Source organism: Mirounga angustirostris, unplaced genomic scaffold, assembly GCF_029215605.1.
Source record: "Mirounga angustirostris isolate CCGP_5_RB_7025 unplaced genomic scaffold, mMirAng1.0.hap1 SCAF_1, whole genome shotgun sequence".
Classification (NCBI taxonomy): Eukaryota; Metazoa; Chordata; class Mammalia; order Carnivora; family Phocidae; genus Mirounga; species Mirounga angustirostris.
In genome coordinates, this window is record NW_026991709.1 from 132,229,080 (window position 1) to 132,373,258 (window position 144,179).

The window sequence follows — 144,179 nt, forward strand, 5'->3', positions numbered from 1 at the left end:
TTAGAGGTCGTGAGAGAGATTGTCAAAGCATTAATGACATCCACTTGTATCTTCCTAGGTTACGTTGGTATGGCGATGAGTCAAGGGCTGCTTTTGTGGACTCAGTCTGGCTTGGTGTAGTTTGACCAGAAGCCGAGAGGTGCCTGAGAAGTTCAAGTGTGGGCACAGCTACAGGCTGGCCTCAGAACCAGACCAGCGTTCCTGCAGAGCCCTGGGATGGGGGGAACCCAGGGTCTTGCCACACTCTGTTTCTGAGATTAGATAAGAATGGAATTTTCTTTGAACCTGTGTAGGGCTTCTTTCCATCATTTCCTGAAACACTTGCCAATACCTGAACGGAGCCCTACCGTTTAGGGAAGAAACCCTGGCCAAAGAAGAAATTGCATTTGAAGGAAGCAGAAACACTGCTAACGCCAGAAGTCTCCTCGAACAGTAAGAGTCCGTGGGCTCATGGGCAAAGAGGCCAAAGTCCTAGCCTTGCTGACGGCCACAGAGCCCATGTGGCCGTGATTACTTTAAAGACATTTCTTAATCCTGTGAGAACTTTTCATCCATCTGTGTGATTTTCGATGTAAGTGACCAGCTGCTTTAAAACAGCCTAGGCATATGACACGGACACTCAGTACATCTTGAGAAGCAGGAGGGAATTCATTCCCTTGAAATTGCATCTCTGTCGTCTCTGCAGGGTTCACCCCAGAATTCTCTTTCCCCAAATCATCTCACGTTAGTGGGAAAAACTCCTTCCACTCCACTCCTAATCCAAAGAAACGGCACCCTTTCATCCCTGAGCTGCTTTCTTCAGGCTGTCCGTGGTTGCCTTTTTCAGTGCCATTGAAATCTGGGTTGGTTTTCACCAGGATTGCGGGAGAATAAGGGAGTGAGAAGTTTCAGCGCAGATGTAGCATGCCTCGGAACGCAGGTGAGAGAGGACTTCAAGAGATTTTGAACCTGGCTTGACCTTGATTTTCTAGTGCCAACCTAGTTAAGAAATGAGTGATTTGGGAGATTCAGGAGCACTTCAGACTGGATCAGGTTATTTAGCACAGTGAAAACCCTCGCACTGCTGGGTGGCCCTCAGACTCACAGTGGGTGCCGCCTGCTTGGGCCCGGTTCTGTCCTTGAAGACAAGGGGAATTGGGAGCCTGCAGTAATTTCAAAGCCCGAGCCTCAGACTGAAAGCCGATGGTATTTGAGTTCTGGCAGTCGCTACACCTTTGTCTGGGTTGAGCTTGAAGCCTGCGCTTTCTGGAGGCATTTCTTTTTTTCTTTTTTTTTTTTTTTAAAGATTTTATTTATTTATTTGACAGAGAGAGAGACAGCGAGAGAGGGAACACAAGCAGGGGGAGTGGGAGAGGGAGAAGCAGGCTTCCGGCCGAGCAGGGAGCCCGATGTGGGACTCGATCCCAGGACCCTGGGATCATGACCTGAGCCAAAGGCAGACGCCTAATGACTGAGCCACCCAGGCGCCCTGGAGGCATTTCTTTGTAGCTGCATTTACAGTTAGCACGTTGAAAAAGAGGGCTAGAAGAGGGGAAGGCTACACACTATGTGGCAACCGGAGAGACTCCCGAATGCCACTCACTGCATTTTTTTCCCAGGGAATCTCAGGAACACATGAAGCACAGGTGGCAACGTGACGGAGGGGAGGGTGAGTGTAAGGGGGGTGATAATTGATGGGGGCCCGGAGTCCAGACCGCAGCTGTCCCCAGGTGCACCCAACTGCATCTGTTCTTCCGCGAGGTACTAGGCAGTAGCAGGTTTTGGATTACTGAAGCAGGGAAAAACAAATCAGGAAAGTTAACAGAGCTCTTGGAGGAGGAAGGTGAGGAGGTGTGATTGCCACATCTGAGGATGGAAGCTTTCAGGAAGGGAATAAATTGCATCGGGGGGTTGGCAGCTAGTATCAGAGACCCCTCCCTTCGTATCACCTGTGAACTTTGTGGTTCTGAAAAAGGCGTGCAGGTGGAGGGGGAGGACTCTGTGGCTCCACACTGTCCCACTCTTCTGAGCAAGCTTTGGATTTCATCACGTGGTGAATTTGTGTGAAACGTGGATGGGAATGACAAAACTGAGATCAAGTGTACCCTTCCTATCTTCATCGTTCTGATTTTCTTTTCTTTCTTTCCCCTCACCCCCCCCCATCTTTATTGGGACTACAGGAAGGAAATAGAACTATCTGCAGCTACCAGGAAGGTTCTCCCAAGCCAGTGTTCCCCCCCAAGTCTCCCTGATGCAATGATATTGGTAAAAGAAATAAATTCATTTACTGGATGTGATACTTAATGCAGGCCTGAGTCTGGAGTCCCACTGTCTGTCCTGAGTCAATGAGGAGGAAGGCCAAATTGACAACATTGGAATGATGGGAAACCCAGGCCATTTGTCATCCACAATTCAGATCGTATGATATATTTTGAGATTTCTCCTGACATAGCTTATATTGGAAAAATCTTGAAAGGTCTTCACAATGTAACAGTAAAATCTGACTGTGAGAAAAACTGGTTATTCCTCTCTTTTTTCTTTATATATATATATATATATATATATATATATATATAACTTTTCAAAGGCGGTGTTAAGGGTTTACCTGCTTTGATTTATGGGAATATAAAGACATCGTAAGAGAGGTTAGGTCAGAGTATAATTGGAAGTTTTCTTACTGTCTCATGTTGCTTCCTACATTAAGTGATTGTGGCAGATAATTTTTTTCATGGAGTAAGTGGCTAGCCATTCAGAGGGAGGGGTGCTGAAGGAGAGGCATGGCAGATCCATGGAGAAGGTATTCTCTGCACCTTGAAAGTGTATGATGAAGGATAAAGTGTCTTGGATGCTAAACAAATTATCACCAAGGGCAAATTCCTCAGGAATTCCTAAAGAATTTTGATAACTCTTTACTATAATATTTGGGCTTGAGTTACTTTTATTCTTCTGCATTACTAAAAGTATATCAATTAGTACATTTAGCATATCCAATATATACTTTTTAGCTGTATAGAGCAAAAATTAAGGGCTTTATTTCAAGAGCAATGAGAACAAAGCAAGTAAAGTCAGTCTATGGAATGCTTTGGAATAAGTGTATTGACTTTAGGTCAAGAAACAACACTTTTGTTGTCAGCGATGCAACCCAGGCAGTTTTGAACATTTGGTACCAATGTTTAAATGGTATTCATGATTGATGCTTTGGTAAACTTACTGAGTCCATCAGATAGCATGCTTTTGGCTGCAACTAACAGAATATGCTATTAAAAGTGTATTCAATAATGAGAAGAGGGCGCCTGGGTGGCTCAGTTGGTTAAGCGACTGCTTTCGGCTCAGGTCATGATCCTGGAGTCCCGGGATCGAGTCCCTCATCGGGCTCCCTGCTCGGCGGGGAGTCTGCTTCTCCCTCTAACCCTTCCCCCTCTTGTGCTCTCTCTCAAATAAATAAATAAAATCTTAAAAAAAAATAATGAGAAGAATTTGTAGGCTCGAAAACAGGACCATTGGAAACAGACATTTCCAGGATTTATTAAATCAGTGGCCCAGAGATGATACTAATGACCCAGTTCTTTCTATCTGTCCATTCCCCTACCTTCAATGGGCTGGCATTCCCCCACCCCCCAGGTTTGTTTCTTCAAGGAAATAAGATGGGCTCTGTGGTCTTAGATGCTACATCCTTACATAACCATGAAGAGAGACAGATAAGAGGCAATTTCTCCTTAAGTGTCTTCTTGGTCAATGAGGAAAGCTTTTTTTTTTTTTCAGAAGCTCCTTTTTTTTTTTTTAATATTTTATTTATTGATCAGAGAGAGAGAGAGCACAAGCAGAGGGAGTAGCAGGCAGAGGGAGAAGCAGACTCCCTGCTGAGCAAGGAGCCCACTGCGGGACTTGATCCCAGGACCCTGGGATCATGACCTGAGCTGAAGGCAGGTGCTTAACCAACTGAGCCCCTCAGGCATCCCTTTTAAAAGCTCCTTAGCCCATATCCCTTAGAGTCTCATTGGCCAGTGTTGTATCACACGCCATTGCCTTAGCCAATCACTTGCAAGAGGAACAGAATTACCGAAAAAAGCTTACACTATTCAAGACATTGTGCATATTAAATTCTGACATAGCTGTTTTCATCCTGGGGCACTTCTATATGCCATATGCATATTTCCTGATCCAAAGAGAAGAGATTTAAAAGATAATTATTGTTTGATAATAAAAAGATGTCTTTAAAAAGGTAGGAAAAACTGTCTAGTATCATGCACACAGAACACCACCACTGTGTTAAACTTTAAACTCCACATAAAAATAGGAAATTTCTATCTTGTGCAATGTATCTCCAGTACGTGGAATAGTGCCTGACAAGTACTAAAAGCTCAATCAACATTTGTTGAAGAAATAAATCCTTGCTCCATATCCATTCCAGAGCCCCACTGGGTCCACCACTTGTGCCCTGATTCTCTCATCCATGAACTTCCCTCTAACCCTGGTCCATCCGGAAGTCCTAGTACATTCCTCAGCCACTACCTGAGCCTTATCCATTCCTCACTCCATCACTGACACCCTGCCCATTTCTCTACCCAGCTCCAGTGTAACCTCACTACCTCTCTGAGACTTTTCTATTTATTTCCAAGAGCTGTTGATAGTATCCCAGGAGTCCATGAACATTTCTTGCACAGGTTAAACTCTACGTCCCTTACAGCTATGTTACCAATGGAGCTGTTTGGGAGAGATACCCCAATAAAGGCCACGGAGGCTGATACTTCCCCTCTAGCAAAAAAATCACAGATGCTCGTACCGAGGGGGCTGTGTCCCAGCTCTCAGATCTCAGACTTGTCCAAGTTGGGCTAGGTTTTCAGTGGTCCTCACGGCCTTGGGGTCACACTGTGCTCTTGCCAGAAAAGCCAAGAAGGCTCCCATTTTCATGGTGGCCCAGTTTCTCATATAAGCAGCAAATAGGTATTCTTCTATTTATTGTCTTCCGGTGCTCTTCATTTTCTTCCCATGAGACACTGAGCCATGGCCTGAGTCCCTGGGGCCAAGGACTGCCCTTTGTGTCACAGGTCACTATCTGTTCACCCTCTTTTCTCATTTCCTAACGCACGACTGCATGAATTTGCTGGGAACACCCACAACACATTTAGGGTTTTTCCTTTTCTCCCTCCCTGAAAGAACTTCAGTGTTTACCGCAGAAGTGCAGAGACCGGTAACAGGTACAAGGTATCAGAAGCACCTGTAGAAAGGACCCAATCCCTGACACCCATGGTTCTCTGATTTGTTAATTTGTGAGCAATGCTGAGTGCCATTAGAGGTGCTGTGGGTGCCCTACACACATCCTCACAGTATTTCCCTCTACAAGCTCCCAAAGCTGCTTATGTAAGCACTTTGAGCTCTCTCTGGAGGGCCCTTCTTCTGGTCCCTGGAGGAATGGCTGGCCCAGCCACAGGGCAAACTGGAGACTTCATGTCCCTAGCAACTCTCAACAGGTACACAAGGAGTTAGCAGACAGTACCCAACCCCTGAGGCCCCTCAGTTGGGATAAGTCTGAGGTGTATTCCAGACTAGTTTTCCACAGATCCCCAGGAGCATTCTCAGTTGTCCACAGTGATTATCTCCTTGAAGTGCACATTTTACTGACTTCTATCTCTCTTTTTCCTTTTTTTGAGGGGGGGAGGGGCAGCAGGAGAGGGAGGGAGAGAATCTTGAGCAGGCTCCACACTGTGGAAATCATGACCTGAGCCGAAATCAAGAGCCAGACTTCAACCGACTGAGCCACCCAGGCGCCCCCTGTCTCTTTTTTTTTGGTCTCACTTCTCCCTACCCTTACTAGAGTTTTCTGGGATCATGTTCCAAATATTCTACTTGCACTCAACTCCTTACATCAGAGTCTGGTTCTGGGGGAACTAAATCAAGAGAGTATTAAGCCTATTTGGATTAACTCAAAAAACCCTCACTTTCAAATGTACTTGGATTGATATTGGAGTTGTATCCCCATCATGGACCAAATTCAAGGGAATTCAGAGGAGAATAATTTCTCTGTGTTAGTTTCAGTAAAGAGCATGAGATATTTTGAAGACAAAAAAAAAAAAAAGACAATGCGAATGTGAATATTTCCAAGAATAATACCTTGAGTTTTTGTGACATTTTCTCCCTTGTTTATAAGACATATTCCTACAATATAAATGTACAGGAGGTTTTCTTTAAAAATTTTGACTTTCTTATGTAGTGCTTCTGTTGTTGACAGTAACTCCAACTGCCTCTTGTTTGGTACTGAAGTTCATACAACAGACTATGAGCCAAAGTTAGTGATTAACTGTTTTGAAAGAATCTCCCAAAATACACTTGTTTGTAATATGTCTTGCTTTTGTGTCTCAGGTGTAAAATAATTGGCATTTCATGCCCAATTTGCCTTTTGCTAGCGATATGTTAATGTACAGTAAGACTTCAGTGTCTTTGTAGGACTCATATTTGGAGTAGTGGTTCAAGGTGTTGCTATAGTCCCCATTTACCTGGAGGAGAGGCTTCTCGTTTGCCATCTCTACTTTCGTCCAGGTCATCATGAAAACGCCCGATTTTCCTTCTGAAGTAGACCGACTCTGTTTTCAATATAACAATTCATAAACTATATTTTATCTTCTCCATGAGTAACATTCTCTGATAGGAACCTCAACTGTATATTCCCTTTTGCAGATGTATAATGACATTCTTAAATAATTCTAAGTGGTTTGAATAAGTTAACTCAACTCTGTTGCTTTCTTTTGATGGTATAAGTTGAAGACCAAAGCAGCTTATTTTGACACACTCGGTTTGCTGTGCTTTTATTAATGTATATGTAATTATATTAAAAATCAATATCTCTTTAAAAATTATTTTAAATGAGGAAATGTACACGACAGGCTCCCCAGTTATATACTTGATTCCTGAGCATTAACCTATTCCTGGCTGTGGGAATGAACTTCTGACTATGGACAGAGGGTTTGCTGAGATCACCTTGCCTCAAACACCTAGATCTTTGACTTGTAAAAAGCCCAGTGTTCCCTTTCGGGCACTTTAGTTGTCATATTTGTGTCAGGCATGGAGTTCTTACTTTCCCTGAACCTGCCTTCTCTGGACCTCCTTCTTGGACTATTGCTGGAGTGAACTTAATCCACGCAGGCACGGGACTCAGTGTCTATCCTTGGTCCCAAGACTCCCCACACCCCACCCACATCAAGGTTCCTTAAAATATTCCTTTTGCTGTGTGCGCCTGACTTTATTGACGATTCAGGGCAATAGAGGGCATCTACCTCACAGAAGCACGATCATTTTATATTAGCATTTTAGCTATCCTTATACATATGTGTAATTTCGATAACCCCCTCCCCCCGGTATTTCAGGGATCACACCTCCCTGCAAGGTGCTCTGTAATCAGGCTGCTGATCTGCTTTCCAACTTCTTTCCCCCTTGTCATCAATCTCAGCAAAACAAGCTCAAATTTACTTCATTTTATTCCAGTGAAGAATTCAGCTGAGCTTTTGTTCTTCACTCCTTGCCTGGGGGGTCTTTTCATACCTAAATGGCCTGTTAAGGGATTTTCCTAAACAGAGATAGTTTCCTCCCTAAGAGGAATTCTAGTGCCAGCTCTTAAGATATTAATGGATGTTCCTTGTACCCTGCTATATTGTACAATTTCAAGAGCTCTGTAACTGGTCTTCTCACATTCTGCTCTGCTCCAAACCAGCCTCCCTGTGCTTTTTTTTTTTCCCAAAGATTTTTATTTATTTATTTGAGAGAGAGAGAATGAGAGAGAGAGAGCATGAGAGGGGGCAAGGTCAGAGGAGAAGCAGACTCCCCGCCGGGCAGAGAGCCCGATGTGGGACTGTATCCTGGGACTCGAGGATCATGACCTGAGCTGAAGACAGATGCCCAACCGACTGAGCCACCCTGGTGCCCCTCTCCCTGTGCTTTTTAAAGGTAAACTTGATGGTATCACTGATCGTCTTCTCATTGTTCTCATTGCTCTACCGTTCAAAGCTTCCTTCAGGGTGTTGCCTGGGAGAAGGGAGCAGCAGCTTTGGCAAAAACTTGCCCCAGAACCATCTCCCTAGAGAAAAAAAAAAGCGCTTTCATCTGTAGTAAGGCAGCAACAAGTGGGGACTTAATGCACTAGGGAGAACTCACTGCCACCGAAGCAAGAGAAAAGAAAAACCCTTCTGCCTCTGAGGGTGAGGCATGCAGGCGAGGTCCAGAGCAGAGCTGGGGGAGGGGCAGAGCAGGAGAATGTGTGAACCGCCCTCACCCCTCCAGACCCAGGGACCCTGGGCCTGCCTGTAGCTGAGGATTAATGAGAGCATCAGTCATCAGAGCCATCTGTCTTCTACCCCTCAGCACCAGGTTGACAAATGTCAGGCAACGATAACTCTAATAAACCTGGGACAGCTGCAAGAGTCAGATTCTCCCTGGAGGGCTACACAAAGAGCAGACCCAGATCCAGGAAGGAAGTGGACACCAAGGAAATAACCTTTGGCAAGCCAGCCCCGGCCTGAAGAGAAGGTGTCCCTTGCCGAATTTGAAGTCTGAGGTATGATGAGTGTAACCATAGCAATAACAAATCTTGTACCCAGCCAGCTCCCGAATAGGGCACACAAACTTCGGACACCAGAGGCTGAGCAAAAGGAAAGGTATGCCTGTCTCCAAGCACAAAACATACTTACCTCAGTATTTACTAGGTAAGCAACTTTCAACAAAAATCATGAGACATATGCAAAGGCGAGTCATCATCAAGGCAATTACCAGAACCAGACTCAGATAGGACACAGACGGTGTGTTACTGGCAAAAAGACAAACACGTAGACCAGGGAACTAAATATGAAGTTTAGAGATAGACTCATATAAGTAGAGTCAACCAACTTTGGGGCAAATACTCAAAGGCAATTTAATGGACAGGAGATGGTCTTTTCCACAAATGGTGAGGAAAAAGCCTGAGATCCACGTGCAAAAAAAAAGGAAGTTTGACACATACCTCAAACATTATGCAAAAATAACACAAAATGGATCATTGACTTAAATGTAAGATACAACACTATAAAGCTTCTGGTAGAAAATTAATGTGACCTTGGATTTGCAAGGTTCTCAACTATGCAATCAGAAGTACAGACTAAAAAAAGGGGAAAAAATGATAAACTGAAGTTTATTACTTTGTGAAGGACATTGTTAAGAGAATGAGAAAAAGGCCATAGACTGAAGTAAAATATTTGCGAACAACATCTCTCATAGGACACTAGTATCCAGAATGATAAAGAAATCTAGAAACTCCACAATACAAAAACAAACAACCCATTTTTAAAAAAGGACAAAGATCTGAAGTGACCCTTTACCAAAGAGGACATAGAGGGGGCAAATACGCATATGATACTATGTTCCTCACCAGTAGTTTTTAGAGAAATGCAAATAAGGATCACACTGAGACACCTTAACATTAAAATAGCTAAAAGCAAACAAAACTGGCGATTCCAAATGCTGATGCAGAGCAACTGGAACTCTAGTTCCGGTGGAATGTGAAATGGTATGGTTACTTTGGAAAAGTATATTTCACATCATTTCAGTTCACAAGTGAACTGAAAACTTATCATCACGCTGAAACATGTATGTGCATGTTTATAACAGCTTTATACATCATGGCTAAAAACTGGAAACAGCCCAGATGTCCTTCAACAGGAGAATGGATAAATAAGCTGTAGGGTATCCATAAAATGGAATACTACTCAGCACTGGAAAGAAATGAACTACTGATTTATGCAACAACATGAATGAATTTTAAACACATATTCTTAAATTAAAGAAGCCAGATATAGAAGTCCATATGTTGTATGATTCCATTTATATGACATTCTGGAAAAGGCAAAATGATAGAAACGGAAAGCAGATCAGTAGTGGGGGAGTAGGGGAGGGTTTGTCTACAAAGGAGAGCATGAGGGAATTTTGGGGAGGGATGTTCTGAATGGTATTGTGATGGTAGGTGTGTGAGTCTATGCATTTGTCAAAATTCATAGAACTGTACATGGCAGAGGATGAATTTTACTTATGCAAATTAAAAAAACATAACCAGGATGACAGTGAGAGCCAAGAAGGAATACAGACTGTGACGAACAAGTGTATGATATAATTATTAGGAGTGGTGAGGAAGAAAGGAGCTGACCTATGTGACTTTGGAAAACCATATTTAAGCTAGATGCTTTCAGGCTAAAGACAAAAACTGTGCACAAACTACTTACTCTAGTTGATAAACTGGTTTCTCACAGGGGTATGGGTCAGCCCCAATTCTGAAACTATGTTACACGTATATGAGGATTGAGCAAATAAATATATACATTGTGGAAAACAAATGCCAGATTTCTCATCGCTAGAGAAAGAAGTTTATGGATAAACAGGGGGAAGGCTAGAAAGAACCCTGTGGTTGTAGATGAGATTCAGAGATATCATATTAAAATGTTTATTTTAATTATTAAAATGTTAATTTGTATTTTTGAAAATATTAAATTGTTCAATATTAAACATGTTTTAATTTTAATTTATTAAAATTGTTTATTAAAATGTTTATTTTAATAAGTTTACAGTTAGATACAAACGTGTGTGTATATTTATTCATTGGTTGGTATGCATACATAGATTCCCTGAGAGGGCCTACTAGCAGGGATATCCTAGTAGCAAGAAATGTACTTAGCACCCAGAACTTGGTTTCTAAATACCGCTCTCCAGTAAAAGATCTCCTTAAAGAAAGACCGGAGGTAGGGAAAATATAAGATGAGACCAGAGCATCTTATGGTTTCAAGAAGTAAGGAAGTGAGAAAAAAGAAGTCAAAAGGATACAGGAATCAGCAAACTTAAAGATCTCCCAATGGTCAAAGCTACAATAATTTGAAAAACAAAAATAAATATAGTATGGGTTTATAGCCCCAACGATAAAATACATATTGATGAGTCCACGCTTATATAAGTAAGTAAGATAAGACACTTGTTCTTTACAGAGAAATTCCGATTAATAAATATAGATAAGATGAGGGAAAGAGAAAATTACCACAAGAACATTGTAGTAAAAATTGCTGCAGGCAAGGTATACAGATGAATGCTAAAATTAGTGGGCAAAAGTTTAAGGAAAAACTTTTGCATCACCACAAATTATGTCTCCAAAGTATTTATTAATTACTGTGCTGGTTGTAATCATACGTCCATGAATTCTTGGATATATCTCCCTCCAAAAAGTGGAGCTTATTTCTTCTTCCTCTTGGGGGGGAGTGGACATAGTGACTCACTTCTAATTAATGGAGTAGGGAAAGGGAAAATGGTAACCCACAATGGAGAAACCTGACAGAAAACTATCTTAACCAAGTCATCACGGTTAATACCACCAATAACAAAACATACTGATATCATGTACCTCCATATAAGATGCACTGAGAAGGCCCCTCACCTCTGGTATTCTTCCCCAAATTTTATCATCTCAGTTAATATGAGAAAACATCAGACAAATCCAAATTCAGAGACAGTCTACAAATTACCTGACCAGAATTTTTTGAAAGGTCAAGGTCATGGAAGAGAGCGATAAACTGAGAAACTGTCACAGATTGGGAGAGATGCAACAACTAAATACAATGTGAAATCTTGGATTTGAGCTTGGAATGGAAAAAGGACATTAATGGAAAACTGGTGAAATTTGAATAAAATCTGTCATTCAGTTAATGGCATTGTACCAGTGTTAATTTCCTACTTTTGATCATTGTACCATGGTTGTATAAAATGCTAACATTAGGAAAGGTGGAGGAAGGGGGTATATGGCAACTCTGAACTATCTGTACTATTATCTAAAAAGAAATAGTTGATTTTTTTGAAAAAGGAATGTACCTTTTTTTTTTTTTAAAGTTTTGCACCTTACATATCATCTAACTGTCAGCTCTTTGTTTCTTGGTCCTCAGAATGATCTTCAAAAATGGCTACAATGGGCTATTTTCTTTTTCCCAGAGAAAATGGATCCTGTACTTTGTGTAACCTTTGCAGCAATGGAATAATAAAAATTGCAATTTACATTTATTTAGTGCTTACTACATACCAGGCACTCTGCTGAATATTTTACATAGATATCCACTCATCTCATATTCACACTAGTCCTATGAGGACACAGTAGCCAATTTTATAGATGTGGAAACTGAGGCAAAGAGAGGTTCTGCCCGAGGCTAGATGATTAGATGTTGAGCGAAATAGGATTCAAACCACTTAAGATCCAGGCTCCACAACCAGTGCTAATTATGATAATAATTCAAGTAATTAATATGTGCTACAGCATCCACTAATTTATTAAGAATGCTGTTTTGTCAGGGCACCTGGGTGGCTCAGTCGTTAAGCGTCTGCGTTCGGCTCAGGTCATGATCCCAGGGTCCTGGGATTGAGCCCTTCATCGGGCTCCCTGCTCTGCGGGAAGCCTGCTTCTCCCTCTCCCACTCCCCCTGCTTGTGTTCCCTCTCTCGCTGTGTCTCTCTCTGTCAAATAAATAAATAAAATCTTAAAAAAAACAACAACAACAAAGAATGCTGTTTTGTCGAGCTGCCTATGAGGTAGTCATTTTTATCATCTTATTTTAGTGGTGGGGAAACAAGTCTGGAAAGTAAGCACCTTGTTAGGATCCAGATCCAGTGAGCCCAAGACTTCCTTCTTCACTCCAGTTTAGTCTGCCTCACAATCTTTACAAAGATGAGTGCGTCTTCTATTCTTGCTACTGCTAAAACTCATGGGCTACACCATATACATTTTTTAAAAAATGGTAAAAACTCTGTTCTGATGTTCGCTGTGATTTCAAATTGTTTTATAATCAAAGTGATTTAAAATTGTTCCTTGTAAGTGCTATGTGGCCGAGGATGCAGCTGTGAGAACACCACTGGGTCCTGCGACGTCATGATAAGTGTCTCACATAGTATTTCACATCATGACACCATCTAAAAACTCCCCACCTACCAGCCTGTGCTGCAAGCAGTTTTTTTTTTTTTTTTTATCAATATAACCAGTTAGTAGCCTTTATGTCATAGGGTCTTCCTTTCAACAACCAAACAACAGAAGCCATCTAGCAGAGGAATTTTCTTCTCACCTTCACATTCTGAAGTGCGTCCTGAGGTGAAAGTGCCATCGAATACTCTCTTAGAAACAAACAAATAAACCACAAATAAAAGAGGATGGCATGAGGACACATTGAAAGTACTTTGTAGAGTTAACCAGCAGAGAAACTCCTGAGGTGGCAGGATAAGGATTGGATTGCCCTTGCCACATGTTACCTTACTCCTTTGCAATGTTGAGTCTTTGAACTGACCACCAGGGAGCCATTTTGCACAGGGAGGGGATGTTATACTCACACTTTGGCTGCCATTGATCTAGCTAAACATACCTGGAGTTTCTCATCTTTATCTCAGGAGGGGTGGCTCTGCCAGGAGACAATTAGTCCATTGCCAAATGTAAGAAAACAATGGTACCACGTAACTCAGCAACCAGGTCAATCCTCAGACCAAGGACACTGAGGGATGATGAAACCAGACTGGAAAGCAAAGCATCATGGGTATGGGAAACAGGGTCTACTTGAGAGTGGAACAATTAGCCATTGTTCACAAATAGGGCTGGATGAGAGTCTTTTTTCACTCCAGGTTCTTATTTAATACCCCTCGTTTATGAGTAGATAGGAGGGAAGATTTTTTTTTTAAGATTTTATTTATTTATTTGAGAGAGAGTATAAGCTGGGGAGAGAGGCAGAGGGAGAAGCAGACCCCCTGCTGAGCAGGGAGCCCAATATGGGAATTGATCTTAGGACTCCGGGATCATGACCTGAGTCGAAGGCAGACGCCCAACTGACTGAGCCACCCAGGCGCCCCAGGAGGGTGGTATTTAGATGGAGGCAACCACATTTAGCGGCAATCTGTGTTTAGTCATCTGACAAATATTTACTAAACACTCACCATATATGAGGCATTATGACAGATGCCAGAATAGAAAGAATTATAAGATGCAGTTTCTGAATTGGAGGAACTCATTGTCTGGTGGGGAAGGTGTACTTGAAGACAAATAATTCCAATCCATATGATATGTCCCAATATAAATGTTGGTACCGGCTTATCAGAAGGACCCAAAGAGGGCCTCTGCTTGTGTGGGCCCAAGATTTTCTATAAAGATTTTTCCCCCATGGGAATAAAATAGTTACTAGTGCTCAACAGTATTTGGTAAGATAGATTTACATACATCTGCAAGGATGGTGCCATCTATTGTCAGACATAAAATTAATTTGAAGCTCAATTAATCTCAACTTAGTGCTTATTTTTGGCTATTCAACATAATTAAGTCAGCTCTCCTGCACCACTAGCCTCCTAAATAGAGAAAGTCCTCCTGATCTACTCCCAACCCATTTTCCCAAGCTCACCCCCAAATGGCTCCTTCTGTTTCCACCTTATACCAAAGTGCCCATATTCTTCAAATAGATTTCTTTGGGTCCCATCTCTATGCTTTTGCATATACTAGCTCTTCTACCTGAATTGTCTTCATAAGTGCCTAACAAAACCCAATTTATTCTTGTAAGGGTCCTCCCAATGTTGCTTTTTCTAAAAGCAACCTACCTAGAAGTAAAGTCTTTCTCTTTGAATGTCTAGAGAGCAATGCTTATATCCCCTTTTTCTCACTTATTACATACTTCCTTAGGTTGTAGTTATTTCTGCCACTAAATTATACATGATTTCAGACAAGGTCCATGTGACTTTTCCAGAGCCAGCATGGTAGCTGGGACATTGAATGGATTCAGCACATTTGGCAAATAAATGTACTTATGGAAAGAGATGGTGAGAAGTTGCTAGAAACTTTGGGCTTGACTCACTGTGAACAAGTCACAAATGCTCCACAAAGAGACAAGATACACTGCAGAATTACCCAGCGAAGAAAGGGGAGTGAAGACATCAGTGGCCTTCTCAAACATCTGGTGGGACCCATAAGGGCTGAGCTTCATGGCTATGCAGCCTGTGTAGTCCTAGTCCAGCCTGTGTAGTTTATGCTCTGCTGTCGCCATCTTGAAATTCTTAATAATTTTCTAACAAGAGACCCTGAATTTTTATTTTGCACTGGGTCCTATACATAATGTAACTGGTCTTGGATCCAGTTTAGGAAGCAGTTTTAAGATTCAGAAAAGTTAGTTAAGAACTAGCACACTGGCCCCTATTTATAACGTGGAGATTAAGAATCAAAGGAGCCAAGGTGATCTGCATTTTGTCCCTGCAGAGGTCACAAGGATATTATTACCATTTCTATTAGTATTTCTTTTTTACTTTCTTTCTTCCCTGGGTCCTTTTTTCCCCAGGAACAAGGCTGTGCCTCCAGCCAGCTGGGGGCAAATGGATGTAAGATGATATATTAGTTTGCTAGGGCTGCTATTAACAAAGTACCACAAACTGGGGGGCTTAAACAACAGAAATGTATTGTCTCACAGTTTAGGAGGCTGGAAGTCCAAGACCAAGGCAGGGTTGAGTACTTCTGAGGGCTGTGAGAGAGAATTTGTTCCATGCCTCTCTCTTAGCTTCTAGTAAGTAGCCTTGGACGTTCTTTGGTTTGCAGATAGTCTTCTCCCTGTTTCTTTACATCTGTACATGTGTTTCTGTGTCTTGGCCAAATTCCCCCTTTGCATAAGGACACCAGTCATATTGGATTAGGGTGCAACTTAATTACCTCACGTTAACTTGACTACCTCTGTAAACACTCCATTTTCGAAAAAGGTCATATTCTGAGATTCTGGGGGCTGAAATTATTATACTTTTTTTTCCAGAGGTAGGGGGACACAATTCAACCCAGAACAGGTGGATCTCTTTTATACAGAATTATTATTATTTTTATATTAAATTCTCTTTTGAATAAGATTGAATTAATTCTCTCATTTTTCTGTGGTATTATAAAGTAACTGCGACCTCTCTATTCTTTTCCCTTAGAATTTTACTATTCAGAGGAAATTAAAATTTCACTTTCTCTTCACCACATACAGGGGTGTCATTAGGATGTTTTCTCATAAGCACCCTCACTCGCCTGCTAACAGGTAACTTATATATCAGGTTGACTTCCTGGCACCTATTGTTTAGCCACAGAAGACACAGCCTTCTCGACATGCAAGGGATCCTATAAGTAACTTAATACAATACCTTTATTTTACTAATGAAGAAATCCAAGCCCAAGAGGTTAAAATAATTTGTTGTAGAGCACTCAGCTAATTAACAGTAGAAGTGGAATGAAAACCATGTCATTTAAATCTGAAGATGGGAGCTTTTTAGCTTATCACTGTTTTTGTATATACAAGTAAATTCCTAAAATCTTTAGGTAGAAAAGCCCTCAGATACACACTACTTGTATTCCCTCACCAATGTTTACAACAAAGGTTATAAATGCTTAAATGCTTACAGGAATCAGACAGATCATGCAAATGAATCAACCAGGTTGCGTGTCAGTAACAAGGCACTCATGGCAAACTGAAGAACACAGGCCTTATCTATGAAAGGGGGGACAGGGGCAACCATTTCTCAGCCCAGCCGCTTACTGCCCTGTGAAAGCAATGTGCTTACGTTTCCCGATCTTCTGTTATTTATTTTTATTTATTTTTTAAATAAAGATTTTATTTATTTATTTGACAGAGAAAGCAGGATCCCAAGCAGGGGGAGTGGGAGAGGGAGAAGCAGGCTTCCTGCCGAGCACAGAGCCCGATGTGGGGCTGGATCCCAGGACCCTGGGATCAAGACCTGAGCCAAAGGCAGACGCTTAACAACTGAGCCACCCAGGCGCCCTATCGTAGTCACTTTTGTCTGATGTTGCCTAAGACAACAAGAGATGCTTAATGACTGAGCCACTCAGTGCCCAGATCTTCTGTTATTGAAAGGAAACCCAAGAATCTGGATTTTATTTAACATTTTCCATCTTTTAAATATGGACCAAAAGAAAAAAAAAACCCACAAATTTTAAGAGGCACTGTATAAGCCACATAAAATCTGTCAGGGGGCCTGGCCAATGGCATGTCTCTTTTTACTGACCTGTAATCCCTTTACTCTTCACACGTGGCTAAATTTAAGAACACAGAAGCATCCTCGGAAACAAATGGAATCACCTTGGTCAATACACAGTCAAGGCTTCCTGTTGGATTTTCCCAAGTTTTTTTTTAAGGCTTTCTATGTCACAAGTCCAAATGCCATTGCTAATTTTCAATAGCAAAGTTTGATTTGTCAGCTTAGTGTGTGAATTTCACAAAACATTAGAAAGGTCTTGTGAGAAGGACGTACATGTCTCAGTATAGATGATGATTCAAGTACTCAACGATGTTAGAGGTAAACTTTGGGTCCAAATGTTTGAGGGCATGGGGCAGCCTGATGCTTAGTACAGGTGGTTTATCACGAAAAAGTGACAACGCCAAGCTCAAACTTCATGCACATATCTTTCTCTTAATTCTCTAGGGCAAGGTGAAATTTTCATTTTTTTAATCTCTAATTTCACTGATTGAGACTGAGAGAATAAATCTGTTTATTCCTGTAAAGAGCAAGTCACTCACTCATCCCAAGACAAAAGCTGGTCAGTTTTACTTTCATTCACTGACCCCTTTTCTTCTGCTGGATTTTCTACCTGTATAAAGCTAAGCCTTTTTGATTTGTCCATGAGCATCCTGAAGATGGTGTGAGGGGTGTTTCCCATTATGGAAAGAGTGACTCTTGACCGTGGGCACACTGGATCTAAAGGTGGCATTCTTTAGGCAACTTACAGTCGATTCTTTTCCTTTCTTTCTTTTCCCCTATTAGGCACGCCGGCACGTGGGTGGCGTTTTCATTCTTCACAGTGCAGAAATTGTGTGGAAGACAATAGGCTTGTTTCTAATTTGGCGTTTCTGAAAGCTTGGCAAAATAGAAATAAGTCTGTATTCAAAAGTTGAAAAAGAGCATGTAAATAGCAATAACTGAAATTTGTGATTAAACAATTAACAAAAAAGAACCCTATGAAGTCATTAAAAGTATAAAGAGGGAGGCGCTTCCTGCTTCATCATTACTGGGTTTGAACTGTTATTACTTAACGTTGATTGAGCCCTAGCCACGTGGGCACCGTTCTTCCAACGGCGGAGTTGAAAATTGTCACTTCCCAGTAGCGTTCTTGTTGGCATTTCTTCCCAGCAAGAGAACCTGGGAAAGTTTTAGGTAGCCTTCCCTAAAGACACAAGGAACGGAAATAAGGTAAGGGAATCTAGGCAACATGATTTTTGGGGACTACGGTGAGGAGAACATGGGCTATGGAACAAAACAAACACACTCGAACTTGAATCTTGTCTTCCCTCTGATTACCTCTGGGAACATGGGCAGGTCACTTCATTCCTCTCAGCCTTACTTTCTTCATCTATTCAATGGCAGTAAGATTACATCTCTTACAGAGTTTGTGTGGGAATTGATAGTCCATGTAAAGTCAAAGAACATTCTAAATACTCAGGAAAAAAATAACCATTTTATTATGGTTATTGCTATTAGCTGTCTTCATTTATAACCGTCTCAGTGTTTTATAATATTGATTAATTCTAAGGATATTTAAATGTCATAAAGAATTTGAGAAAGAGGAATTTAAAGGGATCAGGGAGAAGTGTACCAGTCAGTTAGGATTATGTTATTTCATTTGGCTTTAAGCCAAGCAAATGTTCAGCTGCCAGTTAAAAATGTACCACCTGCCTTCACCCTCTCTTTAATATATTCTTTAAAGCAGCATGGTGGAAGATATCCAGCTATATTCAGAGCACGCCTTTTAATTTGCAGTTTTGAGCATCCAGATTCTAGAAGGAATCCTAGTTTTGTGCCTATAAACAATGAAAGAATTCTAAGGCTTGTGCCTATAAACAATGAAAGAATTCTAAGGCTTGAACCCAACATGTTTAAAGGGAACACTCCTATAGACAAATACATTTGTAATATATTTTGCTTGGGATTTTTCTCTGTTCGTATAGAGTGATATTATTCTCCCATAAGAATAATAACTGATGCAAGTTGAAGATTATGTAAGAATGGGTTAGTGGAGATAAGGATATTTTCAATTGTGAGAGATGAACCAAGTTAGAGGAGAGCAGAGAACAAAAGCGCTCTCTGACAGGAGGAATATATTTAATGACCTAAGCAAATATCATACTCTTTGGAAAGTGCTTGATATTACAAGTATCATTTCGTAGTGTGCGCTTCTTTCAGCACATTTGCTATTTTATTTTAATGCACATGATTAGCACTAGAAGTGGAGAGCGTTATGGATAAGAAATTATATAAACATGTGGAAAATGGGCCTTAGTGATCAGGACAAAGCTGAAGGAACAGGCATGCCGGGTACCCCACAGAAGGATTTAAATGCCCCATTCTCATCAAAGGAACATAGTAGGCAATCCAGTAGAGTTCAAACAGGCAAAAAAAAATGGAATGTGGCAATTTCCTCCAAATAAATAGAATTTTTAAAAAAATTAACATGTCTACTACAGTGTTTGGCACATGGTAGACACTCAATAGAGGAAAACTTATTGTTACTGGCCGGTTCTCTTTCACGAAATATGGCATCATCCCTGGCTACTGGAATCTTAGAGACTCCATATCACATATTAGAGAGTCCAATATTACTCCAATTGAGTATCTATTACACATCATGAACATTCTGATGAAAACCGTTTTCACTTGCATCATAGCACTTAAAAATTGTTTTTTTCTTCCTGGGGACTCATCTTCCTTGGAGCTGGTCACATTAAGGGAGGTTTTCAGATCTCTCCTATGGCCTTCATCATTTCCGTCCTAAAGTCAAGTCTAGCCATGATGTGTCTGGCTGTCTAAATAAAACCAAATCAAATCAAACCAACAAACCCAAAACACACACACACACAAAGGAAAAATAAATGAAGACCCTACCTCAAAACAAAGCTTTAGTAATGTGAGAGAGCCTGAGGAACGTCAGACTTAGAAATGTTCCACCATGGCCTTTGCATGTCCTTCCCATGACAGCTGTTCCTTTCCACTCCCTCCTGCACACATTAATCTCCAACTGTTTTTCTTCATCCTTCTTGACAAAATCTAGATTGTCCAATGGGGTGTGGCCTGAAGAATCTGCATTTTTTTTAAAGACTTTATTTATTTATTTGACAGAGAGAGACAGTGAGAGAGGGAACACAAGCAGGGGAAGTGGGAGAGGGAGAAGCAGGCTCCTCACTGAGCAGGGAGCCTGATGCGGGGCTCAATCCCAGGACTCTGGGATCATGACCCAAGCCGAAGGCAGACGCTTAATGACTGAACCACCAGGTGCCAAGAATCTGCATTTTTAAAAAGCTTCTAGGTGGTGCAGATCTGCTAGTTCATAGATCACACTTGAAATAGAAGGAACCAAGAGGTTCTGTTATTTGGGGATGTATTCAAATGATGGGTTCTTAAGATTGCATGGCTCAGAGGAATAATTAGTGGTTCTGGCTATTGAACCCCTGTTATTTGTAGCATGAACCATAACATAGTCATTTTATTATTTAAAATTATTTTTAAAGATTTTATTTATTTATTTGAGCCAGAGAGAATGAGAGACAGAGAGCATGAGAGGAAAGAGGGTCAGAGAGAGAAGCAGACTCCCCGCCAAGCAGGGAGCCCGATGTGGGACTTGATCCCGGGACTCCAGGATCATGACCTGAGCCGAAGGCAGTTGCTTAACCAACTGAGCCACCCAGGCGCCCTAAAAATTTTTTTAAACATAGTCATTTTAAATGTATATATGGATGTAACACTAAAAAGTCCTTTTAAGGAGGTGAAAGTTTTAAATTATCCTTTGTTTTGTTGTCTTTCTCAGTCCTTTTCCAAAATTTAAGTTCAAGATTACAGCAACAACAAAGTTTTATAACTCAGCCATCAGTTGTTACAAATAGATTTTCTATCCCAGGCTTATGAACCATATTGCTGATTGACAATTAAGAATGATGTGCATCTATTGGGCTAGTTTTAATTAATTCTTTCCCTTGGCTGATCAGTAAGTTTCGGGAGTGAGCACAAATGTTGATTTGGAGGGCTGAAGAATGTGTTTATAGGTCTGATTGATAAACTAGAAGGTCATCACACCCAAAAGATATTTGTGCCCATTTTGGGGAGAATTGTAAAGGAGTGTATTATTGTGGGATAGATAATGGTGGGTTCCTTCTACACTTAGCAATTTCGTAGCAATGATACAGCTGTGTACTATGGGAAACCACCCAAACACTTGGCAGAAATAGAATACCAATGGTTCATTTCTAATTAAGTTTATTTTATTTTTTTCTTGGTGTGTGTATGGACTTCTTTCAGGTTTGAGTTCTTTCTGTGATACAGAGATGAATGCAGGCAAAATAGAAAGTCTGCAAACAAAGGCTATTTTTCATGTTCCAGATTCATTTTTAAAAATCTCTTTCTTCCTTCTCTTCCAACATCCCTTCATATCAGGTACCTATTGCCTTATCTCTCTCCCTCCTATCTTTTATGCAAGATTCTTAGGGAGTAATCTAATATCAGCTATTGGAAGTATAAATATAAATCAATGTTGCTTTTCCAAAGCATGTTTATGTTTAAATTCTGTCTTATAATTTTAAATTGGAAAATGACATTCCAGTTATTAGAAAATTAGGCGTTAATGAACTGATAGGACCAGAGGGAATTGTAGAGCTTCCGGTTTGAGCACAAGGTGTTAGTGGGGTAAGGATTTATTTGAAGACTAAAATAACCTTTCCGATTGGCTTAGGAATTCTTCGGGGTTTAACTAACTTCATAATTAATAGACAACTAATTGATACCATGTGTTCCAGTTTGCCAAGGACTCTTTTTCCCCTCTTCCCAGAAAAGGACTTAAACTTGAGAAGGATAATTCAGATTTAAAAATGGGGTCATACCACATTATACCTGGCACCACGTCTTCTAATTTTTTACTTTCTCTCACTTCCTTTTATGTTCAAATGTTTTATTAGAAAGTGGTTGCAGAACTGGGAGAAGAGGTTAAAGAGAGGAAAATGAAAGATATGGTAGCTTTTTGTTCATTCATTTATTTTTTCAACAAATATTTACAGAGTACCTAGAACTAGGTAGTGTGAGGCTACAAAGAATGTTTTTCCCCTTTGAGGGGAAAAAACACTAATTGGTTTACTCATCTTAAATTCCTAATTAAAAAACACACAACAACTTCCCATTTGGACAAATGTCTGGACAGCATGTCACACAGCCCCCCAGGGGGACTTGCGTGTGCAGACCTATCTATGGAAGGTTCCCACTGGAGTTGTGTAGTGCCCAAACTGCTCAGCCCTCTGAGACAGCCCTGCAACACTTACTGTAGGGGCAATAAAAAAAAAAAAAGGACTTTTTTGTCTGTAACATACTTCTCAAGATATTTTTTTTCTCCTTTGTTAATATCATTGCCACATTCTGTCTCATTGAAACAAATTGACAAAAAATTCTAAATTGATCCAAATGCTCTAAAAGGTTTTCTTTTTAAAGTTCATTTTTTTATGGATTTTGCACTTCATATGGGAAAAAAGGTAAAACAATGAGGAAGGGTTTTTGAAGTTTCTAGTGACTCTAGTTTTCCCTTATTATAGATTTTAAGGATATTAAAGGGCAGGTCTTATTTCCCATTTTGGTTGGAACTTGTTCAATTTACCCCTCCAGACAAAAATTATACTCTAGAGTAAAATGTTTGGCTTCTCTTTATGCAAACTTGATTTAAAAAAAGAAAAGAAAAGAAAAGAAAAAAGAAAGAAAAGGAAAGAAGAAAAGGAAAAGAAAAGAAAAAGCACAAGTTGAGCCAGTAAGGCAAAAGGCTGGGTAGATTCTGTTCAGTCACAGAAAACCCAAATCATCAACACCTTTTCATTGTGCTTTTCCCCTTCTTTTTAAAAAAACAAAACAACTCCTAAGTAAAGGTGAGCTGTTTCACTTGGTCCAGTGTAGACACACAACCATCAAAGGATGCTGTGAGTAATTAGTAATATGAACGCAGCCGTCACATTCTGAGATGTGCACATATCTATCCAAGCAGAGGGGAAATCTTGTAATTAATTTTGAGGCTGTTATGATGTTTCAATTGATTTGGATCAGAAAAAGGAGAACAATTAAGAAGAATCAGAAAACAATATCCCTTTTAGTATTCTAAAGGGAAGAGAAAAATTAAATAGGAGTTTAATTGAAAAATTCTGATCTATATAAGGAGCATGGAATGTTGTGTATAAAGGAATCCTGACTTATTATGGGAGCACTAATACTGGGCCAGCATCTTGGGCAATAAAAATCTGAGTTCTAATAGCCACAGGGCTTTCAATAGAGTAGGAAGATCAGAAGCCAAAATATTAAAATTGTTTCAGGTACCCACTTAACCAGAACTTTTGCTTGAATAACACCCTGCCAGAATTATTCTATTGAATTGAGTATTATTCCACATTAATTCCTAGTACAAAGTATGAAATATTGTTATCATTTTTGTCATTCCGTGACTGTTTATGGGCTATTTTACCTTCTTCATGTGGCTTTTTAATTATGAAAATTGGAATTAGAACGCCAGTATTCATAGTTTAGATCCTTTTGAAATGCCATTAATAACTTATTTGCTTAACAGAAAAAGCTTATTGATATGTTTTCAGGCTAATGATATAAATTTTGAAAAATATTAATACATTCTAAAGTTTTCAAGACAATCTTACATATATAATAGCTAAGAATTACATGGTAGGAAAATTTGTCTTGTCTCTATATACATTTATCAGTTATTCATTACTTAATTAATTGATTTTTAAGTGTCCACTCTGTTTATAATCTTACTTCCTACGGATACTTAATCCAGTCTTATAGAAAAATTGCAAGAGTTTTCTTGTGTCCACTATACTCATAATTCTCTTTTGAGCATAGGTTTTTCAGGGAAACCAACTGTATTGTTCTGGAATCCCCAAAACCATGTCTCTTGGAACTCCACTTAAATAAAAAATAGTGAGGGCAATACAGACAAGTAAATGTATTATATCAACCAGAGGTTCTACTGCTTAACTGTTTGATTTAAGTTTCATTTTCTTCTGATAAGGATAGTTGCATGACCTCAAATGTCCTTGAGAGCCAGCTTATTAGAATGATTCTTTATTAATTATCTAAGAAAACCAGAGTCAAAAGAAAATAAATGGACAAAAGGTCATGTCTTGAGAAGATAACCATTTCTGGTCTCTGGTTGAATGGATTTATGGCCAGCAGGAGAAATTCTCCTTTCCCGTGAACTTGGTATTTTGGTCTTCTTGAATTCAAAGTACTCGCTCTCTTGGAAGAGAACAAATCAGGCAGACCAGACAAGATGAAAAGTTGCTTCCACCCTCAAAAGTTGATGTGCTAAGTTCAGTGTATAAGACAAAACAGTAGGGCCTGGTGAACGGTCGATATAGGAAACAACCTGTTAGAATACGCAAAATGATCTTTATTTCCTTACCATGTGTTAGACTGTATTAGATAAAAAGTCTGGTCTTATTCATCCCATTTTAAAGTATGAACATACGTTAGGCTAAGTGAGAGTGTTGCCTTAAAGTGCATCTTTTCTCAGCTTTTTCCTGGCCCTCTTATTTTCTTCTTCTCGCACCAAAAAGAAAAGTCAACTAAGACTTGTGGTGCATTCTGGGGGAATTTCATGTGTTTTCACATAGTCTCAACAACTCTTTGACTGTAGGATGAAAAGATCTTGAGTGAGAAAAAGTCACTCCACATGAACAAGCAAGATTTGACTGGTACACTTAGAAAACTTGAACTGTTCTTGTTTTTTTGTTCCATCCACTCATCACCATCTCTTCCTTTCTGTCTCAGGATTGTACTCTACCGGCTCCTTACCAGCTACGTTACAGAGATATGATGTTTACGACCTTTCTTGAAAGCAGAGTGTAGTGTTGGGTGGCTGTCATTTATCCTGTAATCTATAAAAGACTCCTCGGACCCTTTCTTCTCTGCAAAGTAGCTGTTCTGAGAATGATGTTTGCATTTCAACCCGGTGATAATAAGTCAAAGCGGTATGTAGCTTAAATTGCAATCTTTTCAAAAAACAGTACCATTTTGAGGAAGGGCAAGTTTGCGTTTCCTCTAATTACATAATAAAAGGGACTCTAGGTATAAGATCCTGGGGAAACACGCGTTCCTTCCCTCCAACCATCCCTTGCTTTCCTGCTCCTTCACTAAATAACCATGTGAATATACTGCGGGGGACTTCTTACCTGGTGGCCAAGGCCTCTGTCGCCTTGGCAACTAAACTTTTGAAAGATTACAGGGAAGATGTTTTCTTCAGCCCTGAAGCTGTTTTAATGCTTTCAAATGTCAGAAGAAAAGATTCTGTAGTCCCACGGGTGCTGGTGTGAATGGGGCAAGAGACAACATTTAAAAACATTTTTAGTCAGTTCTTCATCAGGCAGTAACCTTCAAACACGTGTGCAACTTTTAGAAATAAAAAATTATGTAAATAGATCGTGGCAGAGGTTTTGAATTGAAGCAGAGGGAGACTCCCCTATTTGCTGCCCTAAAAGCATTGGCTTTGGGACATCCTGCTTTACCCTCTCATTGTCGAGGCAATGGAGATTTGCTTCTATAATTGCTGGGGATGAAAAAGGCAAAGGAAGTTGGGTCACAAAAGCACTCACTGATTTTCCTCTTGAGTGCAAAGGAAGTGCTGTTTTTGACATTTCCCCGTTACTTACTAGATCTTCTCTATGAGCCACCACCTACCAAATATCAGTTGGGGAGGATTATTTTTAATTAATTCCTAATCTGGACATTGTTTTGAAACAACTTGGTCTAACAGAGATAATGTTCTTTTCAAACTTTTCTCCAATCCCCAGACTCTAAAACATTTTGTTTCCTCAATATAACAGCAGGTGTGGGAGACGAACTTACGGTCTTCTCATGTTGGTGAGGAGATGGATTCCTGGGTCTTTGTTTAGTCACGTTATGCCTTTTCTGGAAAGGTGACCTCTGAGGTGTGACTGATTCCATCCTTACTGGCATCTCCTGCTGAAAGGTGTACCTCATGGGCTTTGGGTTGTCCAGTCTCACTCTTCTTGGTGTAGTCGGAATACAGTGGCCCCCTCTTGCTGATTTGGCACAATTTGGACACTCCTTGGTGCTGTAGATACCCCTGAGGAACAGTAATAGCCTCTACACTTCAGGCCCAAATCTGCTTTGCACCTCCTCACCCACGGCCACTCTACATCCCTGGCTTCTTTTCTCATCTGTGGTAACTCAGCCAGACTCTAAACTGACACCCACATTCTCCTCAGACCCATGTACACACACATTTGGGTTCCATCCGTGCCTGTAAAAATTAAATTTGACCCTGGAGAACTAATCTCTGACCCTCCCTCTACTTAGGCCATTCTATACCACCTAGACCACTTTCACAGGGCTGCTCCCAGGTGGGTGAGTCAGAGGCCGCAACCCGGAGTCCCAAGTGTGAATTAGAATGAAGGCCTCCTGTTGTCTATGTTCACCTCAACCTTGTTTATCACACCATCTACCCCTCAACTCCCACCCACCCATTATTGATGGACAATCAGAAAGCAATCCTTTAACCCCACACTTCTCCCTTCTTGCTTCTCTACATAATTGCGTCATGTCTCAGAGAAATAGGATTCACTTTTGTTTTCCCTTTTTATCTCTCTAGGCCTTTCCTACCTCACGCTCCTCTTGAACTACATTGTCATGCTTAAGTCTTAATGATGGACGAATTATGCGAGAGCTGGGAGAGGAGCTCCATATAAGATGGAAATATCCCAATCAAGGGCATAAATCAGGAAATTTTTCAAAATTTGTACCTACTGATCATTGTGTACAACCAAGATTAAAACCCGAGAGCATCTTGGGAAAGGCAGCAAGCAGCACAAGAGAGTGTGAGGGGGATGAGTGTCTTAGGTGGGGATGAAGAGAAGCAGCATCATTAGATGGAGAAAGGAGTGAAGATGACAGGGATAAATAGAGTTGGGGGAGTTCCACAGGACAGTGGATGGGAAGAGGAGATCTGAGGGTTTCCTTAGGGCCATCTTGGAATAGTCCAGGTAGAGAAGAAAGAATATGGGAAGGAAGATAAGGTCAGAGATGAGAGAGGTTGGGTCACACATCATGTTGGAAGGAAGAGGCTAGCACAGATCAGGAAGGGGCAGCACAGCCAGGAGGTGGGGTCTAAGAGTAGCATAAGTCAGGCAGGGGTCAATGAGGTCAAGGCATAAGGACAGATATTTTTTAACATTAGGTGTGTGGGAGGCGTTCCCTTAAGGTAAAACTTATTAAGAAGGGTGACTCCTTAACAAAATTTGACAGGATATGCCAAATCCAAAACTATCCTATTTATAGTCAATACCCTATTTATATAGGGGTGTTTATAAAAAATGATTTTTTTATTATCACTGGTCTAGGTCCTAGACCTAGGTCTATCTAGGTTCCATGCACACAGGCCCATATTTGTCATCTCAACTTTGTTTTTATTTTTATTTTATTTTGTTTTATTTTACTTTATTTATTTGAGAGAGAGAGAAAAATCACAAGTGGTGGGGAGGGGCAGAGGGAGAGAGAGAAGCAGGCTCTCTGCTGAGCAGGGAGCCCGACTCGGGCTCAATCCCAGGATCCTGAGATCATGACCTGAGCTGAAGGCAGACACTTAACCAACTGAGTCACCCAGGCACCTCTTGTCATCTCAACTTTGAAGTCCAGCATGAGCAGACAAACAATCTTACTTATTAACAACCATATCAGAGCACTGCAATTAATACTTATTAGGTCTTTAGTATATATTTGCCAAATGAATGAATTGATGAATGAATGAATTACTCCACTGAGTGCTTAAGGAATAGAGGTCTCTAGGCCAACTAAATTTATACTTAAAATATTGTTCAAGTGTACAATCTAATTCATTCTCAGTTAAGAAAGGAGTCGGTAAGTACCAAGTCATTTAGGTAAATTAGTCATAGGAAAAAAATCAAAAGGCAGAAAGTATTCTAGAAGTGACTTGTTAAGATACCCCTGTGAGAATCTCTATTACCTTACCAGGAAAATAATGACCCATCATCCATACAGGTAATTGCTGAAGTACATTGATAGGGAAAGGATCTTAATTAAAGATTCTATTGGAAACATATGTGAACCAATCCAATTTCTAGGCCACAGGGCAATAATAACCTTCCTATTTAATATGTTTCTTATTTTTATGAGCATTTATTGTTTGGAGCAATACTGTCTAATTGGGCCAAGCACAGGAGAAAAGAACATTAATGCTATTTGCTCTGTGTTTGATACAGCCTCTGAATGGGAATGTGACCGCAGAGCACAGGACTATGGAAAGCCTCCATGCAACCTGACTTTAAGGATGTCATAAACAAAGACACGGAGAAGTTGTGGCTAAGTCCATTGCAGATAAACTTGGGTGCTGTTAATATATTTGCTGTCAGGGATTGGTGCTGACTTGGATTTCTCTTGTTATCCAAACTTCTTCTCAGATTGAGTAAATTTTTTTTCCAAATGTCACTGAATCTTAGAACAAAAGGTAAAAAGTGCCCATCGATGAATGAATAGACTAAATGTGCACACACACACACACACACACACACTGAAGTATTATTCAGCCACAAAAAAGAAGGAAATCCCATTATTTGAGACAACATGGATGAAACTGAACTTGAGGGCATTATGCTAAATGAAATAAGCCAGACGGAGAGAGACAAATATTGTATGTTCTCATTTATATGCGGAACCTAAAAAAGCTGAACTCATAGAAATAGAGAGTAGCATGGTGGTTGCCAGGGGATGGGAGGTGGGAGAAATGAGAAGATGTTGGTCAAAATACAAACTCCCAGCTGTAAGATGAATAAGCTCTGGGAATCTTATGTACCGCTTTAAATTATATTGGCTATAATTAGCAATACCACATTATATACTTAAAAGTTAAGAGAGTAAATTTTAATTGTTATCACCACACGCAAAAAAATGGTAATTATGTGAGAGGATAGAGGTGTTAAACTTGTGGTAATCATTTTGCAATATATATGTATATCAAATCATCACATTGTACATCTTAAACTTACCCATGTTATATGTCAATAATATCCCAATAAAGCTGAAAAAATTAAATTAAAAACATCATTTATGTAAAAAAAAGAAAGTGAAAAATGGAATTTTAAATACAAGATTAAAAAATTAAGGAGAAAACTAAAATTGTCATTAGAAGTAATAATATATATAATATGTATATATAATACATATAATAATTTATATAATATATAAATCCTGAACAATGTACAAATGCTTACTGCTTGTAATAAAAAATGAAGCCTTAAAAAAAGGCTGGGCATAAAATGGCTCACGTCAATTTGTCCATGAAGTAAGATTTTCTGAATTCTTTACTGAGCTTATGTTTTTGAAATGGAGGTAAAAAAGTTTCTCAATTCAAAACCATAATAGAGTAGTTGCTGTACGTTCAGTAAATAGTTCTAATTATGATTCAGGGTATTCTTAGGGGGTTTCCATGACACAGGACAATAGATACTTTGTGGTTTGGCTTTTTATACTGGTTATTGATAGATAAAACAAGTTCTCATCTACTTACTGTTTTCACTGCCTTCTTCTGTAACATTCCCCTAAAACCATGTTGTTATTAAATGATTTGATAAACTGTGGACTCAGATTGATTAAACTAATGCCTATGGGACAGTGGCACCACAACCCAGCCAATGGACGTTTTGTTAAGAAATATCTTTTAGCGAAATAATTCAACCTATCTGTGGTTTAACGATTTAGTATCAGAGTTGACACAGTATTCTTTCCAAGCATTTGCTTTTACTAATTGGGAAACACAGTTGTGAACATAAGACAGCTTCCCACTGAGCTCTCTCAGCCACCGTTGGCTTTCTCAGCATCCTTCTCCATTTGGCTGAATTTTTTACTTCTTTGTCCTCCTTTGTCCTTTGCGACTTTCGTTGGCATCTGGAATTTTTTTTTTTTTTTTTTTTTTTTTTAAGAGAGAGAGACACTGAGAGAGCACAAGAGAGCACAAGCCAGGAGGGGCAGAGGGAGAAGGAAAAAAAGAATCTTAGGCAGGACCCACGCCCAGCTCGGAGCACGAGGCATGGCTTCATGGCAGTCTCAGGACTCTGAGATCATGCCCTGAGCCTGAAACCAAGAGTCAGGTGCCCCACTGACTGAGCCACCCAGGCACCCTGGAATACTCTTTATTTAGTTTTTTTGCTTGCTTGTTTTAGCTCCGCTGGTCTAGAGGGCAGAGCTGGAGTGGCCAACTGGGATTGGCAGGGTCATTACCTGCCCCTTTTTATTAGTGGCCTGGTCTTCAGTCCAAGGCTTGAAGACTTAGGGGAGTAGAAGCCAGAAGACCCACACAGTAAGCAAGTGGTTTTGAAAGCAAACAAAGCCTTGTTGAGTCCCCTCTGTCACATGAGAAAAAAGATAAGGTAGCTCTGACCATATCAGAGCTGGCCAAGTGGAGAGACGATTGAGACTGAGTTTTTGCTGACAGAACATGGGAGGTGATTCCGTTAGCTGTAGTTAATTAAGAGACACTTTTATTTGTGGCTAACTTTAACACTATCCATCATGAGCTATTCTGATGTCGGATTCCTTTTGACTTTTTCTGATAATCTTTTAATTATTTACTAGCCTGGAGATGTTTTAGGGCATGGAAGGGTGAGGGGAAGAAGGCTGACATATCTGAACAAGTGAGTAATTTATAATGGAACTAAAATATTCATAAAATGACAACTCAGATCCTTCAATTAACACCATCCATTCTATTTCCATTTCAAATAATACATTGAAGCCTCTAAATATTATTTGTTTTACAGTGGATAATGCATTTCTGAACTGAGCAGACAAGTGTGAAGTCACTACCTTTAGGTTCAGTTGATCTCTTTCGATCTGGGGTAGGAAATGGACCCTCGATATGCATATAAATAGTAGAAATGAGAACTCTGTTCAGTGAGTTTGCTTCCTAAGCCAGTGATTCTTCACTGTTACCAGAAGACGCGTCACTTATTTAATTTGGTTACTTGATAACATTTTGCATTGGTTTGTTAGTTTTTGTCTTTTGGAGGAGGGAGGGCTTGGGTGCACAGAACTGGATAAATAAAAATCTTTAGTTCATTATGCATTTTATAATTGGTCTTTGTGTGGCTTGGTATGATTTAGTTATAGTGGGTTAATTAATTATTTAAAATATGTAAGCAGTTCCTGCACGTTTCAAACAAAACAAAGCTAACCCTTGATAATAATCTATATCTATGCTCCTTTCCCACTAATTTGTCCTGTCTCTTCTTCAATGGAGGGAAAATCTGAAGTCAGTTACAAATAAATGATTTGCCCAAGGTCGTATACTGGGAAACGGTAGAGATGGATTTCAAATACCTGTTTGAAACCTCCTAACCATTAACTGTAAGTTTAGAAAAATAGTAGTTATGTCAGTGATGTTTTAAGCAAAATTTAAAAAAAAAAAAAAAGAAAAGGAAAGAGGAAAAAGCCTTCATGGAAGAGATGACATATTATCTCATTGTCAATTATCTGTTACGTGATGGTGAATTATCTTACACAATAGCTAAAAATGAAAAATATTTTCTGATAATCCTTTAGTTATCTACTAGACTAGAAATGTCTAGTAAATGAACGTCTGTGAGTGATATGCACTTTTTGCAGACATGTAACCTTAGTTATCTGCAAAGGCAATATATATAGTATAGGAAAAGGCAATAATGTATAAACCTGAACACGTCTAAAGCCATGAGTACATACGTTGGTTACATTTGCTAAGCATTCTTAAACCATTAATCTAATATTCCTCATTTGTGCAGGCTAAACCTTCTATCATTATATGCCACATATGATTTTAAAAATTATCACCAAGTGTCCCCTTTTACATGTCTATCCAAGCAACATCATCTCCCTCAATATAGTTACTTTGGAAGACTTGGCACTTGCTCCAACAAGGCTGCCAATTTCTTGAAATGTTTTTGGAGCTTCTTTTAATTGGATTTTCACTTGCTACCATTTTAAGAGATGCCTAATAAAACCAATATCATTATTTTAACGTTCCATCTCCCCACACCTCTACCACCCAGAATAGCATCATGTATTATTATTTCCTTCAAGATTTTGAGCTGCAAGCAACAGAAACTGACTCTTACAGATGTAAGCAAAAAAAAAAAATTTTATTGAGAGAAAATTGAATAGCTCATAGAATGTCTGAGAATATTAGAGAACTCAGCTTTTTAAACAGGCAGACACTAAGGGCATTCACGCAGTTAGAAGCACAACCCAAATAATCCCCATGACCCAGCATCGTGAAATGCATTTGAGTGTGGGGTGTCATGGTTTGCACCTCTGACACCATCAGATGCCATTGGCATTATGTATGTTGGCACTGCCACTGTGGCCAGAGATAATTCTCTCCTATTCCTGCTCCTTGATTTGCCAGGTCCACATTCAAAATTCTGGTTTGGTCCATCTGATTGACTTAATTGCACCATGATCCTGATTTTCAGAACCTGGTAAAGGAGGGTCTGGCTTTATCACCTAATTCTTTCATGTTCAGTGACTTCTCTGCCCATTTGGGAGAGATGTAGAGAGGCTCCCAAGTATTTGTGTTTTTCATCCATAGTGTAGAGTTGTTTCTAATGGCTTTCTCTCTCTCTGGCCAGAGTCTTTATTTCCAGGTCACCTTGCATTTTGACGTGTCTCTACAATTGGTTCTTATGAATAGAATGGAATTGAAAATGATAGTGTCACTTCTGAGCTGATATGGTTTGGAATAGGTGTGTCTTTTTTGCTTTCTCTTTCTCCTTCTGTAGAACCTTGCATTGAAGATAGTGGGGGCCTCAAGAGGGAAGAAGACTGGAATTCTGAATCCAGAATAAAAGGCCACTGAATTCTAGCCTTGAACTTCTGTGTGAATGAAAAATAATTTTTTGAGATTTATGGAGTTTATCTATTGTAGTTATAGTCATTCATTTTTTTCTATGCTTCACACTCAGTTCTTATTGGTATTAACTATTGGACTGACTCGTGATATAATGATACCTCTAAGATTGTTGAAGTTGTGAATATACCTCTATAGTAGGAAGAGAATCAATTTATCTGCACATAAGGATGGGGAACTGGAAGAAGGCACATTGCATTTATTAGAGGTAGGGCAAACGTTTCTAACCTTTTCCTGATGGGATTCACAGAGTGAGTGGTCCAGGCATAGTAGAACACTCCCTTGTTTGTGTCCTATGCTGTCTTTAGTCCTGAGCCTCAGATGTATTTGTACCTAGGCTTAACTCTTAAAATAATTTTGAATTTTTTGTAATATATATGTATTTAAAAAATCAGACAACCTGACATTTCCACACTTTAACTGGCATTAATAGCAAGTTACTCATGACACACCCCACAAACATGCAACATATCAGTAAGTCAGGACCCCGAGGTTAGCACTTTTCTGTGAAGCATGGGTTTGAACTAAAAGCTACTGGGGAAAAAAGAATAGGGTTCTTTTAGTTCTAGGAAAAGAAATTTCATACTCATGGGCATAAATTCAGCCTATAAAAAGCTCTACCCTTCAACACACACTTACTCTTCTCTATTACCCTGAACAAAACCTTCCTCCACCAATTCTTTGGAACCTTTTGTAACATCATAAACCCCTCATAAATCTCTCCCTGCTTTTATTTTAGTCATGTATCTCCTGCTCATAAATGTGACATGGAGGAGCCTTGTCAAGCCCCCCAGTGGCTCCAGGCCAAGCATTTTCCCCAAAGAACAATCCTATCTACACAGAATGTTCCAGCCTGCAGAGGATTCTCCTTCTGAATTTCAAATTCTAATATCACTGGCTCCACTTAATGTTTCTTGTTGGCAGGGGAAAGGAGATTTTTCTCTGAGGTAATTCTAATTAAATCCACGAGCTGCATTTTACACACCCTTAGGAAATACAGAGAACACACTCTGGGGGCACTTTCCCGTGGTGTCATCTTCCAATTGAGTAGCTGTATTGAAAAAATTGAAACTGCTCTGAGGTTGGCCATGAGACTGGGAGGTGTTATTGGCCTGGTAAAATCGTCTCCAGAGTAAGTCAGACTCTTCTGATAGACAATGATGGGGTTCTACTCATCATCAGAAGCCAGTAGTATGTGGCTTACATTGTATCTCACATACGGGCTGAATCAGATCCTACTAAGCCAAGGGTGGGATCATGTGGTAGACAGATCAGGGAATTTGGATTTTGGTTCCATTCATCTCGACACCTTCCCCAACTCCTGAAAACATTAAATACAAAAACAAAAACAAAAAAAAAACCTACCTTTGTTTATATTTTGTCCTAGGCTTCTTGGAAAAGCAACTCCCAAATTTTCAGAGCCCTGTTACCTAAACTGTCTTAGATTTTACAACATTCCTGGCATCAGTAAGTGAAGACCAGGCTGGGAATACCTTCCCTCCCGCCCCGCAAAGAGGTAGTTTAAGTCCTCTGGGACTGAGTCACTGCTCTCAAAGTAAACTTATTAATTAACAAACCTGAGATTTATCGTCAAGGATCAAGATTGAGGAATCCTTCAGGTTATCAGCTTCTCTTCTAGAAAATTCATCTCATGAGAAATGAAAAGAAAAACCATGCCAGTGGCATGGATCCAGGTGAGACTTTCAAGGTCTACAGCCTTGGCACTTTCACATTTTTCTTGCTCTCACAAACATCTAGATGAACCTAGATGTTATCTGCCCCCCACCCCCCGCCAAAATCTGAACTAGGGTGAGGGACACAGAATTAGCAAGGGATATGGAAGAGTGGTGAAAGAGGAAAAAAGAGCCGGACTGAGTTTTTACCAGCTCCGGAAATTGTGGCTCTTCCCTTTATCGTATCTTTTGGTCAGCTTTATTGAGGTCTGATTGACAAATAAAATTGTAATATATGTAAAGTATATAATGCGATGATTTGATATACACATACATTGTGAAAGGATTTCCCCCATTAAATTAATGAACACATCCATCATCTCACATATTTACCTTTTTTGTTTTTTGTTTTGTAAGAACACTTAAAATCTACTCTCTTGGTAAATCTGTTATACAATACCTTATGTAGTCAACTATAGTCACCATGTTATGCATCAGATCCTCAGACCTTATTCATCTTATTAATTGAGAGTTTAGACCCTTCTACCCGTCTTTCCTTATTCCTCCCAGCCCCCAGCCCCTGGCAACCACTGTTCTCTGATTCTGTGGATCCAACTTTTTTTTTTCTATTTTTAAGATTCCACATGTAAGTGATACCATGCAGTATTTGTCATTCTCCATCTAGCTTATTTCATTTAGCAAAATGCCCTCCAGATTCATCCATCTCATCACAAAAGGAAGGACTTCCTTCTTTTTTAAGGCTGACTAATATTCCATTATGTATATATCACATTTTCCTTATCCACTCATCTGTAAATGGACATTAAGGTTGTTTCCATTCCTTGGTTCTTGTGAATAATTCTGCAATAAACATGGGAATTCAGATATCTCTTTGAGATAGTGATTTCATTTCCTTGGGAAATATTTCCAGAAGTGGGATTACTATATCATAGGGTAATTCTATTTTTAATTGCTTGAGGAACCTCCATTTGTTTCCTCAGTGATTTTACCAGTTTACATTCCAATCAACAGTGCATAAGGGTTCCCTTTTCTCCACATTTTTTTTGCCAATATTTGTTATCACTTGTCTTTTTGATAACAGACATCTGAACAGCTGTGAGGTGGTATCTCATTGTGGTTTTGATTTGCGTTTTCCTGACGATTGGTGATATTGAACACCTTTTCATGGACCTATTGGCCATTTTGTATGTCTTCTTTGGAAAAATGTCTATTCAGTTCCTCTGCCCATTTTTAATCGGATTATTTGTTTTTTGCTATTGAATTGTAGGAGTTCCTTACGTATTTGAGATTAACACCTTATCAGATATGTGGTTTGTAAGTATTTTCTCCCGTTCAGTATGTTGCCATATCATTTTGTTAATGTCTTCCTTTGCTGTGCAGAAGTCTTTTGGTGTAGTCCTCAAGTTTACTTTTGCTTTTGCTGCCTTTGCTTTTGGTGTCAAATCCAAAAAATCACTGCCAAGAACCTGTGTCCAGAAACTTGACCCCTATATTTTCTTCTAGAGGTTTTAAGGTTTCAGGTCTTATGTTCAAATTTTTAATCCGTTTTGAGGTGATTTCTGTGTATGGGTATAAGATAAGAGGTCTAGTTTCATTCTTCTGCATTCTTCCAATCCATGAGTATGGAATATCTTTCCATTTATTTGTGTCTTCTTCAATTTCTTTCATCGACATGTTATAATTTTTGCATATAAATCATTCACCACCCTAGCTAAATTTATTCCTAAGTATTTTTACTGTTTTTGGTGTTACTGAAAATGGGACTGTTTTCTCAATTTCTTTTTCCAGTAGTTCATTGTTAGTGTATAAAAATGCAATTGATTTTTGTATATTGATTCGTAGTCTGCAACTTTGCTGAATTTGTTTATTAGTTTCAGCAGTTTTTGTGGCATTTTAGTGTTTTCTATATATAATGCCATGTCATCTGCAAACAGACAAGTTTACTTCTTCCTTTTTATTTGGATGTCCTTTATTTCTTTTTCTTGACTCATTGCTCTGGCTAGGAATTCCAGTACTATGTTGAATAGGAGTAGTGAGAGTGGGCATCTTTGTCTTGGTCCTGATTTAACAGAACACCACCGAGTATGATGTTAGCTGTGGGCATGTCAAACATGGCCTTTATTATGTTCAAGTACATTCTTTCTATACCCAATTTATTGAGCATCTGTACCATGAAATGGTGAATTTTGTCAAATGCTCTTCCTGCATCTATTGAGATGATCATATGATTTTTGTCCTTTATTTTGTTAATGTCGTGTATTACATTTATTGATTTGCGTTATACTGAATCATCATTGCATTTTGGAAATAAATCCCACCTGATCATAGTATATGATCCTTAATTGTGCTGTTGAATGTGGTTTGCTAATATTTTGTTGAGGATTTTTACAACTATATTCATCAGGGCTATTGGCCTGTAATTTTATTTTCTAATAGTGTCCCATGTCAGGCTTTGAAATCAAGGTAATGGGGGCCTCATGAAATGAGTGTGGAAGAGTTCCCTCTTCCTCTATTTTTGGAAGAGTTTGAGAAGGATTGGCATTAATTCTTCTTTAAATGTTTGGTAGGATTTACCAGTGAAGCTATCCAGTTTTGTTTATTGGCAAGTTTTTGATTACTGATTCAATCTCTTTACTAGTAATTGATCTGTTCAGAGTTTCTATTTCTTCATGATTCAGTCTGGTAGGTTATATGTTTCTAGGAATTTATTCATTTTTTTCTAGATTGCCTAATTTGTTATATAGTAGTTTGTTATGATCCTTAGCATTTGTGTTATCAATTCTAATGTGTTGTCTTTCATTTTTGATTTTGAGTCTTCTTTTTTCATAGTTGGTCTAGCTAAAGCTTTGTCAGTTTTGCTCATTTTTCAAAAAAAAAATCTCACTTTTGTTTATCTTTACTATTGTCTTCTTAGTCTCTATTGTATTTATTTCTATTTTGATCTTTGCTATTTTCTTCCTTTTACTAACTTTGGACTTAGTTTTTTTCTTCTTTTTCTAGTTTTTTGAGATGTAAAGCTAAGCTGTTTGAGTTTTCTTGTTTCTGAATATAGGCACTTATCACTATATCATTCCCTCTTAGAATTGCTTTTGCTGCATCCCATGAATGTTGGTATGTTGCATCTCCGTTTTTATTTGTCTCAAGGTATTTTTTCTTTCTTTTTTGCTTTTCATTGACCCATTGGTTGTTCAAGAGCCTGTGGTTTAATTTCCATATATTTGTGAATTTTCCATTTTTCATCTTATTATCGATTTCTAGTTTCATACCATTGTGGTTGGAAAAGATGCTTGATATGATTTCAATCTTCTTAAGTTTATTAAGACTTATTTTGTGGTCTAATAATATGATATATTCTGGGAATATTTTATGTGCACTCAAGCAAAATATGTATTTGACTGCTGTTGGATGGAATATTCTGTATATATTTGTTAGGTCCATTTGGTCTAAAATAGAATTTAATTCTAATGTTTCCTTATTGATTTTCTGTCTACATGATCTATCCATTGTTGAATGTGGGGTATCTAAATTCCCTACTGTTACTGTTTTGCTGTCTATTTCTCTCTTCAGGTCTGTTAACATTTGCCTTATAAATTTAGGTATTCTGATATTGGGTGCATATATATTTACACTTGTCCTATCCCTTTTTCTCCTTCTGGTATTTCTATAATGCATATATTGGTCAGTTTGATGATATCACATAAGTCCCTTAAGCTATTTTCACTCCTGGCCTTGAAGGAATGGTCTTGTACAGGATATGTACCTTATTGTACAACCCTGCCCTGGATCTTGGCTGTCTCTCGAAACTTTGTGATTGTCCAAGCTGCTGTCTTTGTGGTTCCTCATATTTGGGGGTGTGCCAAGATTCATCAGCACTTAGATGCAAGCTGATTAGAAACTGGATCCTTAGGGCGCCTGGGTGGCTCAGTTGGTTAAGTGACTGCCTTCGGCTCAGGTCATGATCCTGGAGTCCTGGGATTGAGTCCCGCATCGGGCTCCCTGCTCGGCGGGGAGTCTGCTTCTCCCTCTGACCCTCCTCCCCTCTCATGCTCTCTCTATCTCATTCTCTCTCTCAAATAAATAAATAAAGTCTTTAAAAAAAAAACATTTATGGGCTTTTTCGATGTGCATCAGATACAAAGGTAAAATTATCTCTCTTCTATCACTGTCCTGAGCTCTTATTTAAACCTACTGTTTACCTGTTTCCATCTCTTTCTCAACTAGCCTATAAGCGCCTAAATGCACAGTGTGTCTTCATTTTCTATACATGCTTTACAAGTAATAAGCCTGCCATAAATATTTTTAAGACCTACTTCTCTGCCTTTGTGAAGCCCACGTTTAATAGTATGGACAGCGTGCCTGGGTGGCTCAGTTGGTTAAGCGACTGCCTTCGGCTCAGGTCATGATCCTGGAGTCCCGGGATCGAGTCCCGCATCGGGCTCCCTGCTCGGCGGGGAGTCTGCTTCTCCCTCTGACCCTCCTCCCTCTCATGCTCTCTGTCTCTCATTCTCTCTCGCAAATAAATAAATAAAATCTTTAAAAAGAAAAAAAAAAAAGAAACTGGATCCTTAGCCAGCACTGGGAAAGTTTGAAGTCAAACTCCCACCAGGCAAAAACTGGGAGATGGGCACTTTTGTCTGCTCCTTCTGCACTGAGCCTGGGGTGGGGTGGGTGGGGGATAGCCATGGCCAGTGCTCACATGCTTGTTGAGAACTGCTTCTTTGGTTGCTATAGTCCTGTAAGACTCATGACTGCAAGACCTGTTGACTTCCTGAGCTAGATAGTTTGGGGGTTTATCCCTTGGGTGGCAGCCTCAAACGTTGGGACACTAGACATGGGAGGTTCACTTCTCAGGGAGAAGCTGAGGGTTAGGGGCTCCCTCCTAATTATAGGGCACTGTGCTGGGGGTGATGTCCATGGCAAGAATATATTTCAGGGGCGCCTGGGTGGCTCAGTTGGTTAAGCGTCTGCCTTCGGCTCAGGTCATGATCCTGGAGTCCCGGGATCGAGTCCCACATCGGGCTCCCTGCACTGCGGGGAAGCCTGCTTCTCCCTCTCCTACTCCCCCTGCTTGTGTTCCCTCTCTCGCTGTGTCTCTCTCTGTCAAATAAATAAATAAAATCTTTAAAAAAAAAAAAAAAGAATATATTTCAGCCTTTCCTGAGCTATGGGCATTTTCTCAGTTGCCTAATATGTAGGAGTCACTCAACTGGTTTCTGGATTCCTCTCAGAAGGAATTTCTCACTGCGTAGCTGTATATTCAGTGTGTCTGTGAGAGGAGAGAAATTCAGGAGCCTCCTACTTTGTCTTCTTGGTCCAGAGTCTCAGCGGAGCCCCCTGCAATACCCAGTGATGTTTTTCACCATTATATCTCATTTAATTCTCACTAGATAAAAACTCCTAGGAGGAATAAGTAACTGCATTAATGTTCCCTCTACAAGGGAAGAATCTGATGATGGCATCCCCCCCAACTGAAATCACTGCTATGGCTCCAAATTGTGTCTGAATAAAGTTTAAACTCTGCAAGGCCCTTCAGGGACTTGTTCCTTGCCTTGCCCATTAGGTCCAATTCTTACTACTGCCCTTTCACACCATCATGTCCTGACGTATTGAATTACTTAACTTTTTTCATATGTGTGTCCCCTCTCCCCCAGCTCTCTCCTCTCTCTCTCTCTCTCATTCATCTGGTGTTTTCGTTATCTATTGCTGTGTAACAAACCATCCCAACCTTTACCATCTCAAAATAACAGTGCTTTATTATCTCTCATGATCCTGTGTGTTTGCTGGGTGTTCTGCCAGTCTTGCCTGAGTATTCTCAGGTGACTGTAGTCATCAGATGGGCCAGCTTCTCTCACATGTCTGGGGCCTTGGTAAAGATGGCTAGAAAGTTGGGATGTCTCTTTCCACATAGTCTCTTATCGTTGAGTCATCCAGTCCAGCTTCGTTACATATTGGCTATGTTCCAAGAAGGTGGGAATGGAGACTACAGATCTCGTAAAGTGCAGGCTCTAGAACTTCTGTATGTCATTTCCTCCACATTCTATTGGTCAGAAAGTCACAGGGCAGCCCAGATTCAAGACAGAAGTAGCTTCTATCGCTTGATAGGAACAACAGCAACATCACATTGCAAATGGTGTGGACACAGAGAGTCATGATTCATTGAGGGCCACTATTTAATAACAGGCATAACAGGAAAGATCTCCCCCTCACTTGGCTAATTCATATTTGTCACATAGGTCTCAGTTTGTAGGTACTTCCTTTTGGGGCTCCTGTGACCTACGGGACTCTAATCCTTATTATAGCCCTTATCACAGGCTTTGAAATCACCGGCTTCCCTGTGTGTCTTCTCTGTCTCTAGGGCATGGCACAGGGCCTGGCACCTGGGCAGAGTTAGCTAAATATTAGCTAAATGGATGAGGTTCAGAAAGTTAAGAATCTTATCCATGATAACACAGAAAATAAACTCTATAGTATTTCCTTGACGTCTTCCCTCAGGAAAGGAAGACATTTATTAGCAACTTTTTAATAATAATGGTTAATACAATGGAATGATCTTACCTTGGCTTTTAAGAATCAAGAAGTAATTTCAGGAGAGGTCCTTCTCATTGTCAAGTTTGTCCTGGGGAAGAGATTGTTTGTCCAGGGGATGAAAGCTGGAGTAGAGTTTGCTACTCAAAGTGGGGTTCAGGGATCAGGAGCATCAGCATCACCTGGGAACTGGCTGGCAATGCAGAGGTCAGAACCTGCCCCACATCAACTGAATCAAGATCCGCACACTCACAAAACCCCCAGGCAATTCCCACATATTTTAAAAGTTTAGAGGCATTGGGTTAGAGTATATTCCTGAGTGCTCCTTCACACCTACTACAACCATGACTGTTGTCAAGAGACAGTCTCAGAAGCAGCCCTACTCTCCTAACCAGGTGAGATGATATTTCTCAAGGAATTGTCGTCAAATTTCCCCTGGTGACTTGAGTTTGGCCCTCTCAGATTTTGCTTAGTATAAATAAAAGCAAAGCAACTGACAACTCTACCTTCTGCTGAAGTTTCTCAGTGGAGCCCTGATGGGGTATTTGTTACTGAAACATTGTCATAATGTTTGAGCTATTTTAGGCTTACACTGTACTTTTAAGTAAATAGTAACAAAAGAATAATGTGTGTGCAGTGTAGGCGAAACCTGTATTTCTCAGAATTTGTGTTGTTACGTTTCCAACCCTTCAATTGTGTATGGAAGTGTTTTTCATTTTAACTTTCTTTTTATTGTTTCTCTTTTTCATAAAAAAAAAGAATGAGGCTAAAGAGTGTTATTCATTATAACTAGAGAAGAAAAACACAAAACCACAGGTATTTGAAAGTATGGAAAGAGATACAAAAAAAGCTTATCTAAATTTAACCAGGATTTAATTAAGTATGCAAAACTAATCATTTTCCATGTCACACATGTAATTCAAACCAACAGCTTCAAGTGATAATCCATTAAGTTTGATATATTTATTATTTATTATATTTTACTTTATTTTAATAATTACTATTGCTTAAAGCTGTGAAGTCAAAGGTTTTTTTTTTATAATTTATGCTCTAAATGGGTTGATTTTTAAGGGTGCATGTATGTGTTTGCATGCATGTTTGGTTTATAGGATTAACTTTCTTTGGACCCAATCTCTGTGAACAATCTCTTCAGGAACTCCATCAGCCTTACTAAGGTTTGGGTTTTCCAAGGTAGAAAGGGTCCTATCTCTTACTGGGGAATTCCTGGGGCTGGGGACAGTCCCCTACCCACTTAAAGGCTTTGCTAATTCAACAAGGAATATTGAAAGTGTCATCAAAGCCTGCACAAACACCCTATTTGCATAGCTTTCTCAGTGGCATCCTGCCAATTTGCCGGAGTTGCCCATATGTTGAGCAGCCCAGTTACTCAGCTTATAAAGGGTTAAATGTCTGACTCAGAGTGCTGGTACCTAGGTAGTTAGAGAAGGGCAAATTCAGAATAAAAATGCCAGGCTCTGGCTGCATGTGTCCCCCTTTTCTGTTACTGGTCAAGCAGCCCTTGAAATGCGAGCAATCTAGAGTAGTGATTCTCAAAGTTGAGCCAGTATCAGAACCCCCTGGAAAGTTCTATTAAAGCACATATTGTTGAGTCCCACTCCCTGAGTTTCTGATTCAGGTCTGGGCTGGGCTTCAGAACTTGCTTTTCTAGCAGCCAGATGATGCTGATGTTATTGGTCTGAAGTCCATACTTTGAGAGCAGCTTGTCTAGAATCTGGTTTACTGGCAACACCCTCCAAATGAAGAAAGATTATTTGAAGATTGTTACTGGGACACCCAGAGGTCTGATTTATTTATATTTTTCTGACAGGCAAGATGACCATAAAAGCTATAGAAGTATAGGGAGCAGAGACTTTCCCATTGTCTGCTTGAAAGTCCCATTTCCAATCTTGATATCTTTCTCATGTATGACTGCTGAATCACAAAGCATCCAGATAGAGGCCCCAGTTCAATGAACATGGATTGCAGGTGGGGTTATATATTTTGTAGAGGACCCGCACATGAGGACAGGCACACGGGTCTAATCTGGAGCTCAAAAAAACTGCTTTCACTGTTTTCCATGAGTGCTTGGTTTTTCCTCACTGCATGTTGTCCTTCTTCAGTTGGTTCACTGAGCATTTAAGGGGTTAAAGCAGTTCTTCAAGCTCTGAGTGTGAACTACATAGTGTCTTAATAATACCTCTAATACCTGTGCATTTATATGAGCAGAACAAGTGAAAACCTGCCTTGCAGAAATTAGATTAAACAGTTGAAGGAGACAGTCATTTTAATAAGGAGCTTCTATATAAAAACCCTTGATACTTCATTATCTATTTATTCCTCTCAGTCACTCAATTTTATTTTATCCTTCATAATTAAAAAGGAGACAAAACCAAGTCTTTAAAAAATGATCCAATGCCACCGTGTTTTGTGTAAACAATATTGGGTGGATGCAGTTCGATGTGCTTACTATTCTTTCCACCCCATCTTTATGCTTTCTTCCCATGGGATCTTTCAAAGCTTTACGGGGGGTAGCAGTAGTTTGTGATTTACATGCTATTAGTAGAATTATGCTCACACATAGAGAATGAGACCCTTGCAACATATCAAAGACAAGGCAGTCAGTCTTAACATTTCTTCCCCACCCCCTTTTTTTTTTAATCTAGATAGTATTTATCACCTTCTCTGCTCCTTCAGTAGAACATCTTTATTGGTACCAGAAGGTATTAGCTACTCACTCATTCCCTCATTCTCTCGTAAGTTCCTCGAACCAAATTTTCCTTTGGGGGTTCTGTTGTGAATTTCATTCAGCGTGAAGATTCCTGGAAAGCTGTGATAAATGTTGTACAAGAGTGTCAATGTTAGAACCCTACTTATCCTCTCCCGCTGCCCCCAAAGAAGATTGCATTTGTACACAATGCATACACATTCCTCTTATATACATTAACTCATTTCATAAAACCTACACAATTTCCAGTAACAAACAACCAAACAGCCAACTTTGAGCACTGAACTTTCTGGAATGTGTTTTTTCTTAATGAGTAGTCAAGGTTTTGTCTTCTTATTGAGTGTAAGGGTTCTTTATATATTCTGAATATAAGTCCTTTATCAGAGATATGGTTTGCAAATATTTGTTTCCAGTCTGTGGCTTGTCTGTTAACTTTCCTGACGGTGTCTCTCATAGCATAAAGTCCTCACCAATTTTTAACGCATATTCTTTGAAAGGAACTGTGTCTTATTACTCCAGCTAAACTGAATCAGGAACTACTCTATGGCCTTCTTTCCCATCATTTCTAGTACTCGAGGGGGTGCATCAAATGATTATTTTTTTCCTTATTCAGCATCTACTCTGGACCAGGCTCTACATATTTACTCTTTCTAATCCTCACAGCTGCACTACAAGGAAGGTGTTATTATTCCCATTTTATAGGTAAGGAACTTGAGGCTTGAGAGGGTTAGCAACTTGCCCAAAACTAAAGGGGGAGGTACCACAAGCTGTATTTGAATTCAGTTCTATACCACGCTAGACCTCGTGCTTCCCAGAAGATGCTAAGGTGTGTTCTCGCAGGCATGGCAAAGCCATGGGTCCCTCCACAGTGGGAAGCAGAAGGTGGAGCCATGAGAACTTTTGACTGTGCTCTGCCCTTTACCTCAGAGAGTTTGCTGGAACAGCTCCCATTTCTTTTCTGGCTCTCCATCTGCTAACTGTGAAGTCGCCCCTGTTAGTCATCATAGCTAAAGAAAAAAATACCGTTTTATTTCAAACAGTTAATATTCATCAAATGTTAATGAAAATACATAACAAATAATTACAACAAACATGGTGTCTGATTAAGATGAAAGGGATGACAATCCTGTGAATTTTTCATCTGAAAAATAAAGAATGTTACATTAATAAGACTTAATTATATCATTAAATATTTAAAATACCCTCTTTAATAGATTTTATTTTTATTTAATATATTTCTTTTTTAAATATCTATAACACTTTCATGAGATTGGTACATAAAATCCTATCAGCTGTTATGGCAAAAGAGAATTTTAACTTAATATATTCATCATATTGATCTCACAACTTCCCCTTTATTTATTGTTCAGAAAAGCTAATAACCCTTTTATACTTTATTATAATTGATATTTTCTCCACATCGAGTGATAAATAATTAATACCATTACAGGGACCTCATGTGAGATATACTTATTTGGGAAAAAAATACAACAAACCATCTCAGTAGTGTATTATACATTCCATTTTAATACTCTACACTTACAATTAATGTTACATTTTACAGGAAAACATAATTAACTTTGGGAATCTGTCTTGAAATGACCACATTTACGCAGCTGAAGCTAAGGCAGGGGATCTATTCTAAGCTACCTCTCTGGTTTTTCCACATTTCAGCTGCTTCTAAAGGATCAGTAAAATTATACACCTATCACCAAGTCTTTTCACACCTTGGGAAAGGTGTTTATAAAAGGGAAAGGATAGTCTTTTGGCCTTGTGCTCTCTATACAAAAATTGAACTTGATTTTTAATTTTTGCTCAGTTTTTATAATTGTATTTTAATGAAAAAGCAACACCTCTCCCCAAATTGCTAATAAGATAATTAAATTCATTTGACCTTTCTCTCCCACCATCCCAAGAAGCCTTTTTTTAAGGAGGAAGAAAAATGTAGCCATTGCTTCTAGATTGCTGTGAGTGACTTGACTGTTTGCATCTTCCAGGGAGCCCGCTGGATTCGAAGAACCAGGGGTGGGATCTGGGTAACTGGGATGAGATACTACCTCTGCCTCTCTAGCTTTGTAGTTTAGGGCAAGTTCCTTTACCTCTCTGAACTTTAGTTCCTTCCTACTAGATTATAACGTATCCTCCATGAAAGCAGAGATCACATTGGTCTTGTTCATTTTATTCCTCAGGAAGTGTCTGATACATGGAGATATTAAAAAATATTTGAGAATGAATGAAAGAACGAATGATACAGTTACTGAATTGTAGAACTCTCATGCAGAAGGAGAATTCCTGGGAATGTATGAAATGAAGTCAATCAGATTAAACCATTCAGTTAGTCTGTTCTGGTTCTGAACCTATAACCCAGACAAACTCAGTCATGCTCAGTGGGATCAATCAATAAAAAAGGAAGGCTGGACTATCTGGCCCCATCATGGGCTATTACTGAGTTTACTTGCCCCCGATCTCTGGTTTTGTCCCCTACCACTAAGCGTGTCCTTGCCCCTTAAAGCTGACATGTGGACACTAACGTGACTCTCTTTCATCCCATGGATCTTGTTCTGGCTTATAGGTGCCCCTTTTTCAACATCTGTGTGTTTTTGCTTCTAATGACCTGTATCTGTGAGTGACTCACTTTAGAGGCTTGACAGCAGGTTGCTGAAGGCACTTTGTCCACACAAACAGACTGCTGGCAATGCCTGGGAGTTTTGTCTTGCATTGACCTCCTGCTTTCTGCTTCCCCTCTTTCCCCCCCAGTAGTAGCTTTTGGTCAATGACTGACTGATGAATACAACCGCACAAAGCCTGGCTCACTTGCCATGAGCTGGGTAATTTATACTCTATAACTCCCCTGTGGGATCTGACTAAGGCTGGTGCTTTGCTTGAAATTTACCTTTAGTCTCCTATTCTCCCATGCTTTCTCCACTTCCTTGGGGGCATTTCCATAATAAATTCCCTGCATACAGATCCTCAACTTGACAAGATACTCAAAGACAAATTTAGCTTTTCATATTTGACCAACAACATTTTTTCTCTGCCTCACCTTTTTATCCATTGGCTAGTGTCTACTTCATATAATTATCTGATCCCAAAGAGCCCCAAGGACTGTGATGTAGCATTGGTCCAAGTGGTCAGCTTCTACCCCCCGATGTGTGTGATCCAGCCCCCCTCAAGGGAAATAGGACTTCTCTTTGTATATAGTCCCACATTTTAAATATTGCATAGTAACTCTTCAGCTCATGGCAGCTTATTCTTAAAGAGGTATCTATGAAAGACAGGTCTTAGAATGGTTCTCCAACTCGTAAATTCTGTGGGAAGGATGAATATGTCTACAATGATTAGATCATATTTTGTGAAGCCAAACAGATTAGGGAAGTGTGGGATAGTATTCTTATAAAATCCAGTGAGGAAGAGTTAGATATTGGTGGAGAGTAGTTTGCGCGGAGCAGATAATCAATAAAGAATATCTTATCCTGGGGGCACCCGAGTGGTGCAGTTGGTTAAAGGAACAACCCCTCAGGTCATGATCTCAGAGTCATGGGATCGAGCCCCACATGGGGCTCCTCACTCAGGGTAGAGTCCGCTGGACATTCTCTCTCCTTCTCCCTCTGCCCCTCCTGCTTGTGCTCTCTCTCTCTCTCTTAAAAAAAAACAACAAAACTTATTCTGTGTGTATGAATATATATGCCCCACTTGTCAAAGATCTAGTGATGGGAATGAAGTCTGCAAATATGGTTCCAAAGCATGAGTTACTGGAAAGGAAGGACAAACAGGATAGGAATTGGAAGTCTTATCCCTGAAGAAAACATGCACTGAAACTGAAGATTGAGAAAGGGTAGAACAGGAGGACTGGTGACATTATAGACTACTCATTAAGGTGAACAACACTAGCTGCTAAATCAAACAAACCAACCCCCTCCACCCCAGTGGTGTAACACAATAAAAGTTCATTTTTCTGCTCATGCAGAGTCTCGTGCAAATGTTCCTGATTGCCAAATATCCCATCAGTGGGCCCAATAAAAGATTGAATGGCCCTATCTCACATTTTACAAAAAAATTAGTTTCAGGTAGATTGTGAATACCAATGTGAAAGTTAATACAACAAAGCTTCTAGACCAGTGTTGTCCAGTAGAATTTTCTATGATGATGTCCATGTCACTGTCTACTAGCCACTAGCCACATACTATTGACCACTTGAAATATGGCTCCTGCAACTGAGGAAATTAGGTTTTAATGTTATTTAGCTTTCATTAATGTGAATTTAAATGGTTACAAGTGGTTAGTGGCAACTAGATGACACAATTCTAGATGATAGCATAGGACAATATCTTCATGAACTGGGGGTAGGCAAAGATTTCTTGAACAAAACACAAGAGGACTAGCTGTAAAAGAAAAAGAAACCAGATACATTAGATTTCATTAAAATGAAGAATTTCTGCTCACTAGAAGATACCATTCAGAAAGTCAAAAGGCAAAGCAATTTGTGATGCAAAAAATATGACAAAAGACTCAGATCCCAAATATATAAAGAAACCCCACACATCAATAAAAAAGGAAGCTAATTCCACTTAAAAATGGCAAGAGAGTTGAAGACACTTTCTAAGAAAGAAATGATCTACATGGCCCAATGTGCATAGGAAAAGGTGCTCAACAATTATGTTGACTAATTATAGTCACCAGGAAAAGCAAGTTAAAACCACAGTGAGATACCGTATATCCTTCAAAATGCCTAAAAATAAAACCCAACCTCTACAACACAAAATTCAGTAAGGACAAGTTGCTAATAGAAATGGAAGTTAGTGAGACTGCTTTGGAAAACTGGCAGTTTTTAATGAAGTTTAACATATACCTATGGTCAGCAATTCCACTTCTTCGTGTATATGAAGGAGAAATGGGTACATGTTGCATCAAAAGATATAAACTAGAACGTTTATAGCAGCTATATTTTTAACAGCCTGAAACTGGGAGTGACTCAAATGTCCCTCAATGATAGAAGGGATGAATAATTGTGATGGATGTGGGCTTGTGACTATGTGTGTATGCACCCGGTGGAATACTATACAGTAATAAATACATGCTATATCACAGGAATGAATCTTCCCAGGTAGAATATTGAGAGAAAGAAAGTGGCTGCAAAAAGTATGTTCTTAATTATTTACATAAAATTTAAAAACAGGCAAAAGTAAACAATAGTGATAAAAGTCAGAATTGCAGCTATCTGTGTGTGTGTGTGTGTGTGTGTGTTGGGGTGAGGGGGTTGGGAGGTGGGTAAAGGCAGAGGCTTACAGAGGAGGTATCTGGGTGCTAGTAATCTCTATTTATTAATCCAGATGGTGGTTATCCAGGTATGATTACATGGTAAAAATACTTTGAGCTTTACCCTTACAGTTTGTGCATGTTTCTACATCCGTGTTATATGCAAATAAAATATTTACTTTAAAAAAAACTTTATTAAAATTTATGAAGCAGGTCAAGGCATGAAGACAAGAGCCTCAAAGTGTGAATGATAAAAGGTTTTATTTTCATTTAAGGGCACTGCATGTGGCAGAGCGATGAACTAGAGATTGGGAGAATTTGCCACCTGATCTCTTACCTTTCAGAGATGGCTTTGCCTTTTTGCGTTTTTGCATGGAGCGAGGGATCATTTATCCCTTTAACAAATGTGATTGAGCACCTTTACCATGTGGTGCTAGTTTAGCAGTGCTAGTCTGGAGTAGCCAGTTCCTTGATTATTCAGAGATGGATAAACCAGCTGATGAGCCATTCAAATCTTACAGTATCCCCCTCTCCGCTTCCCTGCTAGCTCTCTAAGCTTTCTTCTGCCTGTGACATTCTATGGGATTCTATGTGAGTTATATCAAGGCAAATGGTAGTGTTCAAACAGAATTAATTCAAGGCTTCTAGATGAGTAATTGTGTACCCCGGTCTGTGAAATCTCATGGGCAGAGGCTTTATGTGATTCTTCTATGAGTCCCTCTGCCCAGCACAGTGCTCAGCATAGAGGTGACACTCAGCCAAAGCCAGAAAGTGTGGAGAATGAAAAGATAAATGCTAAAGGCATTTATGACATACTTGTTTGCATTCCATTGCAGTTTTCTTTCTCACGCAAGAGGGAAAATATCTCAGGATTATTTTACCTCAACAAATAAGGACATGTAGTGACAGCTATCTTCCTCTTTAAAGTTTAGGTGTGGATACTGACTACCTGATTCCCAATCTCACCACCTTTTAAACATTTCAGTTGTATTGTTGTCCCACTAGTAATTGTCTGGGGACAGCCTATCAAACCATTTTTCTCCCTAAAATGTAGACTTCCTATATCAAGGACAGAGAGCACATCAATAACTGAAAACACTGGTATTGACCACCCTTCCATGCCAGGTTAACAATGAGGTATAGTTCTACTCTCCTTTACGATGACCTGGGATCTCTATTATGTCCCCACATTAGGGACCGAGAAATACATACTTTTGTTCTTGAGAAGGAAGGGAGATCTAATCAGATTTTTGCTGTTTTTGTGTCTTTTTTCTTAACCATGAGGATTCTCTTCCTGGGAACACTGGGGACTTGATTCTGATGACCTCATTTCCTTTGAATTCTTTGATGTTTTGTTTCCTCTGTCTGAAGTATTTTGCTGTATTGCTTGTGAAACTACAGAGAAGAACATATAACTGACTGGCTGCCCTTTCTAAGCCCCATGGATATGGTGGTGGCAGGAACAATTCTTGGCTTTGCCCTGAGATATTGGAGCTCATTGGAAGAAGCAAAAAGGCTAGCTGCCTGAAGGCTGCTTTTTGTTTTCCTAGATGTATAGGCAGGATGGTAGGGTCAGATTAGTTGGTTTATGAATTATTCAAAGATGGATTAGCCAGCTGATGGATTATTCAGCCCTCTGTTCCTTTTCCATATCTCTTACTCTGCCAAGCTCCTGTTCATTCCACTCCAACATGGTTGTTCTCAAGGGTGTAGAAAGAAGCAGAGAGAGAAGATATACTGGTGACTGGTGGCTCATAGCAATGCCCAGAGGAGTGAAAACTGGTCTGATGAAGAGTGCCCATCTCTTGGGGTTAGGGCGGTGTTGGATCTTGCTGGAACTCAGCAACCTGGGTTGTTGCAAGACACACATCTACTTTGGAAAACAAATCAAGAAACCAAAGCTAACACCTAGATATGGATAATAGTAAAGCTGGTCTTAAGTGAAGTATGCAAGACTTTGGGACCTGAGTGCCTATCCCAGACCCACTCTTCAGCTAGACTAAATTGCTCTACAATGTGCATCTAAGCCTATGCATTAATTTTATTTAAATTAAAATCTACCAAGGGCATGCTTTATGATAGATGCTTTACAGACATTATTAGGACTACTTTTCACTACAAGGGAACCAACTAATAGTGGCTTCAACTATAAAGTCAACTGATGGTTAAACATAACATAAAGTTTGGAGGTAGGGATTTCAGGGTTGGCACAGCATTCCAGAGATGTCCTAAAAGAGGTAGGATTCTCTGATTTTTGTTGTACAACTATCCTCTCCTTATTTTAATGTTGTTGTTTTAACGTGGTTGGAAATGGCTGCTAACGCTCAAAATAATCATATCCTTGGGGGGTGGGAGCAGAGGTTGGGCAATGGGCTTTCTATTCCCATTGCTCTCCTTCTCCTTAAGGAGGCAAAAACTTTTACAGAATTCCTCTTGGATCTCATTGGCCATAACTGTATCACATGCCTGCACATAGACCAATGACTAGTAAAATGAAATGAATTATCATGTTTTGTTCAGACCATCAAAATTAATCCCCCAGGTCAGGGGTCATGGCCTACATGAACAAAATAGGAAACTGATAGCAAGGAATAAGGGAAAATGAAAATTGGGTATATAACCAGTGATGTCTATCACTTATTTATTTGCTCCAGATCCAAGGGGACTAACTCTGCACAAAGTAGATGTTAAGGATCTGCAAGAATAAGGAAAGTGAAGATAGATCCTTATCCAACATCTCTGTTCAGCCACAGTGGCCCAGTGAGCAAATCTGACTTCTCTAAGCCTCACTCTCTAGGCTTCTCTCAGTTTTAGCTATGTGACTTATTTTCATTGTTAATAACCATTTAGTTCTTGGTGACATTGTTATCTCACTTGTAGAACAGAACAAGGCCCATAAACTTCAATTTTTAATAAATTGATATTTTCATAGGTGCCTAAGATAAGACATTTTTGGTAGACATTGGTCAAAATTATTTATGAATGGGACTATTCATTTCATATCTCCTTATGACTTCATACCACCGATAACGGGAGGACCATTTTACAACACATATATGTTTTAAATGTATTCATCTGAGCTAATGAGGATCAAAATATGATCTCAGCTTCTTCTCACTACAATTCAGAGTTTGTGATATATAGTTGAGAATGATCTTTAAAAAATAAATTTAAAATGACCAACCTAAATTAGGATACCATAAGAATATTACCAGTCGTATCAACTCAACCTAACCATCCACATACTAGGATTTCCATGTTACTCTACTGCTGTTACCTCCAGTTCAAACATTTAAATTTACACCTGTCCTTTCCCTGTAAGCCTGCTGCTCTTCTCATGGTCCTTATCTGGTTTATTGTATCACTGTGCACCAAGTTGCTTAGTTCTGAAATACGGTTGGTTATTCTTGATGATTTTCCTCTCACCACATTCAATCAGTTGTCAAATCTTATCAGTTGTACCTTTATCATGGTTCTCATGCTCATCCTTTTTCATTTGTCTTTCAGGCTAGAAGACTGAACATCAAAATGTGGGCAATGGTGATTATCTCTAGGGGATTTTTCTGGTGTCTAGAGGACTTTTTAAAATTTTCTAGGTTTTCTAGAATTGTTTATCACCAGAAAAATGAACATAAAAATATAAAAAAATCTGTTCTTCACAGTCGTTTATTTGGTTATTCTCAATGTCCATCTATTTAATTTATATATGTGAACTATTCCTCAATTTATGATACATGTGTCTATCTCTGTCAGAATATAATCTTCTGAAGGGCATAACCCTGGTCCTTAAACATTCTACAGAGCCTAGGCATTCCATATATGTTTGCTCAGTTAAATTTAGTTTGTTTCTGATGAAGGGAGGAACCACACAAAATCTTGTTTATCATTAGGCTACTCCTAAGGTTAAAAAAATAAAATGCATCCTTAAAATTTCAATCCTCAAAAATCGCCCAAATGGCTCAAAATTTCAAAATACAGAAAATAATGAGAAAGAAGAGAGAGAGAGAAAGAGAAAGAGAGAGAGAGAGAGAGGATCCCCCCTCCCAATTTCTAGCTTCCTTTGGAAGTTCCCATTAAGCCTGCCATCAAGTCAAGAATGTATTTTATTCTCTGTAACTTTCTCCACCTTTTAATTTAAATCCTTTTTGTACATTGTTTCACTAACTTTTCCTCCTTCTTTTGGACTTTGAGTTGAATCATATCATTAAGAGTCTGGGCAGGAAGTTTCAGAACAGTTGGACATTGGGATATTACAGCTTTCAGAGAAATTTATTAGTAGTAATTCTAGATCATTACTATATACTGCACATCTATTTAGTTTAAAATTTTGACAAAGTCTTTGAAAAGGCCTGAGGGAAAGCAGTTCTCAGGCAAGGAAGAAAAGAAATTTCATTTTCACTGGCCAGACTAGATGGTATCTTGATTTCCTACCAAGGTCCCCAAATATTGGCAAGTAATGATTTTGGTGTAAATTATACACTTTGATGTGTACAGAGGTTATGGCGCATTTTATATGAAGTAATAATATTAAGTAATTTGATTGAACTAACGACTGCTTAATCTAACCTCTGATGAAATAAACAACACTAAATATGACACATTCACCCTCTGTGGACTTAAATTCTGGGACAATCCAAGTAGCCAGTTTTGCTGATCTTTGTGGATACAAGATTGAGTAACTACTCTCAATCATAAAATTTTCAATCTTCAGTTAACAAATCGTGTGGCCACTTCTAGATAGATTGCTCAAGGCCTTTTTATTCTTATTAACCTGAAATAACTAGATCTGATATTTAAACTGAAAGCTTATTTCTTGTAAATTTTCATTGAGACATAAACATACTTGTTACAAAGTGTGTTCAAGTACCCACATCTTGATAGATTAGATGTCTCTCTTATCCTTGGATCCTTTCTCCCTTCTTAACTCTATATGAGGATTGCTTCCATCACAAGAGTAGCTTTGATTAGCAATATTTATAGATTTCAGTGGGCAGGTAACAGCACAGTTCTGTTTTAAAAAGGTGCTGATATAATCAATCAACACAAATCACAAAAAAAGAAAAAAAGATAAAATAATGTTGATTACAAGTTCTTAACATTTTTTAAACACTCAAAAGACCTGCTTTCAAAGGATCACAGAAAAATGGACTCCGGAAAGGCTATGCACTGATTTGCTTAGGCAGAGCCAAGGGACACAGTGAAGGCACGCATTTTTATGTTACCACAGCTCTCTGGGGGTCTTGGTGAGCCTGTGCTTGGAGGAGGCAATATAGAGTGCATCCGCTTCTTTTGGATTTGGATGGATCTCCAACTTGACAAAGCAGTTTTCCCTTCTACCACTATAATAAGAACAGCCATGGTCAAATCAGGGGGCATCTGCGAACTTTGGATAATTGCAGGAGCTTTTAATATAATTTGACAAAATGGAAGGGAATGAGAGAAATGGTTCTCTTCTGACTCAAAATCTTTTCTTTTTCTCTCCCAGGTACAAGCACTTGTATCCACACACTTTGCTTTGTTTATTTCTTTGTTATTCTTTTTAATAAACTTTAATAAATTTCTTTTTAGTAATAGTCATTAACATTTACATAGTTCTTACTAAATGTCAGCCTTTTAGTCCCTTTATATATATTGACCAATTTAATCTTCACAACAATCCGGTGAGGTAAGTGTTATTTTCCTTCCATTTTACAGAAGAGGAAACTGAGGCAAAGAGGTGTTAACTTAAATCCTCAAGGTCACATGGTTCTTAAGTAGCAGGTGGGATTCAAATCCAGGGTCTACATCTTAGTGCCGATGTACTTCTCTCTCCCTATTTTATTTATTTATTTATTTGACAGAGGGAGAGAGAGCACAATCAGGGGGCTCTGGAGAGGGAGAAGCAGACCCCCTGCTGAGCAGGGAGCCCGCCGCGGGGCTCGATCCGGGGACTCTGGGATCATGACCTGAGCCAAACGCAGATGCTTAAACTACTGAGCCACCTTGGTGCCCCTCTCCCTATTTTTATAGCTTTTTGAGGATAGAAACATCTTTCTTCAGCCACAGGGTAGAAATGGCCCTGGTTTCAGAGGCAGACAGGCCTGGATCTGAATTCTAAAACTTCATACATTGCTGTAAATTGGCTCACAAAGAGAAAGGTCCTTATTTGTAGTTGCCACCAATTCCCATGGTGTGAATACTCCTAATATGACTGATTTCTAGTTACCCAGTCGTTTAACAACTGCTTACACTGAAATTTTACTTATCTGATAGCTCTTGCAAACGGGCTGAGATAAGAAGGGCTCCAGCATATCACTGACGGAGGGTGGGCAACCTGTCAGTCTTATTCAAACTCCTGGGTCACCATAATCTAGAGTTGTGCTTGGCACGTGGCAGTTACTCATCCATATTTATTAAATGAAAGAATGAAAATGCCCCTGCCCTGGTTCACATACTTTCTGTTTACAGTATCAGTAAAATACTCATACTAGTTGTATTAGAGAGGTTGCTGAATGGATTAAATATTAGCTAAAAAAAAAAGTCTTCAAAATGCCCAACCAAATGCCTGGCCCTTAATGGGACATACCTGTTAATTAATTCCTGTCCTTCTGGATTATTTTACGTACAAAGTGTCTTCTACCTAGCAGGAATGCATTAGATAAATGAACGAATGAACAAGTGAATAATTGAATGACGTTAATAAGGAGCATCCGTTTCGGATAGGAAGGGACAATTTTAGTCTTTTTTGATGGGTAATGGATGGAAATATGTGACTGCATTTATGCTTTTGTGACTTCGCTATAATTTTAAAGGCCCTTCTAGCCTTAGCACAGGGATGTGAATTCAAACGCCTGCACAGGCCAAGCTGTTAAAGTAAATGGTTGAAAGGTGCTCAATGTGAAGACCACAGGGAGTGGTTGGGATGAAGGTGAACTAGAGATTACACACCCACCATAGAGGCACACAAATTTGAACATTTTTAGACTTCCATGAGAGCCAAATGAAACAAGTCTGAGGCTGGGTGTGGCTCCTAGGCCCCCAGCATTAAACCTTTGCTTTTGTCATGGTAAAAGACTGGGTCTCTGGAGCCAACACTGGCCTGATTTTTTTTTTTTTTTTTAGATTTTATTTTTATTTATTTGACAGAGAGAGACACAGCGAGAGAGGGAACACAAGCAGGGGGAGAAGCAGGCTTCCCGCGGAGCAGGGAGCCCAATGTGGAGATCGATCCCAGGACTCCGGGATCATGACCTGAGCTGAAGGCAGACGCTTAACTGACTGAGCCACCCAGGTGCCCCACTGGCCTGATTTTGAAACCAGGTTCTGCCTCTTACCAGCTATTGGCCTTAGGCAAGTCATTTCAACTCCCTGTTCCATTATCCAAGGGATTGCAAGGACCCCCCCAGAGGGAGGGGCTCTAGCAGGGCTCAGAACTAGCCCAGGTGCCCATATGCTGAACTGTGAATCCTCAGGTAACTAACAGGGCAAGAGATGGGGAGATGACCATTCTACTTGACTCTTTCATCTGCATGTAAGACCAGAGGAAAAAATTTCTCCTCGATATTGGAGACCCTTTAGTACAATAATTGGATCTCAAACTTGGCTGCCCATTAGAATCACCTGGAACTCATAAAAATAGGGATTCCTGGGTCTGAGCCCTGATACTGATATAACTGATCTGGGGTATGATCTGGGCATCAGGTGATTACTGTGCAGCCAGGGTTAAGAAACACAGCCCTAAAAGATGCAATGAGGAAAAAAAAATATGTGATTTTCAGGGACATTATGTGAATTACTTTTATATACCTTGGCAGCATGCTATTTTCTTTAACAAATGAATACACAAAGGCTATTTCCGCTGGACTTCAAATATTTAAAAAACAACACTAGCCTGATAAAACAAAAACAGAAACAAAAAAACTTTAACTCTCATGTGCAGTTGCATTTATTCAAACCGATTTTGTCAGAAAAAAAAAGAATTCGGCCTTCGCGGGACCATATAGAATGACATGTGATTGTCGCTCTGAAACGTGAACATTTCATCGGCCATCCCTCTCTGCTTAAATCCTGCCTTGCCCTCTCTCTCGGAACTCCCACCAAGAAAAAGCTTAAGTGCCTTACCTAATTTGCTATGAGGCAGCTTACCTACTTAGGTTAGGGTACCAGACGTTGATGAAAAATTCTTCGCGAAGCCAAGCACAAGTTTTTGCTTTCTACTATTTCTAGCAATCAGCTGGCTTTTCCAGTCCCTCATTAGATCAATCATGGCCATTGTCTTACAGTTGAGTGGGAAATCGTTACAGGTGGAAGAAGGCACGATGCCTCTAATTCAGCAGAGGCCCCCCTAACAGGAAAGCTGCAAGGAATTACAATCAAATAGGAGACTTGTCAGTAGAACGGGGTTGCTTCCAAGGCAGGATTTCTGAAGGCTTTCTGGATTTTGAGTCGAACAGAAAATGTAGAGAGAAACTGTAACAAATCCACATGCACACAAGAAATGACCGCCCTTTCTTTCAAGCACATTCCAAGTCTGGTGTTGGACTTGCAGCGTTAGCGGAAATGCTGCTTTGTACCGACACACTTAGCTTTGGCGGGGGCTTATTCTCTCTTTCACAGGCCATTTGTTTGGGAATGTGTTTTACAGGTGGCCTTGCTGTCGGGTCCAAACCCTGGGCTTGTGTAGCCTACTATTGCTGCACATCTTTGTGACTGAGTCAAGTGTCACAGATTATGGGCTGCTCATAGCCAATAATATGGAAAGTTCTCCCTTTTTGTCTCTCTTTGCTTTTTTCCCTGGCCTGTTGAGCAATCACAGTCAAAAGCCAGTTGAACCCATCATGAGGGGACAGGCGAGGGAGAAATTGCTGGAGCCCAGATTTCTGCCTGGGCCCGTACATGGGCTCTGGGGTGACCCTAGGAGCAGGTGGGTCTTATTTGGCACCCCTCCCATTAAAACCTGCCTCGGAAATCAGTTTATTTGAAGGAGTTAACGAAAGTGCTAGATGCTTTCTACCACTGGCAGAGGGAAAAGTAGTGCACACGTCTGAATAAATAACTGAAAATGGCTTCTCACTGTTCAGGAAGTACAATCAATTTGAAATTAGGATTATGGAAACATCTGCGAAAATTCAAGTGTCATCTCAATTTGGGCTCATTCAGATCCTGTATTTTTCAACTTCCCAAGCAGTGCATTTAAAATCTAATCCTAATTAACACACATAGTTTAATTATAGCCAACAAAATATTCTACAAAAATTGTGTGTGCTGGTTGGGGGGATGGGTGGGGAGGGAGGAGGCGAGGGGGAAACCAGACAAATGTTCCCTGATTGTAAAAATTCTTGTTTGGTTAATAATATAAATCCTCAAGATTTTAAACACACACTGAAATTGTTTATCAGGAATCAAAGTAACATAGAGAAGCATGGAGCCTCCTTTCCTCATACTCCTACCTTTTGCTTTCTTCCTATTGTTAACCTAGGAAGAACAAAGACCTTGTTAATTTGGTTTATACACTCTCTTTTGCGAAGACCTTTGTTGCTTTGTTTATTTTCTTTCTCTGATCAGAAGATAAACCTTTATGGTTGTGTTTGAGTACAAATAAAGAAATAAATCTACTTGCATAAAGCAAACTTTATGGTCTGTTGTTTTAGTGATGAGAAACACCTCTAAGGATTTGAAGGTTTAACTGAGAGGCACACCAGCATGTTTGGATGCTTTATTGGAACCTCATCCTAATCAACCAAAACACAGCAATCAACCATCTTGCAGAATTATCGGCGCTTTCCCCTCCCAAACCTGGCATAAGTGGAATGTGCAAAGGGAACATAAATTTAAAGAAAACAAAACAAAAATCAATCAAACAAGGGGAAAAATCCCATCCAGAAGCTCAAACATAATTTTAACTAAAATTAACTCTGGGAGAGAGCTTACAAATTCAGGCTGACTTAGTCTCAGTCATTTTGTATCGTTATTTTGGTCAATAATAGATCTAAGGGAAAAAAGTCAGATTTTCTGATTCTTCTACTTAAGTATTTTGTTACCTTGTTACTCAAGTTAAGATACAGAGAAGTGACTTCTAGTCTCGATTCTGTTCATTGTATCCCTATTGCTGAAAAAAGAAAAATATTCGAATTCTTGGTATCATTCTGAAAATTTTACTGTAGTATTTGCTGTAATGTAATTTGACCCTCTGTTAGTATTAAAGTAGTCTGGGTTTCTGAGGATAAGATGGTGATATTGCTTCTTAAATTAATACCATTGTAATTTCTGTCATTTAAACCCAGTCTTGAAGATAAGATTCATTGTCGTTAGCACTCAATAGTCTGTACATTTGCTTTGCTTATAAATCAATTGCATTCCTTTGCCCACCATGACTTTTAAGAATTTTTAATAGTGTGGCGTTTTTCAATTGGTTAATAGTCATGAATGAATGACAGAGGGTATACTTTGGCATTTTCTTGAAAAGAATCCTACATTTCTCTGCAGAACCCAGTGGTTCAAAAAGACCTATATAATAGGAACATAAGGTATTTCTATACTAAAGAATAAAATTTACTAAAATCAGGCTTGAAAAGTAGTCGGCAAAGCAACTTCTGATTAAATTTTATCAAATCCTACAGCTAAGAATTTGTAATTTTTTTTTTAATTACCAGTTCTTATTCTCTCTCATTTTCCTTCTCCATCATTCTCTTCTAGTGTCTTGCCTACCAAACTCCATGAAGGAAGAAACTGTTCATTCCTGTCTTTGTCAGAGAGCCTAGCACAGAGCCTGGCACATAATAAGAAAGCAATAAATATGAATTGAAAGAAAGAATGACTTCTACTTACTCACTGATTTCCATGATGAAATGTGAGATGTGATTTCTGGCTGGATGTAGGAAGGTGACTGTAGAATCAAGCATAATAATCTCATGCTGAAAAAGGTAGCAAACATTTCCAGGTCATTTTTTAAAATGACATTTTATAACTGTAACGGTCAAAGCAAATCGCACGGTAAGAATAAGAAAACTGCAAATGATTTGGAGCTCAGGCACTGGGGTCAAACCATCTGGATTCAAATTTCATGTCTCTTATTAGCTGTGTGGTATAGCAAGCTGCCTAACCTCCTAAGCCTTGATTTTCTCAGCTACAACATGGCCTGGGGGTTTTAGTGAGAATCAGTGAGATCATGCTTGTGAAGTATGCAGCAAAGTGCCTGGAAATTAACCTAGGATCAGAAATTGAAGTGATTATGATTAGTTAGAAATAGTTTCATTTTTGGCATAATGACTTAAAGGTCTGAAGGAAAAAGCACCCATAGTGAACTGAATAGAACACCATGGACTAAAATGTCCCCAGACGTTTTCAAACTCCTTCCAGATATTCCATGGCAGAAAGTTCTATACTCTCTCTGGATTCTAGGCCCAGTTTCTTGGTATAACATGGAAACTGTTGGCTTGTAGAGAGGAACAAGCTGTTCTGGGCTGAGGAGGGGAAAATACAACGGGGGCAGAAATGCAACTACAAATTAGGGAAAAGGGAAAAGTGACAGTTAAAACAGCTTTTCCAACCTTCCACAGTTCACATTTATCTAAATGCTTTTGCAAAGAGTCAGACTCCCAGTGTGATGGAAACAAAAACTGCATTTTATCCACAGAGGACGTTCATCTGTTTAACAGGCATTCCATTATTGTGTTGATCAGAAAGCAGTGCTCAGGTCCTAAAAATTATTGTAGAAAAGAAGTTAAGAATTCATTTGTAAAACAAAAATGACTAAGAACAATGATTCCATTTTGCATTCAAATATAGAGTCATGACACTAAAGCTATATTTTAAGCCAGAGAAATTGTAAAACATGGATGTATATATAAAACTGGAGTTTTGAGAATGAATTTTACTGCTATGGCTAACCTACAAACAAACAAGTGTGATGATTTTGCTATCAGCGTGTGCATTTGTGTTAATAGTGAGGTAGACAGGGCTGCTCAAGAATTAGGGGCAACCAGGGGCGCCTGAGTGGCTCAGTCAGTCGGGCATCTGCCTTCGGCTCAGGTCATGATCCCAGGGTCCTGGGATCGAGCTCCGCATCGGGCTCCCTGCTCCGCGGGAAGCCTGCTTCTCCCTCTCCCACTCCCTCTGCTTGTGTTCCCTCTCTCGCTTTCTCTCTGTCAAATAAATAAAATCTTAAAAAAAAAAAAAAAAGAATTAGGGGCATCCATAGATCATGTGACCAAAAATTCAAAATGGATGGAAGGAGACAGTGTATGGAGGAGACAGGTAGAAGGAGGGAAAGGTCGAATAAGGGAGGGTAGAAGCATTTGGAATTTTTAACAGCAAATGTGTGTGTTTGGCAGCCTATGATAAAGGATTAGAAGAAACACAAAATGTTATTTTCAAGTCAAAATGTCACAATAAGGCAGCATGTAGCAGGTGGTGTCAGCTGGAAATGGAACATGGTACTGGTATTCCACTTAAGGTAGACTCACTGGTGTGGTTGCCTGCTTTATGGTTCCATTTCATCTATGCTTATAACATTGCCACTAGTTTTGTTCCTTGGCTAGATAGAGATGATTAATATAAGGGCAGAAATGCCGGAGCTGGCTAGACGAAAGAGATGCTCTTTCCAGGGAATTTGAAACATGAGCTGAGATATTTAGAAGCAGGAGATGGTTTCAAGCTATTGTTTCATTATTAGCGTCTTCGAGTTACATTGTCAGAGGTCCTCTCTCATCCCAGAGCCTTGTTCTGCTCTTCCTTATGTTCTATGAGCTATCTCATATTTTCTAATAAATATCTCCCCCTGCCCCACTTCTGCTTTCATTCACCAGACTTGTTTGCCACCGAGAGGACCTTACGTGATTTATCACCTGGGCCCTTCTATTCTCCAGTGGAGTTGACTGAACACTCACGGAAGATTGGACAACTAAGTATAAAATGTTGTTGGTTCTACACAGCAAGCCATTCCATGATTTATAAAATACAAAAGGCAACAAACAACACTTTCTAAGAGCTCATTTCAGTTTCCCAGCTTAGGGAAAATAAAGTGTGTAGTGATTAACTGGGCAGCCTCTGGGGTTTGAATATCAGTTCTATCATTTACCACATAACCTTAAGCTATTTAAACTCTCTGTGTGCTTGGTTTCCTTACCTGACAAAATGGAGATAATATGGGTTTGTTGTGAGGATTAATGTGTTATATATAAAAAACAACTTTATATGATACTTTTAAAGAGATCAATACATGCTGGTGATTTCATTTTTGTTGTTGACTTATATTATGATGAGATATCTCAGAAAATAGGCTGGATCAACATTACTTTTTCCATTTTATGCTATCAAAAACTGAGGCTCTAAAGGAGGAAGTGACTTGGCCAAGGTCACACAATGGTAGAGCTGCCATAATTCCAACTTTATAAAAAATGTCGTTCACTAATATTACAATGTACCAGGCCTTGGGAATATAGGTCCTAGCCTTCATAAAACTTAAGAGTCTGGGGCAGGGGTCAGGTAACTACCCACCTGTGGGACAAATCCAGCCCCTTGTCTGCTTTTATAATAGTTCTATTGGAACACAGCCATGCTCCTTTGTTGAGTGTATTGTCTGTGGTTCTTTCCTGTGGGAGGAAAGTGGGAGAGTGGAGCCATTGTTACAAAGACTGTATGGCCCTAAGAGCCTGAAATATTTACTATCTGATTCTTTATGGAAAAAGTTTGCCAAACGTGAGTGTAATGGGCTTATGATTTGTTGGTCTAAAAATGTTGTCTTTAATTGTTAAAGGCCAATCACAACAAGGAAAAAAATTTCCTCAGAATGTGAACAAGTTTTAGTCTTTACAGCTACCGTTATACCCACTTTCTGTGCCTACACCCCTGCCCCCACTTCCTAAGAAAAGGATTCTCTCTTGGTAATTATAGGACGATGGAGAATGGTTTCTGATAGATCCACATTTCCTCTGCATTGTTCTCAACATTTAATCCTGGATTATCCTTCAGACCCATAGACTTCTACGTTGTCCTTGCTTTTCCAACTAGAGAGAAGCAGCAATGTGTTGTTATTCAACTTCACTAAATTACAGAACTTCTTGACAGACACACCTGTTAGCTGTGCAGCCTAGAAATTGCTCCTTGATTCTTTCTATTCTTTAGTAATAATAAAATAAACCTCACACCCACACTCACTTAAAATATTAAATAATTAAGTCATTTCAGCTTTCCAGTTCCAGAGTTTTGAGCATGTTTATACACATATTTTAACATAATCTGGTTAACTGTTTTAACCTTCCTCATCTAAAATGTACACGATGGGGTGCCTGGGTGTCTGTCGTTAAGCGTCTGCCTTTGGCTCAGGTCATGATCCCAGGGTCCTGGGATCGAGCCCCACATTGGGCTCCCTGCTTGGCAGGAAGCCTGCTTCTCCCTCTCCCACTCCCCCTGCTTGTGATCCTGCTCTCGCTGTCTCTCTCTCTGTCAAATAAATAAATAAAATCTTAAAAATAAATAAATAAAATAAAATGTACATGATGAATGATAAGACAGAAAAGAAATAGAGATTCTTCCACAAAGGAAGGTTAAGTACAATAATGTCATTATCGATAAAATCCTCTTGGCCTTGCTGATGGGGTGGCCATGGGGGCCGGGCGGGGGGGGGGGGGGCGGCCAGCAGCCCTTGAGCCACAAAATACTGATCCAAACATCTGGCTTCTTGGCTAAACTCTACGATATGCACTCTAGAATATTTTTGTGTATGGAAGGAATGCAAAGTAAAACTCATTGCAGATGGGCTGACTTGTTGAGAGGTATGGGACATTGACATGTGATTTTGAAGATACCATTTGGATTTATTTTCTTCATGAGCAGCGGCTTGGGTAAATGCTGTGGGGAAGGGTTCTAAGCCTTGCTGCTCAGAAAGGAATAGGCTGGAATAACCACAGAAATGACCACAAGCAGGAAATTCTGAAGCCTGTGGAGTGCACAGCACATACCTTCGAAACCTCATCCATATTAGGTTCCAACTGACCCACTCATGTAAGCTGCTTAGGGGAGAAGGCACACACCATTTGACAAAATAAGAATGATAATTTAGAAAACAATTATTGCACTGTAGGAAAGAATGAATCTGAATATCTGCCTGCTCCAAAAGTTGCATTCAAAGGTGTTGAATATTGATGGGAAAGAGAAACTTGGTTTTGCCCATCACAGGTGAGTCAAGCCCACCTTGTTAGTGGAAAAAAAGTGGATTAAATGCTCCTAGGTGTGTGAGTTACTACCCAAAAGCATCCAATTTAATGGCTACCATGAATTGACTATGTTTACAGGTAAAAATGCTGCAGGGTAGAGTAAGATATAGTGATTTAAGGAAGCTTAGGGGGTTTCTTGGAATTAAACTTAAATCATAACGGGTATGCCACATTGTGGGGTGTTAGGTCAAATAGAAGAGTGTTACACAGACTCCTTGGCATTTTAAAAACTTTTAATTTCACCACCTCCTTAGCATTTCAAGTTTGAAAATTGAATGCATATGTTTTCTTCACCTCTCTGGGCCTATTCCCCACTGGTCTGGCTACTTAATCCTCAAGGTATTTTCCCAGGGAGTAGGAAGGACTGGCCCAGTGTTTGATGAGTGCTAGCCTGTGGTACACTGCTTTGGTGAATCAAGAGGGGCTGGGTTCACAGTGGCACCACAAAGCAAGACAAAGAAGCCTGGAGCCACATGGATAGGTGGTGACAGGAAAGCCAGGGTGATCAATCCAATTAGAAAAAATTAGGAGCCATGTTGGAATGATATTCTCACATGATATTCCTTGTGCCCATCTCATGGTGTACCTTAAAAATCCCATTTGGCCTTCTGGTTCACTTTTTGCCTAAATAGCCAAATAAATTAATTTGAGGCTCCATCTTACTTTGAATAGAGAGGATCAGTCCTTTCTCCAGTATTATCTGAGGACTCTTGTGTCCCCACCCAGATTATGTACAGAGGTGGTTGCTTTCTTCTACCTCTTGCTCTCAAATCTGACTCCATTTTCCCCCTGGGTCCCCTCTGGCTTCCCAGTGGTACCCCACTAAGGAACTCTAGCCTTCCATGTTGCACATTTCCCTCCAAATGTGGATCCAGCCTCCACTTCATTCCCAAAGGCAGGATGCTCCAGGGCTGGTACTTCTTTTTGCTGTTAAAAAGACATTGGGGGTGGGGGAGGGTGGAGGAAGGTGAGGGTACCACAGAAGGACACTGAAGCACAGATCATTTCAAATTAGGAAGCAGAAGCACCTTTCCAGTAGTCTACCACAGAGAGTCCTCTTGTGGTGGTTTCTCTCCCTGGAGTCTGTTCTGCAGCCATACTGCTGGGGTCCCACTGTTTTCTCCCACTTTTTCCTTCCTCTGTCCTAGGTCCCACCTCCAATTCAAACATGCAGGCTCCCAGAGGAAACTGAAAAATCCCTCAAAAGGCATACCCAGACTTCAATGTCCTAAGTAGATGCTCTTTTACCTTACTAAGCTGACTCTGTTTAGCTCCTCTTTTCCTCCATCTCCCTGTCCTAGAGAGAATATGAAAACCCTCTATAACTCTATGAATATGAAAACCCATAGAAATCCTATGAATGAGAAAAAAAGAGAAAACGTTTTCTGTTTAATATGAATCCTGCAGCCATCTCTGAGACCAACCCTCAATCAGTAGCCAGTTTATAAAAGAGCAAATTTGATTTTTTTCCATTAGTCAGCAGATTGGAAAGAGAACACTGGTTTGAAAGTTGTGGACCAAGTGCTGTTGTCCTGACTCTGTCTCTAACAACTGTTGTGATCTTGGGAAAGCTTCCTTTCCTTTCTGACCCTAGGCTGCTGATCCGTAAATAGAGTAAGTAGGGTTAGACCAGCATTTTCCAAACTGTGCTCTTCATATTACTAGTTTGGCAAGATGTTAATGAGTGTTCCAAGGAAAATGTGTTCTAGAGTGGACTCTTGAGGCTTGCACACTTCAACGAGATTGAAAAGTTTTCTTTGCCGTAGAATTTCTCAGATCTCTGAATAAGCTAATGGGCACCTGACTATGCAGAAGAGAGATACAATACACAGAATTTCCCAAATACATTTGAAAGAGCTCCCTCCAGCCGCCTTCTTAAGTAAGAAACTTATTAATATCTTGTAGAAATGCTGCTTATTGAATGCTGTCATTCTAGAGAATGATTAAGATGAGTAATTTGATTCTGTTCATGTTCACATCCAGTTGCAATTGTTTCTACCTGTTCAGCTTGAGTAAAGCCATACCAAGTCAGCATAAAGGGGCCTGCTTATTTCTCAATGGCTCTCTCTTTTTTTGGTCAATTTTAAAAATATTGCTGACAATCTTGTCTTTTTTTGAAAAGTTGCAAAGCAGAGCTCGCGAAGGTTGCTCATGGCAGTGCTATCAGGTCAGATGGCTCTGGGTTCTATTATGGCCAGTTGCCTGTAAGCCTGCCTCTACATTTTTGAGTTGCTGTGGCTACCTATTACCTGACGCTCAGGGTTTCCATTTGAGGTATGGCTCTAACAAAGAGATTAACGAGCCAAAGTCCTAGAAAGTTTAGGTTACTCCCCCCTGGCTCAGTGTCATTCTCCCACGTGATAATTCAAAGTATCAAATTTTATTTTTCAAAATGATTCAACGTTTTATTCATGTTGAAATGAAAATAGTTCCTTTCTAGATTTTCTGATTGCAAAATTCTAAGTAAGTATATCAAAGTGGACTTTTTGTGTGTGTGGGCAGGTGGATGAGGGGTGATAGCTTCTCCTGTGGGGCTGGTTCTCTAAGAACGTACTTGGTCTGCTAGTTGGGTTACTCAGTACTAATTAGAGGCAAGGACCAAGGTGGATTCCGGAAAGCATTTTGAAGCTGTAGAGGAAGCTGGTGTACTTTATAGTCCTTACTTAATGCCCAGCAAATGTGACCCAGCAAATATTCCTTTCCCAACTCTGTCTAACCAGGTTGCTCTGGGGGCTTATTTTCTTCCTCTCATTTCCTTTTCAGCACACCCATATCTAATGTTCTTTTGCCACTAGGTTGCCCCAGGCTCAAGAAGACATCGAATTCAGTCTAGAGTATGATGGACTTTGGTGGATGCTGTGATGTGCCATCCAGATTTCCCTTCAGGAATGAGTACATATACTCCCAGCTGCTGGAAGTACTACCAGCAAACATCTACAAGTCAGCCACCTAAAGGAATTGGCTTGGCTGAAGAGAGCCATCTTGCCCAAGGTCAATGGCATGCAGTGACTGGTGGATGAGGAGATAAAGGCCAATGTGCCACCACTTATACTCTGAAGGGCCATCCCAGCTTCAGAACCCTGTGGTGTTGGCTGAGACCTCCACGGGACTGCATCACAGCTCAACTTCTCCCTGTCCCAAACCTGCTTCCTTCTCTTCCCATACAGCTATTGATCCTAAGAGCCCTCCTTAATAAAATTCCTACACACTAATCTTTGTATTAGAGCTTATGTCCCAGGAAACCCAACATACAGCAGAGGCTTAATATATTACTAATCCCTGGAGGATACTTGTGTTTTAAAGGAATTCCATAGTGTTAAGGCTATGTGTAACTCCAAAGGAAGAGTCACTGATGGATGGTTCAATTGCTCAGCAGTGTGACATCTGGAAGGGAGTGGGAGTGGGGTGGTTTATGCATATAGAGGGGAGGAGTTTTTGTTTTTTTTTTAAGATTTTATTTATTTATTTGAAAGACAGAGGGAGAGAGAGAGAGAGAGAGGAGAGCATGAGCAGGGGAAGGGAGAGGGAGAGGGACAAGTAGACTCTGTGCTGAACAGGGAGCCACACTCAGGGCTCCATACTCAACTGACTGAGCCACCCAGGTGCCTCCCCCCTTTTTAAATCATGAGTGCATTTTATGTCTTATTAAAAACATTGTTTCCCAACTGGAAATCATAAAGATATTATTCTATATTTCCTTCTAAAAATTTGGATATTTTGCCATTGGAAATTCCATTTGGAATTGATTTTGCATGATTGATTTTCCATTTTTTTGAAGATTTTATTTATTTATTTGACAAAGAGAGAGAGACAGCCAGAAAGGGAGCACAAGTAGGAGGAGTGGGAGAGGGAAAAGCAGGCTTCCCGCCGAGCAGAGAGCCAGATGCGGGGCTCGATCCCAGGACCCTGAGATCACGACCTGAGCCGAAGGCAGTCGCTTAACCAACTGAACCACCCAGGTGCCCCAGATTTTCCATTTTTATAAGGTACAAAAAGGTAAAATTAAATATATGTTGTTTAGGGATATAAGCATTTGTGACAAAACTATGTTTCCAAAAGAAAGGAATGCTAAATACAAAATTCAGGTTTATTATTGCCTGGGTTAGCAGAGATGGGGGTAGAATGAAGAGGAATATCCAAATCACTTCAGTGGAATTGGTGAGGTTCTAATAGATGAGTTGGGTAGAATTCTCATGGGGTGTCCACTTTTATCATTAAGCTTTATGATCTACATATACATTACATATATTCTTTAGTGTATCAATATTATGTTTTTTAAGACAGAAAATGAGAAGAAAGGAAGTGGATAGTGCAGGAACCCACGACTCAATGTTTTGCTGTAAAAGGTACTGGAAAAATAGGCCAGTAACAGGAATAGAATGTGGAGGTCACGCAAGGTTATTTTTAAAGACACGGGATATTACAACATATTTGTATGTGGATAAGAAAATCCAGCAGAACAAGAAAAAATTTAAATGCAGGAGAGAGAAGGGGCATTTGGAGGCATGATAACCTGCCTTCTTTTGCAAAATACTTTTCCCGGGTTATAACTTTTGCATTTATTAGGTCATCAGTCAGTACCTTTGAATTATATGTCTCATCCATTTACTCATTTGTGCTTAATCACAAATATTACTGCGTTCCTTCTAGGAGTTCATTCATAATGCAGTCAGTAGTGAGGTTTGCTTTAGCCACCTACGTTCATGAGCTCCTTGCAGTGGTGTCTTCCCTTGTCCTCCTTAATAGAACCCCCAATAACCACCAATGGCCCGGGAGCCGAGATCTGGCTCCACCCCCCACCATCCCCACCCCACTCTCGGCCCTCTAGGAACCAGCCCCCTTCCTGACCCAAGTCCAGTCTCATCTACCTTCTCTCTGGCTCTTTAGCTTCTCAAACCACTTTCTATCTCAGAACCATTGCACTTGCCTTGCTTTTGCCCAGGGTTCCCTTTCTCCTGATTGAGTCTTATTCTTCCTTTGCAAGTTTCAGCTCGCATGTCACTCTGAAAGGCTGTCTTTCCAGCTTCATCCTCCTAACTCCACCTCCACCATATACATTCTATTAACCTCCTATGACCTCGTTCACAATCTTTATTACAATTTCAATGGCAATTGTATATATTTATTTGTCAATCTCCCTGGTTAAATAAGCAAACTCCATGAGAGTAAGACCACGACTGCTTTGTTTCTCCTTGTGTTGGTATCTGAACTTTTTACATGGAAAGTGCTTAACAGACATGCTGTGGACTCTGTCATCCTTCTGCTTCCATTTCACATTGGAGACAAAACCAAACTCGGCAAGCACAGAAAGTTGGACACAAATGAGGAACTAATTCTTAATCCAGTTTTGTTTCTATTATAGTTAACAGGGTTTGGTTTAATGGCTACTCAGCAAGTTTAAGAAAAATGAACTAATTGTCAAATCGGGGCACGTTAAAGCTGGAAGGGACCCAGGAAGGCCTCATGGAAATATCTCTAGGGTAGAGAATGACAGACAAGAGGGAAGGGAGCAAACAGTGAAAGCTAAAAACAACTATTTAATAAGTGCTTAATAGGCATTAGCCTTGTGCTAAGAGCCTTACCTACATGACCTAATTTAATCCCTTTGAATTTCCTGAAAACAGGATCTATTTGTTTTAGTTTCCTATTGAAGAAACAGAAACTCCAAGAGTTAGCTACTTTGTAAAAAATCATACATCTAGTAAGTGGTGGTACCCAGACTGAAACCCAGGTCTGCCTGATCCTAAAACAATGTTTTCCCAACTTCATTGTGGATGCAGATCCCCTGGGGATTCATTAAGGTGGAAATTCAGATTCAGCAGACCTGAGATTCTGCATTTATAACTAGTTGCCCATGATGCTGATGTTGCTGGTCCTGGAAAGACACTTGGAGGACATTGGTCTATCTTGGAGCTTTTCAAACTTGAGTGCACAAATCAACACAAATCATCTGGGGATCTTGTAAAAAAAAAAAAAATACAGATTGTGATCCAATAGAACTGGGCATTCTGGTTTTTTTTTTTTTATTTTCAAGCTCCAGTTGAGGCCCATTCTGCTCATCCATGGACCACACTTTGAGCAACCAAGTTCTTATGTACCCCAAATCCAAAAAGTATATATTGCAGGCAGAGGCTGGGACAGGTCTCGGAGCTTCCAACTCGGACATTCATTGACAATTATGCTATGATGTGGTATCCGAAGCTGCCTTTGAAAATCACAAAAATCCACCTTTGCTTACTAACCACCTCTGAAAGGGGAGAAGGGCAGGGGTGGCCTATCAAGCTCATGAAGCTTGAATGAGGACAAAGTTGTGTGTGATGTCAATGCGGAGGCCTGCAAGACATGCCAAGTTCATGTGTATGTGGAGCATAGACAGCAGCCCCCCTTCTCTTCCCAACGTTTCAAAGCAGTGTGATGTCACCAGCTCTAAAAAACCCGAGGTTCATAATGAAACTTGTAATCAGGTGAGTCTTGTTTTGTTTTGAGTCCATTCACACTGTTTCTCACAGTCCCTTATTCGGTGACTTCAGGGGCACACTCTGGGGGTGAATTCTGGGAACTGTAACTGATCTTTCAGGTTTACATAAAGTGGGTTTACTCCCCTCAGAGAACACCACTTGCTTTCTTGTAAATCTGCTCCCTTGCTCAGAGGGGAACCTGACTTTCCTTACTGATGAATATGTTTGGGGACAGCAGGTCTTGCAACATGCTAATATCTAGTCTCTATCATCTGATGTGAGTTTGGAGTAGATTTTGCCAAGATACCTCCCCAGGGCAGATACCTGGGAGGCTGGCCATAATCTTGAGCTTCATATCCCACTATTTTGGCCCTACGGTCCACAAAACCTGATCAGAAAAATGAGCTGTCCGATTGTTGTTCAACTGAGCCCAACCTAGCTAAACTTCACAGGAGTTTGCTTTTTGAATAGGGTGGATTCCCCTTCTTGAGCATTGAAGTGGACAAGGTGAGGGGCACTTGCTAAAAGCCAGCTCCTCCTATATACACAGAAACCACCAGATGAGGAGGGCTTCTAGGGTCGGGATGGAAGGAAATGTTCCCCCTGATTTATACCACAGCATGGAAACAAGGGAAGTGGGAGGGTATGGACTTTCGGGACTGGCAGACCCGGATTTCAGTTCTGACCTTGTCACTTATTAGCTGTGTGGCCTTGGACAGGTTATTTTACCTCTAAGATTTTGTTTTCCCGTCTGTAAATAGAGATCATACACCTAACATCATCTTGTGACTCCAAGGATTAGATCCCACAATATATGCAAAGCCCTTTGTGCCTGGAGCACAGGAAACACTCCATAAAAATAAACCTTTCTCCTTCCCTCTTCCTTACTCTTCCCTTTCTAGATTCCAAACGCAACAAGCAAAAATCATCAGGCTTTGCAAAATGGCAATTTCAAAGTGTTTTGTGCCCAGGTCCATTTAGGTTCCAAAATACTCCCGTTCCACTGCTTATTTCTGTGTTCTTGCCGTCTGATGTGTATCTGTGCGTCTCTGTGATTACACACTGCTGTCACTCAGCTCGCCGCAGACGCCAACAGATTCTGTTACAACAGCTGATTGTGCAGGCCCGCCTCAGCATCCCATCAGCAAGGATGCCTCTCAGACCCTGAAGGAAACGCACTCTTGGCCAACTTTATTTTAAGACATCGGTTGCTTTATTTACAAAGAGATCCTTCCAAAAGGTTTCCCAGCAGAACATAAATTGGTGATTTTGTGCAAAAGAATTAAAAACTAGGTTCCAACCGTGTCGTTAATGGGGGTCGGCCACATGTGCAATACAGACCACGCAAGGCCTTAATGTTTTATTAGATTGGAATAGTTTCTGGCACTTAAACATTTTGATGAAATTTGTTCAATTTTCTGGGTGTGTTTTATATGAAAAAATTAAATGTTTTTTGGCAGTTCTATTAAATAGACACCGGCAACATCTCTGGATAGTTTAGTGCTCAGAAATCAATGATACAACATTTTATTTAATCCACCAATTGAGAGTTGTATTGCAGCGATTCTTTTTCCTCTGGGCCACACATGATCATCATGACTATAAATGAAGAGCAAACCTGAAGAAGGGACATTTTCTTTTTAGCGAGGAAAATAAGACCACACCAAAGTACATTATGTCTTTGTGTAAATTAGTAAAAGGCTTCACATCTGGGTAGATGTGGCTCACTGGCTCTCAGTTTGGCAAGTAGAAAGAGCCAAATTCTGTCACCCACCCAAGCTTGGCTAAGTTCTTTTGTTCAGTGCACAGACTGAGCAAGAGTACACAGTGTTCCTTAGGAAAGCCTGGGGTACACTGTCCTTACCTAAATCAGCTTTGAACTTGCTGTTCTTTCCTCCTTAAAACTTTAGCCTCTGAATTAATTGTGTTCTCCCCACGAATTGATCATGTACATCTCGACCCTAAGAACAAGATGTATCTTTCAACTTCTCAGCTTCTTAGTTCATGAGTGTTTATTGAGCATCTCATGTGTACCAGCATAGAGAAGATCTTTGGTAAATGTTTGTTGAATGATTCGTTGCATATTTATCTTGCTCAAATGGATTGAAATATTATAGTAAAAGTGAATCCAGTCTACTTCAGGTCCTGGAGATGACATTTGTCATATTGTGGGCAGAGGGAAGAGGTCATTTCTCTCCTCCATCCTTTTTACATCTCCCCAATATCTAGATATTTGTTTCATAGTTACAGCTGCAGGGCAACAATTCTCTGGGGCACAGAGATGCAATTGGTGTACATACAAGAGACTGAATTTTCTACAAATTTAGTGAAGAGCTACCATTACCCTCAGTGTCTCCGTTCCCAGTTCCATCACTGACGTCCTTCATTAGAAGTGATTTTGGGGTGCTTTAATGCTGAGTTGACTCCGGAGGTTTGCCCTTCTGTTTCCACCCTTATCCTTTTAAATTAGAAGAAGAGGAAAAAGGAATATAGGACTTCATAGTAGACAAACAACAACAAAACAAAACAAAACAAAAAAACAAAAAAGGAGGGGAAAAAGTAGAAAAACTTGTAACTCTCTGAAAGCTTTTTTAAAAAGCATTTCTGCATTGGGGACACATCTAAACCTAATGTCCAAATATCCAAGGACTGAATGACCTATTTTTCTTCATCTTCCTGTAGGAAGGTGCACCAAGGGGCAGAGGACTGGACAAGGCAGAGGCAGGATTTTACACTAATGTGACCCTTGAATAGCACTTACCAAAAGTTAGATCTCGACTTTTCTCTTTGGTATGGGATGGTGTCAGGGTGAGGAAACCCCTGCTGTATATTTGAGTGTCCGGGGAGACAGGCAGTTAGTCAACATCTTCCAGTGGCTCCCAGTCATTGTCTGAATTCTGGAACCACTCAACCTGCCCTCTTTGCCCCATCTTATTCTGTTTTCAACTTGCTCTCAGCTGCCTCTCTCTACTTTTCCCTCCACCCATCTACTTTTCATGAGTCATCTGTGGGAGGACGAACTAGGGAGACCAAAGAACCAAGAGAATCTTTCATCGCTGGATGACGATGTGATTTTAAACAAGAATTAATCCTCACAACTTCCCTGTGAGGATTATTAACATCTTGTCTGTTATTATTAACATCTTGACATCCGGGAACTGCAGAGGTGAAGTGCCTTTCTGCCAGGCATCCTGTCAGGGGCAGAGAACTGGGCTCCTCAACTTCCCTAGTTTTCCCTTTCTCCCTGCTTCCCCCCCCGCCCACACCCCATCAGAGCTCCTTTGAGGAAGGAAACTGACTGCTTGCTTTCAGTGGCTGGCACTAGATAGCTTTGCATGGGAGAATAAACCCCAAGCCTCCTCTTTATTCTAGTGGAAAGAGCTCTGACTTGCAACCAGAGATCCTGGCACTGTCATGTATGACAAAGTAGTTCTGCTTTCTGAGCCTCCTTTTCCTCATCTGCAAAATGGGAACAATAGATGCAACTGGCATACACACGAGCGGAATTTTCAGCAACTTTAGTGAATGGCTATCAACAGGTACCATGTGTGGATTTGAAGAACTCTTACAAGTCCACCATAGTCCCCAAGTGTCTCCTCAAGGTTCACTTCCTGAGGTTCTGAGGATTAAAAGGAACAATATGCATGTAAGGGCCAAGAGGAGGCTTAGTGCATGCTAGACTCTACCCAATTAAGAGTCATCGGAGAGAAAACAGAAGAGTGAACAAGACATCAGAAGTGAGACCAAGCCAGCCTCTTTCTAGGTACATAATGTTAAATTACTTACCCAAGAGATTTTAATGGAAGGAAACACCCTTATAGTGTCCAATTACCTACTTCCCTTTCTTCCTTGTGACTACAATCCTTTTCGCCTGTGACAAAGCTTATCCTCCCTCCACTCCCCAGTTTGAAGGAGGTATCACAAGAGTCATGGATGATAGCAGCAGGACTGCTAAGGGGAGACGGGAAGACACTGAGAATTAGACAAGGCCAAGAACACAGGGAACCAGAACAGAGCTTGGAAACGGGGGGAGGGGCGGGCAATTTGGTAAGAATGACTCACTCCTCACAATAGTGTCCTGGGCTGGCCCCAAAGGGAAGTGTGGGGCTGGGTGGGTGCCATGGAGAAGCACTGTCAGTGCAACTGGACTTCACACCAGTTCTGTAGACACTGAGATACTCAGTACGTGGCGAACCTTTATCATGGGACCTAGGAATACCTATTAGGATTCGTGAGTTTGGCTCCACGCACAGAAAAACAGGCAGAGGTGTTTAAATGAGAAAGGGCTTTATTTGTCCCGTGCCACAGAAGTCCACAGGTTGGTGGATTTTTCAGAGGAAGTTTTCAGAGTCCGAGCCCCCTTTCCAGCTTCCTGATGTGCCAACCTGGTGTCTGGCATTCACATGCAAGACGGCTGCTAGGCGTGCAGGTATCACGTACACAGCCCAGGCAGAAGAGACGCAGAAGAGGCAAATAGGAAGTTGTCGCATGTGGGAAAGGAAATTACTTGTCCAGTAACCCTCAGCTCTCCTCTTATTGGCCGAACTTCTACCACAGCGCCACCCCTAGCCGCAAGGGAGTCTGGAAAAGAGAATGCGGTGCCATGTGCAATACAAACTGCTCCATCTACGCTCATGCATCCTTCAGTAAAACCGACGCTGCTGTCTGTGGGGCCGTCTTGCCCAGTAGGGCAGTGAATAGGCACACACGGCTATTTAAGTTTAAATTAATTAAAATCGAATCAAATTAATGCTCATTCCTCAGCGGCACTAGCCACATGTGGCTCGGAGCTACCCTACTGGCTGGTACCAGATGGAAGACATTCGCATCATCTGAGAAGGTCTTGCTGCATGTCGGCAGACAGGGAAAACAGACTGCGTGAAAAAACAGCTGACGTGCTTTGCAGTGACCATGGCTGTAACTGTTGATAGTGTTGGAGGAGAGAGGCTGGGGGACCTGGACAAAGACTGGATTCCAGAATATTTGTGATCAGTTGGCAGCAGAAGCATAGCTAATAAAACCTGAATGCCCGGTTCTCTTCCTCAAAAATACCTGAGGTTGCCTTTCAGGTTTGGAACATAGAATCCAGTTTAGTTCCTTTTCTCTTATCCATGGACAAGGAGTATCTCCCTTCTCTGAAACTATCCTGATGGATGTATTTTGGATTTAATTTTCCCCACCACTCGCTCAGTCCAGTCTTTCGAAGCTCCGGAAAGCTGAGGGGCAGAGCTATGGTTTGATTCCCAAGAATTTAGCAGCATTATTTATCTAAGCATTAGGAGGAATTATTCAGCTAAGTCCCAATGACTTGCATGTAAGTTTACCTCTGAGAGCGTATTTCCCTCTCCTTCAGCACTTCAGCCTCATTACTTGTACCATATCTTGTGTTGAATCGCACAAGATGCCCATCTGTCCAGAGGCTTATTCTGTTGGCTCGCTCTGAATGGGCTTCAATTTTAACTTTGCTTTGAACTTAGTGGCTTAACTCTTCCTGCTTTCCTTGGGCCCCTGGCACCGTTACGTCACATGGTTGTTTCTCTCATAGACACTTGGAACCAAAATAACGCTACCATGTTAAGTTTATTTTCCTCTCCTGGTTCCTTTTGAAATGGCAGCCGATTTCCTATCTGTGAATCACTGGCTCTAGCTCTGCTAAGAGAGAAGCTCTCCTGATAATGGCTGCGTACGGTACCACAGCTGAAAGTTTTCCTCTTCCAGCTCTGGCTGAAATTAATTACAGTTATTGCTTCTCTTCTCATTTGTCTTCATGTCTAGAAAAGTGATAGAAAGTTCTGGTCTTCCTTTTGTGGTTCCACAGCAGTCACAGTTACCAGTCATTAAAGACGCAGGGTCCCTTGGAGGCATGCAATTGGATTTGGATTGTGCACCCAGTGAACAGGGACCGTCTACCTCTGCACAATGCTTTTGTAACTTCCTCTCTGCGGTGGGGACCCAGTTGGCATCCAATAAGTAATAAATAATAATGATAAGTCGTCTCGGCTTGTGCTTTCCAGAATGGTGCCTTGCTTTTTCTAATTTTGTAAAATGGCTTCCTGATAAAGTGGAATGTCCATGTCACCATCACAGAAAATACGGATTGGTTTTCAATGAAATATTAATGATTATCAACTCACTGGGCTTTTCCTTTGTGAGGACTGAAATAAAAAAGGAGCTGAATTTCTTGATAATGAGTTAAAATGTGATTGCTTCAGTATGAACTGTGGCTGAGACAAGCTTCGTTTTGGACTCGCCTCTCCACTTCATCCTCTCTCTCTCCTGACGGCCCTCGTTTGTGGTATTTTCATTCTTCAGTAGAAATTTCAGACATATAAGGACATGGTTTTTTTGTTTTTTTTTTTAAGATTTTATTTATTTATTTGAGACAGAGCGAATGAGAGACAGAGAGCATGAGAGGGAGGAGGGTCAGAGGGAGAAGCAGACTCCCCGCCTTGCAGGGAGCCCGATGCGGGACTCAATCCCGGGACTCCAGGATCATGACCTGAGCTGAAGGCAGTCGCTTAAACCAACTGAGCCACCCAGGCGCCCAAGGACATGGTTTTGATGGGTGGGGTCTGGGGTGGCAGAATGAGCCAGAAATAAGTCTTGCTTCCATCACATGCCAATTCTTTTTCATTAACTTTGGGAGAGCTACATATCTGGGAAATGGGAATAATCACACTAATAGCACCACTTTGTAGGCTTGTGGTGAGGATAAGTGAAGAAGTGGGTGGGGAGCACCTTAGCAGAACATCTGGCACACAGTTGAGACTGTAAGAAATGTTAATTTTTATCATATGGTCGGAGCGGGGGCAGCCAGAATGGAGGTAAAATCCAAATCTGTCCATTTGGTTCAAGTTAGCCGCTTGGGTGAGATGTGGTAGAGAAGCTTGTCACAAGAAGAGGCTGAAATGAGATTTGGGGATTATCAGTGGGTTTGTGCTTCCTGCCCTCTTCTGTTTTCTGATACTATGTGAGAGTTTGTTCTGCTGACTCTGGGCATGCTCTGGAGTTTTCTCCTCCACCTTTGCTGACTCTGTTAGGATTAGCAACAGAGGAAGAGTCATTCAGTCCTGACTGCCTGAATCCAGGCAGGAAGGACCCACTGGAAGGAGGAGGTGCCTCTGAGGTCTGGAAGGAATGGGTGTTGGCTTTGTGAAAGGGATTCTGACTCAGAATTCACCGTGCTGTACTTTCCTCCCTCGGCAACTGCCACCTGCAGCCACCAGCCCTACTCCCTCTGGTCCCCCGCCCCCTCCCCCTTCTGAGGCTGTCTGCAGCCTTATCTGGAAACCCACGGAGGGCTGAGGTGAGATGGAGCGATAAGCAGGAAGTGCAGTGGAATTTTCATTCCTGGAAAAAAAAAAAAAAGGGACCTTGGCATGAGTAGCAGAATAGAGGGTTTGGGATGTTAATCACTGCTCCTTTTATCAGACAGCTTTATTAAGATCAATGTTTTTTGTTGCCAAATTAGAGTGGACCTAGAGCGAACTTCCCAGCAGTTATTAACACAAGTCCACATTTGCTGGAAGGGTTGGGTACCTCCACGTGTTCAGCCATAGCTGGAAGTTACACAATATCTATATCATTTTTCACAGCTTTGTCATTAGCTGGTAATGATTTGATTATTTTGCAGATGAATCACAGTATAAATCTCTTTCACAAACACTACCTCCAAGTATTAATCAAAACCATTAAGGCAAAGCAGTCGGTGCAAATTAAAAAATTTGCATGTCTAAATTAAAAATTACAGTAATACATCATAAATAAATCTTTTAAATTCTCTATGGCCTCTATGCACATCCTTTCTTTAGTGTGTGTATTCTATAATGAGGCCGTGAATACCAAGCTTTCTCTCACTTCTCTCTCTCTCTCTCTCTCTCTATATATATATAATATGTATAAATGAGCATTATCTAATTTTAAAGATAGAAATCAGGTCTTTAGGTGGAACCCGGTATTAGAACATTAAAGGGAAGGGGGAAGGCATTTTTTTTTCTTTTTCCCATTTATTTCTTTTTTACCCAACAGAAGATTCAAAGATGGCACAAAAAAGAAGATAATTTGCAGCGTCTTCTGTTGTCGCAAAGTAAATATTTGTAAAAGGTGATGCTTCTTTTTCAAATAACTTTGAACTGTGAGGAAAATTACCAAGTTGTGTTTTAGGTAATATTTCATTTTGGAACTATTAACACATTACTTGCAATATGGGAGGAAATTAGAGGGCTTTGAGTGATGAAAGCCACCTTTGGCATTAAAAAACTATTATTATTCCCTTGAAACGCCGAAGCAAATTAAAACAGGAAAATGAAACTTTCAAGTGCCCTGGATTTGAAAAGGCATTTTTTTCCCTTTTCATTTGTCAAAAAAAAAAATTTTTTTAAATGACTTGTTTCACTGGAAACCTGGAAGAAATCATTTATAAAGCAGAAAGTACTTTTTTTCAAAATGCTTTTGCCAAAGAGTTTAGGGGAATGACAGTGCCTGGTGTGTAAGTCACTGCCATGTACCATGTTTAAATAGGCCTCTGATGAGCAGAATACAGACTAGTGTATACTGAAGTTCCATCTCAGCTCCAGGTAATACAATGGCAGAGGCAATTAGAAGCACTTTCCCTCTGCCCAGGATTTAACCTAATTAACCTATCTGTAACCTATTAACCTAATTAAATAGAAGAGCTTCTCTGTGAGAGAGGTATACAGGACTCTACCCATTCGGGGGTAGAAGTTGGGAAGGAGGGCATCGTTTAGGGAATATTATAATTTGGAGTCAGGTTTTTTTTTTTTGTAACAGAATTGGGACATCAAAACACAATTCCAAAGTGCTTGGTGTTTCCCTAACAGAGGCCATGGAATTAACTAGCAGATTAGCTTTATACTTACTTATGTCCCTACTTCGTAGAAATTTTACCTTATTTGTTACTGATATAGAGAGATTTGGGAGGAGGCAAGGACAACTAGCCTGCCTAACACTGTCACTTGTTCCTTGCTTCATACAGACTCCAAAAAGAGTACCAAAAAAAAAAAAATCCTTCTATTGTTGTGCTTAGTTTAACTCAATTCTGTATAATTGTAACATCACAGCTAGGCTTAACATTCACTAAAAGGTGGAATTTGTATCAGGCTCCTTACTAGCTTTTGTGACGTTAGCAAATTGCTTAATCCCTCTGGGTCACAATTCTACTCATCAATGTAGAACGAATGGGTTGAATGTGATGGTCTCATTAAGGTTTTCCCAACTGTAACTATTTTGTGATTTTATATCATTTCTTCTCCCTGCACTTCTCCTTTTGATCCCAATTACCAATACATGTTTCTTGAATGACTTTGGCTAGAACTGTGCAGTCCCATATGGTAGTCCTTTATCTAGTTAAATTTAACTAAACTGGATGAAATTAAAAATTCAGTTGCTCAATCATGCTAGCCACCTATCAAGTGATCAGTATCCATATGTGGCTAATGGCTACCTGACTGGACAACATAGAGGTAAAACATTCGCATCAGTGCAGAAAGTTCTATGAGCTGAACAAACCTGCAACTGAGTTCTTTTCTTAGATTTTCACATTCACTTGACTGTGTAGAAATCCAATCTTTTATTTATGTAGGATGATAGGAGAAGCCAAACTCTCGTGGAAAATTTATCTTTATTCAGTTTAACTTTGGTAATATTCATAGCATCCATAATGCATTCAACTAGGTACTCAGCCACGTATGAGCTATATGATTGTGTGCCAATTATTCAGCCCTTCTGAGCCCCAGTTTCCTTATCTGTGAAGTGGGTGCACTATTCCCTTCAGCAGGGTGGTTTCCTGGAAAGCAACTATCATAGTCTGGGCAATAGTAGATGCCTAATGACTATTATTAGTTAACATTCATGTTGTGGAATAACTAAGCCCATCATTAGACTGCTGAGGAACTTCACTTGTTAAGAAATATTGGGTAAAGGGCACCTGGGTGGCTCAGTCGGTTGAACATCTGACTCTTGATTTCACCTCAGGTCATGATCTCAGGGTCCTGAGATTGAGCCTGTGTCAGGCTCCATGCTCAGCAGGGAGTCTGCTTGAGATTCTCTCTCTCTCCCTCTCCCTCTGCCCTCCCCCCTGGCTTGTGCTCTCTCTCTCAAATAAATAAATAAATCTTAAAAAAAAATATTGGGTAAGAATGAGACTTCGTAGGAAGAAATCATAATTACAAGTATTTTGCTTCCAAAAAAAAGTTAGTTTGGAAAATTAAACAGTAGGATAGCAAAACCCCTACATCATAAATCACTTATCAACTAAGCTGGAGGAAAGAGAACTGGGCATATAAATAATGAAGAGCAGCCCCTTCAGTTGCTCCTCTTCAGTGCTTTTGGCGTCTCCTTCCCTCATTCCCACATTCGATACCTTAATGAGAACAAAGTATAATGAGTTCTACTGGTGGTCTCCACTGGTTTTTGTGAGGACATTCCTCTTCTGGTAGGTTTCTAGAAGAGTCTCACTGTGTAAGTGGATCCGGTCTCTTCTTCCCAGTTCTAACTGCAACCTAGCCCCACCATGCACCTTTTCTGAAGGCTGTGGCAGGTCAAAGCATTGATATTTCAGTCTCATGCAAAATGGTAGGCTTTATGCTATAAGAGGAAGATACTAGGGAAGGCTCCATAGAAACAGCGGCCTCTCTCATTTACTGAGGGCCAGAAGTGAAGATGGGAGTGGGTTGGATATTCTAGGTTCTTTTTTTGAATGTATTGACATCCATCATGGGTGTGTTCTCTGCTCCCACAACCCCTTATATGTATTTCTCTCATTATCTTACTAGAGGGAGAGGAATGGCATCCTTTCTGACTTCAATATTGTAATAAACATTTGGGTGAGGGAATGGCTCAAATGCTAAATATCTTGAAAAGAAAGAGACTATGCTTCAAACTATTTCATAGTTAATGGAGGTGATGTGATTTTGTAAGCTTGGAACTTCTCTTGACGTGGGCTTTCCATTTTGTTTTCCTCACACATAGCTTTCCCCACCTTTTATAATATTTATTACAATAATCCAACCACAAAAATAACCTCTGTTGACATTTTAAAAATTTATAATAGGAGCACATGAACATATTTAGAAAATTCAAACAAAGCAAAAAGGTATAAAGCAGAGTTTTAAAAACAACCCCTGCTGCTACTCTTCTACCCGATCCTTCCAAATAAGACAAGTGGGCATGGTGTCTGGTGTGATCTTAGAAACCTGTATGTCCATAATTCCTGTAAGTAGCCTCTTAACAATGTGCAGAATAAAAATATAATATACACAGTGTTCTGACCCTGCCTTTTTTTTTTTTTGCCTTAATGATATGTTTTTAAGGCTTTTCCATATCAGAACATATAAAATACCACAGTGTTTATTGTATTGGCTACCCAGCCCTACCATACGGACATCCCATTCTGTAATATGTTGAATCCCTCCCTAATTGAGAGACATTTTGGTTATTTCCAGGTTTCTTTTTGCTATGACAGACTGTGGCACTTGTATATATGTTTGCTTTAGCAAACATTGAGTCGATTTCTAGCTGTGTTTAACCATCAGGTCAGAAACAATATGTGTTTTCCTTTTGATAGCTATTGCCTTGTGGCTATCTAGAAAGTTCTGGCCTGTTAGTACATTTTTCACCAGTGTTAAGAATGGTTCCTTCCCTGTGTTCTAACTAGTATCAGCTATCCTTACGCCTTGACATTTGCTTGTCTGCTAGGTGAAAAATGGCTTTTTGTTTTCATTTGCATTTCTTTAATTATGAGTGAGATAATTTTATTTTTTTTAAATTTTTTATTTAAATTCAATTTAGGTAGCATATATAGAGAGAAGCATTTAAAAATATATTTTTATTGGGCATTGCCATTTCTATATTTCCCCCTCTTGGCTGCCTACGCAGCTATCTTTTGCTCGTTTGGGGGAGGTTCATCTTTTCCTCATTGTTTTGTTCAAGCACTTTCTAAATTGACCAAATTAGCCCACCGTCTGTGTTTTGCAGATATATTTTTTTGTCCGGTTTATTGTTTGGCTCTGGACTTCAGTTAGAGTGTTTTCCGCCCCCCACCCCCACCCCATATTGTCCTTTCCAATTTGTGCAGCCAATTCCCAATCATTTCCTTTACTGCTTTTGGGCAATTTGAACTTGTGATCTTCCCAAAGCAGAAAGGAATAATTTGTAAAATGTGTTGTCCCAATGTGATCATTAATAGTGTCTCCATTCCTTCCCAAGAATGTCCTAGTTTGCACGATTAGTTAGTGGTCACTCTCAGCTTTCATCCTTTCCCACTTCCACTTTAATTAGACCAGCTCCTCTCTGACTTATTTAAAATATTGGGGTGCAAATAAGATTTAATTCAAACAATGCTTTTTGAGGCAAAAAAAAAAAAAGGTGGGAATTCACTGATATAGGGTCTTCATTTATTTGTCCAGCAGGATTTGTTGAAACATGCCAACTTAAAATTTTGGTCTAGGCAATATGAAAAGTTCAAAGACAAGCTTATAATCCATCTAAGGAAGGCATGACAACCACTACTGAAAGAAGAAAAGTGTGTTTAAACCAAAATAAGATTCTCAGCTCAATGGCACTTTTATGAGTAAATAAATGCAAATTTTCCTTTTAAATAAGCACCAACTCATGAGAGGGCCTCTCCCAGTGCAGTTGACCCATGAAGTTAAAGGACTTGGTTAACGAAATGGTTAAGGAGAACATTTTTTCCCCACAAGAGGATCACACAAACTGGCAATCAGCTTTTACCAACAGAGAACAGGGAGAATAATAACATGGGCAATACCAGTTGGCAGTTCTTAAAAGTAGCTAGATAGAAAAGATATTTGATTGGGTGATGAAGAGTTGGTTGGGTAATCATGAATACTGAGTCTTGGGTGTAACCATTTTGAAAACGAAAGGCCTTGTTCAGTGTTGTTCATTGTGTTACGTAATCGTCCCCTCACAGCCAGCTTCCAGGGTCTTCTGCCTACTAACCAAGAACCAAGGCAAATCATGATCTTTGTAAAAAAAAAAAAAAAAAAAAGTAAGGAAGAAGTACAGAAAAGTGTGAATGAGTAAAAACCGATTTGTTTGTTCTTAGGTCTTCTAAACAATTATTGATGATTCCCGTTCTGTGGATGCACCAAAATTAATTTAACCAACCCCTTTTTGTTGAATATGTGGGTGTGTTCTTTTATTTATATTTCATTTTTCTTTCAATTATAAACAAAACCAGGATGAACATCTTTGCACGTGAAGCTTTCTTTGTATGGCCACACAATCTGTTAGGAGAAATTCCTAGAAGAGAAAACTGTGGGGTGGAAGCTTATGAGCTTTTCTAAGTCTCTTACATCCAGAAGCCAATTCTGGATAGAAAGCTGGTGATTCCTGCTGCTGGAACTGTAATGTTACTTCTTGCTGCACGGTCCCATTGGGCAAAGATCCTGGCACCAAAGAGGAGGAAACAGAGTCAGACCAATCTGGTGTCTTTATAAACAAAAAACAAAAAACAACAACAAAAAAACAGCGCTTCTGTGACAATGAAGGGAACAGCTCCCAATTCTTTGTTCCAATGTTAAAAATACTTATCCATGTGAAAGGGGATTTCATTATTGTCATTTCTGTTATAAATCTTCGTCATGTGGTCCAAATCAGAACATTTTCATCTGTGCTTTCTGACCTATTATTTTAGCCTTGCTTGGATAATGCCTCCTTTCCTGTTGTAGGTTCTGGGTGAGCAAGGCTCAAAAGTCAGGCAAGTGCTTTCTTCCAAAGCAATCCCTATATACTGTCTCTGTGGTTTGTCCTAGATTTACTTTCTACTCTCCCCAACTCTCTGGGGAATTTGGCTACCTTCTTTGTAGTATTCAGAAAAAAGTGAGAAAAATCTGTAACAATTCTCATCACTTTATACAGCGGGGCATGTTAAGCCCATGTGGAGTTTTTAAGGGTGAGCCAGGACTTACAGAGGTAAGTAAGATTTGTATTTAAACAGGAATAAATGACTGAGTCACTTGGGATGAAAACCTGTTTGGCAATCCTCAAGAAGGGGCAGATTACTTCTGACAGGTCTAAACAGCCCAGGCAGATAGGATCATTTAACTATATTTAACTAACACTGACAAAGGAATGCTTGATTAATGTCTCCCACCCAAATATCCAGGGACTGGCAGGTCACCTTCTCAAACCAATAGGCAGTTGAAGCTACTTCAGAATTCTCGTTTATTATGCACCGTTGCCATGTGCTTTAAAAGGTCTGATGAGGACACATTCCACCGGGATCTCAGGTTTTCTTCAGCTTTCTGGAGTGAGCTGGGATGCTTTCTTAAATTTGGGGCAGGCATTTGGAGGACATATACCTATGCTAGATGGGTATTACATTTATGATTTGAAAATAACACAAATGAAAATCAAAACAACCCCTCCCCCCCCCAAATCATTAGGCGCTGGAAATTACAACGAATTTTTTGGATACAAGTTTTAAAAAATGTTGTAGATGCTTGTGCACTGCACGAACAATATTTATGTCAAATGTGGTGCCACTCATTTTTGTTATCTCTTTAGTGTCTATGAGTTTCTCACTTTCAAGATTTAAAATAAATTAATTTTTTTTTAATTTTAGAGAGAGAGTGAGAGAGAGAGAGGTGGGGGGTGGAGCGGAGGGAGGGGGACAAGCAGATGTGGGGCTTGATCTCAGGACCCTGAGATCATGACCTGAGCCCAAACCAAGAGTCGAATGCTTAACCGACTGAGCCACCCAAGCGCCCCTAAAATAAAGTCTGTTCTTAAGCCTTACCACTAGGATTTGAGGAGGACCCTAGTCTGTTCTTAAATCCAGAGACCAGTTGTGTGTGTAGCATTAGCAATCCTAGAACCGGAGTTGGAATGCTCTGTCTTTCTGCAGTAACCCTCACTTAAACACTGTGGCAAGAAACAGGACACAGCAAAGTTGACTGATTCCTCTGGCTATCTAGAATGTTTTTCATGAGGTCTCTGTTGGGCCCAGCTCATTGTTTCTTGGCATTTTTTTTTTTAAGACTATAGAACTTTTTAAGGTCACATCAATTTATTTCGTGTGTGGTTCTGCTTTTCAAAGAAATTATGACCAAATAGAGTTCATCTTTGGCATAAAGATGAACCCCAGTTATAGAAGAACATTGAATCTCTCCTTTTGTTTTCTGTATACCCAGTACCTAGAACAGAACTGGCACATAGTAGGTGTTCAATAAGTACTTGTTGTTAGAGAGAATGTGCTGTGGACGGATGGTGGGAAGAAGTCCTAATCAGAGCTAGTTGACCTCACGGATCCTGAACCAGCTGTCTCAGGAGACCACAGCTACCACCAGAAGAGGCCATGGGCATCAGTGCAATGCTGAGGAGTGTGACAGGAGGACAGAGGGACAGGCATTAATGGGCCAGAACTCTATCTAAGTCCGAGGCAACTGTCAAGTCTCAGCTCAATTCCTCAAAGAGGCCTCCATTGACTACCTACCACCCTCCTACACCATTAAGTGTAGGACTGTATTAGTTTTCTATGGCTGCTTTAACAAATGGCCAGAAATTTGTGTCTTAAAATAACATAAATTTATTATCTTGCTGTTCTGTAGGTCCAAAGTCTGACACAGGTCTCACTGGGCTAAAATCAAGGGGTCAATAGTCTTTCCTTTCTGCAGGCTCTAGGGAGTGTTTTCTTTTCTTTTTTTTTTAAAAATACTTTATTTATTTGTCAGAGAGAGAGACCACAAGCAGGGGGCAGTGGCAGGCAGGGGCAGAGGGAGAAGCAGGCTCCCTGCTCATCAGGGAGCCCGATGTGGGGCTCGATCCCATGATCCTGGAATCCTGACTCTGAGCCGAAAGGGAGATGCTTAACGGACTGAGCCACCCAGGCACCCTTAGGGAGTGCTTTCTTGCCTTTTTCTGCTTCTGGAAGCCACCTGTATGTCTTAGCTTGTGCCCCTACCCCCGTCTTGAAAGCAGTTAATGGCAGATTGAGTCCTCCCCACATCATATCGTTCCAGCCTCCTCTTCTATAATCAAATATCCCTCTGTCTTCTTCCACTTTTCAAAACCCTTGCAGTGACAGTGGGCCCACTGGATAATTTAGGATACACTCTCCCTCTCAAGACTCTGAACTTAATCACATCTTCGAAGTCCCTTTGGCCACATAAGGTAACATATTCACACAGGTTCAGGAGATTAGGAGCTGGGCATCTTTTGGGGGACTGTTAAACAACCTGCCACAGGGAGTTGTTATATATTCCCATAGCACGCTGTACTTTATAGCATCCTTTATAACATTTGACAAATGTTAATGGCTTAGCTCATTCCGTGACGATTCGTTGAATGTCTGCCCCCTCACACGTAAAGCCCCGTGAAAGCATGGACAGTATCTGTTTTGCTTATTCTTGTCGCTCCAGTACCTGTCAGAGCATTTGGTTTATCGTAAGTGTCTGATTATGTTTCTGTTAAACGAATGAACATTATGCCAACCTTATTTCATGTATGTTATCACGCTCTTCTGAGACTGGGGTACTGTTCCCATTGTACAGAAGACATTGAGGTCCAGTGAGCAAATCATGTTCTAGTTTCTTACTAGTCAATACTCTCACTTCATATCTGAATTGTTTCATATTCTGCTATGTTGTAGGTGGTATGAGCCGCCACACCCCTGAGGCCAGTCGGGAGACAGAAAGAAAGCTTCCAAGAAGGGCAGCCGAGATGTCATCAGTGACATCAGCCAGGGGCTGCTTGACTCTTTTGACTGGAAATGGTTCGGTGTTTGCAATCAGGCAGCATGAGCCTTCAGTACCAAACAGGATTTCTCTGCCGGGCTGGTTTGGTGTCAGTTGCTCTCAGTAGAGGGCAGAACTTGTGGTTCACAGAGTTTTAATCATACTCCAGTGCTTTTCAGCTATTAGTACACATTTTTAAAAAATCTGTGATAAAAACAGGTTCTTTTTTCAAATTCTTCAAAACTCCTATTTGTCCATCTCTATATTGGGCTTCATGGCCATTGTGCAGCTAATGTGTTCAGTGATTTGGTCAATCTGTGGCAAGAATTTTTTTTTTTTTTAATAAAGCTCAGCACAAATGGCTAGCCCCTAGTAGGTACTAGATAAATATCTGCTGCATTATTTGAATGAATATTGACTGTAGCTGCTGTTTCTTGGTGACTGTGAGGGAGTTAAGATTGCGGGAAAATCATGGAAATGTCAATTTATTTATGTTGTTGGTCTCCACCCTATTCCAGAAAACATTAGGCACAGCTATGGATGTGATGGTGAGCTTATGAAATCTAAAACCCAAAACAAGCTCTGCACCAGATGCTTTTCATAATAATGCACCAGTGGCTTGAAGAGCCACTGATCCTACAAGCTGACTAGTGTTGGAAAGAGGTAACACGGGATCACACAAGCAAAAGATCAGACCACCAATAAGGGGGACTTGGACTTGTATTCCTGGATTCACCACTTACTAGCTGTGAGAACTTAGACAAGTTACTTAACTTAGCTGAGGTTTCAATTTTCATCTCCAAAATAGGTGTGTGCTTTGAGGTTTAAAATAGATACTTCGTGTGGAAAGTACATAACACAATGACTGGCTTTAAAACTGTTATTTCTCTTTCTTTCTTCCATCTTTCATAACGTTGAAAAGGTTGACCTTTTTGCCTGGCAAACGCCTTCAAAGAGCAACCATTACCCTAAACTGCCCCGTGTCAACATAATAAAAAAAGTCTGCAATGGCTCAATGATCAGTTCAATGTTACATTAAGTTATTGGCCAAGAGACAAGGAAATGACCGAAACTGCCAATAATCCAGGGGTGCTATGCTGTACAAAGTAGACGAGACGTGGTTGGCAGGGCCAACAGCTGCGCCACCAGTGGAGGGGTACAACCCCAAAGTGTAAGAAAGAGAGCTGTGCATTCCAAATCGGAGTCAGTCAGGAAAGACACATTCAGGTTTATTTAGCGACTGTCACTACCCCGCAGGATTTTGAGGTGTTTATTGACGTGGTTACCTGTATAAATCAGGATCTGATAAGGTTTTAGGGCTTCTAAATGAGCTCTTTGTCTACATTCCTGAATAGGTGAACACATGCTTGTGGTGTGGCATCACATGAGTTCCCAAGGAAGTAATTATTCACATGGTGAGGTGCACGACAATAAGAATAGCTGAATCCACTCTCAACTTGGGTGAATGAAGAGCAAAAAAAAAAAAAAAAGTCATCAACTCCTCCAAGTTGAACTTGAAGACTGCAGAGAGATGCCCCTTGAAAATTAAGAAAGAAAAGCAATAGATGAGAACAAATCTTGACCTAAAGAGATAGAACAGACCGGACACTTGGGTTTTCAAAACTTGACTGCAACCTTAGTGAATAGATTCAGATTTCTAAAGAATGAATGTGTCCTAAGAAGGGAGGCTGGCAACACAGTAAAAGGAAGATTACAGGGGTGAACCCTAACTGTGCCTATCCACACACTGCAAGAGTCCATGGGCTCTGGAATTCTGGCCTCATTGACAAGGCTAGCCCTGTCTGTATGAGACAGTGGTTTTAGGTTCTCTCCATCTGCTGCCATTACCATTCACTTCAGCCCGTTCCCCTGGTTCTCTGATCATCCAGCAACCTTCTTCTGATCATCGATTTGGCAATGATTGCCTCTATAAGGTTGAAGTGGGGATGGGACAGTCATAGGATCAGTGTTTTGGTAAATGTGACAGACGTTATATACACATCAATTTCAGGATCTTCAGTCAATTTTCATTCTAACCTTGGGTGATCTGCTCCCAGGAGGGAGACTGAACCAGGAAGTTGTACCCCTAAAGGGAAACCAACTAACTAAGAAACTAGTAACTACCTACCTAACTATCTGCCATTCTGTGATGCTTCTTATGAGATGGTCAGCCTACTTTCCCAGGTAAGCACATACCATTTGCACATTTTTTTTGTACTTCTACCTGTGCTGAGGTATTCTGTCTCTGGGCCATTGGTCTCAGCTGTAACCACGTAATTCCGCCATTGTGGTGGGAAAGCAGTCATAGATGACACCTCAATGAATGGGTGTGGCTATGTGCCAATAAAACTTTATGCATCCTGGTGTACAAATTTAGTGAACAAACAAAAGAAGAGCACCTCCCCCAAACTGTTTTTGAAAGGATGTATTAATTCAAGAAAAGCAATAAAGTAATCATCCTGGTAAAACAATCAGAACCTAGCTGGATTTCTTTAATTTCTTAAACATTTAAGTACTGTTTTGTTTTGAATTATATATAGTGGTGATGGCGGGAGGGGGGCACCACCATAATCTCTTTGGGGATTAGGGCCTCTAAAGATCTTAATCTGGCCCTGATTTTAGGATATCAATGTTCTATTTGCAGGCATCATTGCATCTTGGGATTTCAGAGCACATTATTATTGCTCCCCTAAAGGCATTCTCCTCAGCTGCCTCCCTCCCACATGGATGAGACCTATAGTTTCTATCTTGTGTTACAGTTATTTTTATACTTGTTTTGTAGATACACTCTAGAACCACCACATTTTTTAACTTTCTCATATTTAGTTTTCTAATGTACAAATTGGGACCACAATACATACTTCACAGCCCTTGAGGAGATAAGCTGTGTATCATCCCTCCCACACACCCCCTGGACACCAAGCATACACTCTTGTGTGTAGTACACGCTGAATAAATTTTTAAGGAATGAATGCATTTGATTTAAGGTCTCTGGTCTCTTCAGTTTTGAATTTTGTTTTTGCCCTCTCTACAGGTGAATAGCTTCTGTCTTCTTGTTGGGTTCTAGAGTTCTCAGTTTGTGGGCCAGACTCACTCTGCCCAAGTCTTTTTTGGGTACCTCCCTACCTGTCTCTGAAATTTGAAGAGAATTTAGGAATTTTGCCAAAGTTCTGGGGTTATTTAAATATATGGTACAAGAAGAGCCTGCCTGGGATTCCCCTTTCTTACGGTTTCGTTTCAAGTAGAAAATAGTGCTAGAAAGATAATTTACAAGAAAATGTACCTTAAAAGAGAGAGATGAGGGATGTTACTTACAAAAAAGGATTGAGTCTTATATTGGTAAAATGTGCAGCTCTTTGTAAATCATTTTAACTGCATGTGAATGTTTAAGCAACATAGTGATAGAACAATATGTCTATATTTATCAACTGTGTATGTATGTAATCAAAATGGACTATCTCACCAGCTGGGGGTACAAATGCAGTCATATATTTTGCATTTTTCCAAACAATCATTCAAGTACTCACCTGCTCAGGTGTATCAGTCAGGGTTAACTATGTATATATAGTGAGTCTAGTGAGGAAACTGAGAACTCCAGAACCGAAAGAAAATAAACTCCAGAACCGAAAGAAAATAGTATATATATATATATATATATATATATATATATAAAATATAATATATACACACACATACATATGTGTGCATGCATATACATAAAATATATAGAGAGAGAGATAGAAAGAGAGAGATTGATTTTGAGGAACTGGCTCATGCTATTACAGGGACTGGCAAGCCCAAAATCCACAGGACAGCTTGGCATGCTGAAACCCGGGCAGGATTTCCATATTGCAGTCTTGAGCCAGAATTCCTTCTCCAGGAAACCTCAATTTTTGCTCTCCCAGCTTTCAACTAATTATATTAGATATGGGCCCACCCATATTATTGAGGGTAATCTTAAAGTTAACTTATTGTAAATGTTTATCCCATCTACAAAATACCTTGATAAAAACATCTAGACTGGTATTTGACCAAACAGCTGGGCACCATAGCCTAGACAAGTCAATGCATAAAATTAGCTATCATGCCAGGTTAGGAGAAAATCCAGCAATTGCTCTTAAGTCCAGCTGCATGTCCAAATTGTCAAGGCTTCCTGGGACTTACACTCTTGAAAGAGTTCACCTTATTTCCAAACGGCACCTTGGGGAGCACTGGAGAGGACTTCTGGATGTCGGTCTGGCCTCCCTTCTAAGAGATGTGTGTTACTTCTGTTGCAGCCATGTGGTCTATAGTTGCAAACTTCTCACTTGCCCGCTTCCCACCGCATGCTTGCATGATAGGCTTTAACATACTAGATCATTGCCCCACCACAGCATCACTTCTGTGCCTAAGGAATCTCCAGTTGTGGAAAGATGCTGCACACAATCCCATGAGCCACCTAACCCCAGGCGTTATATCAGCCCTCAGTCCAACTTCCTATTTCTATCACCTTTGTTTTGTCAGCCCTCAGTTGCTGAGCTCATCATTTACAGAACTTCTTACAATATCTAACCCTTAGAGAAAAGGGACTATTTTCTTCCAGAAAGCTCTTTGCCCTAATGCCAGTGTACCTACCTCCTTTCCAGTTCTGAGCTATAAAAAGACCCGCTACACCAGGGCAAGGGGTGACTCTCAGCCTTATGTCTGAATTACTAACAAAGACCACTTTTGTATTTAAGGAAAAGCTAAAGATCTGCTTCCAGACAATTTCTGGATATAAAGCTTGGCTGGTGGCTTCTCCTGCAAAGGTTTAAATTTCTTCTCAATAGGAACTTCACTACATGCAGAAATATAATGTGTGTGTGTGTGTGTGTGTGTGTGAAGTATTTTGGTCTAATTTTGCATTATATACTCTCATAGCATGGATCCTGTTCTGAATTCTCAGTAACCCTGGTAAGAAGAGTTGGTATTTTGATGCCATCACATTATGAGACATTTTACTGCTCCAAGTTTCAATGTGGAACTATGTATATAAGTAATATATACAAGGATTCCCTGCTTCTAAATTGCCCCAGCATAATCTATAAATTTGAATCACCTCAGTTAATGGAGTCTTTTCCCTAGCCAGATTGTTCTGTATGAGACCTTATTTTGAAGTTCCCTGAAATCCTGGTGCCTTATGAAAGAGCCATGACATTTCTAGCTTAGGTAGTTTGTCCTATTGTCCTTGGCTAAATTTTCTTTGTAGCCTAGTTAAAACCTGGACACCTGGGAGCTTAAATTATCCCTGTAGGATATTAGTATATTAGCTACCTATAAAAATGAAGTTTATATGAGACATTTGTTTACATTGAGCATCCCATAAAACTGTGGCAGAGAATTCTAAAGAAAAGGCTTTCAAATGAAGGTTTCATAGCCAAGAGCAAAAGGCTCTTAGAGTGGCATCTAGATAACTAATTTCCATTTTATATATTAAAAAGATTTTTTTTAATAGACAAGGATTTTTTCCCCCACATGGCAGTCTAGAATATACAAAAAAAAATTCAAGAATCCTTCTCTATTTATATTATACGTTTCAGTGCCATTTTTTTTTTATAATTATTGTTGGTTCCAAGAGCAAATAAAGGAAAAGAATTTTAAGCAGTCATCTGTTGACATGTCGTTGAGGACTTGGTGAGCAAGAGGAACAGCCCTTGATTCACAAGTCATTCCAATTGTTAACCAGTAGGGAGAGATTATATCGAGAAAAATAATGGAAAAACCTGAAGTTGCACATGAGGGCAGATCCCAACCTACAAATAAGTGTGTTTTATTTTGTTATTTTTAAAAAGATTTTATTTATTTTTGTGAGAAAGAGAGAGTGTACAAGCAGGGGGAGGGGCAGAGGGAGAAGCAGACTCCTCGCTGAGCAGGGAGCCCAATGCGGGACCCAATCCCAGGACTCTGAATTCGTGACCTGAGCTGAAGGCAGATGCTTAACCAAATGAACCACCCAGGTGCCCTAATAGGTGTGTTTTTTAAAAAAGTCATTATGAAGGTCAACAGTAACAATTGGATTTCCAAAACAGTCCAGTCTTTCTCTAGCATTCTTTGGTTGCAAATACACGGGCAAGTACCTATGCTTAATCCAAAAGGAAAAAAGAAGGAAGAGGAAATGATCTTTAAGATAGGTAACTCACAGATATAAAGAAAGAGTTGGGGGTGCCTGGGTGGCTCAGTCATTAAGTGTCTGCCTTCGGCTCAGGTCATGATCCCGGGGTCCTGGGATCGAGCCCCAGATTGGGCTCCCTGCTCAACAGGAATCCTCCTTCTCCCTCTCTCACTCCCCTTGCTTGTGTTCCTGCTCTCGCTAACTCTCTCTCTCTGTCAAATAAATAAATAAAATCTTGAAAAAAAAAAAAAAAAGAAAGAGCTAAAGAACTGAGCCTTGGTATGGGCAGGGACCAGGCAATTTAGAAATCATACTCAAAAAACTTAACAACAGGTATAGCATGGATAGAGGCCAAATGGAATAGGTAACTGTGTGAACAACTGGTACAGTCATGGTAGAGCACACCCACTGAGGATGAGGCCTGAATCTGGGAAGCAGGTCCCAAAAGGCCATCTCTTAAGGAAATTCCCATGACAAGAAGGCAATAGCAATCCTGTCCCCTCCTGGTGCCACTTCCATCAAGAGGAAGAGGTGATTAGTCCCCCTAGAGTTTTTTGGCTATAGCTCACCAAGAAGAGGGCACAACTAGATCTACATTCTACTAAGCCTGTAGGCAATAGAGTAGCCATGGTTTCCAAGGGAATATCAAGGGGCTACTACCAGAAAATGGAGATTGGGCACTGGGTAGACAAAACCAACAGATGCTTTTCACATCCACCTAATCCTACATCAACTTCAGCCATTGCAATGGAGTTATTTTATTCCTTCCCATGTGGGTGAATCACTGATGGCCACTCACATAAGACTCTTCTTCTCACTTACTTAGTCACATTCCTTTTCTGCTAGTTTTAGTATTTCCTCTAGTTTTGCTCCTCTTCTCCTTTCCATAGTATTTCAACTGTAGGGTGAATTAAATATATTTGAAGAGTGTGGGGAGTATTAAGCTAAGGATATAAGCATCATCATGACGTTTCTCTGGGAAAATGCACTGAAGAAGAGAATGAGGTATTTCAGGGAGAGTATGTGTCTCTTGGTGCAGGTGCAACAGCTCCAAAGTGGGGTTGGAGGCCAACATGGTAATTCTCCTTGGTATTTTTCCTTGAAATAGTGTGATTGTCTGCAATGTAGTGAAAAGGAGCTTCCACGACCCAGAAAAAGACTTTTCTTTGAAGCTGAGCTTCCCCATCCCTTTCAGGCACAGGCCAACCTTGTCGCTCATATATGCAGGTACTTATATATTGGGAAGTATCAACACACAAAGATTTTTTGACAGCCAAGACTACCAAGTGCAAAAATGGGTCCTTGGGGAGTATGGATAATATTAGCTACCAAGCCTTGTTCCAAGAGCTTGACATGCATCACATCAACACTCAATCATACTATAATTTCTTCCACATCGAAAGTCTCTCTTTAACTCCACTTCTTACAGCAGCTACCACTCTATTTCTTTTCTCCCCTTTACAGCAAAACTCCTGGAAAAAACATCTATTCTCTCTCAAAATTTTCTCCTATTATCTCTCAAACTTGGCACAGTTAAGTTTCCCCCACCACTGGCACCACTCCACCAAAACTGCTCTTGTCAAGGTCGCAGTGATGTTTATGTAGCCAAATCACTCCTCATCTCACATGACCTATTGGTTACATTTGTAATCATTGATTGCTCCCTTCTTTTAAATGTGCTTCCTTTGACTTGGCTTCCAGATGCGTTCCCATCTTTTTCCCTCACCTCACTGGTCACTGGTCTGTTTTCCTGGTCCTTAGCTCCCTGTGCCTCTCTGGCTTCATTCACTTGCCTGTTGATCTCACCTAGTCTCATGGCTTTAGATATCTCTAAGTGTTGATGACTCCTGAATTGAAATAGCCAACCCAGACCTCTTCTTGGAGCTCTAGATTCATAGATCCAACTGTCCCTTGGACAGCTTTACTTGGGTGTGCAGTAGGCATCTAAAGCTCATTATGCCTAGATTGAATTCCTTCTGTCTCTGCCTTGAAACTTGCTCAGCTCATAGTCTTGCCCATCTCAGCTGATGGCAATTCTATTTTTCCAGTTGCCTAGCATGAAAATCTAGAGATCTTGCTCAACTCCTCTCTCTCACTCTTAATATTCAGTTCATCAGAAAATCTTGTGGGCTTTCCTTCAACTTAAATCTAGACTTTTGCAACTCACCATTCCATTATCACTTGCTTTATTCCTCTCCCATAGTCTCTTAACTGGTTGGTCGGCTATTAACTCATGTCCCCGCAGTTGAGAAATCTCAACACAGCAGCTCAAAGATCCTTTTAAAGCATTTAGTACATCATGTCATTGCTTTGCTCAAAACCCAAAGGGTCTCCATTTCTTTGAATGTCAAAGTCCTCACAATGGCCTTTAAGCCCCTATGTGATCTGGTCCCTATTGCCCTTCTTGTCTCTCTTCCACTGTTCTCCCTGTTACTTCTTTCCTATCATATTGACCTCGCAGTGGTTAGGGCTTTTGCTTTAGCTGTTCTTGCTGCTTAGAATGCTCTCGTCACATTACCAGTTGACAGACTTATTGACCTTCTTTGAGTTTTTGCTCAGATTTTACCTTCTCAGTGAGCCCTACCCTGATCATCATATTTAACCAATAACATGATTTCCCCTCCCTTCACTGAACAAAACTTCCTGCCAAACCCCCAATCTCCATTACTTCTTATTTCTTCTATAGCACTTGTAACTTTTAGCATACCATATACATTATTCTACTTCTTATTTCATGTCTATCTTATCCCACCACAATTAAAACCTACATGGGACATAGATGTGTGTCCTATTCACCGATATATTCCCAAGTGCCTAAGACAGTAGCTGTTCAAAAAATACTTTGTTGCATGAATGAAACAATCCATTTTAGGTAAATGATCTCCCCTAATACTCAAGGAAATATCAGTGGATGTGAAGAGAAGACTGAGGCTCAGAGAGATTTGAGAATCAAAGTTCACAGAACTTACAAGTATGGAGATGGGATTCAAAACAGGCTTATTTACCTCCTAATCCTTGCCTTTATTCAAACTTACCATGAATGTGTGGGACTTCTGTCTTTAGGTGATTTTTTAAAACACAGAATGATTTTGTTTAACTCAATGGTTTTTAGATGTCGTTCTTCCCATAAATGGGTTAAGGAGTAGTAAGTAGGTAGGGGTGAAGTTGACATTTAGTGTAGTGTCTTTTCTGAAATTTAATTACAACATCTCACTTACTTCCCAAAACAACCCTTGAAATTACAGGCTTGTCCCTATTTGTAGGTGAGGGAGTGATATGAAGTTCAAAGAACTCAGAGAGTTAAGTGACTTAGGTAATGCCATTATTAATGACATCGGATTTTGAGTTTGGGTTTTTGATTCCAGCTCCATAATGGGTAAGTTGAAATGACCCTTTAGGTCATCCCACCCTTATGAATTTGTAAAACCTAATTGTGGGACAGGATATCTGGCTGCAAGGAATGAGAAAATGTAAAGCCTTCCTCCGGGGACTTCCTTTAATGAGCCTGAGGGAAAATGTGAACCTGGTTTGAAAGTGGACATGTGTTTAACCAAAACAAAAGCAAGAAAAGTTATGTTGGAGTATGTGGTTTGAGGACCAAACTTCAACACTGCAAGCAAGGCAGTCTGGAGTGACTCATTTGCATTAAAATGGTACTATGACAATGTTTGCTGCAGGAAAGAAGGAACCATGAATTTTAGAGATCTTCTTTCTTCCCGCTATTTCTAATGAGAGCATTAAAAAAGGTGGGAGAGAGAAAAGACCAGATCTCATTCAGAACTCAAGTAGTAAAATACTCAACTATAAATTTGCTTCACATTTGCATTGTGGTGCTCTCTCATGCTCTCTCTCTCTTCTCTCTCTCCCTCTCTGGTATCCTCAGCTATAGGTGACACTGCGGTGGTCACACTGGAAATCTTCACCTGCTCTGTCATCTCTGAATTTAGGTTGCACTTTTTCGTATAGGCCCCAGTGATCTTTTCTTTCTCTTTCTTGCCTTGCACCTTTTTGCTCACTCACTTCCTGACAAAATAAAACTAATTTTCATTCTGAAACTGTATTTAACCCTCTTCACTGTTGCCAGTAATTCAAAACCAATAATTCCCCAGACTGTTTATATTCAAGGAACTTTATTAAATTTCCAGGTTACTGTGACTTTCTTTGAGAAAGCTAAAAGAAACTTTCTCACCATGCTTCTGCATATGGAACTGCCACCTTATTGCATATTCCACCATCTTTGCAAACTCTTAATCTCTCCATAGATCTATGGCAATCATTACTCTCAACTTTATTTCCTGGCAGTGAACTCGATAAGTAAGAACTCCCTTCATTGTGGAGGCCCAGGGAAACGTGAAAAATCGTCACTTTGCTGAGTGGAAAAGATTTAAGTTTTGGATGGCGCTGGGTTAATAAAGGTGATATTTGAAAATCTGCTCTCTCTTTAAATTATCACCATCAGAGTTATACTACTTTCAACAAGCAAGTTGTCTCACTTGCAGGGACACAGGAGACTAGCAGGACAACCAGATTCCGTATCTTTCAGAAGCTAGACCATATTGTGCACTTAAGCAAGTCATGGACATCTAGATGTGTTGTACATTGTAGCTATCCGCATGCTAACTGAGCAGTGAGACTATTTCTTCACACTTTCTGTCAATACTAGTCCTGGGTTAGCTAGATGTGTTTGAGTTTTGAACTGAACAATCAAAAACCCAAAAAATACATAAAAATTCTAGAGTTATGGTAAATCCCATCTCGGAATACGTATAGACTTTCAATACTCCTTGGAGAGCAGAATCATTTGAGAACTAAATAAATAAGGAAATAATGATTAGTATAAATATGAGTTGCATCATGCTCAGCAATTTTAAATGGTTTTACATAATTATATTATTTAATTTTTACAATAAACGGGAATTATATGTGATAGACTTTACTAGTGTTCTTATTTTACTGGTGAGGAAATTAAGACTCAATGTGTAAATGACAAGTTTAAGGTCACACAGCTGTCAGTAGCAAAGATGAGCACAAATATCTATGTTCTTAACTCAAAATTCAATGCTTTTATAATTACATAAAATTGGCATTTTTATGACCCAAAATTAAACTGGGCATTAAATAAGTAATAATAAATAACAAATTAGAGTAAATACATATTATTATAATTGTTATATTATTACTCTACTAGAAAATCCTAACATGAACATTAATCTTTTGAAAAGACTGATTTCAACGTAGACTAGAACAATTTTATTCCTATGGATTAGGTATGAAAATGCACACAACAATAAAGAATGGTCAGAGTCTTTTTTTATAGATTGGAGAAACGATGCAATCATGTTCCTTTGGCCTTTGGAGAAAGGAGAGAAAGAAATTGCATTTTTCCCATGGCTAGCAAAACTGCTGAAAATGGATGAGTCGCCAATTTTGATAAGATCCATGACTGGTATCATAATTTGCAGTGATTCATCTGTGATTTTTTTCCCTTTCCAAAATAAGGTCTGAAACAAAACCAAAGCCTTAGGAAAAAGATAACAACTGGCATTTTTATCTCTTGTGTGTGTGTATGTGTGAAATGGAACTTACTTACGATACATTTAGAATACATTTGATTCTGGCACAGTAAGCAATCTTAAAGATCATCTGGTCCACCCCCTCACTGCTCTTCTTCCAAATTCTAGGGCTGAAGAAAATGAGGCCTCAGGGAGGGTCCTTCAACTAGTTCATGATAAATCTAGGACCAAAATCCAATTCTCTTTCTGCTATGTTAATTGTCCTTGTGATACAATATTCCTTCTTCCTGGCTTATTTTTAAAAATTAGAAAAAGTAGGAGGGGTTTCCCTCCACCATGTGATAGGTCTTTCTTATTGTTTACTAAACATTATTAGTCATTCTTCTTTACTCTAACTGGTACGTAATTCGACATTCTAGTTTATACATAAATGCACGGTTCCCAAACAATATAAATTGTTCCATATCATGATGCTTTATTCTCTCTTTCCCTTGTGCCCATATTTCTTTGTAAAACTAAAATTAACATCCTCATGCGAACCCAGAATCCTTAGGCATTTAACTCCATGGCACACAAATTTGTAAGCTATATTTTGAAGGGTTCCCTCTTCATTAAATTCATAGATAAAAATAAGTTCTGGGTCCTTGTGAATTTTGAAAAAAAGAAATTTCAAAGATTGGAATAAGAAAAAACAATAGCACTATGTTGTTTTTCTTGCTACTTTTTGGACCCCAGTTAGCCAAAGACTTAAAGGAATCTTTCTGACTGCTGGTGATTATTGCTATTGCAAAATTTCTCAAATGAACTTCTCGGTTGGGATTTCAAGTTATCTGATTCAATTGCATTTTCGAGCAGGATATTATCTGTTTTCCTCATGTTTGGGGATATTGTTTTAGATAGAGGCAAATCTCAGGCAATGCTGAGGAATTGTAGACATTCTGGATTCGTGTGTGCGCATGTCAGTTATTTGCTCTCTGCCTGCCACCTCTGCTTTTCATAATAAGAAAAGATTTTTAAAAATGAGAAAATAAACAGCGAAAAGATGATTTTTCCCCCTTCTTTTCTCCTTTTAATTTCATTTGTGGCTTTTTAGAATGAAAGTTCTTTGTAATCATCTATTTCGTCTTTCTAGACATTTCATTCAGTGCCAAGAACCCTTTGGATGTCCAGAGACCAACAATGGCACCAAAGTAATGATATTAACAATTACTTCTTTGCAACTTTGTGACAAAGCAAATCCCCAACTCCAAATTTCTATTGGTTAGAGTTTTGGACCCATTTTTGGAACTATTAATATTTATTGGCTCACTCAAGTTTTAAAAATCGTTCTCTTCTGGATCATGTGGAAAAGATTAGGAAACTTCTCTTATCGATGCTTATTCATAACTACCATATGTGGTGCTAAATTATTATAAGAAATTGAGCTGAGTATGGGCAGTGAATATTAATTTGCTGCCTAAAATCTCTTCATTGTTGGATCTCAACATTACCTTGACAAGCATGTTTTTTTCTTTCAGTGAGGGGCTGACAAGGTGGTGAAACATAAAAGCAGAGAAAAAGCAAGGGATTGGTGAGTGGGATGCTTCTTTGGGCCAAATAACATAAGAGAAAGTTGCAAGCATGAAATATAAGTTCATAAATAAAACTCAGGAGGCTTGTGGTGATCTGTTCACAATCATGATCTACAGCCAGCCACGGCTTCAGCACTTCTAGGAATATATTATTTCTAAAACGATAACATGAAAAGTAAATAATTCGTACTACAAAGCCCAGAGAGCTGGTGGGAGGCAGACATTGTGTAATGGATTATGACAGTGAACCACTACCCTGGACCCTCTGGCCTTCCCAGGATTGGACCAAAGTCTAAGTCCTCAATCTCTGAGTGACAGAAACAGGAGTGTTTCTAGGAAAGCAAGAAATAGCACACTCAAGCAGGGTAATTGAGAAGCATTTAATAAAGGAACTCTTCACTGCAGTATGGACGGGGTTAAAGGAAACTAATGAAGGGTAGACTACCCAAGGGCTAACAATACTGAGGAGTCATTGCCACCCTTAAATCCTGACGGGCAAGTGAAGGAAATGATTAAGGGAACCCAGAGAGAGTTATTTATAGCTGCAATAAAGGTCTACATGAGAAGAAATATGGCTATTCAAAGAAGATGCAACAAAACTGTGGTGACCCAACAAGGATGGAACCAAGGGACTCCAATCTCCCAGTGGTGCCTCCTATTGGTCAAACTCAACTGGAAGCCAGAAGACAAGGGAACAGGTCAAGGCTCAAGGCTGCACTGAAAGAGGTGGTGGATTCCAAAGCAGGCAGAGTGCTTTGACAACTCAGATCCTTCAAAACTCCAAGCAGTGGCAAGGCAGTGGGTTTGCATTTCTTGTAATGTACTTGAGAGGACTGGATCAATTAATCTCTAAAGCCTTCAGTGACTCCTTTCCAGGTAAGATTTGCCCAAACTAAAGATAATGCTGGGTGTCTAGACATGCTATATAAGACTGTGGTCCCCAAATTTTAGGATTACATATTCTATGTAACTCTCTGCTACAGATCCTGGATCTCATGATGACAAAGATAAGAGAAAAAGAAAGAGAAAAGAAAGAGAAAAGAAAGAAAAATCCTACTTATCCTCAGAACATGTCATATTCACTAATATTCTGCTTTATATCAATCATTTAAGGTAAACGTTAAGTAAAAATGTGTACAGCATGTTGAAAGTCAACTTTATTAGTGTGCCTTAAAAACACAAACAAAACTAACAAACTAGTAGTTAAAAATTGTTATAATGCTACTGAGTAGTTTTCACTGCTCTGATACTAAAACTCAAAGATGATAAATAAAACATTCACCTTATAGTATTGGTGATGGATTTTTATTGCTAGACTAAAATCTAACAAAAATAATACCTATATGATATAGGAACTGTAGTCATTAAGGTGTGATAGAGACAAAGTGATGTAATGGCAGCTAAGAATATTCTTATCCAAATATTAAAGCATTTCTGAGAGGTGCCCAGTTGGCTCAGTCGGTCAAGCAGACATCTGCCTTCCACTCAGGTCATGATCCCAGAGTCCTGGGATGAAACCCCATGTCAGGCTCCCTTCTCAACAGGGAGCTTACTTCTCCCTCTCCCTCTGCTATTCTCCTTGCTTGTGCATTCTCTCAATCTTTCATGAAAAAAAATTTTAAAAACCTTCAAAAAATTAAAGCATTTCCAATAGATTCCCGAAACATTTACAGTAACAATTACTTTCCATTCATAACAGTTAAATGACATTTAAGGTGATTAGGTTTTTTGGTTGACATTAGTATTTACTCCTAGATGCCCAGGTGAGCTCATTGCTGGGAGAAAGGAGTCACACATCCCTAAATTAATGAGAAATTTATGTCTGTTTTATCCACTAAAGTATGTACTAGAAGACACAATTCAGAATAATCACTGATGCAGAGATGACTAGGCGATACTGTCGTAATACCTCCAATAATCTTACAGTTAATAAGAACTAGAATGTTATACCTCTTATCTCTCAGATTATACTGCAGAATTTTCTGAGGAGTCATTTAAGATTCTGTAACTTGTTCAAGTTTGTCATCTGTGAGGAGCACACCATGCTCTTGTCGCCATTTTTAGAACCATCCAGCCCTATTTAAGGGAGAGCAGGGAGAACAAGAGTTTGGGATGCTGCAAAGGGTCTCAACTTTTATATGGAACTATCATAGGTCAAATAAGTGAGCTGATTAAATAATGAGTAAGGCTGTGTTGGTGGAAGAGAGGGTGTCAGTGACTCTAGTAGATGGGGAGAATGACAGTGGAGCAGAAACTCAAAGGGCTGTCTCAGGCAAGCAAAGAAAGAACCATATCAAAGATATGTATGGGGTTGGCAAGAAAGGCAGTCATTGGGAAATGACTGAGTGTCCATGTTTGTTTTCTGCTGGTCTGCTGAAGACCAGATGGTTAAGTCTTTGCACATAGGCCCAGCAGAAGATTTTTAGGTTATCGTGGGAACTGAGTAAGAGGATTCATCATTGTTCTTAAAAATGAACAAATAAACAAAACAAAACAAAGCTGTTACATCGATGCCATTTCCCTAAATTTATGTCCTATTCCTGTACCACAGGCTGGGGAGAGAAAGTAGAAGCTGCTCTTTATTGAACTCCTTTGCTCCTTCCATTTGGTTAATGAATCCTTATCATCCTATTCCCCCACTACAATTTTTTTTTTTTTTGGCTGCTTTTCTTGATTGCCAGAGAGGTCATTACCTTGTAACATATCCTCTTAGCATCTCACACTGTTCTGCACCCACTACACGTGGTTATTTATTTCCTCCTTTACCATCATTTTACTTGGTATCTGGAAGGAGCGGAGATAAACACTGTGATGGTTAATTTTATATGTCAACTTGGCTAGGCCATGGTACCCAGATATTTTGTCAAACACACCTGGATGTTTTTGCAAATATTTTTAGGTGGGATTAATGTTTAAATCAGTAGACTTTGAATAAAAATTACCTTCCATAATGTTCATGGCTTCATCCAATCAGTTGAAGGCCTGAAGAAAACAGACTGACCTCCTCCAAAGAGCAAGGAATTCAGCCAGCAAACTTCCTATGGACTTGAACTGAGACATCAGTTCTTCCCTGGGGATCCAGTCTGCCAGCCTACCCTGTAGATTTTGGACTTGGCAACCTCCACTGTCATGTGAGTCAGTTTCTTAACATCAGTCAATCTCTCTCTATATATATTTTTATTTATACTTATTAATATATAATATATAAATAATTATAATAGAATAATATAGTTAGAATAAATTAAAATTATAAATAAATACATAAATATAATATATAATATAATATTTATTAATATTATATATAAAATTACATATATATTTCTCTAGAAAACCCTAAAACAAACACATGTGTTCATTCCTCCAGGTTTAACTAAAAGTCACACTTTATCTTCCTTGAGCATGATAAAGATGTCAATTCTCCTTCAATTTACTATATTTTCATATATTGATATATTGCTTTTTCTTACATAAAAGGTAGCATATTTACTGTTTTGTACCTTTTTTTAACCTAAAAATGTGTCGAAGATCTCTCCATCTCCATATGTAATAATTTTTCTTTTTTATGACTGCCTACTACTCCATTACTTGGATGTGTCCTAAAGAAGGACATCTGGATTGTTCATAATCTTTTGATGATAAAAATTTCTTCAAGGAATGACTTTGTCATAAATAGGTTTTTTTATGGCAGCTTAACTTATGGATAGATTTTTAAAAGTGAAGTATAAGGTTGGAAAGATAATGCATGTTATTTTTCTAGTTATTAACAAAGTTTCCTCCATTAGCCTTTTACCATTTTACATTTCCATCAGTCAGGTAAGAAACTATTTCTATACAGTTTTGTCAGCAGAGTATTTGTTAAACTGTGATTTTTACCAATCCAGTAGGTAAGAAAGAGAACTTCATGTTGTTTTATTTTTATTTTGCTGATTAGGTGTAAGGTTGAGTATTTTTTCATGTGTTAAGGAAAGTATTTTTATGTGTTAATCAGTGAGCTGTCTGTTCCTGGCTTTCCTTCATCTCTTGGTGTGTTCATTCTGTCCCTCAGATTTTAGTAGTCCTTTGTGTATTAGAAATACTGATCTTTTGTGATATAAATTTTCCAATAGTTTTTGTTTTTTATATTTGCTGGGTTTGCCTTTTCTTTTTTTATGTAATAATATTTACCTATTTTTAGCTGCTTTTAGATTTTGAGTCATAGTTAGAATCTCCCCATGCCCAAATTACAAAATTCTCTTCCAGTAGTGATAGTTTCAATGTTTACTGTTAGCACCTGTAGTCTAAATGTATCCATGATGTTTGTATGAGGTATATATCTAACTTCATATTTGCTTTTTTTCCCAAAGTGACCATCCAGTTAACCCAACACTGTTTATTAAAAATTCCATCTTTCCTGCACTGATTTATGTTGCCATTTTTATAAAACACTTCATTCCCATAATCATTTGTGCCTTTTTCTTTGTTGGTCTCTCCATCTACTCATGCAACAATATTTACTATACCGTTTCAACTGTAGAAGTTTTTAGAAGTTTACTTTTAGGAAGGGCTGGTAGCCCTGTATGGCTCCTTTGTTGTGTCAAAGAAATATCATTGATTCTTATTTTGGTGTGTTTTATCAAGATCGTTGAATTTTCTCCAATGTCTTTTCACATCTATGAAGATCATCATATAATTTCTCCTCTTAGTTCTATCAATGTGATATATTACCTTATAGATTTCCTAATAGTCAACAGTCCTTGTATTCCTGGAATGATTCTGACTTAGTCATAATGTATTATTATTTTTTAACTTTTATTAGGAAATAACTTTAAACTTATTTTGTATTATTTTAAGTAAAATGTAAGAAAACCCATAAAATTTTTTATACTCTTAATTCAGCTTCTTTGATTGTTAAGATTTGACACATTTAATGTATCATTCTGTCTGTCTCTCTCTTTCTCTGTGTCTCTTTACACAACACATACACACATGCACACCCACACACATACACACACACACACACAGTTATCTAAATGCACAATACCCAACCACATATACACATACATAAAATTTTTTTCCTGAACCATTTAGGGATTTACATCATACTCCTTTACCCTTAAATACTTCATTGTATTTTTCCAAAAGCAAGAATATTATCTAAGAATATTATCTCACATAATCTTACTGCTACTATCAAACTTACAAAAAAAAAAACATTAATGCAATGCTATTATCAAGTTTTTCTTTAAACATTTGGTACAATTCACCAATGAAGCAAGCTGGGCCTGTGCTTTTCTTTGTGGGAAGATTTTTATTGGTAATTGTATCTCTTTACTTGTTATTGATCTGTTCAGATTTTCTATTTCTTCTTGAATCAATTTCAGTAGTTTCTGTCTTTTAAGGAATTTGTCCATTTCATCTAGATTATCTAATTTGTTAGCATACTGTTGTTTATAGTATACCTTTATGATACTTTTTATTTCTCTAAGGTCAGCTCTCTTTCATTCCCACTTTTAGTTATTTTAATCATCTCTCTTTCTCTTTTAGACCGTTTAGCTAAAGGTTTATTAATTTTGTTGATTTTTTCCAAAAAACACAATTTTTTGTTTCATTGATTTACTCTATTGTTTTTGTATTTTCTATCTCATTAATTTCCACTCTAATCTTTATCATTTTCTTTCTTCTGGCTGCTTTAGGTTTCACTTGCATTTTTTGGGGGGAGGGTGTCTTAAAGTGGAAGATTATGTTATTGAGTTGAATCTTTCCTCTTTTTTCATGTAGTGTTTTCAGCTATCAGTTTTTCTCTATGTGGTGCATAGCTGCATTCCATAAGTTTTGGGAATTGCATCTTGATTTTCATTCATTTCAAAGTATTTTCTAATTTTCCTATGATTTCTTTCCTGACCCATGTTTTTTAGGAGTGTGTGTTTCAATTTCCACATATTTGTGAATTTCTCAGATTTCTTTCTGTTATTGAATTCATTGTGGTTGGGAAACATACTTGAATGACTGCAATCATTTTAAATTTCTTGAGGCCTATGTTACAGCCTATCCTGTAGAATGTTCCATGTGTGCTTGAGAAGAATGTAAATTTTTGCTATTATTGAATGGAGTGTTCTATAGATGTCTGTTAGGTATTTGGTTTATAGTTGTTCAACTCTCCTATTTTCTTTTTGATTTTCCACCTACTTGATGCATTATCGAAAGTATTGAAGCCTCCAGCTATTACTGTTGAGTTGTCTAGTTTTCCTTTCAATACTGTCAGTTTTTGCTTCATGCATTTTGGGGCTCTATTTTTAGGTGCCTATATGTTATAATATGTTATATCTTTGTGATAAATAGACTCTTTTATTACTACAAATTGTCCTTCTTTATTTATAATAACTTTTTTGTATTAAAATCTGTTTGGTCTGATTATTAGTATTGTCACTTCAGTTTTCTTATGGTTGTTGTTTGCATGACAATTTTTGTCAGTTGACATTGGTAAGTGAAATTAATCTAAAAATTCTCTTTTATTGGGCAATCTTCATCAGATTTGGTATCCATCTTACACTTGCTTTATCAAAAAAAAAGTTTTCTTTCTTTCTTCATGTTTTGAAAAACATACTAATTATAGATAAACTTTAAAACAATCATGAAAATTAGATTGTGGACTTGAACATTAGATGGTTCCAGATAAATATGGTTAATTTGATTATACTATGGTTATATAAGAAAATGTCTTTGTTTTTAGTGATGCATACTGCACTATACAGGGACAAAATGATGCAGTGTCTGGGCTCACCTTAATATACTTCAGCAAGGAAAAAATATCTCAAGTCTGGATAATTATTAAATCCAGGTGATGGCTACATGAGGATTTATTATATTCTTTCTATTTGCTTACTTTAATTTTTTTCATAATATAAGATAGACTTACGTTCCAACCCAGATTTACTTTATTTGGATTTTCAACTAATAAGCCAAGGTATCTGCATTTTTAAAAAACCTCTCAAGAAATCAAGACTATTGTCTAAATCCTCAAGAACAAACAGTGGAAGGAGGCATCATCAATGGAGAAATTTCAATCAAATTTTGGAGATGCAAAGCATTGGAGGTGTGGGAGTTGACAAAATGAACTGGGGGAAGGCACAGGTTAGAGTTTTTACAAAGAGGAATACAGAAAAGAGGAAAAATAATATGCACTACAAGCTCAGATGCATCAATATGGTGCATTTGGAGGCTAAAACCTGGAAGAAATTGAATGAAAATCTGTATTTGGAAATGTTGACCTCCTTACCTCCCACTAGAGCAAGCAGAACCCATGCAGCCAGATGTCTCCCTCCAGAAAGGATATTGGAGCTTTCTTCTCTTTCGAAATTCAGTGGCCCCAGATAAAAGATATTGGCATTTAAGAGACTGTTCAGTGTCTAGCACTGTACCATTCACTCCTAAAAATGTAAAAGTTGCTTCAAGAGGAACTTACCTTTAGAAGAGCTCATGCTGACTTTTCTGAAACAATAACCACAAGTATGTCCAACTTTCAGAAAGCTGTTAGATTTGCTCCCACTGTGCTTTCTATCCACAAATGTCACCTTCTAAGGGAAGGTTACCTAGAACCCCCACGTACTTCCCCCCCCCAGCTTTATTGACATAGAACATTGTGTAAATCTAAGGTGTACAATGTGATGATATGCTACACATATGTATCATAAAATGTTTACCACAATAAGGTTAGTTGACACATCCTTTACCTCATGTAAAAACTATTTTGTTGTTGTTATGGTGAGAACATTAAAGCTCTACTCTCATAGCAACTTTCAAATATATGATACAATGTTGTCAACTATAATCTCCATGGTGTACATTATGTTCCCAGAACTTGTTCATTTTACAACAGAAAGTTTGTACCTTTTTAAAAATATTTTTTTACATTTTATTTTTTTATTTTTTGAAAGTTTGTACCTTTTGACCAGTATCTTCCCATTTTCCTAACCTGTGGCAACCACTCTCTGTTTCTATGAGTTCAATATTTTTAGATTCCATATATAAAGGAATCCCCATGTGCTTTGACCCAAATCCTGACACTTGATGAACAGGTCTCCAAAGTAGGGTTGCTCAGGTTCCAATCCTGTCTTTACTACTCACCAGACTCCATTTCGCAGACTCCTTGAAGTTAAGTATGACTAGTAGAATGTGAGCAGAAGTAGGGTGTGCTACTTTGAGACCTCCCATGTGTGGTCTTCCCCCATTCATCTGGCTAGAATGGAGTTATCTACCAATGTGAACTCCTTAGCCTCAAAGTGAAAGCCCCACCCCCCACACCCAGTTCCTTGGTTCGTGCTTAAAAGAACGTTGTCTGCCCATTAGTAATACCTAGCTTAGAGTTTGGATGAGTAAAATAAACTTGTATTGCATTAAGCCACTGGGATTTGGCGGCTTATCCTCCCAGAGAAGCCAGCTACACTGTAGCTAATGCACCATTCTTTTCTTTTTTCTTATCTATATTAGCAAATAAAAACACAAGTCCAGTTGCACCAAAAGAAGTTCAGGGAGAAGCAATGGCTTCACTTTTAGCCTTTGTTCCCTTGTAGATAAGGGACTGGCTATTCTAACACACTGCAGGGAAAGCAGTGGAATGTTTGAAAAGACCACAGAAAGCTCATTTCCAATAAGCAACGGATAATAACAACAATAACCGTAATAGCATTAATGGCAATAATAATAAACATTAATCTCTCTTCAGCAAACTCTGAATGGCATTCAGTGGCCCAAGGGCCATTATGACTTGGGTGTGACTGGGCCCTGCTGTGGGCCTTTTCTAAGGCAAAGAGAGGGATGGGAACCTATAAGCCTGGCACACAATGGAACATAACCTCCTTCTCTCTGTTGCTTTTTACAAGAAACCAGTGGAGATCTGTCAGGGCAAAAGCTTTCTACAGAGCCTCCCAGAATGAGAACGCCTGGTGCCCAACGCTTTTACTGGAGAGCACCAGGCAGGCATAATAAAGTCAGTAATTTCTCCTGCCTGCAGCCTTGAATTAGGCCACATGGTAGAGCTTTTTAGGCTGATGAAAAAATACCACAGAACTTTAGAAAAATGGTTACGCCTTATTAAATTATTCGAAATCTCTGGAGTTGTATCTCTTTTATGGCCCCAAATTGGCATACCTGTTAACTTCCGGTGTTCAAATTTCTCTAAAATATTATTATATTTAAGACATAGTGCCATCCTCAAACTGCGTATGAATTACAGAGCGTCAGGAAAAGAGAGAGAGAGACTCACCATTTCCCGGCTTAAAAACCTTTACCACAATTAGTAGTTAGTAGCTTTCAGAAACATTTGCTGGATAAGTAACCACGGTCAAATCGCATAATTTTGCCCCTACCCCCTCCTTCTCTCTTTTCTTTTCTTCCAGGGTTTTGAGTGCTGGTCTAAGAGCTATAATTTCATCTTTAGGCATATTTCTTCAGGCATTCTTAATGAGAGATTTGATTTGTCCAGTCCTGCCTTCCTGCATTCAGCCTTTTAGGGATTTGGGGTTGGGAGAGTGTGGGAAAAAGGGAACGTGGAATACCACCATGCTGCTGAGAAAATAAAATGTAGGGATTCAAAGAGATTGTGAATGATCTTTTCTTCCCCTTAGGCAAGGCTATATCTAAAAGTATTTTAGTCAGATAATTTTCCATTCTCAAATATTTATTTCATGCCTATTGTGTTCTGTACATATTCTAGGCATGAGAGAAACAAAAAAATGAATTTAAATTATTTTTTAAAAGCTTTAAAAAATGTGAGAAGCTTAGTAGTTATGAACTTCTTTTTATGAACTTGGTCTAAGAGTAACTAAATATTCTACTTTTATTATTTAGCAACTTTGGACATGAAAACAAAAAGGAGTAGTCTATTAAAAAAACTGTCATTTCACCTATATGTTTACTCACTTTTTTTTTTAAAGATTTTATTTATTTATTTGAGAGAGAATGAGATAGAGAGAGAGAGAGCATGAGAGGGGGGAGGGTCAGAGGGAGAAGCAGACTCCCTGCTGAGCAAGGAGCCCGATGCAGGACTTGATCCCGGGACTCCAGGATCACGACTTGAGCCGAAGGCAGTCACTTAACCAACTGAGCCACCCAGGCGCCCCATGTTTACTCACTTTTGAGAGCCCTAAATATGTGCTCAATTAATATTTGCCCTGTAAATAAAAGAGTTATGAAGAAAGTCATTTAGATAATTATCTGATAATTGAAATAAAACAGTTATGTTTAAGTGAAATATTTCCAGAAAAGGTAAATATTTCCATACCAGGAGTATGAATTTTTGTTTTTATTATTTGACTTTGTGTTTGTGGACTCACCACAAACTGGGGAACTGGAAACCCATTGTGTCCGAGAAATAATGCTATAAGTGGTGGGTAGGTCCCCAGTCTATTCAAGATCCTGCAATACAGCTTTTCAATGAATTAAGTGGGAACTTCTTTTTTTCTCAAAATGGATATATTTTAACACTGAAATTCAGTCAGAGACTGAATATTCTTTTGCTTGGCTGTTACCTGAGAAAAGCAGGTTTAGTTAGGAAGTATATGAGGATATAGGTGACTCTGCTCTGGCAGAGATTTGGAGATAGATTTTTCAATTCTGTCACTGGTTTGAATAGATGAGAGCATTTGTTTATTTGTTTTGTGTTTCTTTTTGTGAGGGATGGATGGGCAAAATTTTCATACTTCAAAATATATTTTATTTTCCTTTCTTAATACTGGCATATTGGTAGAAACCCCCTTTTATTCATCAGGGAGTATTTTGGTTCACCAACAAAACCCAAGGCAGGAGAAGGAAGAACAAAAGAGGAGTGCTTTCTGAGGAGAATAGAAAATGACTGGAATTATTTAGAGATCAAAAATGCAAGGAAGAGACTGTGTTGTGGAAGTAAGAGTAGTGAGTGGTAAAAATAGTGAGATGCCAGGGGCCTGGTGTTTGTTCACTATTCCTGAGGAGGACAAAACATGGTGTTAGGAGAGAACCTTCTGGAAGTGACTGTCAGGAACAGCCCAAGAGAGCTCCTTAAAAGAATGTGGTCAATGGGCAGAAGAGGGAGACTATTAAGTAGGACAAGATAACCTGTCTGAGAAATGAATGGTGTCTTACTGCCTTGGCTATGGGTTCATTGCAGAAGAAGGAAAGACGCTTCTGTGTTTTTCTTTGAGGGTTGACAGAGCTTATTGTCCTGAATGCCAGTTTTCCTTACTATTGGAGGGGGGAATTAAAAAGCCTTTAGTGTGTTAAGCTGGTGGTTGAGAACTATATTGCCCAGAAGTTGGAGGGCTGGGATATTGAAGGAGCGGGAGGAAGGTTTAATTCTGGGAAGAATTAAATTGGGGTCAGGGGCGGGGTTGTAGGTCTTTTGCTTTGTGCCTAGACAATTGTACCAAGGTTCTGGGACCTCTGGGGCAGGGGTTGCATGGATGCTGAGACTGAACACTAAGTATTGGTGATACTGGGAGCTGTGAATCAGGTCCTAGAGGCACATTTGACATAAGGGAGTCGATGCTGTGAAGATTCAGCCTTCCGGCTTTCCAGAGGTCTGTGTAGATTCAGACAATGAGCATCTTAGGTGTGACCCCAGTGAACTGAAAGCTAGAGGTTCTCTCCAATGTTCCTGAGTTGCCATAGCAGACTTCTTGTAAGATTTCAAGTGAGGGGGAAAGCCAGTCTCCAAAATGACTGAGATGTGATTTCTTGGAACCCCTGATGTCTGGGGACTGAACTACATTTAATCTAAATTGGAAAAACAAAAAATATGTTCTGCTGTTGGCGTGTCCTCACATTCTTGTTTTTATAATTTTACTACATATGCAGTGGTCCTTAAAAATACATAGAATTGTTTTGAATGTTTTAGAATTTTATATAAATGGTATCATACGGTTAAGAGGAACAGGATGAGGGAGTAAGCTGTGTGTGTACAGTGCTATTTATTTTTAAAAAGATCTAAAGCAAATATAGTAAAATGTTAACATTTGTTAAATCTGGATGGTGGATATACAGGTGTCTTATAAGTTTTTATTCCTCTACTTCTCTGTATGTTTAAAACATTTTGTTATTTTTAAAAATAAAATAAAAAAAAAACCCCGAAGACAAAAGCCAGCATAATGTTTCTGGACTCCAGGCGTCATGGAATGTTTAATACTGATTTTACTTAAAATGTTTGCAAATTGGTTTGTTGCAACTCCTGAGGTACTTTTACAGCTTGAGTTGAAGCCTTTCCAGTTTGATGACATACTGGTATTGCCTACTGAACGTGTCCCCAACAGAACTCTTGAACTTTTACCACCACGTCTGCTTTCCACTTCTCCATTTTAGTAAAAGTTGCAACTATCCATTCAATTACTCTATCCAGAAACCTACTGCTGATCCAGGATTCTTCTTTTTTCCTAATTTCCCATATTCAAGTAATTGATTTTGTCTCCAAATATCTGCAAGACATCCAGATTTTTATCTCCAGCACTGCTGTCACCACCTTATTTGGGTCATCTTCTTCCCCTCAGCATGTACCTCAACATCCACCCAACTCGTATCTCTGGTCTGACTCTTCCCATACCAACTCCTTCCCCAGACAGCAGCAAAAGTGATTTTCTTAAAAAATGGAAATTAGATCACTTCATTCCCCTACCTAAAAGTCCTTTCATTTATGCTCTAGCTATTAGTAGTTACAGGAGCACACCTAGCTTCTTCTAATCCTAGGGGTCTTTGTGTTGGTTCTGTCTTCCACCTGTAACCAGCCTTGCCGGAGCCAGATCCTTCCTTCTTGAAGTCTAGCTTAAGTCCCTCACTGATCACTGTATGGCAAGTAGATCACCCCTTTTTCTTTTTTTTTCTCTATTAACCCCCATTTTTGCCTCTTTCAGAGAACTTTCTGCAACTTCCGCTTATTTCACAGTATTTATTTATTGGTTGATTGATCGTCACTTGGCATTAATTTTTGGCTACCCAGGATCTAAATTCCCTTCGTATTTGAAGAATCTCCCACCTGAGGAATCTAAGCCTACCTCCAGTATGAGGGTTAAAAATGGCTGATAACACACTTTCTCAGAGTGCCTTGCATCTTGGACACATGACCTACACTGTGTCATTCAGATCACTTGCCCAGACTCTGACTTAAAGCTAGTGAAGTGACAAAGCAGGGACTCCTCAGAATCCATGGTGACAGTGGCAGCAGCAGCAGCAGTAGTTAAATCCACTTCCAGAAACAACAGAGACCGTGGTTCCAGCGGAACTGGTCTGCTGTCCAGACCCAGTGTGGTGGGCAGTGCACACTTGGGTGTGTCTCCAGCAGAACAGTGTGGGATGTTGTCACCGCACCTGTGGCATACCTGGAGCCTTGTTCCTCACCATAGAGCCTCCAAACCTATTACCCCAGCTTTCTTTTTGATTCTGTGAGCCACCCAAAAATGTCTTTAACAAACACCTTTTCTGCTTAAATTAACTCTGGTTGGCTTCTGTTTGCTTGTCAAGGTTGGGAGTAGGAGAGGCAAATGAGGCATGTGCGACATAAAATTTAAGGAGGCTCATAATCAGATCATGGAGTGCCAACCCTGTACTTGCACATCCCTGAGAGTGAAGCCTTCTTAAATTGTGTGCCCTAAGAGGCTGACATGCCTCATCCAAGTCCCAGCCCCATGCTTGCAAAGTAAGAGGATATTAAATCCAGCTTTTCTGGAGACCTGGAATCTCTGCAAGCAGGTGATGAATGGCTTATCTCATGAAACTAGGTGGTGGAATATTTCTGCAGGACCAGCTAAGAATGGGAAACTTGTTCTTCCAGAATTTACCCATCACTCTGTCCCAGTCTGTGTAAGGGGAGGCAAGAAATAAACTGTAATTTGAAGAGGCTGGTAGGAAGAATCTTTTTTAAGGGCATTGTCAGTGTGCTATGTTTCTCTTTCCCCTTGCAATAGGCGAGAGGAGAGACATGCTTTCCCCTCACCTCAGAGCTTCAAGGAATGGCTTGCTGTCCTAACATCTCCTGTAAAGACTGAAGGACACAGGAACCAGTATTCTGAGCTCATTATAAAGATGAGAGGCTGTGGTTGGCTTGTTGCCCTTGGATGGCACAGTAGATATCAGAAATGGCCAGAGCTTCCTGGGTTGTGCAGGACAATTGATAAGTGAGTCTCCCATTGGGAAATTTAGGCATTGTAAATGGGAGCTGGCCTGCCTACTTACTTCTCCCAAGAGAAAGTTGTAGAGGAGCAGAGTAGGCCAAACCAAGAGAGGAACAGCCAGAGACCACAAGCTGGTGGAGAGGGTTGTATGTGACCAGCTAGCTGGTGGGCCTTGACTCTATCAAGGAAAATGCAGATGTGAGATCAGCAACAGGAAACCCCTAAAAACCCACAAAGATGCCTTAGGAGAGAGAGACTCAATTCTTGGCTTCCCTCACATCCAGAGGGTATTCCATGAGATTCCAACTGTTGCAGTTGGGTAAAACTTTTTCTGCCCTCAACCCCTTAATTGTATCACCTCCCTCACCATTGGCCGTGGCCCTGAGAGGCTTGAAAAATAAAAGGATTCACAACTTCCATGCCACCAAGACCTCTCACCTGGATTTCTGCAGTAGTCTCCTGATTGGTCTCTCTTTTCCTGGCCTTGCCCCTTTCCCCATCCATTCCAATCACAGCAGCTAAATGATCTTGATAAAACCCATGCCATATCATGTCATTTCTCTACTCTGAGCCTTCCAGTGTCCCACAGTGACCCTCAAGGCCCTATGTGATCTTGGCCTCTCTTTACACTCTGGCCTCACATCTATTCACTCTTCCCCACCCACCATCACTCTGCTCTAACAAAACTGTCCTCCTAACTCTTTTTCAGATGAGCCAGGTCATATCCCACTCCAGAGTTTTTGCATTTATTCATCTTTGACTTAGAAACTCTTCCTCCATTTGCTCATTTACCTTTATTCCTACTTAAATATCACGGTCTCTGGACACCCCTATCTAAATAGCACTTCCTTGACATTTCTTATCCCCTTTTCTGCTATAGTTTTTTACTCTAGAACTTATCCAATTAGTTTAGTATTTATCTACTAAAATATAAACTCCTTGGAGATAGGAAACTTTGTCTATTTTGTTCATTGCCATATCTCCAGCATCCAGAACAGTATCTGATAGAATAGGTGCCTAATAACTATTTGTTCAAAGAATGGGTGGGAGTAGAAGTATATCCAAGAAGAGAAAAGTGATCAAGACTCTATCTCTCATACACAAATACCCGCTGAAGTCTTCCAAACCCCAAGCCGAGTATGTGGTGAGATTTTAAATCAAATGGAGCTTGGAGTTCTGATATTATACTAGAATGAACTACTTGCTACCACAAGACAGAGACTATTTATTACCTGATACGAGAGAAGCTATGGGAAAACCCAAGATGACATGCTGGGGAAGGAGAAGTAAACAGGTTATTCATAAGTGCAGTGTACCAGAGAGTCTAGTTTTCTGCTTCTGGGCACAGGAAAGAATTGCAGTTCCCCCTTCCTCTTTAGGCATTAGGCGTGGTCATATGACTTTCTTTGCCAATGAAATGTGGGTGGGATGACAAGTGTCATTTCCAGACAGAAACTTTAAAAGCTAGTACATAGCGTACCACATTCTCTTTCTTTTGCTATGATCATGGTGAAAACATGCATTAGGATGACGCCTCAGGGTCACTCCTTAGGGTCACTGAGTGACTCCAAAAGGAAAACCCTACTTCCAACTCATGATGGGCATGCAGTAGGAATGAGAAATTAACCTCTGTTGTGACAAGCCTCTATGATTTGGGGGTTGTTTGAATGGGCTGCATATTTGGTGGAGTATGGTGGTCATTAAATTTTTCTAGCTTCCTGCCTTTGAGGCATGTGGTAGTTTTGAATTCCTTGCCATCTACTTGCCATGGTTAGTTGGGCCATATGACTAGTTCTGGTCAATGACCTGTGAGTAAATGTGACATAGATGCCTTATAGAAGCGAGCATTAAAGGCAGGATGCACCTCCAAGATCTCATTCCTCTCCTGAAGGCCCGAAAAGTTCATTTTCCCAATTGAAATTCTCTGAAATTTAGAGAGATCTTTGAAATACAGTAACGATTTATAAAGGCTGAGTTTGCCAAATGAAAAGGCTAATTCTAATTTGTTTTTCCTTCCTGCCTTCTTTCTTCCCTGCCTTCTCCTTTGTGGTAATTATTGTGGTTGACCCCTCACAATTCACTCAATCCTAAATTATTAGTTTTAACCAGCTGGGTAATCCCATTCCCCTTGACAGTAATTGGCTTAAAAATAGCATGTGACTTATTCCTGCCAATGAAACATGACTAAAGTCTTCTGGGCAACTTCTGTGAAAGGTTTTCTTGCTCCAAAAAGAAAACACAAGAACATACAGTGTCCTTCTTTCTCTTAATGTTGTTGTATCTAGTGTGATGCCAGAATTACCACAGCTATTTTCCTGCAGGGCCAAGGATGAAGCAAACGCAGAGAAGGACTGAGCCAAGAGAATTGCTAAAAAGCATATATGGAGTTCATCCTACTTCTAGACTTTTATTATGAGAGTGAATAACTTGTCATATTGTTTATATCAGTTTGAGTTAGAGCTCGCTGCTGGTTGTGGTCCAAAGGATCTTATCAGATACACCTTTATTCCTTTATTGTTTCCTCATTGTACTTCAAAAACTGGATTTTCATCCAAATGTAAACGAATTCAGTGAGGAAATAAAGCCTTTTAGTCAGCAGACCCATCCAAGAAAGTATCTAGTTAAGGACTCAAAAAGGTCATGAGTTAGGGAGAATGGGTAAGAGAAATGGAGCCAGAAGTAAACAATAGGTTTGAAAACCAGAGTATTTGGTAAGACACCGAGTAGGGAAAATGTGTTAAGCAGAGCAGAGGCAGATAGATGGTCGTTCGGGATTAAATCGGTGAATGCTAGTTGCCTATTGGAATGTTTCTTTACCTAAAACCCCAGATATCATCAGTCAGTAGAGCTTTCAGACTGTAAAGAACCAAACTGTATCTTGTAGAAATGACAATGCCCTTCACTGTTTTCCATCTTGAACATAATTTTATAAATTAAGGAAATTAAAGATTACTTCAGTATTAGCACAACAAATCTCTGCTTTCAGGGCATTTGTGTTGTGTTAAAGCGAAAAACACATTGAACAAACTTAACATTTCAAATTTTGTGGTATCTTTTAGTTCTAGTAGTTACTAAGAGTTTTAAAAATTAAACTACTGAACATGTATTCAGCATCCTGTATTCAACACATTGAGGTTGTTGTTGTAGATAGAAGGGGATTCATGTCTACAGCAGATATTTAAGGTGCAAGCAGTCGAGTCAAGAAGACAAATCCTTACATTGTTAATGTTAAACACCCAGAAGAATGAATAAGTGTGAAATAAGAGTTCTTTCAAATATGCTTTAGGAGCTCTTTGAATGATCGTTTCATTCTGACTGGGTGACTCAAGAAAGGCTTAACAGAAGGAGGGAAACACCCAACAGGGTCTTGAATAAGAGGTAGGCCTCCAAAAGACAAAAATATTGACTGGTGTGAGACCGGGCATAGAATAAGGAAATTTCCAGGAAAACAAGAAATCCAGGTATGCTGGATAGAGTTACACATAAGGAAGTCTATAGGAGGTAAGCCTGGACAGGCACACTAGCAACTGGCAGTACCTGCTAATCATGCAAGGAACATAGTCCTTATCGTCCAGGCAAATAAGTTGTTTTCAATCAGGGGAATGAGATCAGGTCTGTGAAAGTTAATGTAGGCAGTAGTATGAGGGATATATGTTCAGGGACAGGAGAAAAGAGAGAGGAGGTAAATAGATTCTTAAGGAGTTACTTTCGTGGTACAGATGAAAATTATCTAAAAAAGGCCAGTGTCAGTGAGGGTGGACAAAAAGGAAACGGTTCAGATGCCATTGAGGTAGAATCAACAAGTTTGGTGGGCCTTGTGACTGAGTTCTGGTTAATGGAATGTGGGTGGAAGTGAGATAAGCCACTGAAAGTCCTGGTCCCACAAACATCTGAAGTGACCTCTCAGTCTTGTCCAGAAACAACCTTGACGGTGTGCTTGATGGTGTGGCCATGCAAGGGAGGGAGCTCAGATACTCTTTTCACGAGATGCTGATGAGAGCCATCTGCCCTCTGCTGGTTGGTGACACGAGGTTCTATTTGTTACGGCAGCATTGCCTAGCCCACACTGACTTACTTGCTTTTGGAGAAGTCCATAGATCTGCTTTGAGATATGATGGGCTGGTGGTAACTACTAGGCAGTTGGAAAGGCATGTTTGGCATTTGAGAGGATGTTAAGAATAGAGTTGCCACTTTCCTATTTATCCACATAAAAATTTCATATGAAATGATTAGTATATACAGTTCAAATAGTCCAAGAATCTTTATTTTTTCACTTTAAACAAAAGATCTATAGCTAAAGTTAGCTCCAAAATTTCAACTCTTTCATCATTTATCGAAATAAACCTTCCCACCACGGCACTCAAGACCAACACTTCAGAAGGAAAGCCTACTCCATCCTTCCAAAGTACTCTGGGGTTGTAGGACACAAGAGCAGGAGAAATCTATTTGTGAAATATGGAGGTCACCAAGGAGGGCTAAAAGCTTCTAAAACCTCTCCATCAGAAGAGATTAAATTGGCATCTGAACAGAGCTTTATATCAACAGGCAAACCTTCTCCTTTAGGGATAAAAGCCCATTCAGTCAGATGTGTGTTCACTCTTCTGACTAAGAGTAAAGAGCTTCTGAAAAGGAGATTAAAAGGAGAAGAGTAGATTGCTGGACTCTGCCCGGCACCTAACAGGAGAAACCCTATACGATCGGGTCATAAAATCAAGGGCTTTCTTCGGGCCCCTACTGACAATAGCAGACATTTATCAAGGTCCTACTAGACCCCAAATCCCTGGCCTTACTTTTTTTTCTTACTTAACCTTCGCAATAGCCCTCAGAGTTAGATTGTAATAATAGTCCCGTTTTGCAGGGGAAGATAGAGGTTTAGTGATTTGCTAAAGATCAGAGTATGTTGGATGCCTAGATTTCAAACCCAGGTAATCTGATTTCAGAGTTCAAGTTCTGAATTACTATATTCTATTGGTTTGAGAACTTAATTTTTTAAAAATCTAAGATATCAGAATTGATTGCATGCTAGATTTTCAATGGGAGTGTTTTTCTTTCTTTATATATAAAATAATAGTACACCTTACAATTGATTGTGTCTTAGGTTCCATAAATATAATACAATGCTAATCGGCCCCTACTGACTATTCAGGCATGTGTAATTAGGCAGGAGAGCAGGGACTGACTTAGTAAGAAGCTATATATATTAGAGAAGAGGCTTTCCAACTTTCTCACAGAGCAGAATGCATTATGCAAACGAAATCTGACACAGAACTCCAATATGTAAAGCAGAGAAAAGTGGCATGTTATTAGTATAAATGTACTTTATGTTCAAATATATAACATGTATTTATTATATGCTTAATCAGGGAGACTACTAGTTAGCACATTGGAGACATCTAGTAGGTTGAATTTCCATTTGAATATGCAGGGGTTTTTTTTATTAGTGTTTTAAAAATACTTGATATAATTTAAGCCATTACATTCAAATCGAATATGAATGTGCAGGTTTTTAAAAAATTAGTATTTTAAAAATATTTGAGGACATACTTTAAACCAAATCATATAATTTAAATCAAATATGGAGGAAACCAGGACACATCTTTGTGAGTCCATAGCTTACAAACCATTCTTTAAGGATGGTTTAAATAACCACCTGACAATGGTCTTCGTAAGGTCAAAGGATCACTCCAGTTTCTTTTTTTGCTCTGCCATTATTATGTTGAAAGAGATTGGAAATGAATTAACTATCCAAGGATTAACACTGTCGAATCACAATCCCTGATGCTGTCCACCTCACGGCCACCATCACCAAGTGTTTTCAGCCGTAGAATAGCGTTTCCTGAGCCCCACTTTCTAGGCAGGTTTCACCTGTCCTACCTTTGGATTTCATCTCTAAATAAGAATCAAAACTCCCATAGATATTTTGTAATAGTTTTTTAAGGAACAGATGAGATAATATGAATAAATCACTATCTGTAATGTCTGCAGTACACAATTAATACGTTTTAGTTTATGTGGTTGTTACGGTGCCTCTACAAAGGAAAAACTACCATGTTAGGGACTGGAGACAGAAAGACGCTCAAGGAATGGTTGCTCCTGTCCAGGAGGTCCCATCTATTTGAGGGGTTAGAAGTAAACATGAAAGCTCAATAGCAATAAAAGGCAACCCAAAGTAAGAGCCAAGTGAATGACAAAGACCAAAGTGCTAAAAAATCACAGGAGTGAGAGTGCCTTGTCTTCAAATTATATTTATTAAGCAAGTTTCTAGACCTCATGGAAGGATAGATACGTGTGACACAGTTGTCATGTGGAGGTCTGTGTCATATATCTGCACCACTGATATGCTGGTATTGGACTACAGTGTTCGGAAAGCTTTGGAGTCAACTTTTAAATATCAGGATATTTCATTTACAAATCTGATTTCCATAGACCTGTGGCTCCTGTGAAGCCCTGAGACCTCATCTCTTTCTGGCAGAAATGTGGAGAGGAGAGATCCAGCCTGAGCACAGGAACCAAAGGGAAAACACATTCGAATGGCTGCCCCCACATCTACCAGCCATCTGCAGGCGGCAGTGATGTGGTCCTAGTCTTCCTCTGAGATGTGCCACGTAGGAAGTGTACCTCCAAATGGAAGAGGAAGCTTAGCTGGCCCTCAAGGGGTTGTGCTGAGATCCTTTGGAGGCTGGGGGGGAAACTTCCAGAGGAGCCTCCTCCCTTTGCTCAGAGCCATTTTGTTAGAAGGTGAGAACCAACAATCTTTGTGGGGAGGCCCAGTGAGGCTCAGCACAACCAAGCATCAGAATATCATAATAAAAAAATGTGAATGAAGTTTAGATTTAACTTTTGAGGGAGCACGATAAACTACCACCCCACCATATGTGTGTGACTTCTCCATTTCTTACTGCAATTTCCATTTTTTAAATAGGAATTTTCAACCTTCTGTGCTTGTCTAATGTCTGCTCGGAACAGTTTGAGACCCTGTTACTGTTTTAAAATGCATGCATGTTAAGATGAATCTCCTACCCAAGGAAAAAAATAAAATTCAAAAAGTTTTGTTTAAAAATAAAATCTGAATTTCCAAGGTTTTTTTTTTTTTTCTTTTAACCAAAAGATCTCATACACTGGACCTCCATTTCTTCATATTAACAATGACTTGGGATCAAGCAGTAGTTGCTTCTCTTACCAAAGTGAATGGGCTGTCTACTTGGCCAGAGACTTCACCACTCCTTACTGCTCCCCTAGGCTGTGGCTCATCAGACATCTCTATTAGCACTTCCCTGTGCTTTTGTATGTTGTTGTTGTTGTTGTTGTTGTTGTTTTTACCTCTTCTTTATGGAAGTAAAGAATATAGTCGGCCTTTGAACAACATGGTTTTAAAGTGTTTATGTCCTTTTACACACAATTTTTTTTTATAAGTACAGCACAGTACTGTAAATGTATTTCCTCTTCTTCATGGTTTTCTTAATAACATTTTCTTTTCTCTAGCTGACTTTGTGGTGAGAATATAGTATATAATACACATAACATACAAAATACATGTTAATCGACTGTTATCAATAAGGCTTCTGATCAACAGTTGGCTATGAGTAGTTAAGTTTGGGGAGAGTCAAAAGTTATATGTGGATTTTCCACTGTGATGGGGTCGGCGCCCCTAACCTCTGCCTTGTTCAAGGGTCAACTGTATCACTATATGTTTATCGTGGAAACAAATGTTTATGATACCTGGTTTGCTTTACTCATATACCATATCTGTCTGTCTCGGGTAGGCATGTGAATTTCTATCCTGAATGATTTACAAAGACTTGGATACAAAATGACACTTGAAGAATGCTTACATTGGGAGGAAAACCGTGCAAGGAGGGAAGTGGTAACAGGAGCAAAAAACAAATGCTACAGGGATCGGAGAAGGGGATTGGTGTTATCAAATATGATTTCAGAGGGGAGGTGGGTCTTGGAGAAAACGTGAGTTCTCAGACTAGGAGGAGGATGTTTGGACAAGTAAATATCTAAACTATGCAAAACAAATAGTTGCCTAGAGACTCTTGACATATTTTGTCCTGTCCCCAAATATAATCACACTACTCCCCTGCTTCATAGTTTTCAGTGGCTTCTCATTGTCCTTAAGATAAAATCCAAAGGCTCTGGACTGACTGGCATCAGAAACTCTTTGTGATGTGGCCCCTGGCTACATTCCTAGGCTTGTTTCAGGCCGAAACATGTGAGTTAGCCATGCTCAACGGCTTGCTGTTCCCTCGGTACCAATCTGGTATTTTGAGCGCACTGTTTGTTCAGATTTACCCCCTGCCCCACCCCACTGCTGCCTCTTCTGAGAAACCTTCTCTGATATCGTCTTCCTCCAAGGTGGAGTCTGAGGCTCCTTAGAGGGTTCACTTAGCATGCTAAGCAGGACTGCATCTTCACATTTTGCCCCTTGGGTTGTCTTGGTCTCTTCATTCATTTGTCCCCAAGGGGACCAGAGTGCAGCTCTGTGAGAAAACATAGTAGGGCTTACTACCTCTGAGGGAATTACTATATGGGCTGTCAGAGCACTGTGGAAATGTTCTTTCTCTCATGCAACTAAGCTGACAGCCAGGGTTTTCGGTCCCTCAGGGATTCAAGCCGACTCATCATGAGCTTCTCTGAAAGTCCAGAGCCCTCTTCATGGTTTTTGCAAATGCCTGACAACTTACTTCCTCATGCGTCTGTCCATTGACATTCCAACTGTCACACGTGAGTCCTCTCTTCAATCCTACATTGTCTTGGAGGCAACATCCAGGCTCTCCATCAGTCCCTATGAAAGATCCTCTAGAAATTAGATTTGTACTGATTTAATTATTTTATTGAAAATCTGAGGGGACAAAGGAGAGGTCACCACATGTAGAAGAATATTCTGCCCTCACATAATTCTCTATGATGCTCACCTTCTTCCTCAAGCCTTTGTCAGGGCATATCCCTAAGCAAATATTGTACCCTTTCAATAAGCAAATAGGATACAATGACATTTTACACCATAAACTCATATTCACCCTAACTCTCTCTCTTCATATATTTCTATCCATTCTATATAGTTCTACCCTACGGAGTGATCCAAAAGAAGTTTATCTTCTGCGAGACAGATTTTCAAATATTTTCCTTAGTACTGACCTTTTAGAGGTCAAACATCTACATTATCTTTATCTGGGATTGGGGGCTTTGAGAAATAATTTTTTTATGAGAAAAAAGTTCACAGATTTTCATAGTAATATTTTTGAGGGTTTTTATGTGCAAACTTTCGTTCAAGGTTAGCCTAGATCAATCCTGTGAAATCTAACCTTTCGCTTGCCTTCAGGTGGATGAACACTTTGGGGACAAGTAAAATGGATTATTTCACCTTACTTATTTACACAAAGTAAAAAAACAGGTCACAGCCTTTTTATTTAAGCTGATCAACTTAATTATAACTCTTTGGATGCAAGCATTTGCAATGTTTTCTGTGGTTTGGGTGTAATTTCCTGCCAGGGAGGGATGTGGGGGCGGAGGGGAGAGGAGGGGCTGCTGAGTTTTGGCATCAAGTTCCCCAGTCCCTCTGCTCTCTGTTAAGTGTCAATGACCTTACTCAACAGCACCCAGACAGTCAAGGTCCCTGTAATGAGAAAACCAAATTACAGGTATGTAATTCTCAGTTTTCTGCCAGGATCTCCAAGCTGGTGACAAATTGATATACTACTGTCTGTATGGAAGGCTGGCTTTCAGAAAACAGGCCACTCTCAGTTGAAATGCTATACCTGAAGGATTGTGCAATTTCAAACCTCTGAGATATAAAAAACATCCTTCACCCAAGTCTCTTGTAGAACTGTGAACTGTAGAGCACATTTGTTTACCCTTGGAAAGCCCTGACAGAAAAACAAAATGTGAGAAAACTCTTCAGGCACCAGGAACCAGGAGATCATGGAAAAGCAACTAACTATGGGAAGATAATGTAGGTCTCGGGATTAAAGTATCAAACCGTGAATTTTATTATTCATTCCCCTGCCTAACTTGTAAACGTTGACAGTTATACAATAACTCCCTTATAACTACTGTTTCTGGAAGGTAATTTCCTAAAACAATAATAAAAAAATAATAGTCATAATAGTAATAGAAATAACTAACATTAATTAAGATTTTCCTACATGTCAAGTTCAGTTCTAAGCGTTTCCCATGCATTCACTCACCTGACCCTCAATCACTTCATGATATAAGGACTATTATTGTTTCCATTTTGCAGATGAGGATGGGGGGGGTGGCGCAGAGAGGGTGTAATTTGTCTGAGGTTGTACAGCCAGAGAATGACAGGACCAGTAGTCAACCCAGGCAACCTGTTTCTGCAACTCTCGGGCTCAGTCACCAAACTGGGTCTTTGTAAAGCACAGTATCTTTTCCCATATGAGAAAAAGCATCATCGGTTGGTGTATCCCTTGACTAAGAGCTTAGCCTTGAATAAAAATAGATGAGGTTAACATCTCAGTTTTGTTTTGTTAATAAAGTTTTGTTAACTTTAACAAAAAAAGTGAAGGTATAACTCAATGCATCCCTTCTAGGTAGAAATAGTAAATAGTCAAGCTGAGGACTTAGTTCCCAAATGCAGAAGTAGGCCCTAACCCCTGGAGTTTATTCACTGGGTTCAAAGTCAAGCACGAGAATCTATAGTTCTAACATTTCTCCAGGTGATTCTAAGGCACACACATGTTAGGAGATCACTGATCTGAGTTTTATTTTCAAATACTTATTGAGCATCTACTATTTGCTGGGTAAACAGCAGTAAAAAAAAAAAAAAATGCGCCATGACTTCAAGATGCTAAAAAATCAAGGTTTGTGTGAGGGTGGAAGGAAATAGGCAAGTAAACAACTATAACACAGTTCAACAAAAATCTCTGACCGAGTAAAGGGAATGTGAGCAATTCTAAGAAAGGGCAAGAAAATACTTTGCAGAAGAGATGACCAGCAGGCTGAATTATCTGAAAAAGATGAGGATGAGTTACTCAGGAAAGGGAGGATGGTGGAAGAAGGGCCGGGAGGATGTCTTCTGGACCCAATGACGTATATTCATTCAAAAGCAACAACAACAGCAACCGTTTAGTGCACATTTGTTGTGTGCGAGGTATTCTTCCTGTGACAGATACAGAATACGCACAAAAGGACAGAGAGGTGAGAGGACGTGGCCTGCTCAAGGGACTGAGAATGGTTTATTTTGTTTAGATGGGCCACCGGGTTGAAGGGTGGTGTTGTGAGAGACATCTCAAGTTGTGTTTCCTGAGAAGTGGACGCAAAGATGAAGATTAGCAAGTAGGTTATTTATCTGGGAATGCCCCCAAGGGCAACACTTGTGGGGAAAAGAAGGGGGAGGAAGGTGGGACTGTGCTTAGGCAGAAGCTGAGCTGTGATACCGTCCCTACTGAGGCAGTCCCACAGCAAGCTCTGGATCTAGGGTGGCCAGAAACTTAAAAATCTGCTTAGAACAGAAAAAGGAACCTTCTAAAAATCTGAAAGTGGACAAAATGATGGGTGGGATTCCTATCTGTTGCCATAATGGGAAGCATGGCATAAGATTGATAATTCTGTTTCAGATGCTTGCTCTTCTCCAAAGACTTGACCACGCATCTCCAGAAGATTCCCCTTTCTTACCCCTTAGCTCCTTCGGGTTAATAACCCAGGATCATGCACTGAGAGACAGAGATGGAGCTTTCTCTTCTGCAACTCTACCATGCTGCTGATGAGCTGAAAGCAGAGCCACATGTGGTCCTCTTGCCCCAATGTCAAAGAGAAATGCTCTACATGGTTATGAAGTCAGCCAAGGGAGCCCTTCTGTTTCTGTTACATTAAGTGACCTTCTGATGCTAAGAATTATACAGAGTAATAAGTAGAATCACCCCAAACGCATTACCTACCTATTCATAACCAGAATATTGATTTTATTGCTGATATTAATAACAATTACCTAGGTATTGCTTGCTAAAACACTTTTATCATAATGGGCTCATAATGCCCTTCATATAGTCTTAAGAGCCAGGTGGCAAGAAATTTAGTTCCATTTTGCAGAGGGACAAATTGTGGCAAAGCAATGTTAAATGTGTTACTTGGCCTGATTTCTTCAGGTTGAGGGAATGGCCCTCCCTCCTCTGAACACTGGCATTTTCTCCTTGCTATCTTGGACGGCATTCATTTGTGGGCACGTGTCTCATTCTGCACCATTACATGAGAGCAGGAATGTTATGTCTCAGTCACCCTTATATTCCTCAATACAAGTCCTGCAGTTCTTACACATCTTCCCAATGCTCACATGGCAAGCTGACAGGGGGAAGGAAATGAGTGAATTTTTATAAAATACCATTTGAGGGCCTCCTGGGTGGCTCAGTCAGTTGAGTGTCCAACTCTTGATTTCGGCTCAGGTCATGATCTCAGATCATGAGATTAAGCCCTGAATTGGGAATCCCTGCTCAGCAGGGAGTCTGCTTGAGATTCTTTCCCTCTGCCCCTCTCCCCAACTCTCATGTATGTACTCTCAATCTCTCTCTCTCTCAAAATAAATAAATCTTAAAAAAAATACTTGAATTCAACAATGAGATAGGCATGTGCCTGGGTTGTCTGCCTCCCAGATAAGTGCTCATGCCTAGATTTCCTTGTGACTCAGAGTCTGGTCTATAGACCAGCAGCAATGCAAAGAGTTGGCCCCACCAAAGACCTACTAAGGCAGAATCTGAATTTTCACAAGATCCCCGGGTAATTCCTTCCAAGCATATGGACACTTGAGAAGCAAGGGTCTAGACTGCACTTCTTCATGTTTAAATCTATTGAGTTCTTTACCACAGATAAATGTATACCCACTGGCTTTCATTCTCTGTAGCTTACCTGTATGGTTCAACCATGATCCCAGTGCAATGGACCAGAAGCATATATGACGACAGCACTTAAGAAAACTGACATGAAGCAAATTAGTTATAAAAATCAATATTTCATTAAAACAAAACTAATAATAATAACAAACATAAGACTGAGAGATAATATTTATTGAGACTATGGCAGTACTGTTTTAAGCATTTTATTATATACTTTATTATATATCTCATTTACTGTATGCCTGGTACTTTTCTTAATATATGTGTGTGTGTGTATCAAAATTTTCATTTATCATAGTTTTTCCCTTGATTCTCATTTATTATTAAATGAGACTTTATATACACATACAACCATAATATGGGTTAAGTTCTACTGTTGTCCTCACTTCACAGATGAGGGACAAGGACACTGGTGTCCCAGATCCCACGGCTACCTGTGGAGAGCATGGACTCACACTTAGGCACTCTGGCTCCTGAACCCACGCTCTTAATCACCAGCTGAAATAGGTTTACAATGACCTTGGTCCATATGTGTATTTTTTTTTTCCTGTTCCTAACATCTACAGCAATGAAACAGCTTTGGCAAAATAGTCCTCATACCTAGAAGTAGGGGAAAGGAGCGCAAGTTGGGAGATGCAACGGGTCCTCTCTGCATGGATTATTGGCACTGGATCTTGCTTCGATCTGGGTCTGAATGTCCAGACTCCAGCACCAACCTCCCACGATTTGAGCAACATCTTATTCCCTTAAACTCCTATTACAGCTTAAAAATTCCATTCCATTGTCTTGTGTTTCTCCCTCCCCCTTGACCCCTCATGCTTATGTATCTATATAAAACTAATAAAAGCTTGAACAGGAAATATAAAATCACTGTGAAACCAAACCAAACCTGCAGCAAGACCTCAGAGGGCCCCGTGCAATCAGAGCTGTGTGAGGCTATTTTCTGGGAGCTGTAAACCTAATAGCTCGCTCTGTGCAAGGCACAGCTGCAAGGCTCTGGGGACAGATATGCCCCTTGTTGAAAAACAGAAGGGCTTGTAAAATTATTTTCACAAAAATTTTTTCTTTAATATTTTCCCAGCTACCTCAGGCACTCCCTCCCCTTTGCCCTGCTTAGCTAAATAACTGGAGTCTGGGAGAAGCAATGATGAAGGAATAATGATTTTTTTCCCATTTATCATTATTGATGAATAGAAAATTATTTTGATAATATTTTCTATTCAATGTTTGAACAAATGATTTGTTTGTAGTATTTTTTTTTAATTTAGGGATTTTCTTTCTTTATATTTGTGGGATGTGTGTGTGTGTGTGTGTGTGTGTTTGGGAGGAAGTCATCCTAAGTTTGTGGCCTTAATTTCGCCACAGGAATATTCTCTTGCTTCCAACAACCTTGCTTATATCCAAGGCAGTCATCTCTCGCTTTTACCACAATATCCTCTCCTCACTTCACATAGACACGTCTCTACCCCAACTCTTCCTTCTTGCCCACCCTCACAGAAGCCCATTCTTCTCTGAACTTACATACCTGCACAGTTCTCTGTGTTTCTGGATACTGGGATTATCATTTGGTGTGTGTTCCTAAGCCTGTTGTCCTGTTAAAAGGGATTGGATGCTCCTTTTATTTGGCTTATGTTTCCATTCCCTCGGGCGCCAAAGCTTTGGAATCAGCCGCAGCCAGGTCCAAAGCTTGTTTTGGTGATTAGGACACATGTAAAATCGCCCTGAATGCAACAGTCCATCTCTCTCACACTCAGTCTCCTCAATTATAAAACATATTCAACAGTATGCACCATCTTAATAAGTATTTACCATGTGATCAGTCTCTGTCCACATAATAACTTGTTTAGCCCTCGTATAACCTTTAAAGGAAGTGCAATCAACATCCTGTTTTATGGAGGAAGAGAAGAGGGGGTAAAATCATGCCCAAGCTCACAGATATAGTAAGTAAAGACCTGGAATTCACATGGGTGTTATGGCCCAGGAGTCTTTGCTTTTAACTACCCTGTGATGAAATCTTCTAAACTATAGCATCATTGTGAAAAATGTAGAAATGACGAATGCTAATTCCGTGGAAGGCCACCACTGGGCTCTGAGATCATGTATAGTGAATGTTCTTTTTTTTCCTCATTTACACTCAGTTAAGCACTCGGAAAAAATCACTATTTCTTCTGTTTCTTGGTTCACTCCAACATAACTTACTGCATCTTGTCACCCCTGTAGAAAGCTCAGTTGGTCATTCTGTAAGGTTATGTTATCCTAAGTCCATAACCTTCAAAGTTCACATCAAATATCATACACAAATATATGGTTATGTATGCATATGTCTGAGTCTTGTCTAAGACAAGATTAAAACTTGTCACAAGTGTTTCATCTTCGAAAGATGGAGAAGGGACAGGCTCAAAGGAATGGAGTAAGTGGTGGAGACAGGCGCTGTCAATCTACGTTCAACATTCACTATAACTCTCCTTATCGCTCCTCCCTCCAGCTCCTCATGCATACACCTCCTCATGGACCCACAATAAAACAAAGAGAGAGAGGAAACAAAGACAACAGTTTCATTAAAATTACCATCTCAGGGTGCTTGAGTTCACTAAAAATGTAGCAAGACAGATTTAGATCTTCAGGATGGTGATCTACTTTAGAGTCAGCAACTGAAGTCCTGTATACTTACAGCAGTGGTTCTCAAAGTATGTGCCCTGTTCCAGTAACATCGTATCATCTTGGAACCTGACAGAAATGCAAATTCTTGGACATATCCCAGACCTACTGAACCAGAACTTCTGGGGGAGAGCCCAGCAATCTGTTTTAACAAGCCCTCCAAGTGATTCTGATTTGAGCTCACATTTGATCATTATTGGTTTGGGAAGCTGTGGGGACAATGGGTTGTAAGTCTTAAAACTATAAGTGTGGGGTGACTGGGTGGCTCAGTCGGTTAAGTGTCTGCCTTCAGCTCAGGTCATGATTCCAGAGTCCAGGGATTGAGCCAGGCATCAAGCCCGCATTAGGCTGCTTTTTTCCCTCTCCCTCTGCTTCTTCCTTCCCCTCCCCTCCCCCTGCTCCCAGCTCATCCTCTCTCTCTCGCTCACTCTCTCTCTCAAAGAAATAAAAAAACAAAAAACAAAAAACTATAGGTGCAAGCTAAATATAGCCCACCACCTGTTTTTATAAATAAAATTGTATTGGAACACAGGCATACCCCATTCATTTATTTGTTGCCTTTGACTGCTTTTGCACTATAATAGCAGCATTGAGTTGTATGCAGCATTGAGCAGCATTGAACTGCAAAACTAAAAATATTTACTATTCTCTAGCCCTTTACAGAAAAAGTTTTCTGGCCCCTGGCTTAAAGAATTATAGGAACAGGGCACCTGGGTGGCTCAGTTGGTTAGGCGACTGCCTTCGGCTCGGGTCATGATCCTGGAGTCCCGGGATCGAGTCCCGCATCGGGCTCCCTGCTCGGCGGGGAGTCTGCTTCTCCCTCTGACCCTCCTTCCTCTCATGCTCTCTGTCTCTCATTCTCTCTCTCTCAAATAAATAAATAAAATCTTTAAAAAAAAAAAAAAAAAGAATTATAGGAACAGAGGCTTCTAAACCAACTACTTGGAAGTGGCTCTGTCACATATATGCTTTATGACTTTGGAAAATTTCCTTCTGATCTTTATGTTTCTCCTCCAAATGTAGGAAGAATACTCTATCCACTTTGCAGGTTGTGATGATCAGTTAATCTATGCAAAGGTATGAGCAGAATTCCTAACACTTAATAATCACAAAATAAGTGGTAATTATTACTGAAACAATACTAGATAGAATTTAATAATTGGTTAGTTTCTAATTAAGTTTGAACAAAAGTAGAAAAAAGTACATGATTTATCAACTAAATTAATTGATTTTGTGGAGACCAAAAGAAGTAGTTTAGGCCTACAGTCCTTTAAGAGGAAAAACAAGTTTTCATATGCCTCAGTTTATAGTTCAATTTTACATGTATTTGGTTTTTTTTTAAAGATTTTATTTATTTATTCATGAGAGACAGAGAGAGAGAGAGAGGCAGAGGGAGAAGCAGGCTCCCAAGGAGCAGAGAGCCCGATGTGGGACTCGATCCCAGGACTCTGGGATCATGACCTGAGCCGTAGGCAGACGCTTAACCATCTGAGCCACCCAGGCGCCCTTTTTTTTTTTTTTTTATTTTACATGTATTTGTATACTTAATGTCTTTAGCCTTCAGCACAGCCAATTAATAAACATTTATCTCTTAATGCTTTAGAATTTTATAAATCATCTCAGGGTTGTAAGTCTGAGCCCCATGTTGGGTGCAAACATTACTTAAAAATAAAATCTTCTAAAAAAAAGAATTTTATAAGTCTTAGTCAATGCTTTTATTTATTTTGAGTACAAGTATGGTGAAAAATACTTTTGAAAAAGAGATGTTAATTCAGGCACAATTTATTTACACTTGACAATTTGTCTTTCCTGTCTACTATGGGCATTAAAGTTTGAAGTCTTTGTGAATAATAAAAACAATGACAAGAACTACCATTCATATCACAATTATATCTTATAATATAGATATATAGATATATCTTGTAATATATATACATATATGCATGATATAAATATATGTCCATTTTGTATTAACTGAAATGTGGGGTTAAAACTATATAACATTATAAATCTTTATATCTTTATCTTGAGGTTTAAAACAACAATGATTTATTATTATTTATTATTACTCCTGATTCTGTAGGTTGACCGTTCTCAGCTGGGCAGTTTTCTATTCTGCATAGTATAGCTGAGGTCACTCAGTTGGCTACTTTCAGCTGGGGGAGCTGCGCTGGGGGCTGGGACTTTCAAGACAAGCTCTCCTCTGCCAGGGCCTCTCTCTACATGGCTTCATAGCAATCAGTAGTCAGACTAAGCTACTTTCAGAACAGCAATGGGCTTCCAAGGTGGGATATTCCAAGATGATAAGATTCAGTACATAAGCACTTTTCAAACCTCTGCTTGCTTCGAGTTTGCTAAGGTCCCATTGGCCAAAGCAAGTCACATGTCCAAGCATAGACTTAATGTGTGAGGAGCACAAGGGCATGAATACCAGGGGGTGGGCTCATGAGGGTCCAAAATTCAAGCCAACCACTACCAATACCTTCTGAATAACGAGAATTTAGTGAATCTGGAAGATGGATTGGCTGACTAGACTGTTTCCAGGCTTGTGGGTCCTGGAGAAGAACTATGCACACCTATTTATGTCAACATGTGCTTGGAATCCATTTATAGAAGACAAATTTGTTTCTGAATGTTTGTTTAAGGACCTAGTTTTGAATAGCTAAAGCACAAAAGGAAGATCTATTTTCCATTAGCCTATATCCTCTTTCAGGGATTTTGAATGCAAAGTGCAGGACAGATGTTTTGGATTAGCTTACCATACTACACCAGGCAGACAGAATTTGGAGTGCAGCCATATAATACACAAATTATGCCAGATTATTCTGAGATGAGTCAAAAGCCAAGGTTTGGTAATGAGAAATCAAGGTAGCATTTAGCTGGTATTATTGGTACAGCTTAAAAAAAAAAAGTGGAAATTTCCACCCAAACCACCTGCTATAAACAGGATCATATCTACAATCAGATGCTACAGTGACAGCCAATTTCTAATCCATGGGCAAAACCTCTGATTCCTTATTACTTGTGCTGAATATTTTAGGGGATTTACACTTTTTTTTCTCAAATGATACTGGATTCCATTAAGATTATTCAAGGTAATAAAAACAATAAGTAGTAAAAACAATAAAAAATAGGAAAATAAATAAGATGTCATCATCTCCTACAAAGGACCAATTAATTTGAATGAGTTAGATATCATTATAAAGCCTTCTGGAAATATGAACCAAACTTGAGTAGAGATTTCATTTGGGGTTCTTGAGATGTTGTCTTTCCTGTCCACTATGTAGAATATACTTGAATTTAAAAATGCCCTTCTCTCTTTGGGGAGACCATCCTCTCTGAATAAATACGGAACTTGAAGAGTGAATACACACCAGCCCAAGTAGCTCAAAAAACCCTGGTGGTTAGTGGAGTGACTGATGGGTTTCTGGATCATTCTCACTTCTCTATACTTAGTATTCTCTAGCTTCTATGGGGTATGCACCAGTCCTTAGAATTTAATAATGCCATTTAGTTTGTAGATAATAATAAATGCAAGGGGATATTTAATAAATAATTTATTGTGAGGGATGATGGTGTGACATAAGACTGCATCTGTGAAGATAGAAAACATATAAATCATGGGATAGACTTAATTAATTCACTCCCTCAAGGAGCATTTCTGAGTACCTGTTACATGCCCATTGTGGGGCTCTTTAAAAAATTTCCCCTTCTTACAGAGCAATAGGGGAGGGGTGTCTGGAGTACGGAAATGGATTGGGGTCAGGTGAGCAGAAAACGTCTGTGAATCCCCTGGATTATTTCCAAAATTTCTGAAGCATTAACTTTTTTTTCCCATAGTTTTTGTTAGATTCTCAAAGGAACCCAATGACCCCAATATGTTAAAGCCAGTAGAGCATTATGGATGGCTGGAATCATGATTCTTTGTCTTAAAGCTCATTTTCTAGTCTAACCCCTTCATTTCTCAAGTGAGAAAATCTAGGCCCAGAAAACTGACGTGATTGCTTTGTTTAAAAATTACTCATCTGGTTACTCACAGAGCTCCGTGGGTTTCATTACCTCTTGAAATGATAACTGTAGTTTATCCAAATGTCTTATTGATATAAACATCCCACAACACAGAATAGAATTGATGTTCCAGCTATGAAGAGATGTTTGTTATCCTAGCAGGAACTAAAGCTTTTTTCCTGGTTTCCCCATTCTCTACCCTGTCATTCCCAGGGAAAGAAGAGGGGTAGGAAAGAGGACTACTACTTACTTGGCTGAGGACCATGGAACCTGTGGGGAACGGCTTCAGTGAACTGAAGTCCCAGGTAGAGCAATTCTACCCACTGACTTCTAAACAGTGGCAGCTGGGAGCAAGATTGTGCCTTCTCCTTCCTAAGTTCCTCTTTCCTGGTGTAACGTATTGGATCTGTTGATCTGAAAATGATTGATAATAGTAGCATACTTAGTAGATAGCATGTTAAGTCAGAGAAAAATTAGGAGGATTCTGGAGGACCTTGGAGAGACAAGACACAGTTCTGAGAAGGAAGCTGCACGTTGCTTAAATTCCTAGGACCACAAGAGTAATGTAATACAAGTTAGGGTCCAATCAAATGGAGTAGAGGGTCAAGTTGTGACTGAACTGCCAGGACCTGCTTCAAGCTACGTAATTACAGGGCCCCTCTTCATAAGGATGTTGTCCAGGAAAAAAAGCCACATATAAATAAGCAAGCCATAGTTATGGGTGGAGCAGCATACTAGCTCTACCGGGAGTTATGGTCCGGGGAAGAATTTGGTAGAGTTCTTGCAGTTGACATTGAGAAAATCTACTTGCGTTATCAGTGGAAGAGATTGTATTAAGTCTGCCTACATTGGAAACTCTCAGGCACTATATGTCTTTTTCATTGACTTCTGACATGATCATGTTTCCTTTAAGAAGTAAATGCGTATCTATGTCACTTTCCCCCCCTGCCTGATGGTCATTGCGAGGTGGGAAGGAAACCCAGATGGGGAACCTGTGCAGCACTTCTCCTCATGTGATGGCTGCCATTTTTACACTGGCCTCATTTATTTGTGTGGACCGTGTGGATTCCTTTTTGTCCTTGGAAGTGCGAATACTTTCCCAACACAGCTACTTACCTATGTTGCCATAAGGACCTAACCATTTAGAACATCTTTTCAAAATATTCAACTTCTCTAGTCAAGGGTCCAACTCTACCCAGCGTGGATTCATCTTGGGTCTAGGGAGCAGCACAAGACGGAGAGAGGGGTCCAATTCCAGGTTCTGTTTTAAGACTGAGACCACAGCAAGTTCAATCATTACCTCTAATTTCCCGTGTTTTCACCACATAGCGAGAGAGATTTTAAAAATGCATGTTTGTTAAAGCTTTGAGAACCCTGGCTACAAAGCTGCCTTGTAGGCATAAAATATTAATACTGTTGGCACTGCCTGCTTTTACTTCCACCCCCACCATGAGTTTTTAGACCATTTAAACTCAGGAGACTTCTTTTGTGGGAAAAGAAGGTTAAGCTGTAACTGCATTCCCTAGACCCTATTGCTCAAGGAAATGTGTCCCAGGAGGACTCCTGTAGGATAGTTTAATTAGCCCCAAGGTAGAGCAGTGGCAGAAAAATTGGGGCCAAATTGGTACTTGGCTTTGTATTAGTTCATCATGTTTGTCTGACAAACTGTAAACTCCAGGAAGAAAAATTTGGCTGCCCAATGGCAAGGTGCTTGGATGCTTAGATGTCTGGATACTTGGATACATATCAACTCCATTCATTTTTTACCTAGGTGAACAGCAGTACTTTCCAAACACAAGTTTTAGATTCTGCCACTCTTTTGCTTGAAACTCTTTGATGAGTCCATGTCACCTACTGAAAAGAAAAAACCAAAAACCAAAAAACAAAACAAAACAAAACAAAAAAAACAGTCATCCTAGGATGGAATTCAAGGCTCTTTCATACCCTAATCTATTTTTTCTGGCCTTCTCATTTTCTGCAGTCTTCTTTCTCCAGCCATAATTGATAACATTTCTTTCTCTGAAATTCCTACCTTAACTCACACCACATTACTTGTCTCTCCAACTGGGATGTCTGATAACCTTTTACAATCACTCAAGGGTCTCCTTCTTTTGGGAGATTGTCCTGGCTGGGCTTTTTCCAAATTAGGAAAATTGGCTCTCTTATCTGTGATTCTTCTATCCCCCTCTACATGTCATTAGTGTGGACTTCTCTTAATACTTATATTTGAACTTTTCAGGAATTATATGTTATCTGTGGCTGTTTCCCCAGCTTGTATGTGGAGGACATAGGGAGTGCTCAATAAGGCATGAGAGAGTAACTGGATAGCTATTGGTCAGACTTTGGATAGCATTGCCACTGAGGGTGTTCTCGAATGTCTCACCCTTTGGTTGAGTGGGAGCAGTGCAGGTCAAATCTCTTCTTCTATGTAACAATGCATAAAAAATCTTTTTTTATGATAGCAACTGTAATTTATTATTATTCTTATTATTGTTATTCTTATTCCATAACACCAACTCCTTTACAGAAAAGAGATTGATGACATCTCCCACCATTTATAAAGTCTCACTAAATATTGAACACCAAAAAAGTACTCACTTGCATTGACTCATAGGATGTCAAGGTCTAGTACTGCAGCTTTTTATGTTGAAAGGCAAAAGAGAGTCATGGCTGGGATCACCGACTGAATTGAAATCTCAGCTTTGCCACCTACTAGCTGTGTGAACTTGGGCAAATTATGTAACCTCTTTGTGACCTTTTTCTTTCCCCACATATAAAAAAAAGGGGATAATGATTATACCTCTTTATAGGTACCATGAGATAAGGAGTCAACCTGTTGATATTAAAAGCTTAAATAATGCCCGGCAAAATATCACAGAAAGCCATATAAAATAATGGCAAAATTCAACAATTTTAGGATAGATAGATCTGAGTTTCTGGTCCCCCATTTACTAGCAGTGAGACCTGGGTCACGTTGTTCAATGTCCGTACACCTTAGTTTGCCTTCTCTCTAAGTTGGAGCTAATAAGTATACTTCCTTCAACTTTCCCCCATAAGTGAGAGATCTCACTGAAAGCACTTAACATAGTAAGTGGTCAACAAATGCTGCCCACTATCATTATGCCATAAGATAAGCTCCTGACAAATATTTGGGACTAAATCTCAATTTGGGTTAATGCTGTAAGTTATTTTGCCATTAGAGTTGAAAAAAAATAGTCTTTTGCATCAACAAATCAGCTATGGATCTAGAGTCATGGAATGTTATCCTTTGGAATCTTAAAATAGAAAGCTATGATAAATTTTACCTGCTTTATTTTAGGCCATTGGTTCTCCATGGAGGACAATTTTGCCTTCTCCCCCTTCCTCAAGGGATACTTGGCAGTGTCTGGAGACTGTCACAACTGGGGGTACTACGGGCATCTAGTGGGTAGAGGCCAGGGATGCTGTTAAACATCCTACAGGGTACAGTATAGTCCCCTATGACAAGAATTATCTGTGCCAAAAAGTCAATAGGGACAAGGTTGAGAAACTATGGTTTAGACTTAAGAAAACTGAAGCCAAGAGAAGCTAAATGACTTGGCTATGTTTGTTGGTTTGATGGCATTATTTCTGGCTCCCGTCTGATCTCTTACAGGATCCCTAAACAAACCCAGAAGCCAGAAGACAGCTTAGCATTCAGGCTCCCCTCTCAGCGTTCCAAACCCCTCTACTATAATATGAGAATACAGAACCCTTATTTGCCCCACATATCAGTTCCCCACCCCCACCCCCCTTTAGCCTCCCATCCACTGAAACACAAACACGTGCACAGAATTTCTTTACTGGAAAAGTAAAGCAGAGAGCTTAACTAACTCAAGCAAAGGCAGATTTCCCCCCGATCACATTTGTTTCAAACCAACCAGTTTCATTACCACTGAGAGCCCAAATGGGAGCATAGGTGAAAAGGCAGTCCAGGGTCCAAGTCTTTGTTGCTATAGGACTAGAACTGGGCCAAGGTTCTCACATATGATAATCATGGTTTGTGGTGAGCGGGGTCCATAGACAATTGCAGAAATACTGTGACTACAGAATAAAGAATAAGAATTAAAAAGGGGATATGACTTGATGAGCAAGCCACACAAATTCACAGGAAGTAGACTTCATCAGTTCTAGTATCTGTGGTTTTCTTGAATTCTCTTCAGATCTTATTCTGGGAAAAGAAAGTTATCAGGTCAATAGTGTTAATGTGCTTTGTTTTGTTTTGTCTCTGCTCTGTTCTACACAAGCTGTATGAGGAGATATGCACACTCACAATGGACTGGGAATAAAGAAGAAAAAGAGGTCCCGAGAAGAAATCCCTGCTACAATTCAGGGAGGGATGGAAAAATGGGAACGAAGGGGGCAAGATGCATAGTTTTGCGACAATAAAAGAATGACTGAAATTAGTTTGTTCTCCTCTAATATCATTAATGAAACCACACAGTGATGTCACTTCTGATCACGCTGTAATTTGAGTTGCTGATCTTGCGATAACAAGCTTCCTTTCTGCGCATTCACAGCGTGTCTACAGTGGAAAAGACCTTCAGGTTAACAGTGAGTAGGTGGAACTCGTCAAGAAAAATAACTTCACCACAACAACAACAAATGACAGGAGAGAAAGAAACTTCTTTGGGAGAGCAGAGGGAAAAAAAGTGAAGTCTAAGTATTATTACACAAGTGAAAGAACAGTCATTTATTTAATAGGAAGTAACTCATTCACATGAATGTAACTTTGTGGTCCCTCACAAGTACGTAAATATTACCAACCAGTCCTCCACAGATTATCATCAAAATTTCTTGGGAAATGCCTCATTAAAGAGTCTTTAAAGAGTAATATGAGTGTGCATTGCTCAAATTATTTCAGAAAGACATTCAGCACTACCGACTATAATATAAATTTCTTTCCCTTCTGTGGGTATCACAGTTTGCCAAATTTAGTATGAGTTTTGAATTGAGGCAAAACGTGAATCCTGTGAACAGCATTCATCTTTGCAAGAGAAAGCCATTTCCTGTTTCTAAGAGAAAGACCTTACGTGGACTGAGGAAAACTGTTCTTTGGCATTAAATAGCTCTTCCCAGGTATGTTTATGGGAAATAATTCTATCTCATAAAACTTGATGGGAAGTAATTGGTAAAAACTTGTTAAAGATTCATAAATCCCAGACTTTGAAAGATACTTTTTTTTTTTTTAATTGATACTCTCAATCCTACACCCGTTGTGCATGCTCATTTTTGTCTATGGCTTTATCCCTGGGGTTGTTGACTCTGTATCCCTTTTCCTAAAAGAAAGTCAGTGGTCACAATGGTTTTGTTTTGTTTTGTTTAAGTCGGCTCCACCCCAGCATGGAGCCCAATGCGGTGCTTGAACTCGTGACCCTGAGATCAAGACCTGAGCCAAGATCAAGAGTCAGACACTTAACCAACTGAGCCACCCAGGCGCCCCATATCATGGTTTCTAATTACACATGTCATCAGAAAGATGCACATGTGACATATTTGGAGTTGTTAATTAGTTCATTCCCTACTGTCCACTGAAGTTTGTTTCCATCAGTTTCTGGCCTGCTGAAGACTCGAGGTGTCTTTGTTTTGGTTTTAGGCCAATGTGTTTCTCAAAGTTGAAGTTCCCTGGTCCACCTGCCTCATAGGCCCCGAGATGTACTTGTGAAAAAAATGTGTATTTCTGTACCCAATCCCAAGCCTACTAAATCAGAACCTCTTGGCAAGTGGAATTCTGAAATGTACACTTTAACCTGTTTCTTAAATGACTCTCGTCTGTTTAGGAGTGACTGTTAAAGCTTTAAAGGCAAGAAAGACAAGAATGCATGTTTACAAGTTGAAAAGGGAGAAAAAACAGCATAGGAACACATTTTAGAGAATCGGATTTTTTTGAGGAAGCAAAAAAGTATACTGTAAAATCGTGTGTGTGTGTGTGTGCATTCACAACTGATTTCTATATTTCATCCTTTATCCAAGCTCTTCACTTAGCCAATTTCTCCTTACTTCCTGATTTTTTTTTCCCCATTTAGTCTGTTTTCATACCTTTGCCACAACAGGAGAAGGAAAACAAGGAGGAAGGATAGGTGAAAGTAGGAATTTAATATGCCCTTAAAAGTAATTCAACATTTTAAAAGTGTATCTATTTTGACCTTTTTAAGGCTGTTAACTGGCATTATCCAGTTTGTGTTTTGTATAGTATCAGGTGTTGGGAAGTAAAAAATTAGCTAGAAGTATTTTCCAAACCTCAATTAACATTATTTACGCTATTAAATTGATGTTATTTCTGGGATCATTTTAAAGGAAGAGTACACACGACGGGTACAGGTCACGTCCGAAACACGGAAGAAGAAACGTGAATTTTTCAAGTGCACCTTCTGCTTAACCTTACTTGCCCTGCAGTGACTTCAACACCTCTTCTGTTTTCCCGGCCATGACAGGAAACTAGGAATTTTCTAAACATTTTGATACGTTGACTCTTCTGAAACCTGCTTCTGATAAAGTAAAAATGTTTTATTGTCACCAAATTTCAGTCACAATAGCAGTCTTAAATCTGCTCTCTGCCGGATTTCCAACATGAGGGAGAAATAATGGTTTTGTGACAACTGTGTAGACGATGCCTCGGTTCCCCCACCTTCTGGGCCCACATTTAATTTGCAGACTGTTTGGATTAAAATCTGAAATTATGCTTTTATTTTAGTTTAGACTTCTTGGGATTCTCATAATCATCATTAAGAAGATTCTTGCTTTGTTCAGAGAGTTGTTATTGTTATCATCAGTAAGAACGACAGCTATTATTATTAACACTGCAGGGCAGACAGAGCATGTTGGGCCGAATGGAAGGCTCAGCGTGCGCATCCCCGGGTGGCCACCGTGCACAGGTGCACCCAAACCCCTGGGCAGCCCCAGGCTGGTGCAGTCAAGCCGTGGCAAAGGGAACTCAGGACATCAGCAGGATAGGGAATTTGGGGGCTGGTCCCTTCAGTGACTTGAGAAGAGAGACCCTCTTGAATACGAATATGCTTACTTACTAGAAGATGAAAAATCAGGCGGATTTAGAACATTCGTGAAAACGTCTGTGATGGCCAGGGTAAGACGAAGCAGGCAGGGTAAGACAAGGTTATGGGTACCAAGTCTGTTAAAAAAAAAAAAAAAAAGGTGAATTCCAGTCAAGTCAGCTGGAGCCAAAGAATGATGAACAAAGCTTGTGCAATTTGCTTTCAGGGTAAGCTGCTCACCCTCTCTGCAGAGGCAAACTCTCCATTATGGCAGCCTCATACCCAGCGCTCATCCACGAGTGGCTTTAGCATCATTTCCAAGTGATCTCAAACCTACTTGTTCCCCAAAGGCCTGCGTAGAGGGGAGAGGATGTGTGGCAGGCTGCAGGGGACATTGCGGGAAGGCAGGCCCAAGCAGATGGCTTTGACTCTTACCAACCTGTGAGTGTCATCCTGGGAGGTGTTTAGCTAGGGCAAAACGGAACTCCAGCCTCTCATCTGGAACTCTGGTAGCCTTTCTTTAAGCACTAAAACTTTCAAAGTTTGTTGGGGATTTCTCCTTTGCATTTAACAAAAATTAGAACAGCATTTTTGTCTTCATGTTATTATAGTACAATGGTAACAATAATCCTAAGAGTGCCCTGTCTTATTGGAAAAACTTGGAAATGTCAACTATCCTTTTAGCTATTGAATGAACATACACAGTCTCTCTCTCGTACACACACTTCCATACACACTCACATACTTTCTATGATCTCTCACACACATTCTCTCATACTCTGTGACACACTGTCTCAGTCTCTCATGCACACTCACACATACACACACACACTCACACACACACCTTCTCAAACATACTCGCACACACACAGTCTCTCTCTGTTGCATGTACACACACACAATCAACCGTAATATGTATTTCACCTTATCTCCAGTGAGCCCATATTCATTCCTCTTTCCTCTCTCCTCTGAGAGGTGAAGGCAGCAGGAGATGGGGGAGATTGGGACTGTGGGAAGGGCAAGGGAGGAGAACACACGTTGTACCAGCGCTCTATGCTGGGTTAATAGACCATAGGCTTGTTTCCCTTTCCAAAACAAAAGTGAGGGCCAAGTAACTGATGACAAGTGATGTGTGCTACCAGTATTAGGACACCGAGTTCTGGGCCCCCCTCCACCGTGACCTTTGTTATGGCTCTCAGCAGATCATGTCACCAATCTGTGCTTTCAGTTTTCTCATCTGTAAAATGCGTTTAATCATATTGACTTGTTTCCCAGCAAAGTAATGTGATATATTAATATTTGCGAAGCACTTTGAGATCTGACGATAAAAGGTGCATTATACTAAATAGTGTTCACGTCTCTCCTTGTCCCCCACCCCCCCATATAACCTATTCCCCCATCATATGCATATTTGTGCAAAGTTCATGTAAATGATTCCTGGCTGTGTTAAGAAAAATTAATGCTTGTGATATTTTTCAAGAAGAACCTGACAAAATCACTACAAAATAAAAAATCAAAAGAATAACTGTGACATGCGATGAAAATTAAGGTTTTAAAAAAATCCGTAAGAAAACAGATTTCAGTTCTGGGCTCATATAGAGTTATTATAAGCAACAGTGAGTAATAATGATTACAAAAATGAGGAAAAAAGACATTGACAGTGTCATTTGAAAACAATTGTGTTAAGAGGCTTTTTACACACATTTTACACAGTGTGGATATCCAAAATGCGTTTTAAATATTAAGAGGATTCTTTTTCAAGGTATTAAATGCACAAAGAGCAAGAATGAAAAATATGGAGAGTTGGCGGGTAGAACCCAGCCCAGGGAAATGATCTGGCTACGTATGAAGAGCAGTGGGACCCAGAACAGTTTCTGCTTCTCTGGACTTTCAGGAGTTCCAATATCCTTTAATAATATCTTTTCCTTTTACATAGGTTCAACCCAAAATGTTTTCCTCGCTTTTCCCTCTCTTGCAGTTTCTCTCTGTATCTGTGGACTTCTGATATTGAAAGTGAGCTGCATTTGATTGCTATTAATTTGATTGGCAAAAGTTTGGGTGACGCAGTTCCTCTTTCCTGAAGCTTAGTGGCATCATTCTGCCTCTCCCTGACTCCCACTTCAAACCAGTTCCTCATCTCATCTTCCGGATTTTAGTTAACGTGACCTTTATTTTCCTTGTCACCCCCACTTGAAATCACAGTCTTCTCAAACCTCACCACGACACCGCCCGGAGCCCTTAACACGTCACTGGACTCCTTAAATTAGCATGTGCTTTAACTCAATGCTTCTCAGAACTCAACACACACACAAATCCCCTGGGGACCTTCAAATGCAGATTCTGATTCTGTGAGTCTTGGGTGGGGCTGAGATCCTGCATTTCTCACGAGCACATTTCTCCTGAGGGATATCCATGGTACTGGTGCATGGATCACATTATGGGTGGCAAAGCATTAACCTTGGTTTTCAGGCAAGAGAATGGTTTATATTGGTTTATCCCGTTTCGGCCCTTTTTTACAGAAATTCCCAACCCAGGCAGGAATGCACTGATGATCCTGAGCATATCATGCTCTGAGTTAAATTTTTTAAAAGGAGAAACTATATAAGATACAAACTCCAAACAATTGGGGAGCAAAGGAAGCTTCTTTATCTGTCATCTTCTCCTCTCTGACAGATGCTTGTTTTGTCATAATTTGTTCCTTCAACTAGTATTTTTTGAGGGTTCACTATGTGTGAGACACTAAAGTACACTCAGGGGATAAAAAAACGAAATGATTTCCCACCATCAACAGCTTACAATCTTACA